We start from the raw sequence: 101,523 nt of genomic DNA, 5'->3' as shown, positions 1-101,523 counted from the left end.
TATAGTGTTGGAAAATATTGACAATATCTATGATTCACACATTCTGACCCTCTGAGACAAATACAAAGGTTGAAATGCTATAAAGCTGCCTTATAGTACAGTGGCCTAATAACATTGGTCATAATATAACATTAATTTGATGCATAGCTCAAAATTGGGCAGAGAGGTGTATAATTTATATGCACTTACACTCCATTGTGCAAATCCAAAGGTTATTGTGCCAGAGGTTCCTATTTTCCATGGCAGGTAGAAGATACAAATAACAGTTGGAAAACGTTTTAATTTTATCTCAACAGAGTCTATAAAATCTTCACATATCAGGCATGATAAGAAAGAGAAGAGACCATATGTTACTAGTCGACCACATTTTCTGAATGCAGAAATTCTCAGCAATGGTTTAAATGATTAGATAATATTCAGGTGCTAATGAAATTCTACAGAATCATGAAAGCAAATTCCCTTGTTCCATCCTATGCACAGAAAAGAGATTATATATTTGAAGAAAACTAAGCCTTTGCATTTAGATTATGAAAGCTTCTTAAGAATATGAGGAATTGACTTGTATTAGATTTTTCTGTGTTGAGGAGATTAATTCCAACGGCATGAGCTAGAGAGCCAGACATATGCCGTTGCTTCATTCATTGGTATACATATACATTGAGAGCTCTTAAAACACCAATCAGGTTGAGAGTTTTCTGATAATAATAATCTCAGTTTACTGCAAGTTGCCTATTGGCATGTTTATTTAAACTCCTATGCCAGTAATGTATGCAGGAACTCTTGTTAAAAATGAAATGTACATGCACACAATCAATATATATCCACAGGCAATATATATCACAACAAAATTGGATTAGCCATTTTTAATCCTGAAAATAATAAGTTAAAATATATTGTTCCTTATCGTTTGATATAACACATAGACATAGAGATTGTACAGGTCAGTTGTTATATAGACCAGCTCAGCGGTGGGTTGCTGCTGGCATTACTGCCGGTTCGGCACACAAAAAATATTGTCAAAAGGAAATAACTGAAGTTGTAGGCCAACACAATAACAAGGATTTCTAATAAGACAGTAAATATAACTTAAATTTGATTGTTGCCATCAACAATCAAGTGAAGGAGTTATTGTTTTTGATTGTTTTAATATTGGGTTTTTATTGTTAAAAGCAGTCTAGAGTAACAGAGTTAGTTAGGTGACCATATTTTTTTAAAAAATAAATAAGTATGTGTGTTGCAATCTATGAAGATTCTATGGGAATATCACAGCTCACTAAAGCAGAATATTTTCCATAATGGAAAATTGGAGAGAAGAAATAAACCTATTGCCCTTACCTTTTTATCCACATTTTCTGAGTGTGGATTAATAATCCACATTACATTAATAATCCAAACTACATTTGGATTAATAATAATCCAAACTACATTTCAAAGGACAAAAGAAGAGAGAGAGAAATAACATCAGGAATGTAATGGTAGCATCACAATCAAAATACTGAAAAATTACGTTAATGTTCATGTGCTAAATTCTGCAACAATTTTACAAATACAATTTGATACAAAAATGTCTGAGACATTATGGAGAATAATCCTAATAATTATCAGGGATATGGTATATCCATCTACATCCTCAAACAATGTGAAATTATTTGAATTAAATCCAGATTTCAGATTCCTTGTAATTAAGAGATCATTACAGGTTTATTGTCTCTTTTTAATAATTGCTGGTTGGTTTTTCCTTCTCCCAAATATGTAAGTGGATAATAGTATTGGGAAATGGAGTGCTTTAAGCAGACAGTAGAGGCTGAATTTGATTTCCAGAAAACATCCTGAAGTGTTGTAGATACTTGAAATAACAAGGTGCCTCCTCCTTCTCCTGCCCACTTGGGCTACATGAGTTCACTGCCTAGCTTGCTAAGACTCTAATATCTCACAGTGAAATTAAATTTGATGTTGGACTTTCTGATGAGTTGCTGTTTCGCTAAAAGCAATCAAGAGTGAGAGGAGAATCTCCCCTCCTACAATTCCCCATGATAAATAACAGCAATGTTAATTCAGTTAGCTGTAGAGAAGTAAGCTATTTGTTTCCTTTGAAAGTTTGTGTGTGAGAGAGACACACACATACAGGATTAAATAATATTTCTCCATATGATTGCAGACCAACTTGTCCTTGGGAATTGTTTAAAGGGAAGAAACATTAAAGTAATGTATGTCAATATAACATCCATTTTTGCAGTAAGTGAAAACTCTAGTTTGTTTCTATCCAGACTACACAATTTTTTTCTTCTAAACTACTCCCAAATCAGCAAAAGCTTGCATTGAGATCTCTGTACTAGTTCACTATACTGAATTACAAATTTGGGAATCATGTATTAACTTTTGGGGGGATCAAATTTTGAACTCTAATCAAGTATCATTTTAAGCAAAACAAGTAATAGCCCCATTTATAAAAATCTCAAGCAAACTTGCACTGTTGTTAAAAGGGATTTTCTATTTCCTATTCTCTAAAAATTCTATTATTGGATATTTAAAATGTCTGTATTTCTACCTATATCTATATTTACCATCTTCTCATTATCACACTGTTTTGCTAGCTCTTTGCCAAGTTTACCAATGTAATTATATCTTGCCATAAACTATATCAAGCTGCATAATCATTATCTGTGTGTGAGCATCTGGAAGCATAAGGAGGTAGTTGAACAACAAACATTTTAAGTTATATTCATGGTAGGTCAGTGCTATAAAATGTATGAAACATAAATATATTGGCATGTTAATACTTGTAGGACAATGGTTATAGAAAAAAACTGAATATAGGAAAATAGCCCTCAATACCAACTATGTTTAGCCAATTAGGCATTTTGCTTGGAAACAACAAATCATCTTTATTTAATCTGATAAGGACATCAGTGAAAGCAACATGGAAAAAAACTTAAAAGAAGAACAATTTTTCATAGCTACCAACTCACCCATCAAGAAGCTCTCGTTTACTCTCTAAATTACCTAGAAATGCAAAAGTATAGGAGATTGCACAATACACTCTTGCAGAAGATTTTAGGGCAGTACATTTCAGAAGTATAATTTACAGGCTCATCAGTCTATTCCTATTCTGTACTAATATAGGACAATTCCTTGTGACAAGAAGACAGTTTATAAATCAGGTAGAAACTTTTTAGCTGTTTTTTTCAACCAAACAAAGGAGGGAATTTAAACTTCATTTTCCATGGATGTCTGCCTTTTCTAGACCTTTTCTAGGCTGACTGATAGTTCTTCTATCCCACCCCCACCTTTTTAAACAAGAAAGTTACTTTTACCTAGTAAGGATGAATCTATTCCTGTCTATGATGATCTCTCTTAATTCCTGGAACATCAGGAAAGCCCAAGGCTCTTGAAGGGGTTTTCCTTCCTTCTTTAGTGTTTCTTTGTTTGTTTGTTTACTACCCAGGCAATGTTAAGCAGGAAATTATTGCTAGATCATGATGACCAGGCAGAAATGAAAATTAATTCAAAATAGAAGAAAACGTGTTTAATTTTGCTGGTTCTTGCTCTTGAAATCTCTGTTTCCTTTTCTCATACAATTCCAGAGAGTATTTCAAAGTTTCAGTATGTGGAAGTGATTTTTGAATAATTGGGGAAGGAGGGGACAGAGCAAAGAGAAAGTGGCAAAAATGACCTGCTAATTGCTGGATTATTTAGTTCTTGTTAGATTGTATCATTTCAAGGATACTAAAGTCAAAAAAACAGTCTCAACTGCAACTTGGCAGAAAGTCTAAGGAAGCTGAGATTGTAGGATTTTCAGGTCACTAATTTGCCTAGCAATAAAAATCCCACATGGAAAACTATTGATGCATACACAATCAGAAGCGGGTTGCCAATTTTTTTACTACCAGTTCAGGTAGTATGCACAGAAGCATCCGGGCGGGTGGGTGGAGCCTATTGCTGCCACTACTACCAGTTCAGCCGATCCGGGCCGCACCAGCAGCAATCCACTTCTGTGCACAATGTCACGATTGCAATCAATTATTTGAAATAAAATATGTGATGACATTTTAAAATTAATTTTCAATATAACTCCATAGCAAATTCTTAGAAAAACACATTATTATAACTAAATATGATCTTGCTTGATAGAATGTCAAGGAAGTACATTTGAGCTCTACACCAGGATATAATCCACTTCCTTCCTCAATTCCTGAGGACAAGTACTCACAGTGAAGAGTTTGCATCAATGAAAAATGTTTGAGGTGATGTGTTATTTAATTGTGATGGCTCACTCATAGATGCAAATTACCATTTGATGCATTATTAAGAAAATTATTTAAAAAAAAATAACAAAAAGCTGAGTGAGATGTATATGCATGTGAACAGCCGATTTCTGAAAATCAGAAATTACATTTTTTTGTTGTGCAAAATATAAATATTATAATACCTGTTTTTCTTGTTTAATGCTATTTGCACACTTTCTCTCATGCGTATTCATGCATATGTATTACATATAAAATGTGTTTCAAAATAGTAGTCCTTGTAGGAAAACTCAAACGTTCTGTGTAATAATTTTTGAATGAGCTGTAAAACAGTATGAGAGAATAATATTAGTTGAATTGTTGAAGCTAGATAATATAACTTGCTTTATGTATTTATTTTATAATACTTAATCTATTTCCTGCTTTTGATGTTGGGAGGATATTAATTGCCCAATTTTCATCAATGTCTACCATTGACATGAGACAAGGCTGGGTTACAAAGAATGTTTCTTGCTAAAACCATGCTCAGATAAATTGGTATCCCTGGAAGTGGGAAGTCCTGATTCATCAAGAAATCTAGACTCAAGAAATTGGCCTAAACCAGTTGGCTTATTTGAGTTAGTCTGTGGGTCACATGTCTATTTCACTCTGGGAAGCCAAGGTACAGGTAATTCAGCAATAACCCATTCCCAGAAAAAAAGGTAGGTACAATTCCTGCTAACCAGTGGTGGGATTCAGCCATTCAGGAGAACTGATAGTTAACTTTCTGAACATTGGTAAACTGGTTGTTGGAAGAAATCATTAGGGCAGAGAACTGGTTGTTAAATTATTTGAATCCCACCATTGTTGCTATCTATTTGGAATACCTTCCTATATTGTAGATGGAGAATTCTGATGGGAGGCAATAAATGAAACCAGGAAGATTGCTTTAGGTTATGAACTATAGTCTTACCCATTCTGGAAGGATGTGAAAATCTTGCTATAATGGGACTATTAAACCACTATATGAGAAATCACAAAGAACATTGGCTCATAAAGTTTATAGCTCTTGTTTTCTATATACATATTCCCAGAATATGGGATATGTGATGACGACTCTTAATACAGAAAGCAATTATGGTATAATAAGCATAACAGAGCTGGTGGGGGTGACTGCCTTGATAGGAATATAACAATTGAGTGATATTGAGTGTTTTAAAAAAGCAACTTCCAGAAGCAATATAACTGGAGAAGGAAATACACTGCATGCTAAAAATATTTATTCTTGCTCAGAAATCCAATAATTTGGCAATATCATAGAGACAGCAGGATTAATCTTGTCTGTACCTTCTTATCTCACTCTCTCTCCCTCCCTCCCTCCCCTAGTCCCGCCTTAGCCATGAAAGCTGGCTGGATGATCTTGGGTCAATCATTCTCCTCAGCCCAATTCATCTTATATGGTTATTTTTGTGGGAAAAGAGGAGGACGATATTCTGGATATATTTACTGCTTTGAGTTATTTGTAAAATAGGTAAGTACCAGTAAGTGGAAACATCAGGTTTTGCCAGACTAACCATTAGAAAAATGAGCTGAAACTGAAAAAATGCAAAATTCTTCATTTAGGAAACAGAAGTCAGGTGTACATGCATAGGATAGTGGATAATGGTTTAGTAACTATGAAATAGCTCCGAAAAAGGATAATACAATTTTACACCATGTCAATAAAGTTCAAAATCATGAACTACTAGTTCATTCTGTGCTGGTAAAACTCACCAATGTGTCATTTTTTAAGGCTTCTGACTTTTGAGACTGACAGAAATTGGCAAGATAAGAACAGGGGGGATACTCATGATTAGAAACTAAGTCCTACTAAGAGAGATTGGAGGACTTAAAAATGTTTATCTTTGAGAAGGCTGGGGTGTATATATGACTGTACACTTAACAACTCTTAAGAGGATATTAGAGAGAAGCAGCCTAAGACCAAACTCCATTATTTAGAATTGCAGGATTCAAATTAATGCAAAATATTAGGCAGATTCTGAATGAATATTAGAAAAAAAACCTCCTAAATTAAGATACCTGATATTTAATTATCCAAAGGTGAGCTCCCTTTTGCTATATGGGTTTAAATAGAAGTAAGACAGCCAACAGTCATACGTGCTTTAATTTGTATTCCTACAAACTCAGAAGGTCTTTGTAATGTATATCTTACTTTGAACGCTTACAGTGATGGGTGCTCTGAGCACTATAAGGACCTTTTATTATAATTATTGATGCTAGCATTGTTTTACAAATATAAGTAGAAATATATTTTGTGCCATAGTGATATAGTATAGCTATCCTGTAATTCATCATTCTGCTTTGAACTCCATACTTTAGATTTCTAGGCTTCTCCTATGTTAATAGAAGCCTAAGACTGAATATACATCTCCATCCATGGAGTCAAGTATGCAGGGAGCAATAGCTAGAAGTCTGAGTAGTACAGTATATGGAATATGGATTGCACAAGAAGGGAATCTCAGCATCAGCCATTTTGAACTGACACAAGTAGAATTAGCTGATACATATGATTCATAGATTCAAAGTTTATGATTTCATAAAGTTGAAGGTCCTGGATTTTCCGATTGTCCTTTATTTCAGGCTTTCATAAGAGTGATAGTTGAATTCAAGATAGCAGGATGGGAAAGTTTCTTATCTCCAAATCGGTCATCTTACTTTCTTGTTAATGGATTGTCATTTATTATGGATGAAGTTTAGGAGAATGTCTTCTATCTTCAATGAAAAAAGTTCTGGTAAGAATCTTTTAAGTGGCATTGATTAAATTTTTTGGAACAATAATTCAGATCGTAAGAATAAATAACTTATCCTTATAAACATTCTATAGTAATGATATACTGAGATCTCTCACAAACTCGAAAGTCCATATACTCAAATTCTAAAGTTCATTGCAGAACATCTAGGTTAAACTATTGTGTATCTATAGTTATCACAGTAAGAAAACACATCTTCAGACATCATGAGGACATTGGCACCCATAACAATCAAAGTTGGGCTAGATCAGTGGTTCCCAACCTTCCCAATGCCACGACTAATACAGTTCCTCATGTTGTGGTGACCCCCAACCGTAAAATTGGTGTCTCGGTTCCTAAGACCATCAAAATATGTCTTTTCCAATGGTCTTAGGCGACCCGTGTGAAAGGGTTGTTCGACCCCCAAAGGGGTCCCGACCCACAGGTTGAGAACCACTGGGCTAGATGGATGAAGTATAAGTAATTAGTGAATCTTCTTATGGGTCTGTTGTGTTATTGCTGCAATTCATATTTCTTATGATATGGGCAATCGACTATTCAGAGACTATCTGCAATCCCCATTGATCCAAACCAATTCTATGATTCATTTTCCTTTGATATTATATTGGAACAGGGGTGGGCTTCAAAAATTTCAGCAACGGGTTCTCTGCCCAGTTGCTGTGTGGGCATGGTTATGATGAGCATAGTTATGGTGGGTATGGCCTAGTCAGCTTCCTGCACCATAGCAGGAGACCCCTTTTCCACCCCTCCCTGAGCCTCCACATGGGCCCTGCACTTACCTCACATTCAAAACGGGCCGTGGAGACTTCTGGGAGGGCCGGGGAGGGAGGGGCAGGGTGGGGTGGGCAGGGCCAGCCAGGGATGGGATTTGGAGATTCTCTGAACCGGCCATAATGTTAGCTATGGGTTCTCCCAAATCCAGGTGAACCTGTAGCAGTCCACCCCTGTATTGAAAGATATAATGTGTTTACAGATGTTTCTGAACATAGAGAGAGAAGGAGCAAACCCTCTCTTGAGCCAGGAAAATATGACTGATAGCAAGGCCTATGCTGTCAATTTCAACAGTCTAAAATGGAACAGATTTGCTATCAGTCAAGCTCTAAGAGAATTAGGGATTTAAAGGTTAATACCAATCTAGAATACAGTCTGGAAATCAATGCTGATCTTTCTCTACAGGAGGCATATGATACTTGTCTTATACTGATCAGAAGGCTCGATGCTGTATTTTGCTGTATATGTAACATCTTAATGCTTTTCAAAGATAATTCCACATACAGTACTTTGTAAGCTATATGGAACATAATTATAATATTGATAACCATCACCATCCTTCACTGACCTAGGAATTTAAGATCAAGAAGCACTTCTGAGGTTTTACATACTACTCTTTGTCCTAAAGGAGTTTTAACTGCAGCTAACTCTTTTGTACCCAAAGTGCACGTCCACTACAGATCCATTGCCTCTTCCATAATTCCCATGAGAGACTCCTTCCCCAGCAAAAAAGCAGCTTTCAGAAAAGATGCCACCAATGATTCCAAGGCACTTTGCAGCAACTGATGACTTCACTCACTCAAACAGCACACAGTGTAGCTGGTTAGTCCATGAGTTCTTCAGTATCTACCCCAAATCCATGGAATAAGAATAACACAACAGCAATGTAAATAACTTGCTGCCACTTTTTGTTAATAAAGATGATTGATTAGGGACCAGGTTATCTGAGGGACCATCTCTTGCCAGCCACATCCTCCTATCCACTAGAGTGGGGAGGCAAGGAATCTTGCAGTTCCCTCACTTAAAGAGGTACATCCAGGGATGAAATGCTACCGGTTTGGGCCAGTTCAACCAAAACAGTAGTAAAAATGCTACTGAAACGGTAGTAAAAAATGTTTTAAAAAGTTTTTTAAAAGTTACGATCTCGCGGCAGAGCTGATTGTCACACAGCTGATCGTAGGAACTTAAAACTTTTAAAAACTATTTTTTTTTACTACCGGTTGAGGCAAAATGCTAAAAAAATGTAAAAAAATGTTCCAATCAACTGTGCCACGCAATCGTGGGAACCTTTTTTGTGTTTGAAGCCAGCTGCTTTTGCATTGTGTGTGTCAGTTGTGCAGCTTTTGTGTTATTTTTGTGTAAAGTGTTGGTTTTGGAGCTGTGACTCTGTGAGGTTCCTGCTTGTTGCCCGCCTAGTCACATGACCACCAAGCCACGCCCATCCACTCACAGGATCATCAAGTCATGCCAACAAAGCCATGCCGACAGAACAGGTAGGGAAAATTTTTGAATTTCACCACTGGGTACATCTGGCAGGACCTAGAAGAAAGTCCTTCTCCATGGTGGCTCCCTCCCTTTGGAATATCAATCTTCAGAAAATAGACTGCCTTTGATACTCTTTTGTAAGACTTGGTTTTGCCAGTGAACATGGGCAACCTGCAGTGAGATGAAGCTGATAAAATGTCTTTTTTGACAGTATTGTTGCCAGGGGATGGGGAGATGATTATTGTTTATTTTTTTCTATACTGTGTTTTTATTGCTTGTAAGTCACCTAGAGTCACTGTGAGCAAATAGGTGGTTATATAAGTTCTCTAAATAAATAAATGAATAAATCTCAGCCTTCTCAGTTGCAGCTCCGACGCTATGGAACAATCTCCCCGTGGAGATCCGCACCCTCACCACCGTCCAGGTCTTCCGCACAGCTCTCAAGATCTGGCTATCCCGTCAGGCCTGGGGATAAGACTTTACTCTCGCCCCTCCCGAATGTTGAATGAATGTTGTGTTTTTACCGCTAATTATTTTTACTCACATTTTCTTTTTGTGTTTTGTCCTGCACTCCCCTCCCCTATTATTGTAAGCCGCCCTGAGTCCCCTCAGGGAAAAGGGCAGCCTATAAATGTTTAATAAAACTAAACTAAAAAAAAACAACTAAATCTAGTTTCAGTAGCTATCTCTCTGCCTAATGATAGGGCAACTCCTAAACTAGTCCAGGGTTGTGTTGCTACTGCTGTATTCTATCTTCCCACCTGCTCCCATCATTTTGTCATCAAAACTGCTTTTCAAAAGTACTGCCAGTTTTAGGGCCAATGATTCAGTAACCCTGTCATGCTGAAATGTTCATTTGGCTGTGCTAAGTAGTCTTTACCAGCAGCTGTCGGCTAGCATTTGTTTTCTTTACTATAAGTATAATGTGTAATCATTTTTTTTCCTAGCAGTTAGCTGGCAATACAGTATGATTTTTGGTTTAACTGACAAAACTTTATGATGATGATCAAAACAGCCACTTTGGGGGGGGGGGGAGATGGAAGAGAAGAACACAGACAAATCAGACCAATGGATTCTATTTTGCAGCTGCAAAGGAAGTGATAATGAAGTCTAGAAAGGTGTGCATAATGGAGAAATGCACAATAATGCTACAGCAAAATCAAGATAAATTGATTGTAAGGGAGAATAAATCAAAGCTCAAGTTACACCGTATTATGGCACAGGCATTTTATTTTATTTTACTGTTTCACTGTTTCCACTGCTTTATGGGTGTTTTTTGTTATTTATAGGTTTTATTGTTGTTTTATGAGATACCCAGAGTTGCTTGAGATGGGAGGCCATATAAATCTTTAAATAAATAAATAAATAAATAAATAAATAAATAAATAAATAAATAAATAAATAAATAAATAAATAAATAAATCCTGATAGTGCAACAATGATGTTAATAAAGGAGGTTGGATTCCACTAGGACCAAAATAATTATAGTGAAAAATTTAGAAAATTAAAACAGTATCCATTTCAACTACATGAGCAAGAGAATAAAACAAGCCAGGGTGTAATTCAGTGAACTCACTGCTCATAAATATTAGATGATTGCATAGTCCAGCAAATTTAAATTAAGTATATGCAATGTTTCTGAATCTTATGAAAAATATTATCCAGTAGTCATTTTCTTTAATCAATAAATGAAATATCTGTTTATTTACTCCATATGTTGATTAGACTTTGTTCAAGTTCAAGATAACTTTCCATTAAGTATTTTTACTGTAATGATGCTTTCAAACTCTCTTTTTCCACATTGGGCTGGATCCAGAAGTGCTGGGTTAGAAAAAAATTCTCACAATGACATCAGTTGGTGTGACCCCATGCAAGATGTCATCTTGAGATCATGTGCAACACTGTGAAAGCTTAGTTTCTACAAGAGACTCTATAACATGTAAGACAAGTGAAAGCCAAATTCCCATTTCACTTTTTTGAGGGGGGGGGGGTCACACAAAAATCTTGCACTGATAACAAAATGGCCTTCCACCAATAGCTAAGGGTCTTCTGTTAACATAGTTTCATAGTTTGAACCTAGTCAATAAGCATCATCTGTACTTACTTAAAGTTATAGCAAAGATAAAAAGAACAAAATGATTATCTGATAAATTGTTCGATATGAAGTCTGAATCCTAAATCATATGAACCCACCAAAGTAATATTGGAGGTAGATACTGGATATGGCCTTCCTCTTATAAAACTGTCATTAAAATGCATGGTTTATGATTAGATAGAAGAAGAAAGGCTGATAAATAGACTATAAATTTGTGAAAGCAGCTAGTTTATCATTGGACGTATTAGGTATTCTAAAATTCTGGATCCTAATGATCCAAATAATTCATGGTATAGACAAAATGAAAACAGCAAAAGGACTTCTATAATGGGCAGAAAATTGGAAGAGGTGACACAGTTAAACAAATGAGAAAAAGAGGGCAATTTGTCAAGCTCAAAATAGCATACAACAATGCACTTGTCAGTTGTTTTCCTACAGGTCACCGTGAGCAATCAGGTAAGGTTAATGAGAGAATGTGAAACACAATATTAAATAAAAACTGAGGTGCTTAAACAGTTAGAAAATATGCAAGACCATAGTGTAGTTTTGACTTTTCTTAGGAACATCAACTTACAATCTGATCTCCTGGGTCATTCATCAGGAAACAGTTAAATGGTATGACAGTCTTAACAATTCTTTGCCATTTGCATTCTACACAGTAATTAGGTTTTCTTTGAACAAAATCTTCAGGCAGCTGGGTTGAAAAATATGCTTGCTCAGAATGCATTCAATAGTGAATCAGTAAAACAATCTTACGTGTGGTGAGGAGAAAGTGTTGGTGAATCATCCACATTTCTAAAACCATAGATACATTCAGTATCGAGTATCTTTGTGTTCAGAGAAAAAAATAGTTCTATCCTCTTAGTGCAGGGGTGTCAAACTTGTGTCATCATGGCGTCATCATGTGATGTATGATGACTTTCCCCCTCTTCACTAAACCGGGTGTGGGCGTGGCCAGCATGTGACGGATCTGGCCTGTGACTTTGACAGCCCTGTCTTAGTCTCTGTAGCCTACAGGTTCAGAGGTAAGGGCTGCATTGCCATTTCTTAAATCAATTTTTTAAATTTTATACATACAAATCATAACTGAAATACTTTTTTCCACCATTCTGTTTACAGAACTGGCTATTCAGATATTTAGATGCAGAAAGCAAGAGCATCAATCTTATTTTCTACCTTTTAAGAAAGTACTTTTTTCCAAAAATGGGAAAAACTTGGATAATATAGTCTTTGCTTAAAGACCTGTTTAGCAACTTGTTAGGGTTTTTCTTAATATTTATTACTCAAATATATATAGTCACCATTTGATACAGCAACATATAAACTATATTGCCAAAAGTATTCGCTCACAACTGAGTCCGAGTATGTGGATGGGTGAACAAATACTTTTGGCAATATAGTGTATAAAAGACTGTGTGGTTCCCTCCTCCCCCACAGCTACTTTATTTATAAAATTAATCTATTTACCACATATCTGTATCTATTTGATTATTTCTCTTATTTAATCTTATTTAATTTTTAACTATATAACAATAATTTTAAGGAAAGGGAATTTTCTAGCATTGTTCTTAAGAGGTATTAATTGTACTACTTGTATAATTGTATCCCAGAATTCACATGTTGGAGTCTTCCAGTCTCAGAATCTATCCACCAGAAGATTTTAAGATTGGATGTGCTAGCTTAAACTGTTTTGATGTTGTGATAAGATTCCAAGAAGGCAATAGAGGCCAAAAGCAGAAAGCTTCTGGGATCTTAGGGAAGAATAATTTATTAGAAGGAGAGCTTCCTTAGGAGGAACCACATGCAATAAAGAAGGTAATTATATCGGACTTGTTCCTGATTCAAAACTGCAGGCCCAGCTCGTTATGAAGTCATAAGGTACCAGATTGCCTCAGGAACTATATAATTTAAGCAATTTAAATTATTCCCATTGACTACAATTTCTGAAACAATAGATTTAAGGTATCATTCTTATTTGGAAAAATAGCCATGAATATTCTTAAATACAATCCCATCAGGCTATTTCCCTCCAAAGTATGCAGCATTGTGCATAATGTAAAAAAATAAAAAAAATAATAAGCAAAAGTAAGTTGGTACATGAAATAAAATATTAGTAAAAATAGATGAATGGAATCTGTAGCTGAGGAAGATTGCTGACATGCAAAGGAGGGCAAACAACAAGGAACTAATCAGACTCAAATCTGTAGTCCAGCTACCAGAGGTGAGAGGTCAAAAGAAAACAATCCATCAATATTTTACATGTAAACCACCTAGAGATCTTCTATGAGGAAGGTGGTTTTTAAAAGAAAAGTTCAGTGGTGGAATTCAAATTTTTTTACTGTCGGTTCTGTGAGGGTAGCAAGGGAAGGATACTGTAAAAATCTCCATTCCCTCCCCATTCCAGGGGAAGATTACTGCAAAATCCCCATTTCTTCCCAATCAGCTGGGACTCGGGAGGCAGAGAATAGATGCGGGCGGGGCCAGTCAGAGGTGGTATTTACCGGTTCTCCAAACAATTCAAAATTTCCGCTACCAGTTCTCCAGAACTGGTCAGATCTTGCTGAATGTCACCTCTGGAAAAGTTGTGTTGGTTTTTGTGGGAAATCAACCTATTTCTGCATGGACCTATCTTCTAAGGAGCGCCCATGTCTTCCACAATCTCACAATGATGTCCGTAATTGTAATTAATAAAGCATTTGTAGATTAATGGAGTCTCTGTGTATGCTGTGCTCAATGCGCCCTTTAATAATTTCATTACTGCATTATATCTTGTATTTAATAACTCCTGCACTTCAAAAACTGTGAGAGAATAATACCCTAATAAAATTACTTTTATGTTTCTCTTTGGGTGCCTTACTTTCATTTCAATATTATAGATTAAGCAGAAGTAATACACATTTTATTTATTTTCTTGATATTTCCATGCCTTGCAACACAGGTACTAACCACTGACTGCATTTTGATCAACAAATGTTTACAAATGATAATTTTTTTCCTTATCTTCAATGTCTGAGATGATAAAAAGACATCACAGCAATTTCCAAACTGCCCAGTTAAAAGCTTATATAAAACCTGTTCTGAAACAGCAAATGTCCTGCTACAGTTTAAAAATTACAAACCTTTTTTAAAAAGTAAGCTCTTAAAAAGAATTCATCGCAATCTATCAATTTGATGTTTAGTTTAGCAGACTAGTTGGTCTTTTCTGGGATACAGGTAATCCTTGATTTACAATAGTTCATATAGTGATCGTTCAAAGTTACAACGGCACTAGAAAAAGGGACATGACCATTTTTCACAGTTATGACCTTTGCAGCATCCCCATTATCGTGATCAAAATTCAGATGCTTGGCAACTGGTTCATATTTATGATGGTTGCCGTATACCAAGGTCATGGGATCCCCTTTTGTGACCTTCTGATAAGCAAAGTCAATGGGGAAGCCAGATTCACTTAACAACCAAGTTACTAACTTATCAACTGCAGTGATTCACTTAACAACTGGCAGGAAGGTCATAAAATGTATAAGACACACTTAACAAATGCCTCACTTAACAACATAAATGTTGGGCTCAGTTGTGACCATAAGTCGTGGACTACTTGTAATTCATTATATACTAACAGTGCAACAATTGTTTTAAAAAAATCTGGAAAGTATTGCACGCATTACAGTGTTTTTTTTTAAAAAAGCCCATACCTATGCAATAGTGTAATAGCAAATACACAACTCCATTGTAAAAGTGAATTAATATGAATCTTCTTTCTTTCTCTCCTCTCCCCAATGAACATGCCTAAACAAATTCTGGCTGAAGTGTAAAATGAGAATAAAATAATAATGAACAACAGTTTGCCAAACATTCCAGTGAGCTAGATTTTCACCTATTATGTTTTCAGGTAGGTACCTATCAACATCATAATGCCCCTTACTTCAGTTTTTTCATATATGGCAGAAAAGTTGTCTGAGATCCAAAAGGCCATAAAATGATAAATGTTCAAACACTTTCAATAGATTCAGGGCTAAATGGACCTGCTTAATTTGATTAAATATCTGTTAAATCAAGTCATTCACTCATGGCTTCACATAATTTTAGTTCTGGCCCCAAACAATTTTGTTAGCAGTGCAGAATCAACTTCTGTATTGTCTCCCTTATTATTATGACTTTCCATATTATGTTTGTATCAATTTACTGCATAGCTCTTTGTCACTGAATTGTAAGGTCTAAGAATCAGCAAGTAATTAGATATTCTGGAGACACTAAAACGCCTAATCACAGCATTTTCTGATTTTGTCCTATCTAGTGACCAAAATGATAAAGGTTTGTGTATGTGGAAGAAACAATATTCAGAACCATCAAAGTTTCTTAAGTGAAAAATACAATATTTGGACAAGTTGATTAATCAAAGAGTGATATTTAGGCTATATTGGATATCCCAAAGAATGCATTTAAAAGAATTGAATTTTATATGCTGGAAGTATAAAGAATTTGAGGATTCATTGACCCATATGATATGATTATGTCATCATTGGTAACTTTTTGGGATAGTATACAAATCTATATAGATAGATTTATGGTACAATCTTTAATTGTTGAATAAGTTAATTGCAATAGCACTTAGACTTTCCAGCCCTCTCTAAGCAGTTTACATATTCAGCGTAGTCACAACAATCTGGGTCCTCATTTTACCTACCTTGGAAGGATGGAAGAATGAGTCAACCTTCAGCCTGGTGAGATTTGAACTGCCAAACGTCTGGCAGCCGGCAGTCAGCAGAAGTAGCCTGCATTCTATCCACTGCACCAACTTGGTTCTAATGTAATGTTAAACTATATACAGATTTGAATTTGACTTTCTACCAGGAATTATGGTTGTATAAAGAATGGGGGTGACTAAAATAATGAAATTTAGAAATTTAAAATTGGTATTAGTCCAGATGTCAAAGTGTAGGTGTCAGAAATATGTGATCTCTTTGTTTTTGAAAAGACAACATTTTCTTCCTCTATTTCCTTTGGGACAAAGGATATAGTAGAAGAAAATGTTGTTTTTTCCAAAGGAGATAGCAATATTTATTACTACGGCAAAATGTGTGATATTTTACAATAATATTTCTATATCACCATTATTATATTAGTGTATTCATATGTAAACCAGTAACTATTGGTAAATAGAAAATAATTGGTAGATTTTTTTCCCTTTCTTTTTCAGTTTGTATTATTGGTTTAATCTCTCTTTTTTTAAAAAAAAAACTATTGTGAATTATATATGCATAACACAAACAAACATTGTGTATTAAGAGTCAAGGGATGTATGTGCATATATGCATGAGATAATATCTACAAAGTATTTCTTTACTGTGTACTAATCAAAAGAGAACCACACAAAACCTAAAAGTATTCAGTCTTTGTAGTACAACTGTTTTAATGGAGGAACACTGGCAGTAATCTCAATGTTTGGGATTACCTGGTTTGCAAAGAAAATACAACTTGACAGTGTATACTGGAACAATACTTACATTTAATTACAAGTGAGCCAGATATCTTGACAAGGGGAAAAATACATTAAAACCATTGTGTATGAATATTCATCACCAACATTTTGACTCTTTAAGAACCCACGTAACAGCATTATCTGCAATCTGTCTATTTATCCGAACATGCTATTTAAAATGTACGACTGAAACTAAAATGAGGAGGCAAAGTAAACACCAAACAGAAGTAAAATGGATATCAAGTTCACGGGAAGCCGAGAGTGGCAGTCCTTAAATGTAAGTACTACACTGAGTGCAGTGTTTGTTTTAAAATGTTGTTAAAGCCCTTGAGTTCTAACTGAAACAGTAATAATCTATTCTATCCACTCAAGATTTAGGCATCTTGCTATAAAGGCATACATGTCAGATGCTTCCTCTATAACCTTGGCTGTTGGCTTGCCTGCACCATGACCAGCTTTGGTGTCAACATGAATTAGTAATGGATTGATTTGTTTGGGGCTTCGACCTACAATATGTTGCAGAGAAGCAATGAACTTCAAGGAATGAAGAGGCACCACTCGGTCATCGTGATCAGCTGTAAGAAGTAAGATTGCAGGATATTGAACTCCATCACCTTCTGGTATCTTGATATTGTGAAGGGGAGAATATCTGCAGAAGAGATACATGCATTTGTACTTTGTGAACACTTATTGGCCTTCAATAGGCAGATAAATAGCAATAGCACTTAGAATATATACTGCTTTTACCCACCTCGGAAGAATGGAAGGCTGAGTCAACCTTGAACAAACAATACTGCCTTCTACTTCAAAAGATTATTGTTTTATTAATGTATTACTTAATGATTTTCCTTTATTAGTTTTATTTTTTATATATAATGTTTTTATATCCCTGTAAGCCACCTTAAGTCACCATGTGCAAATAGACGGCAATGTACATTTTCTAAATAAAATAAATAAGTAAATAAAAGTTCTAGGGAATGGGTGAGGAGCAGGATAGTTGCAGCTGGAGAAACAATTGAACATGGCCATTCATAATATGTAATATAGCACAATCCATGTCATGGAAACAGGCATCTGCTCCTGAAAAATTATTCCCACTGAATCCCATACTTTCCACATCTGCATTATTTCAATCTTCCAGCATGAATATGAAGCATGAACAAAGCTGGAGAACTTACTTCATTTGCAGATAGCTTGGTAGAACAATAGCAATAGCACTTAGACTTATGTACCGCTTCACAGTGCTTTATAGCCTTTTAAATCCCTCCCTAAGCAGTTTACAGAGTCGGCATATTGCTCTCAACAATCTGGGTCCTCATTTTACTGATCTCGGAAGGATGGAAGGCTGAGTCAGCCTTGAGCCGGTGAGAATTGAACTGCTGGCAGTTGGCAGAATTAGCCTGCAATACTGCATTCTAACCAGTACGCTACCATGGTATGATCAACAAAGGTTAAAAATAGCAAATTCAGTGCTAGAGGTAATTAGGGTATAGATAAAAAAATAAGCCAACTGCTGGCATCTTAACTGCTTGATACAACTCTCTGTAAGATTTTCTTTCTGTTGTGGAATTCTACATAGTTCTGGTCACCAAAACTTAACAAAATAGTTATGCAGCTGAAGAACATGCAATCAAACTATCAAGATACTATTGGAACATCCAGGAAAATATAGGGCTTATGAGTTCATAAGAAAAGTTTCTAAAATGGGGATACAGAAGACATATTTATGCAGTAAATGAGCATCTGCCAACCTAGCAACTTCCAGATATGTTAGAGATGTTATTCCCAAATATGGCTTGTAGTTTGGGGAGATTAGAACATATGGTGGGGGAAGACTGGTCTAGTACTTTTATTAATTTGTGGAATACATCCACATTTAATTTATACTAAATCACATTAAAAAAACCTTTATATTACTCAGCTTTTGTGCAACAAAATAGAAAAATAAATAGCATCTTTATTATTGTTATTCAGCAGTATAGTAGAGTATACTGTATGTAAATGGGGAGATATGCTTTACTTACTTGAGCAGCCAATCAAATTGTTCTTTATAATCCGAGCAGCCAAAATCTGTAGTCCATGCATGACCAATGGTGAATTTGTGGAACTTTAGCATGTCCATCACTCCAACCTGAGCAATCACACAGGCAAATAGATCTGGCCGCTGGTTGGCACAGGCAGCTGAAAAAATTGGAAAGATACTCACCTATTAGTATTGATGAATACCTACTATAGAATGGTTTCAAATACAATGAATAAGAGCTAGTATTTGAAAACTTAAGGAGGTACCAAATATTACTATAATATCAAAGCATAGGGTGGGCTATTGAGGGTTCGCATGGGTTCGGGCGATGCTCTAGCTAGGATTCTGCCCAGTTCAGCAAACCCCCAAATGCCACTCCTGACAGGCTCTGTCCACCCCATCCCTCCCAGGAGTCTCCACGTGGCCCACTCATGATGCCAGATAAGTGCAAGGCTCACACAGAGGCTCGGGGAGGACAAAAAACAGGCCTACCGGAGCTTCAGGCAGTCCAGAAACGGGCCTGTTTCCGGCCTCCAGAGCCTGGGGGAAGCAGTTTTTGCCTTCTTGGAGGCTTGAGAAAAGCCTCTGGATCCAGGGGAGGGTGAAACAACCCTCCCTCCCGAGGTAGTGCAGGAGGCCAACTAGGCCATATCCAGCCAGCAACGAGGCAGCAAACCCGTTCTGGAACCTTTGAACTCCACCCTGGAAATAACCAACCTAGAACTGCAAAGAAATTTCCTGAGAGAATAATTAATTAGTAGAATGATTTAGTAGTTGGTGCTCCAACACTGGAGGTTCTTAAGAAGAGATTGGACAACCATTTGTCTGAAATGCTATAGGGTTTCCTGTTTGAGCAAGGGATTGCACTAGATAGAAGACCTCCAAGGTCCCTTCCAATTCTGGTTATTCTATTAAGCAAAAAAAATCTTTAAAAATTAACAGCAGATGATACTGAAATACTTCCACTATGAGATTAAAACATGTTGTGTTTAATGTTTAATATAACTACAAAAACAAAGCTCTATATTTTGAACACAGGTAGGCAGATTGTACTCCCTAAGCCCTTTCTGATAAAATGTCTGTATCATTTTGTCCCTCTTTCGAAGCCTAGGCAAGACCAACTAGCTTCTCAAATTTTGAAGAAAGCACTCCACACACTCAAAAAATAGAAATAAAAATTGGGGACACTTCCCCAAATCCCACTTTATGCATTATGCATCTATAACCCAATTTATACCATTATCCCACCTATTACAGATGTTTATTTTTTTAGAGCACTATACGTGCCATTCCCAGCCTCAAAAAAAAAAAAGTTCACCTCTGGATATCAATTAGCAGGTACACAAGAAGGGTAACATGGAGCAAAAATAGTAACTGGCAATTAAAAATAGTCAGAAGTGAATATTTACTAATTACTTAAGTTGGATACAAATATGAATTGTGTTTTCCCAGTAGAATATTTTTCAGCTTGGTGTCCTCTAGATGTCCTGGGCTATAGAGCTCGTTATCCTTAGGCAGTCTCTGCCTGGAAAGATTAAGATTTTATAGTTTAACATAGTTGGAGAAAACCATATTTTTATGTACTGAATTATTTGGTAGATAGTCCTAGCCCACACATATATCAGCATATAGTTGATATACAGACAGATGTGCTAATGGGCACTTTGCATATCTCTATGATGTCTAGATGTGGAAAAAAATTTGTGAGTCTGTTAACAAGTGCGTTGGTGAATTTTAAAAAATTGACTTTTAAGACCTCTCCTTTGCATATCCTCAACATGCTTTTGCATCCCATCCAAGATAATCAAATAACAGAGAAAAATACACAGCCTCTGATCTTACCAACTAAGAGGCCTCCATTTGAACCTCCATTAATAGTCAGCTTTTTTGGAGATGTATATCCCTCTTGGGCAAGATACTCAGCTGCAGACTGGAAGTCATCAAAGCAGTTTTGTTTATTGGCCAAGATTCCACCTAAGAACAGAGAAAAATCAATTAACTCCTTCAGAACTCATGCAGACTTTGGATCTCAGCATAATGCAGGGAGGTACAAAAAGCACGTTTTGGGATGACTTTTCAGCTCCATGAGTATTTTAAATAATTTATGCAGTTGGGAATACAAAAGACAATAGAGATCTCTTTCAACAAAAGAATCAGAAGGTGGTTCTGCCAATAACTTTAATGCTTTCAAAAGCTTTGAATAATGCATAAATAGGCTGAAGACTGGAAAGTACAAAATAAAAATCCACTACTATTTTAGGTAATGTTCCTAATAACGCATCCCTTCTAAAAGCCTTACATGGAGCAATCTGACTATGAGTAGCCCTGAAAAAAAGTTACCTAGATTTTTAATGGAAACTATAATCTTCCTTTTTTCCCCATAGCATTTAAAATGCATAACTCTCTGAAAAACAGATGAATGAGAATTCTTTTAAAACAAGTATGAAACTTGGTATCAAACACATGGACCATTATGAGACCAGGTATTTTTTAAAATTTGTATCCTGCCTTTATTATTTTTACAAATAACCCAAGGGGACGAACATATCTAACACATCTTCCTCTTTCTATTTTCCCCACAACATGTGAGATTGGTTGGGCTGAGTGACTGGCCCCTAAGTCACCCCGCTGGCTTTCATGGCTAAGATGGGACTTGAATTCAAAGTCTCCTGCTTTCTAGCCTGGTATCTTAACCACTAGACTTCTATCTAAGCAATTAACTCAAAAGAACTAAAATGAACAAAATATAATGCAATCAAGTACTAATTAATTCAGCTGTCCAGAAAGGACACCGATGTGACTTGTCCCTTAAGCCTAACCTTACAAACCGTGGCTCACATTCATTTACATCTGTGATACTGTGATGAGCCATGGTGGCACAGTGGTTAGAATGCAGCATTGCAGGCTGATTCTGCCAATTGCCAGGAGTTCGATTCTCAAGGTTGACTTAGCCTTCCATCCTTCCAAAGTCAGTAAAATGAGGACCCAGATTGTTGGGAATAATATGCTGACTCCATAAACCATTTAGAGAAGACTGTAAAGTATTGTTAATTGGTATATAAGTCTATGTGCTATTGCTACTGTGCTTCTCGTCACTTGCAGAGATTCCTGAATGACAATTATCACTCTACTTCCCATTTTGGGGTTGTGACTGCTGTGATATTTCAAACCCAGATGGGTACATTTCCTAATTCCCATTTGGATCAAAATGACATGCACTAGGTTTGCTCTCTCAACCAAGATTAAATCAGGGGTGAGTAATAGATTTATTACTGGTGCACTGATTGAATATATTGTGGACGGGAGGGTCAGATCCTTTTTGTGAATGAAATCCATTCTATTTGCACAAGACTATTTGGGTTCAAGTCCTTGGGAATAACATTTCGTGTTAAGTTTTTTAAAGTTTCTTTTTAAGGTGCCATTTTTGGTTTGCACAAAACCTACTTATCATATAAAATCTGAACGACCATAGAAAAAGGTGACCCTTTTCAAATTCTTTAACCATTTCAGTGTATTCTTTATAGAATTTCAAAACCTTGGTGAATGAAAAAAAAAACCTCTAGAAGTACCTGTTGACTCTTCTGCCATCATATAATAATATATAAAATATTCAAAATTAAATGTAACCAAGATTGAAAGGAACATATAATACATATGGCTTTGAAAAAGCTATAGCAGAAAGAGGAGCCTAGATTATCTTGAGTGAACTCAAAAAAAGTGAATAAACAGGATTGGATCTGGCTAATATCTGAACAGAAGTTAACCTAGAAACCCCAAAGTTGTACCTAGATTGGAAGGTATAAGAAAATATCTTAGGAAAGGACAATTACCAACCACACCTAGAAGGTAAAGGTTCCCCTCGCACATATGTGCTAGTTGTTCCCTACTCTAGGGGGTGTTCTTCATATCCGTCTCAAAGCCGATGAGCCAGCGCTGTCTGAAGACATCTCCATGGTCATGTGGCATGACTAAACACCAAAGGTACACAGAACGCTGTTACCTTCCCACCGAAGATGGTTCCTATTTTTCTACTTGCACTTTTATATGCTTTTGAACTGCTAGGTTGGCAGAAGCTGGGACAAGTTACAGGAACTCACTCTGTTACACAGCGCTAGGGATTCAAACCGTCGAACTGCCGGCTTTCTGATCAAAAAGCTCAGCATCTTAGCCACTGAGCCACTATGTCCCCTTAGATCAATGGTTTTTAACCTGTGGGTCTCGACCCCTTTGGGGGTCGAATGACCCTTTCACAGGGGTCGCCTAAGACCATCCACCTCCACCGGCAATGCCCATGCTCAGGAGCTTGTCCTGAAGTGGCAGGTGCATGAAGAACGTTGGGTGGCAAAGCAGCCTCTTCCCGGCTCCAGGCGCAGCCCAGAGGCCCCGCCCAGTCTCCATGCCAGGGAAAAGCAGAGGTGCTGAAGGGGGAGAGGGGTTCTTCTGGGTGGCAGATCAGCCTCGGCTCCGTCGGATGTCTGAAGCGAGCAGTCGGCAGTGCCGCTTCAGCCCAGCCACCTGAACAGGCGCCCGGAGGCGCCAGCAGGAGACTGGCGGGGCATTCGGGCCACCTGCTTCAGCCAGTGGGACGGGCTCTCGCCCAGGCAGGCACATGTCAGGATTCAAGCTGCCTTGGGCCTGGATGCTGCCTTTGCCGCCAGTCCTGTGCTGCGGGCTAAACTGAGCTCAGAGGCTTTTTGGCCCCCGGGAAGGGCTGGCAAGAGAAGCTTGAGGGACGGACAGGAATTCCACTCGGGATGAAAGCACAGTTCGATGTAGCTTAAACTTCAGTTTAAAATCCCATTTAAAGGGCAACTTCTTAATCTGTGTTAAATCGATTGCTCGTATGAATTAACCGCTACGCACTTCCATGCCTGGTTGTAACGATTCTTAAGAAAGAAAGAAAGAAAGAAAGAAAAGGGAAGGAGGGAGGAGTGGAAAGAAAGTAAGAAAAGGAAAGGATGGAGAAATGGAAAGAAAAAAAGAAAGAAGAAAAAGGAGGGAGGAATGGAAAGAAAGAAAGAGAAAGAAAGAAAGAGAAAGAAAGAAAGAAAACTGGGTTGGTGGATGGGTGGAATGGAATGTAAAAAAAGTTAACTTAATAAAGTGAAACTCGTGTAAACTACGAACTGCTGCTGGAGGCAGGCAGGGAGGTCGTTTTATCCTGGAAAATCCCAACCTGGCTGATCTTCTCCCAAACCAAGATTGGCAGCTTAATCACTATGCTTTAATTATGTTCAATTTGTAATAATGAAAATACATACTGCATATCAGATATTTACATTACGACTCATAACAATAGCAAAATTACAGTTACGAAGTAGCAACGAAAATAATTTTATGGTTGGGGGTCACCACAACATGAGGAACTGTATTAAAGGGTCAAGGCATTGGGAAGGTTGAGAACCACTGCCTTAGATTGTAACGTCTAAGAAAATATCTTGGGAAAGGACAATTGCCAACCACACCTATACAGATGCCAAAAAACCCTCAATATGGTCACATCCATAGCTTTTGGCTCTGCATATACTATGGAAAACTAAAGCGAGTAGAAGAGAAATCCTATCCTTCTTACTGCATTTGTATTGCTACCCATCTTATTTTATTATGCCAGGAAATGTGGAAATAAAGACCATTCAGGACAATTGATCATTATTAAAATACACATTAAAGCTCTTCAACTGGTTTCCAGTTATTGCCAAATACTTCGCCTGGGGTATTAAAATGCTGCCATGAGTGCTTTATATTTCCTGAAACCGTTGTGTTCCTTTCCCAAATTATTGGTAAACTCTTTAAATTAGGGAAACAGTGAATACTAAAAGTCATAAAATGCTAAGGTGAAAAGTAAGAGAGAAACATGCATATTTTTCAAGCATTCTTTGAAAGAGCTTTTGAAAAAAATGCAATTGAGAATAACATTTTTTGAAAGAATTAAGAAATGTGACAGATTTTAATAAATTTGTGACTGTGATGTTACATAATGTTCAGGGTTTGGAACTTTATCCAGAGCATAAAAATGAGTAATGAATAGTAAGGCAAACAAGCTGGAATCAAAATCAGCTTTCCACTGACCAACATTGTTTTTGCAATATGAAATCTTACCTTTGTGCCAGGTCTCGCCATATTCGCCACCTCCCCTGATATTAGCCACAGCTAGAATACCGCCTAGGTGCCTTATAAAAATAAGCCTTGATACACTGCAAAATAATAAAAGCAGCCTCAATTAATAGTTAAATACGTGTAAGTTATGGCCTTTGGAATCAGCTGGAGCTAAAATATAGCAGTAGCAAGAGCATGGATTTTCCTGATGCGTTACCACAAAAGAGAAAATATTTTACTGATACCATACATATTGTAATGAATAATCTTTCCATTGTTCATTCAGCGAACCTTATTCACTGGCTAAAATTTTACTTTAATTCTGCCTTTCATAGCACTGACCTAACGTCAATGAAAGAAATAAAGTCAATGAAAAGTCCACAGTAGCTTATTCAGGTTTTTCTAACTTTATATTTCATGTATGGAAATACAGAGAGTCCTTGACTTCTAATCACAATTGTGACCAGAACTATCATCACTAAGTAAGGCGATTGTTAGGTTGTCCCTGACATTTTTGCCATGGTTTTTAAAAAACCATGTGGTCGCTAAGCAGATGTGGCTTCCTTCACTGACTTTCCCTATTGGAAGCTTATTAGGAAGGTCACAGGTGACGATCATGTGACCATGGGATGCTGCAACCATTGTAAACATATGTCAGCAGCCGAATTCAGGCCATGTGACAGCGAGGATGTTTTAACAGTCATGAGAGGAACTAAATCGCTTTTTTTCAGCACTGTTATAATGGTTGTTAAATGAGTGTAAGTCAAGGACTACCTGTAATTCATTTATGGAACTTTACTCTTGAAGCTTAGATGTTAGAAAGGAGAAGAATCTTGATAAGTTCAATATGGGAGAAAGCATCTATATATCTACCTACCTACTTATATACCTGCTTATATTGAGTTAATTTAATTGTATTAAAGGTCACTTCAGTATTGCATAATTCATCTTTGCAAAAATACTAGACAGGGAGAATACTACTCCTGCGATATTTACTATAATTTAGTAGTCCTAAGGAATATTTAGACATTCTGACATGGAATATATTTAGATACCCCAGCCTAGCAATCTGAATTCCATTTTTCCATCTGTATAACCATTTTGAAGGCACATTTTCTGAGCACATGTGGACAAAAGCTGCCTAGGACAGCTTATTTTACAGCTTGGAATGCCATAAATGGAAGTTTAATTTTTTTAAAAAAGAATCCCTGTCAAATAATAAAAATAAATTAGACATATCAAGCATAAAAGGAATGCAGCTTTTAGAAAACGTGCAAAAAAGCATCTTTGAAGTAAAAGGTAATGCCATCTTTCTGTGAGAATTAATTAATAAGATTTTTAAAAAATCCTTCTGTTCTTCTTACCTCTTTGTCAACCTGGGCGTTTATATTAGCTGGCTTTGACAGTAGTATGTTTCATTGGTTTTATCTGTGGATGAAATCTATTAATGATTTTGGGAGCAGTTTTAAGTGGATTGAATTGTGGGATGGGTAGGACATGAACTGTGGATGATCTGCCACTTCCAAAGCTTTGCTAACTTGGCATAAGTGATTATTTATTTTTAGATTATTCTCCATTTCAAAGAAAGGACTACGTTTGCCTGTTTATAATTTGAAGCATTCTAATGAGGTCTTGGGATATCTGCATAAATACCTCTGCAGCAAATCTGTTACCTCTGAATGTGGAGGGAACGCTCACACTCTCTTAATGTTAGCGCATAAAGCAAGAGAACTGCAACTAATTACAAAGATGTCAGAGTCATTAATCAAGCCTAAATAATATTAACCATGTTGCAATTAGTGATCACAAAAGGAAAAAGGATAGGAAAAAAGCCTACTGTCAAATGCTATTGAAAATTAATGGAGTCTAATGTTGAGAGAGTAAAAATAATATACTAGAAAAATACAAATCATCCTGGAAAATATTCCATATTTTCCCAAATAATATACAGAAAGCCAGCTGCCATTCAGAGATGGTTAATATGTCAAACTATGGTACAGTACATACTGTGTCTATTTCTACCATTCCTCCCTTAGAGGTTTTATATATGTGATCTATTTTGGTTGACTATTCTTTTATTCTAATTAGTTCTCTGTTCAAGGGCAATGGTTCTCTACAGAGCCAATATTCTTCTTATGCATGCCTGAAGCAGAACAGAGTGCTTAGAGAAAGAACCTTCAGACATCAGGATATGTATACTGATGCGACATATTCTATATGCTTTATATAATACATAATAAACTGACACAAAAAACATAACCTCCTGCTGAGCTCAGAGTTTGAAGGTTTGAAAGATTTGGAGCTTGAAGATTATAAAAGTGTTTTGAAGTCCACCTAGAACAAAAAAACTTGTTCCTTGCTTCTGGGTGTATGACTCATTTATTTAGTGTTTACTGTCAGGCTGTATCTATATATTTCTGGTTGAGTGATTGGTACTGTATAAGAGACATAGAACAACAAGAAAAAAATGAGGACAGACATCATGTAGAAAGAAAACATGTGGAATGCTGGTGGAGTATAAGTATTTTCCAGGTCATCTGTTCTGGAATTGTGTATATGGGAATATCCTTCCTTCCTTCCTTCCTTCCTTCCTTCCTTCCTTCCTTCCTTCCTTCCTTCCTTCCTTCCTTCCTTCCTTCCTTCCTTCCTTCTTTCCTTCCTCCTTTCCCCCCTCCCTCCTCCCTACAATCTATATGGTTTATATCAAATATGTTATGCTTTATAAAAGGAACTAAAATATAAGCAGACCACATAGTCTGCAGTGGAATTAAGAATCTGTAAGAGACTCTACAATTAGAGAGGAGAAATGCTATGTGGAAATGAAATGAGGGCATATTGTGGAAAAACGTTTGAATAATACCTATGGCAGAAAATAGCAGAATGGGCGTGATGCAGCTCTCCCTCATCCCCCCAAATATATTTTTATTGGGTAACAGGGAGACGTAAAAAGAAGTGACAATAAACAGAACCTCCTAGTCCAGGAATGGATGTACAACAGAAAAGTGTGCAAAAACCTTGACATTAGAAGGCAGCCTGCTGAGGGGGAATATCACTGTGGAGGGAGGCAGGAGATATAGAGCGGGATATAAACCCTAATCCTGACCCCTAACTGTCGGACTAGCTCACAGAGAGGCTTCATGTAGATGTTAAATAAGAGAGGAGAAAGGAGCTCTTGGCCCATCAACACTGACTGGAACTGACCCTGGAAGAAAGAGGAAAACCAGCCTAACACAATGCTACCCACCCTCAACTTCCAAAGCTAGATGGATACCATGAACTATGGCAGAGGTGTCAAACTCAATTTCATTGAGGGAAGCATCAGGGTTGTGTTTGACTTCAGGGGGCCAAGGTGGGCATGGCCAGCTCAATGTCAGTCATGTCGGGGGTGCCTGTGGTGGCCTGAGCACTCTGCCAGCGAAAATGGGCTCCAGAGCTCAGTCTTCAGTTGTGACGGCCTCCTGCAACCCTCTGCCAGTGGAAATGAAGCTCAGAAGGTCGACCTGTGCCCCCCAAGCTCCAGTTTTTCTGGCAGAGGCACTGGGGGCCAGTGCACCATGCCCTTGCTGTTTCCAGATCAGCCCTGCCGGCCAGATGTAAACACCCCGCAGGCTGGATCCACATCCCCTCTTGGGCCTTGAGTTTGACATCCCTGATCTATGGTATCAAAAGCTGCTAAGAGATCAAGAATGAATGCATTATCTCCATTCACCTTTGTGTCATCCAAGAGTGTGATCAATGCCACCTAAATTAAATTGTAGCAAGATACAATGATCGTTTATGTATCTGTGATGCTCTATATCCCGATGTTTTGTCTCCGGAGAAGACTGCAATGCCTCTGAAGGGGTAGGTCCATAATTTGGGGTCATCCTAAAGTCATGGCTCCTACTTGATTAGCAGGTGAAAGCCATAGCTGAGGAACCTTTGCTCAGCTTCGGCTGGTACAAAATTTGCATTGCTATTTTCAGGTTTCAATAATTTTTGCACAAACTCCCAACTTTCCACTTACCAATAGGTTGGTGTGATAGATATGTTGAAGCCACCATAACCATAAAGGAAGGCAGGATGGGACCCATCCAATTTGATTCCTTTTTTGTAGATAATAAACATTGGTATCTTGGTGCCATCTTTGCTTGGGTAAAAGACCTGACACAAAAAAGGAAAGGGAAAATAAAACTCTGAATGATGAGAATAATTGGGAGTATTATTGTAGTCATATTAGTCACAGATACTCTTTTACTGAACAAAACAGAAAGGGGAATGAAGAAAATTTTGCTGGGATACATAATAATAAGAATTTCCTTCCTAGACAACAAGGAAATTTAATAGAACAGAAAACTAAATGTCTATAGAAATTCTAGATCAGGACTGAAGAGAAGTTGCCAATTATCCTTATTTGTGATAAGCATTCCAAAAAGGTGCTTTACATGCTGCTAATACATTTTGGCAATACCACAATCCTAGAAGATATGTGAGAAGCTTTGGCTCTCTGGATGTTACAGATTAAAAATATCAGCATATTTTAGTATTGGTCATGTAACCTAAAACTGCTGGGAATTGTAGTTCAACAACATCTGAAAATCCACAGCTATTCAGACCTGGTCTATAATGAATTATTATGTACACTTATATAACTAGGCAATAATTTATTTTTTATAATTGCATATAGTGATTATAAATATGAAATATTTTGCCATAAAATGTGGCAATGGACAATGAATTGATAGCATCTTAAAATGGAAATGAATGAATTCATGAAAAATCAGTTTATAAAGAGCTTGCTGACTTTATATTGCCTCCTGAATCATTTAAGTACTATTTGCTGGAAAATGCAATGGAAAAGGTGATTTGGGGCCTTCTTGAAAGTATCTGATTGGCATTTTACTAGTATTGAGTACTGAACTCAACATCTCTTAGCTGATGCAGCAAGGCTTTTGTAATATTTATAGATAATTTGGAAACAAAACAATGTTTACATCAAATGCATTCATGGAGGTGAAAAAGAAGAAGTCCCAAGAAGACAGAAATCAATCACTATAGAGAGATTGTTACCGTTAAGATGCCTAGAACCTCTATGATGGAATTGCTGACTCATATAATATATGTTTTAAAAAAGAACATAAGGCTTTTATACAGTTATTCATAAAGCTAAGGCTTAATTAACAATGGATGTATACAAAACGAATAAGACAGAACCCAAAAGAAATTTATAACAACAAGCACAAAGACAGTCAAAATGTTAAATGGAGTTTATTGCCCTTGTGACAGAGCCAAGGTTGAAACTGTGGAGCACATCCTTCTATTTTGCCCATGTATAACGCAGACAGATCTAAGTTACTCTTCTTGAAATCGTCCCTTCTAGACCTAATGGCTGTAATTTGTTTTTATATTGCCTTGGAGATGGCTCCTCAAATTTTTCTTAAAAGCTGTAACCATTAGAGGAGAACGCTGTAACTTCCCTTAGTTAAGCTTTTGGTGACTGATTGCTTTGATGCGAGGATCAATTCTCTTATGTCTCTTTTGTAGTACTCGTGTTTTGGTCTGTGACCGTAAATAAAGTATATATAAATGGAGTTTATGTTTGATAATTGCATAATCACATTCTGGCTCTTCCTAAATATTTTTGTTACCTTGCCAGACATTAAAACTGCAGAGAACAGATTTATTTGCCCTTTCTGATTTTGCTGCCATTTTGAATACTGGAACAGTCTAGTTTCAGATGGATTTTGTCTTTTCTTCCCAACCAACTCATAGCCCCCTTTAAAAATAATTTTACATTGTAAGGCTTTTAGCAGAATTCCTGAATTTAATCAAAATAGTCAAAAAGATGTCTATAAAGTTCAATAGAAGGAATTAATGAATATGAGTAGCATTTATTTCCAGTACTATGATAAGATTTCTTCTCTAAATGAATTGTCATATCAATTCCGGTAACCGAAATTCATATATCATGAGTTTCAGATTGAGGAAAGTTGTCCTATATAATTCTTGGGCAAGAATCCTTGGCTGCATTCTGAAATTAATCACTGGTTTACACAAATAGCTTTCTCGAGGTATAATGTTCTATTTTACCCAGTGAAGAACATCTCCACATTTTTGAGGCATTACTATATGTAGACTTAGTATCTAAGACATAATCAGGACATATCTAGTGACATAGAGATAGAGATCCCACATATGGAGAGTTTCCTCCAACAAGACAATCCCAAGAAGTGTTGGGATTACCTCTTCTCGAATTCCCAGCCAGCATAGTAAAATGGATAACCTGAATAGGAATTCAAGGAATTGTAGCCCTATTATATGAGGGTAACCAGTTCAGTGAATGATGATTTAAAGCTTTAAAAATCATAGAATGTTTATCCTGATTTTTTTCAATAAGTAAGAAAAAAAATATTCTCTAAGAAACTGAAGGTACCTTCCCCTGGAATAAAGCAATGAAATGAGGCAAGAGCTATTTTTGCAACTAGATATTAATTCCACTCATCCTGGCTGGGGAATTCTGTGAGTAGAAGTCTACAATGTCTTAAAGTTACCATGGATGAGGAACATTGCCTTAGGACCTCATGTGTCTTGACTGTAACTCTCAGAAATCAACAATTTTAAAATTATAATGTTTAATGTTACAAAATGGGATAAATACCAGTTTAAAGCTTAACTAATGTTTTATATTACTATATACCCTTACTTCATAATTACTTTTAAACACATATGACCCTTTTAGCTTTGGTCTTGGCTGTAAAACTACTTTCTGGAGTGTGGCCCCAGTATAGTAGCCAAAGATTCTCAGCTGGGAAAAAGTTATCCCTGGATAAAGGGATCCTACTTTTTTAAGCAACATGTTAATTATTCTTCAATATTATAACAGTGAACGTTTTAGAAAGTCACAGGAGCAGATAACGTATCTGAAATTGTAAGAAGAGAAAGCTAGCAAATCAAAATAATGAATTTTTTCCAAGAACGTATACTGATTAATTTGACTTGATGAAAGGATTTTTTTTGAGTGAAAAATGGAGGTTCAGCATAAACCAATGGGTTTACATCTACTGTGTTAGACTCAGGTGTAAATTGGGACCAACTAATTTTTCTCTGAATCTCTATGGTGGTCCTGAGGCCAATTTATTTGAGTAAAAGACAGGCTGGATATGCTAATGATCTCAGGCTTGTTAAACTTTCATAGTAAAATAATGAAGGTTCTTATCATAGATATGCCAACAAGGCTGTTATAAAAAATAGAAGACTCAGGATAAATAATCAAGGAAGTCCTTCAGAAAAGTTCATTTTTCTATTTCCCATTCATGGGACAAGAAGCAGTGTCATGCTGATCAAGGCCAAGAGCCAGAAGCCAGTCATTTAGAAAAATCCCTCATTAGTGAATTTGGCAGCCTGGCAGCAAATAAACTCACCAGGTGGCAGGAGGGGGGAAAAAAGAGAGAAATGGAAGAGCAAGGACAATTTTCAAAAAAGTTCAAACAGAAATTCAGCAGCGAAGGTAAATGATTAGTGAGCTTGTATTACTATTCTCCTTACTTGAACAAGCTGAAGAAATAGTTTTATTCACCTTGAAAAAATATAAAATATAAAATAAAGTGTGACATAAAATAGATGAAACGATTTTGAAGTCATTTAATTCTACTTATATATGATAGGAAGTTGAAAGACTATTTCATATAAAGTAAAGCAGTATTCTCTATCATTTAAGGTATTACTAAAGCAAAATTCTTTCATTAAGGTAGTTATTAGTAACTACCTAACAATTATTGAAATGACTGTCAATAGAAAAACTAAAGTGAGAGAGAAATAAAACCAATATAAGTGTCTTCCCCCTGTTTTCTGGCCTTTAGGAAAAGCTTTAAAACTTGGCTATGCCAGATGATAGGGTAGAAAAATAGAAGGTACCACCGATGCTTGGCTCTAAGCTCACAATTTTTAGTTTGCTTTAATCTTTTGTAATTTCAATCTGTTTTTATATTTATAACTGTTTTTTTTAAATAACTGTATGTGTTATTACACTGTAAGCCGCTCAGAGTCACCAAGCTGCAAGATGGTGGGCATATAAATTTAATAAATAAATAAAAATCTATCTATTGCAACTTTGGTAGGTGCACAGAAGATGGGTGTAAGAGAAAGAACGTACTGCATTCACAGATGCTGTTTCACCCATAAAATGATCTCACTGATTCATACCTTCTATTTAGAAGTCTCGACATACCAGAATAGAGTAAAATTCAATTGAAATGCATGTTCAAGTTCCTAAAATGAACCTGTTAATATATTTGTAATCCTTGGGTCACAATTGGTCCATCTTTAATTTCAAAACTATATGTGAAATCAGGTCAGACCTTGGGGTCAGAGTTAAATATCCCTTCCCTGAAGGTTGAGAAAGAGTAAAGAATCTCAGGAAAAAAGAGAGCCATTAATACCCATTTTAGGCCCTAGGCACACCTATATATTTTTTTGTACTTAGCACAAGGCTTCCATAGCAATGCTGAACTGAATTTCAGATCAGTGGTTAGATTTGTCATGCAATTTTAGAAACTCTGATATGCGCATGGAATATCAGATGGAAGCAATTAAGCTTTCCATAAATTTCTTTAAACCTGTCTTTCCTACTTTCAAAAACTAATACATGTTTGGTTGTTCTTCTCTGAGAAATAGTTTCTTGTCAGTCTATTTAGCAGATTTTAAAGTGTCTGCTGCCAATGAGAACAATGGAACACTGTTTAAGACAATGGAGACCATTCATGACTGGTGATCATTCATTCTAGCAATGGAAAAATGTTAATGTTGAGAATATTAAAGATGTATTACTTCTTTGTGAACTTAAAGAACAACGAGTTTGAGAAATGTGAGTTGTTCTGAATATTTATGCCTTCTCCCTCTCAAAGATCCCACCAGTTTCATCTAGATGGGTTCACCTTTGCAGCAGTAGCAACCTAGTTCCTTAGGAATGGAAATAGCTTGTTTTTCTGGCCCCAAAATCACTCTCTTACTGTACCAAGTTCAGTGGTGTGGTGGCTGAAAATGTGCCTTAAGCATTATAACTTCCTACTTAAGAACCTTCCTCTCAACCCCAATCCATGTGGAAATAGTATCTCCCAACAGAGGCCATGGCATAGGTACCTTTTGTGCCACTTCAGTAGTGACTGTATCGTTTGTAGATTGCTTTTTTCAGCTGTGGCAGGTACATCCTCATCTCTCTGATCAATGCTCTTTTTCCTGTAAGGCCATTTTAGTTTGTCTTGAGGGAATGACATGATATTAGCTACATCAACATCACTGGAGAAAGCAATAGAAGATGACTTCACTACATACAGTAATCCTCATCTATCATTCTCTGTAGCTAAGCCAAACTACAGAGGGTACTCGGTACAGAAGACATTTTGAGTCACTTTAGTGACACCAAGCAAGCAAGCAGAAGACTTTGAATTCAAGTCTGCTTAGGCAAGAAAGGCAGCTGAGTCAGTCACTCTCTCTCAGCTCAATCTACCTCACAGGCTTATTGCTGGGAAAATAGGAGGGAGAAGGTGTGTAGGATAGGTTTTTTTAAACAATATATATATATATATATATATATATATATATATATATATATATATATATATATATATATATATATATATATATATATATATATATATATATATATATATATATATATATATATATATATATATATTTACAAAAAGATTTGTAAAAATAATAAAGATGGTATCCAAATAAATAATTTTTAGAGAGGGCCTCCTGTCTACTGTGCTGTTTAATACTACCAAGACAGTTGGAAAAAAAGTAGACCAAACCGTACTACTATATAATTATGGTTCTATAAACTCTTTTCCAATGTTCTATTTCAGAGAACTGAAAATGGACTTCACTGTAGCCTTGAGTCAAAATGACCTCAGTGACTTACAGTAAATTTTAAAGTAATTATTATTCAATGTAATGCAGTTCTTTAAAGATTAGCAGCTTTCTTATAAATTGCCACTGAATATCTTTTCAGTGCCTTATACCTTTTCCACTTTCTATATTATAAACAATTTGGGTGCAAATCAATGGTTTATGGATTAGAACATCTACTATCATTCTCTATTAATAAAAGCATCTGAATTCACATTTGGAAAGAAGCCTTGAACATTAGTGTTAGTATCTATCAGCAGCATTGAAACTTTCCACTGGAAATATTTTTTTTTCTAGGTGAATAATTGTTAGAAAATATTTTATGGCTGACATTTTGCACATATGAACAGTATCTAAAATTAACATAATATTAATCTCATTTTGTCAGGTACAATTCTAAACAAATAAAGCTTGTATGGTTGCAATGAGGAAAACTGTGCAAGAATACCTTGTATTTCATACAAATGTTCCAGTAGGATTTGTTTTAAGATATCAGTAGCAGCCATCTTTGAATTATATAATAAACTAAGGAATCTTTTTCAGTTCTGAAGACCACATTCCCTAACTGGCAAACTTCCAGGAAGAGGGAGCTTCAGACTGGAGGTTTAACTAATTACACCTATCAAAGCTTTTAACTTCTTGCCTGCATAACGGGAGGGGAAAGGGATATGAGATTTGATGTATCTCATTTATACTGTGCTGGGACATGGTGATATTTAATTTCACAGCCAATTGAAGAAGTTTATTTCTGTATAATCTAAAAATATAGTACATAAATGGAATAAAAGTGATTTTGAAGATATATGAATCCTTAATATGAGAAATTAAAATTACAGCAGAACCCACCAGTTGAGCAAAAGTTGCAAGCATTAAAACAAAAGGAAGGAAGGAATGAGAAAGTAATTTAAGAAACATTGGGTTGCCTCAACTGTTATCGCCCACACAGTGCTTATTTGCTGTCCTCAGACCCACAATACAGGGAACTAAGATAGTTTTATTATTAAATTTATTTAATATTGTTTAAATTTTGCTACCAAAGATAAGGTATAAAACTTCTTTAAAAGGCCAATTGTATTTACCAAGGCTAAATAGCAGATGAAAATGAGATTGAATTGGAGCCATTAAGAAATAAGTAAGCGAAGAACTGAGCTGAACTAATTCAATTCTTTATATAAAAAAAGTTTCTTCTAAATATCTGTAGGGACATCTTTCAGAAAATATTGACTGTTTCAGAGAGATAGCCTAGACTCTCAGAAAATACCTGAATCAGAAGTGCTACATGAAACAGGTAACATTCTCTTCACTGAATAATCATGGATAAATGGGATAATTTATAAGAATCACCAAGGGAGAAAGCAGCAATAATGGGATTAAAGAGTATGTTCTGAAGAAGCAGCTGGCAGGATAAACAGTGGCATTCTGAAAAGAAAGCCATGTCAGTGCAATTAAATTATTCTTCAGGATAAAGACACAAAAGGTCTCGGTCTCACTCAAACCAGAATTGGAAAAGATATTGAGCATATCAGAGACATGACAAATCGGTGTTTGTCTATGCTTGTAAATGTTACAAAGTTTACAGTCTCAGCTACTAAAGACTGATGCTCTAAGATAAACCAAAATACTTGACTTGTGTTTTAAAGAAGTAAGCTAAATAATGTTTGCTAATTTTTAAGCATTTCTTTTTATTTTATCAAAAAAGGACCAAGAAGAAGGAACCCTTTGAATGACATTAAGGGAGATAATCTTTAGTGAATGACAAAGCTAGTAATATTAAGTGTCATCACCAGAAGCTCACTGAACTACACTTGAGAAAATATGAGAAACAATCATCTTGATTAGTTTCTCTTTTAACAATATCAGCTGAATCATCTGCTTGTTTCAGATGGATTAATACACCTGATTACTCAGGAAGTAATATACTTTAGTAGAATACTTTTTAAAAAACGTTTGGTGTATTTGTTGCTCACAATGAGTACCAATAGCAAGATCAATAATAGCAGGGAAGAGGTTTTAAAATGATTTATCCTGTAAGCCTGCCAATTATATTCATTTCTGAGTCATTCTAACTTCAGTTTACCAATAGTTAATAATGGCTTTGAGTTTCCTTTCACTTCTGAAATGTACAAACATTTTGCTCTATTACAAATATGATAAGAAAGAAGTAAGATTGTAAAATGACAATCTTAAACCAAACATGTGAAAATCAACAAGAGGATGTTGAAAGCAAATATTGGAATACTATAAATATGGTTTTTCTGCTTGTGCATTTTGGACATCATGACTTGCTTCCATTCACATAATTTTTATAGATTTTTCATAACATGGCATAACATATGCACATGTGTGTGTAATATATGTGCACACACGCAAGCGCACGTGCGCACGCACACACACACACACACACACACAAACATCGAAAATAATTCTCTACTCCAACTTTGAACTTTATTAAAGCACAAGAACAAATCTATTGCTTTTGATACCAAAAATAAATGAAGTGACAAAACTTGTAATTGCTTGGCCTGTAATGATATGATCACTTCTCCTTGTCAGTGCAACTGGTCAGAGACACCTGAAAGTAGGATCTGACAATTATAAGACATAACCAATAGCAAATGCCAGCTACTAACTTTATCTGCAGATTTTCATCTTGACAAAAGAAGACCCTAAAATGTATAGGAATTGTTACTAAATGTTAGAGCTAACCTTTTTTTTTTTTTTTTAACAAATTCCATTTTAAAATCCGGTCAACACTTTGTTTCGATAATATGTGTAAAGTTGTATTAAAAGATAAAAAACTTTGAAAAAAAATGCAGTTTTTATGTTGTTGAATTGAACAAGATGCCAATGTGGAATGATTTGAATGAGTATAATTTTTGTTAACCTTTATACAAAAACATAAACACATACTAAGGACAATTTCTTTTTCCTTTACTTACCTGCACAGTTTGATAAGCTGAAGGATCAAATCCTTTTACGCTAATTTCTCGGAAAACTCTTGGCTCTAATTCTTCTTTGGTCAGATCACAATGGTAAATAATACCTAAATATACAATTCAAAGATTTTAATTGGTTAATTTAATATGTTTTTATTGACAAAAGCACACAAGTAAATATCTTTTATCCCAAAGAAACAGACTAAAAAAAACCCCCTCTTAACAAAAACTGTATATCCCCGAACCCTATTCAATAGTGTTTAGTAAGTTAAATATGTAGAAAGCTTAGAAAATACAAAATAGTAATTGATCAAGAATTTTAGTCAATCTAAAACCTCTTCACCATGATACCCTTGATGAATTTTCAAGCCTGCTGTAAATAATATTTTTAAAATAGTACATCATCTTATTTTTTTCCATTAAAATAGGACATAGACAATATTTGTAGCTACTTTTTCCTTTAATAACAACTAAAATCACAGCGGGACTTCACATTTATAGTCTTATTTATATACAATATTTCATATAGAATGCCCTGCACAAAAATGGATCCAAACATTTTAAATGAAATTACATGCCTTGACATGTTCACCATTAATGTATACTGCTTCCACTTACAGATGACCTCTTTTTGCACTGTAGCAATATCTTTTACTAAAGGGATGCAGTGGCTCAGTGGCTAAGACTTGTCGATCAAAAAGGTCGGCAGTTTGAATCCCTAGTACTGCGTAACAGAGTGAGTTCCTGTTACTTGTCCCAGCTTCTGCCAACCTAGCAGTTTGAAAGCACATAAAAAAATGCAAGTAGAAAAATAGGAACCACCTTTGGTGGGAAAATAACAGCGTTTCGTGCACCTTGGGCATTTAGTCATGCTGGCCACATGACCACAGAGACATCACTGGCTCTTCAGCTTTGAAATGGAGATGAGCACCGCCCCTGGGAACAACTAGTACATATGTGCGAGGGGAACCTTTACCTTTACTATCGTTTATTACTTTCCTTAAAGACAATTTTCTTTTAGACCAGGCTAGAGCTTCCCTCTCATTATTTATATCTGAATGTCCCCTTAGTCCCTCCAAATGATAGAACTAATCTCCAATTTTTTTTGGACAGGACAAATAAAAATCTAAATTTAATTATTATCATTGCATTGCTATTACTGCATTTAAATCGAACAATTCAAGCTGATAATCCAAGAAATCATTTCTATCTGAAGGGGTGGTGGTGGCATAGAAGGGATACAATGAATTTTAGAATGGACCTGCCCTCATCATAAACTTACATTTTCTTAAAGAAATCCTATTGATTCAATGAAGTTAAGATGGCACAATATTTTTGTCTTTATACTGTAAGGAAAGATTGTTAATGATATTCCACATTATAAGCATAACAGCTCCAACAGTATGTTTCCAAACAAAAATATTACATAAATAATTTATGTACAAATTAGCAGTATAAAACATGCCAGTAATGGATTTCTTTTTAAAAACTCACTAGTTATCAGCAAGAAGAAGCAAAGCAAGATGACCATTGAGCAGATAAGAAAAGCAAGATGTGGTGTTGTTTATCCAAGGTCTTATTGATCAATTGGAAAGTCAGTGAAAGAGAAAATGATTTAATTTAATTATTTAAAATAATTAAAAAATATTTTAATTTTTGTTATTCACATTTCATTTTATTCCTCCTTTTTAAAAATGATACTATTCCATATTTCTTCAACAAGAATAACTTGTAGAACAACAAATGTAACTCTTGTCCCACATCGAGTTGTCCCATGGTGAGTTGGCTGTGGCAAATTGTCCTAAATCTGTAGACTAAACCTCTCTAGAATAGGAAAAATGTTGATTATCTTGCCCTCTTAACTTAGTTTCTTCACCTTTACTGCTATGAGCTTTTTAAAAAAAAAATATATGGAAACTTAATAAATATGTTTTATGGATTGTCCTGTTTTGAAATTTTATTTCAGGCTTGCAGTTGGACACCTACCTAGCTTAGGACAGAAGGGAGGGTATAAAATTTAAGAAGACAGTCACATGCTATGTCCCTATAATACAATTAAAAAAAATCTACCTTCTAAGTCAAAAAGAAGAAACAGAATTAGTCTAACAGCACTTCCTTTCAGTTATTGAACTGCTGTTATATTATAGTTTATATAGTCCAAACAAAAGCCATTTTAATTCTGATTCAGCATTGTAGATATATGTTAATTTCCTCTCTGATAATTACTGCGACTTAATAAAGCTTTAGATTGGTTAGCTTAATTGCCACAATTAGCAAAAATTGGTATGTTGTTTTTCAGAATATAATAAAGTCAGACTAAAGAACAGCATGGAGCTTTCCAGGACTCAGTGAAACTTCCTTATTTTCTTTCAGTACAAAGCTAATTCAGTATAATTGGACCAAGATAAAGCATATTCATAATATATTCATATTCATTATGCATATATACATTACTTTTTTCTCATAATTTATAAAATAGTAGCTTCTGTAAAGTTTGCCCTTTTAGACATTATTACAGAAAACAAAAAAATCCCCTCCAATCAATAATGATACATGATGGAGGCCACAAAATGCAGATTTAAAAAAAAAGAATCTATGACATTTTAAAAGAATCTATGACATTTTAAAAGAATCTAAGTCTACACTTAAGGAAAGTAGATTTTGTTAATTGTAGCTACACATTGATCTTTAACCACGAGAGCAAATAGCAATGTAAAAGAATGGGCAAGAAGGAATGAGCAAGGCAGAAGGGTGACTGTGAATTATAAAAACAAGAACAATAACTATACCAAGTATTCTAAGAGGGGAAACATCTTAGTTTATGGTAGCTAAAAATCCAGAGGAGGTTAGTAATACCTTTTCCAACAGCTGCATAAAGTTCCTAGTCCTAGACTAAGGTAAAATTTAAATTGGGAGGGGAAGACAGATTAGTTTTGTGGCTTTTGATGAATATGAAGATTTCTATGAATATGAGGAAATGTTTTGCAGCTAACAAAAGCTTAGGTCTTAATAAAATTGTTAATCAGAATAGGTGCTACCAGCTTCTTTCTGATTTTTAACCTTACTTATAGGAGAATCCATTCTTATTGAGTATGTGTTCCTCATTATTGGATTATACACAATGGCGGTCACAACTTCAAGTTCTCTCTTTGTTCCTTTGTTTGAGAGGCAGTCTGATCTAATGGTTAAGGCACCAGGCTAGAAGGCAGGAGACTGTGAGTTTAGGTCCCACTTAGCCATGAAAGCTGGATGATTTTCAGCCAGTCATTCTTTCTCAGATCAGCCCGTCTCATTCCAGGCTTAAATTAACATGCTTTGGACACATTGTGCAAAGACTCAGTTCTCTGGAAAAGACTAATGGGAAAAATAGAGGGAAAGAGAGAATAAGGATGTCCAGAAGTAAGGTGAGTGCACCATTGGAAGAAATGGAAAAACAGGTTATGCACGGAGAATATCTGTGGTATTGCTACGAGTTGAAAATGACTTGATGGCACACAATCAATCAATCAATGAAGTTAATAATTGAAAAGGAGGAGCCAATGTCTTGACGGTACGGACGTGCGGTCTCAATGCTCTGAGACCGCTGCCGATACTTTTGCCACTGGGTGGTACAATCTGCCTAAACTGTCCCAAAGAGATGGTGAACTGGAAGACTACGTCTTGCTGATCTCAGGGACCCCACAAAGTCCCTGATTGATCTAAGAGAAGGTTTTCAAGCTGGCGACAAAAGGCAGCCTAGGCTGATGAAGTTGAAGTTGCTCCAGAACAGAAGGAAGCGGAAAGAGAAAGTGTGTCCATCTGGTGAGGAATCCTTTCTGTTTTGAAAAAGACTGCTCAAAAAAACTTTTTTTATGCTAAATTAAATCCTTAAGCAGAAGTAAGCGGCGAAATTGACCTGCATTGGATTGTTTTGGATAGTATGCTTCCCCCCCCCCTTTTGTAATTACACTTTGTGGATTGAAGTGCTTGCAATTTTTTTTCCTCTCCTCTTCTTAAAGTGAACGGACCGGTTTTTCTTCTTTGACTTTTTCTTGCTTTACTTTTTAATTTAAGGATTAAAATCTCCTTCTCTACTCTAACAAAAGTTTCTATTATTTGCTATTAAACTTGATTTAAGAACTTCTTTTCCCTTAAGCCTGAGACAACATCAGAGAGTGAAAGGAAGCAATACTGCCCTCGGAGGCCAGAGTTTATGAAACTACGCATTCGTTCCTGTTTCTCCTTTGATTTCACTGTCTTTGTACTTCAAAGTTCCATAATTAAAAGTGATAAGAGCCAAGGGCATGGAGTGTTTACACAGGTGTCCTTTGAGAGCCTTATCGGCACTGGGAGAGGGGAAAAAAACAGAACCTCTTTCTTGTGATTACAAATGATCTTGTATTTAAGCTATATATATATATGTATGTATGTATGTATGTATGTATGTATGTATGTATGTATATATATATATATATATATATATATATATATATATATATATATATATATATATATATATATACATACATACATACATACATACATACATATATATATATAGCTTAAATACAAGATCATTTGTAATCACAAGAAAGAGGTTCTGTTTTTTTCCCCTCTCCCAGTGCCGATAAGGCTCTCAAAGGACACCTGTGTAAACACTCCATGCCCTTGGCTCTTATCACTTTTAATATATATTAGATTTTTACAACCCCTGGTAAGCCCCAATTATGGGAGGAAGCCAACTGCTTCCATCATCTGTCCTTCGGCTCATCACAAGAGTCCATCACGACAGAAACCCAATATTTTTACTGTTGCCTTTGTTATATTTGTGTTTTATTTGTGCTGATAAATTTATCAGCACAAATAAAACACACACACACACACACACACACACACACACACACACACACACACACACACACACACACACACACATATATATATATATATATATATATATATATATATATATATATATATATATATATATGTCTGGAAAGCTAGAGTGGCAGTAATTTACAATTTGGAAATATGGATGAATTTTCAGAAGAAGAAACTTTAATTTTGCAAAATATTTGGGATGGAATTCAAAATTTATTGGCGGTAACTGGGAGAATTGAGAAGAAGATAGAGTTTATATTAGAAAAAAATTATGGAGATGGAGCCCCAAAAATTGAAGAGAAAAATGAATACAAAAATAAGAAAACTAATGATTTGATTTGTGGAGTGAAAGTGGTTGAAAGCGAAAAAGTGGGAGTATGGAAAAGGGAATTTGATGGGCTGGAGCTCTACCCCAAATTTCAAGACATAAAAGAAGAAAAAAAGGGAAAAATGATGGTTTTAAGGAGAGAAATCTTACCAGAAGCACGATCGACAACCAAAGATAAATTAATTAAAGTAGCAAATGGAGGACGCCGAGATTACCTGAGAGATGCAACAAGCAACAAGGTGGGGAGAGATGTCCATAAAAACTTTACTAAGGAAATAAACAGAAGATTAACTCCACAAATGGCAAAAGAAATAAGACTGTATGCCTTCTGGAAGGATATATGTTGATATATGAAAGTTGATAATAAAAAAGTAGCTAAGTTTGGTGATTAGTAAATAGGAATTTAGTAATTTTTAGATTGCTTTGTTAAATAAATAGTTGATAATGGTAACAAGGTACATATTTATGTTGGCTGGAGGTGAGGAAGTTGGATATAAGTAGTAAATGATATTGTTAAATATTAATGATAACAATAATAATGAAATGATAAGAGATAAAGTTAATGATATATATAAGTACTGGTTTAACATAAGGAATTTGGATATAAATTGCAAACAGTGACTTGGAAAAAAAGGCTTAGAAATTTTGTTAATTAATCCTTATTTTGAATATGTTATAAAGGTGTAATGTTATTGGATATATAAAAGTTGATAACAAAAAATAACTAAATCTTATAATTAGAAAGTAATAATTTAGTAACTTTTAGATTGTTATGTTAAATAAATAATCGATAATGACAATAAGGTACACATATGTGTTGGCTTGATGAGGAGAAAGTGGATAAAAGAGTAAAGGATTTTCATAAATGATTTTGTTAACAAATATTAATGACAACAAAATAATTATATCCTATAATTAGTAAGTAATAATTTCGTAACTTTTAGATTGTTATGTTAAATAAATAATCGATAATGACAATAAGGTACACATATATGTTGGCTTGATGAGAAGAAAATGGATATAAAGAGTAAAGGATCTTCTGTTAACCAATATGAATTATAACAACTAATAATGGAATGATAATGATAAGGGATACAGTTAATGATATATATATGTACTACCATAACAAAAGGAACCTGGACACAAATTGTAAACAGTGACTTGGGGGAAAAAAAGGCTTAGAAACTTTGTCAACTAATCTTTATTTAGAATATGTTATAATGGCTTAAGGTTATTGGATGATTTTTGTAATAACTAATGAAATGTCATCAGGTGGTTGTGCTTTTAACTATAGATTATTTTAGGCAAAGGGGCACTAAAACAACTTAAGTCAAATGAGAACTATTCTATGTTGATAATAAGATTCATTAAGAATCTTTGACACCTGATATGAATATAAGTAATGATTGTGGAAGAGAGGCACGAAAGCTAATTGTAACCAATTGACACACTTTCTACAAGATGTAATGTAAGATGATGATTTTTTTGTTATTGTTTGTTTAATAAAAATAAAAATTTCTCGCAAAAAAATGAAGTTAATAATCCTCTCTTTCTATCAAGAAAGCCAGACTGTAAAAAGAAGGATCTCTCAAACAAAACCCTTCATAAATATAACTCAGGTTTTTTTAAAATGCAGGAATAGAAACATAAACGTTAATTCCCCAACAGAAAACATTCTGTAATAACTTTCTTTTTCAAGTGCTTAAATAGAACAGTACAATACTTAGCCATAGGAAAGGAAGGAAATTTTACATTTAAAATATTGCCAACCCCCCCCCCCCATATTCAGCTAAATACAGTTTTCTGCCATCCCGTTCTGTCATTTATGCAGACAAGAAGGAAGGTAGAGCTGAAGGCTATCAACAAGAAACAAATTTATTTTCCAACTGCTACACAAAAAACAGCCAGGAATGTAATTTTCATGCTGTGAGTTCATCATAACTCCAACATAATAATTAATTTGCAAATTATAATGTAAGGGAATAAAGTAAACTCACTAATTCTGCTGTAGTTGTGGTTATTGGTAACTACCACTGGGCTTTGAAAAGCCAATACATCGTTTTCATAATGACAAAAAAACTATGTCATAAAAGCTAGATCCATATTATCTTTCTGCTTATTATGTAGCTAAGAACATGGTAATTGCCAGCCTATGTAAATTTACAATTGCTTCTCATGTAGAAGACAGTGGGAAAATACTAACTCACTTATTTCTACAGCACATTTTATGTAGCAAATCTTCTCCATGACATGCTACAGGATGGATGGATGGATGGATGGATGGATGGATGGATAGATAGATATAGAGATACAGAGATACATGTGCGTACACACACACCATATAGAAAGATCTATACAACAATGTAATGTTGCACAATATAAAAACACTAATCACAGTAGTTTATAGGTGTGCTATTACTTTATAGTCATTCATACTTGTGCAAAGAAAACAAGCAATATGCAAAAGAAGGCACACTTACCTGGTGATAAGAAGGAAGTAAACTGATAAAATATTTCAGTATCCTTTTTTTGTCCACTATATCCAACAATGCTGCCAACATCTAATGGAAGGGTCTTGAGATGGGCACCAGTTGCCAGGTCATGAAGCTGCAGGACATTCTTCACATCATGCAGGTAACACAAGACTAGGAAGTTGGATCTAACACATGCCACCCATTCTGTAAATATGAAGGAAAAATAGCTACCGTATTTTCAGTATGTGGTTATAAGAAAATGCATTATATTTTTAGAAAAATCTATGACTTTAATATCTTTCATAGAAAGAACTTAAGTTTCCTCTAGGATCCTATTCGTAAAAGATTATCAGATTTCTAAATATATTTCAGCTTTATGCCAGCAAGCACATTTAACAACTTGCTTAGTGTTTGCTTTCAAGCCAATATATGGAAAATTGGCCCTCTATGTTGTTCTTAACAAAACTGTCCAATCAAGGCCTCATCATGGGCCTCCAACCTGCTTCCCAATGCTAACCACAGGTAAATTCTTCCTAGCTGTTTTACTGGACAGAATTAAACAAAATAGCTGGGAAGGGGAATTAGGGAAGGAAATGCTGCTTCTCCTGCATTCTTACACTTCTTGCAACAAGTGAGCAGGTTAGTAAATATATACCCTTCTTTCCTTCTGTAACAAGATCATCTCAAAAATGACAACTGCCAGGAGAGAAGCCCCCTCCTTGATTAAATCAGAGGAGGCATGGGAGGGATGATAGTCTTGTGACCATTGGAATTGGTAGTTGGGAACTCAAGGAACAGAAGAAAAGTATTATGTCAAAATCTCAATCTCTCTCTCTCTCTCTCTCTCTCTCTCTCTCTCTCTCTCTCTCTCTATCTATCTATCTATCTATCTATCTATCTCTCATCATCTATTTATCTATCATTTATCTTATCTACCTATCATCTATCTATCTGATGGACAATTCTTTGCAACTTAATTGTTTCCTATGTTATTTCTTATTCCATTCTATTTGCTATCCTTCTGCCTTACTCCCACTCCCCAATACTTTCCATTTGAAGTATTACAATTTTTTGCGTATTTTGCTCAATCCTCCTGAGTAGTAGAAACCATTATAACTATCAAAGGGACAAATATGATTGCTCTACCTTGACTTTTTTTTAAAAAAAATAAAAAATCAACAACTTACAAACCATCTTTAAAAACAATGACATTTTGACCCTTGCTAACTGTTATTGTCTTGGGATTTTTGTCCTATAGATCAGGTGTGTCAAACTTGCGGGGCATGGGCCCGATGCGTCATGCACTGGCCATGCCCACCCCTGATTTAGCAAATGGGGAAAAAGTTGTGATATGGCACGTGACGACAATGTGATGCCACAAGTTTGACACCCCTGCTAAAGATATTTGGTTTAGTGTTACTGAAAGTCACAGAACTGAGTCACAAACATATATCAGCACTAAGTCTTTATAACTCAACTCAAGGATCACCCTTGATATGATACCTGTTGAGCAGCCAAGTAATAGTATACAAAGAAGGAAGATGGACTTAACAGCAAATCAACTTTTATACTGGATTGATTCACAGAAGTCATTTGGAAGGCACTTCCAAAACATCCTTATGTACAAAGAGATAGAGAATGAGATAGGAACTGTATCGCATAAAATCCAGGAAACTACATATGTTAATAATAGAGAATGCATGTAATTCAGGGTTGAATTGTTGGGTATTTTTCTAAGCCCATTTTTGTTACCAGAGCAATGAGTCACTTATGCTAAGTGATCATTTAACCTTTCTGTCACATACCTTGATTTTGTATAAAGCATTTCATTACTATGTCATTGTAATGAGGCAGAATCAAAAATTCACTTGACTGTGAAGATTTTACAGCAATACATTATTAACTGCTTTCAGCTATAATTATATCTTCTCAAATCAAATTTTGTAAATGACTAAATGGGTTAAAGTATTGTGACACAATAGCAGGTTGGCCTTTTAGTATCAAGACATTTTCCTTATTACGTAAGAAGATTTCTCAAACATGATCAAATGTTTATTATTACAATTAATTTTGAAGTTATATCATATTTTTAATGGTGCTAGCACATGGCTACAGTACATGTTTAACATATGTTTAAAAATAACTCAATGGACATTGTCCCATTGTATTTAGAAAAGTTACTTCTAAGTTTAAAATTATCAATATGTATCATGATAAACATCTATCATCATGTTTAGAATATACTTATTCAAATAGATCTTCCTGAACTATTACATTGCAAGGATACATTTTAAATCCATCATATCCCTCAAACAGCATCAGCTATTCTTTAAAAAAAAAAAGGGGGGGGGAGAATACTATCATTGTATATTACTCATTTGTGAATCATACAGCAATCACAGCTTCATAAAAATGTAACTGTACAATTATGATATTTGCCTCTCAAAAGTTTCTTAAGTTTGGAGCTTTGCTTTAATTAATATGAATAATGTATAGCTCTCAACAGTTATAATAGTGCTATGTTCTCTTATCATGGATTATATTCTGTTGTTGTTGCTGAAATATATAACTTAAATAATCTTACCTAGAACATCTTTTCCATGCTCAGGAATCAGCACTTTCCATTTTGATTCCTCAGGTTCAGTAAAATCAATGTTGATTAATTGATAGTTTGGAGCATGTCGATTTGTCTTGAAGGAGAAAATTGTTCCCTCATTGGTGACATACTCATATTCTGCATCAAAGTTGTCTATCAGTTTCACCCATTGCAAAAGACCTACATTAAGATAATAAAGAGATTTACTCTAAGAGATATATGCAAAGTTAGTAAATTACCATATATAATGTCTTTTACACCCAATATGAAGTTATTTACAAGTGCCATAATGCAAGTTACTTCTGAGGAAAGGTGCAATTGAATTACGAAGATTGTATTGATTGTGAAATCAGGATTCCCTATACTTAGCATAATAGTTGAACGCACAGTATTAATAATATCAGAGAATGATGGTCAAGAGAAAAAGATCTCATTGTTTCAAATGACATGTCACTTTAGATAGGCAGGTTTTCTTTTCAATTCAATTTTTTAAGATGATTCTAGCAAGTCTTAAGTCTTACACCTATATACAAGTTTAAATAGGTAAGCCACATTATGATCAATGCTTGTTACTCCCAAAATGAATATCAAATCAGTTTGAAGAACTGTTTTGGGGTCCACCTGAGACTTCAAATATTCTTGACAAATTTTATTTCTTCAATCCCACGTAAAATTTCTCTGATTCCTTGAATTGTAATGTTGAGCAAATTATTGAAATCTCTGAACATTCTAATTAAAGTACGTTCTCATACTGTAAAAGTTATTAAACATTTGCTCAAATATCTATAAAATTATACTGCTTCGTTCACTTGTGTGGCAAATGTTACAATCAGCCAGATGTACGCAACCCTAAACAAGTATGAAAGATAGAATAAGCCCAGCAAAACTCAACCATCCATCATCTAATATTCCACTGCAAATTAATAAATATGGAACATGTAAATTAGTACAAATACATGCAAATATGTCAAAGCAATCATCAGTTTAAAACTGTCAATCAGCCTTTTACAAAACTCATCAAGACATGCATGACAGCAAATTCCTTAATTATTTCAAACTGCTTGGGCAAGAAAGCCAATGTTTAAACTGGAGAATTATGATTGCACTCAGATGATCATCCAAAAAATGATGTTGTGAAGCAGAAATGAGTATATGCTTGTTTATTACCTCTTTCATTCTTCTACACTGAAGAACCATTATTTTCACATTTATGTACATTATCAAACTCTTCCAGTGCAGCGCATAATACAATTTCAATTTACACCAAGACACTATGCAGTTATTCGGCTGTAGATAGATTTCTAACATGTCTAATATCAGTACATTTTATTTCCTTCTTTAGAATCTTACTAAACTTTGCTAATTGAAATAATTCATTGTCTCAAGCAATGGCTTCAGATGTCACTATTTCTATTGTCTCTTCCAGTGTTAAATCCAACATAATTTAATGTAATTGAACAATGTAAGATTCAGAACATTTAAAAGTATTTCTTCATATAGTATACTCTAAATTAGGGAAGTCACTCACACAAGATGCCATGACTTGGACAGTCTTTAAAAGGACAAGTTCATGAAGAATACAGCAATATCCCAATTGTTAAGGAACATATTTTATAGGGTATCATCGCTCTCCTGTCCATATTTTCCATCTTTTATAATGGTAGAGCTATTTCAAAAGCATTCATACAGAGAAATTTGTTTGATAAACTCCTAATTCAATCCCAGCTTTGTTAAAATCTCATTTCAACTTTGAAGTTTATCATAATAGGTTCTACTACAGAGTTAAATATCTTTAAAATTGTTTGCATTTGGGAAGATTAAAGAAATATTCATATTTTTCTGCCTTTTTATCATATTGTATATCTGAACTCAGAAAGAAGTTTCAACTTTGAACTGATTATGCTAAAAGATGCCAAGGGTGTTAGGTGCTACCAATCAAAGAAAAAAGAAATATACTGAAGCTCTGTATAGTAGAAATGTCAACATCCAATATCTTAGATCCTTACTTTCAAGAAGTTTGTACTTAGTTCTTAGAAGATTAAATTAGATTGGTACTTTGGTCATTACAGGAAGCCTACAGGAACTGATGGAAAACCTACAGAAGCATTGGAAGCTACAGAAAAAGAATCAGTAAAAAGTCTAACTAAGCTATGCCAGCAAATCTGGAAAACAACACAGTAGCATACAGATTGGAAGAGGTCAATCTACATTCCAATTTTTTTTTTTTTTAAAAAGGAGATTTAAGAGAGAGTGCAAATTATTATCTAATAACCTTAATTTCACATGCCAGCAAAATAATGCTTAAGATCATCCAACACAGATTGGAGCCCTACATGGAAAAAAGATGTGAGATGTTCAAGTTGGCTTTAGACAAATTGAGGAACATGAGACATTATTTCTGACGCGCACTGCTAATTCAGAAAAATCACAGAACATGAAAAAAGCTTCTCTGATTACAGAAATTGTGGCATGTGCTTTAAAAAATGGAACATCTAACTGTGCTCATGAGAATCCTATGTGCAAGTGAGGAAGCCACAGTATAGGCAGAAAATGGAGAAACAGCCTGGCTCCAGGCTGGCAAAGCAGTAACACAAAGCTGTATAGTCTTTCCTTATTTATTCAACCTATATATTTAAGGTATATTGAGCAAATGGTGGTCTAATGATGAAGCTTCACCAAATTGACAGGCCAATGAGAGCCATAGGATTTCCATCTTTTCAATGTTCCTTAATTAAATTGTACCTCTTTCAAGGCTATCCTGCTAGCCTGCTTGCTAGAACATAAAATAATAAGTTAGAAGGTACCTCAGAGGTCTTCTATTCAACCCCCTGGCCATGGCAGGAGATCCTATACCATTTGGGTACCATACCATTTCATTGGGCTTGATGGGATGGATATATGTGATCACAGAAAGAATAAAAGAAAAAGGGAACAGAACAATAGAGTTGGAAGAACTCCGGAGGTCCCCCAATCCAACCTGCCATCCAAGCAGGAGACCCTATACCAATTCAGACAATTGCCTGAACAATCTATTCTTAAAATCTTCCAGTGATGGAGCACCCACAGCTTTTAAAGGCAAATTGTCCAACTGGTTAATTGTTCTCACTGTCAGGAAATTTCTCTTTAGTTCTAAGTTGCTTCTCTGTTTGAGTTAAGTAGGTAGCCATAAGTGCTGCAACCTGGATTGTATGCTAGAAATGTATAGGCATTACACATTTCTCTTCTGCTAAGCAAAAAGGAACACAACAGGGAATCTTGAAGAAAGAGGACAATCTTTCGCAGAATTAAGCAGAGAGAGTGCATTATTAAACAGCAGGAATGGTTTCCCAGGTAACATTGAAATTTGCCAAAATACTGTTTCAATGTAGTGATAAAGAAATCAAGACACTATCAGTGTGTCAATAGAGACTAAATAGAAATCCAAGAGGCTGTCAGCAATCAAACAGAATGAGCATTCACTGGAAGGATAACAAGAGGGAAAACAGCTTGTATTGTATTACCCAACATACAACATGAACACAAAGGTGTTGAAATTGCACATCTAGGAATAGCAACTATTGTTAAAAATATATCATAAAAACAGTAAAGATACAGCAATCAGATTTGTTCACAGGAAGTAGAAAAAGAGCATTTATAGAATGCCTAAAATTAGTTCAACTGTTTGTGGAGCTATATTATCCCAAGCTGCCGCTAATACAATCCTTTCTCCTTGATATCCACATTTTAAAAACTTGAGCAGATGCTGTTTGATATACTGTACAGGCAGAAATATGGGCACCAATATGCCCCCAACACTCTTTGTATCACCTGTCAGGCTTTTTACTTCAACTGATATAATTTTTTGAAATAATGCTCTAAGAAAATCCTCTTTTCTTAAAATTATAGGTTTTCAAAGATATTCATTGCCATGGAAGACAAAGACTAGTAATATGCAATTATTTTGTAAAATATAAGTTATTTAGCTATATAAATATAAAACATAACTTATATACTGTAAGTTATTAATTTTGCTTTAAGAGCTTTCCTGATAATTAATAGGTATCCAACAATTTATCTGCTTAAAAGATGAACGGATCGTAGTCATAGCATAGGTAATTAGATTCTGCACAGCAGCACTAAGAATTAGTTGGAACCTGATGAATAAACCATTTAGCTATTTTACATAATTAATGCACCAAATGTTTTCATATTATCATTTTGTTGCATTTTAGTATCTAATGACTATATGCATTCACAATTTCAGGACTAATATATTATATAGCTTAAACCACAAGTGTCAAACTCGCGGCGTCATGTTGCCGTCAAGTGACATTTTGCAACATTTTCCCCTTCACAACAGTTGCGAAGCTAGGGTGGGTGTGGCCTGCACAAGACGCATCCGGTCCAGGGGCCACCAGTTTGACAGTCCTGGTTTAGGTCATAGTCTTGTGTTCATGCAACTGACAGATAGGATACCAAATTATGATTTTAACATAGCTTTTTTGTTATTTGTTATTACTCTATTCTAGAATTTTTAACTAGACACTCTTTGATTATTGCACTGGTCCTAGACTGTAATAAACATTTTGAGTGATTGCTGTAAGAGCTAATGGAAGTACATCTAAATTGTAACCTTAAGGGAACCTATTTCTAACTTTTTAAATCAGACATAATAAGTTAATTTGATTCTTTATTCAACTATTTAAAAAGATGACTATGCTGTTCTGCTGCTTCGTCATAGTCCACCAAGCCACGTGACTTCCTATTAAGATTATACTTTTAATTTGAAAAACCGACAAGAAAAAAAGAGATACCCTACAACAGCTTGCATGTACAACAGGCAGGGCTAAGATATTCAGAATCTTGAGACTAAAAGCTTATCACACCAGAGAGGGGAACTGTAAAGAGGACAAATAAATTAAAACTTGAGAGCCAGTTTTCCTAGAAAGCAATCAAGTGCATGACATATAGAAATGAACCTAATTTTTAGTCTGAGTTTTAAAGCCCTATTTCAAAAACAGACAGCTTGAGAAATGACAAGAATATTAGGCTACATCCTCTTCCCACGTTTCCCTTATGAAGTCCATTTGTTAAGGTTAGAACTGTACTCAGAATGAAAGCAAATTAATCTTCCAGAACCGCTAGTATGTAATTAAGTCTTGGTGGTTATATATCACACATCATGCACCAACATCACACACCAACAGACTGTGAATGTCTTTTCAATATTAGTCTGCAAGTGCACATTTCACCATGTGGTTTTATCAGTTCAATAAGGAATGTAACTAAGTTCACAAGATGAAATAGAGTACAATGTAATAATAATTATGATGCCATTTTTCCATTATCTCCAGCCAGCATACTGCCTGAAAAAGGACGTTGTATTCCAACAGATATTTGAAGGTCATCAGGGGAAAGGCTATTCTATATGTTATCACCATGAACAGAGGACAGGTAATTTCCATGAAGAGAAAGTAAATGTATTTATATTTTAAAATTCAATCAACTTATTATTATTATTATTATTATTATTATTATTATTATTATTATTATTATTATTAATTTGTCTTGTGTGCCGCCCACTCCCGAAGGACTCCGGGCGGCTCACAATAGACAAGGGAAGGGGAAATAAATAGACAAAGACAACACTTTAAAAAAAACCGCAACATTCACAGTTTCCGTGGGGCTGGATTTTCACAAGCCCCCCGGCCTGCTGGAGCAGCCAGGACTTGGTGGCATTGCGGAAGGCCGGGAGGGTAGTAAGGGTCCGGATCTCCACGGGGAGGTCATTCCAGAGGGCTGGAGCTGCAACAGAGAAGGCTCTCCCCCGGGGAGTCGCCAGCTGACATTGGCTGGTGGATGGAATCCGGAGGAGACCTAACCTGTGAGGTCTAATCGGTCTATGGGAGGTAATCGGCAGGAGGCGGTCTCTCAGGTACCCAGGTCCGATGCCATGTAGGGCTTTATAGGTAGCAACCAGCACCTGATCATTTATATAACAATCACCGTGCTGTAGTTCAATGAAAGCAATATGACTATAGATGTGTGAATTTTATTACAGTTGTAGTTCATTAAGAACATTTTTTCCCTTTCATATTCCCAGGCATCACATCAGTCTTGATTTTATGGGACGTGTATAACAAAGGAAAGTCTCGACTGGTAGCCCATTTTCAAGAACATAGCTTAATACTGATTTTTTAAAAAAAGAGATATATACTGTTTCTTAATTTTTGAGGATAAAGGCTATACAGGCAGTATTCGAATTACAACAGTTCATTCAGTGACTGTTCAAAGTTACGATGGCACAGAAAAAAGTGACTTATGACCATTTTTCACACTTATGACCGTTGCAGCAGCCCCACGGTCACGTGATTTACATTAGGAATGCTTGACAACTGGCTCACATTTATGACCATTGCAGTGTCCCCGAGTCCCCTTTTGTGACCTTCTGACAAAGTCAATGGGGAAACAAGATTCACTTAGCAACCAGGTTACAAATTTAAGAACGGCAGTGGTTCACTTAAGAAAAGTGGCAAGAAAAGTTGTAAAATGGGAGAACACTCACTTAACAAATTTCTCACTTAGCAACCATAAATTTGGGGCTCAGTTAGGTGTGTAAGTTGTGGGTTTACCTGCACAGGAAATCCAATTTAATAGACTGATGGAAGGAAGAGGTTAGATCTGAATGTCCATTCAACGTGAATGGGATCTTTTGCATAGAGGACATAACATTGGCATTATGTGTGAGTTACAGCAAATTATCTTTCTCTATTACTTCCAATTTCTACTACATCAAGGATGAAGATATAATTATGTTATTGATTTTTTCCCAGTTATTGATATGTCTTGAATGCTGATTGCAATATAGTAAATGGTTGCTACATATCAGTTACATTTGTACTGATTCAAGCATTGAAATCAAGCAAGCAACTAAGCAAAGGTTTGGCAAATCTGAAAAGGAGTGATCTTTACCTGTTATATTACTTGATTCCTTCTGTAGTTTACAGTACCACAATCTGTTCACTGGATCACATCCCTCCCGTATAGAAAGCAAAGCATACTGCCCATCATCAGATACCTAAGCATCACCAAAATTAAAGCAATGTCAATAAGAGGAAAATAATACCACCAGCAAATAATAGTAATAAACAAAAAGGTTTGGGAGCACTAGCTTGTTTCAGACATTAGAAAAAGTCAACACACTTTGATAATATTCTGTGTCAGATGATTGCAACATTTACTGAAGCCCTGGGACAAGCAAATGTCACTTGTGATGGGAATGGATATTAGAACTGGCAACATGCAATTTAATTTGCAGAAGTCAGTGCCACATAAGACTCTATTTCTCTGAATAAAACATGACTTGAAGTAGCAAATAAATTCTACTGAGAGCTAGAAGAAACATATTAAGACCATTATTTCAGCTAATCTAGCATAATCAACTGGCAGGGTCCACATGTGACATTAAGCCATAATGTGGTTTATCTGAATTTGTGTTGCTGTGCTCAATTGTAATTTCTTCAGCAAATTAATCATGTGTAATACAGTATGTCATCCTGGTCCCTATGTGGCCTTGGGCTCTCCAGAATTTCTTATCTGAACGTGAAACCTTCTGCAAGTAGTTTTAAAAGTGCTGAAAGCATCTAATATCCCCAATGTACAATTCATACGGAATATTAATTCTAAGCTCACAATGCCTTCAGTATCAAAGGAAAATTGGTCTTTGAAAATATTTGACTTTTGTTCAAGAATCCCCGTAGCGTATTCTTCATTGTTCCCTGCCAGACTGGGGAAGAGTTGATAATACTTTTGCTTAGTGGGATTCCCAAAACACCCTCTTAATGTAATTCTACAATGTATAATACAGGCGGAATGACAATTAAGTCTCTCTTTATCGCTACAACATCTTTTCAATTCATTTGAAAGCAAGAAAGAATTTAAGAGTATCAAGAGAAAACATTGTTTACTCTATGTGGAAAAACCCCTCTGCAGATATTTTTATGTGAGATTAACAAAGAATAGGCATTATTGGACAATATGCATATATGCTTTAGCACAGTGGTCGCCAACCAGTTGAAAATTTTGGTGGTCCGTAGAAAAATTATTTGCATTTTTTATATTGCACTAAATCAGAGGTCCTCAAACTATGGCCCCTGGGCTGGATACATGCAATTAATGCTTATGTTGCTGCAGAGAGCTCTCCCTTTGGGATCTTTTTGTCTGGGTTGAAGGGGGGCAGAAATTCCGACTTGGGGGTCTACTTCAGCCTTCTGGTGCGGGCTTTGGGCGAAGACTGGAGGGAAGTGCCGCTGATGGCAAAGAGATGGAAGGCCTTGTTCCAGTTGGACTGTATCCTAGCCTGGAACTGGCTGACCATTTCAGCCCTCCGAGCCTCCAGATTCAGGTACTTGGCCTTGTACTCACACAGGTCTTCCTTCTGCTTGAAAAGCCTACGCTCATAGTCCTCAGTGAGGTGCTTCTGCTGACCCTCCTTCTCAATCAGACCGAATTTGAACTGAGCCAGCTATTTTGCCAACTCTTTCTCGTGGTGGCTGCTTAGCTCCAACAACTGCTTCCTATTGGGACTCTAAAAAGCCCTAACGGGCAGGCGAGGAGTGGCTGGGAGGGGAGGGGTGAGTAAATGCTGGTGAGTGACATCAAGTTGGGTACACCCATCCAGTCACATGACCACCTAGCCACACCCACCCAGCCAGTCATTAGGGAGATCATATTAGTGGTCCATGGGATTTTAAATTATAAATTTAGTGGTCCCTGAGGTCCAAAAGGTTGGGGACTTCTGCTTTAGCAGACACCCTCCTCCACCTCACTTGTTTGAATAGTGAGAAGCAATGGCATTTGTTCCACATTCTTGCATTCCCTGACTATAGGGTTCGGAAAACTTTCACTTATGGGATTAATTTTTGAGGTCATCCCAAGGATGCATTGCCTGCACATTACAGGTAATCCTTGTCTTATAACCTTTCATTTAGACACAATTCAAAGTTACAAAGCCACTGAAAAAAATGAGTTATAACCATTTTTCACACATATGACTATTGCAACTTTCCCTTGGTCACATGGGCCATTCAGATGCTTGGCAACTGGGGTCATATCTATGACAATTGTCGCATCCTGGGATCATGTGATCACCTTTTGCAACCTTCTGACAAGCAAGGCCAATGAGAAAGCCAGATTCACATTACAACTCTATTTCTAACTTAACAGTTGCAGAGATTTGCTTAAGAATTGTGGCAAGACAGATTGTAAAATGGGGCAAAACTCAACTGTCTCGCTTAGCAATAGAAATTTAGTGAATTGTGGTCATAAGTCAAGAACTACCTGTATCAATTTCCAGCTGCATGGTTTTTTTCTTTTTCTTTATTAAAGAAAAAAGAGTTAAAATAAAAATGGGAAGAAATCATCAGTAACATCAGGACATTATTTAGTCAGGACATAATCAGGACCTTCAGCCAAATTTTAAATGGAAAATAAAAGGCTCCCTATTTCTAACTTGGTACATATATTCTGCCAAAGTTATAAAATTCATAACTAGATACATTTTTAATGAAGTTCCTTTTTATTGTCATCAATGTACCTCTAGTGTTGCTTCAAAGTTTGTGAACCCCTTTGAATTTAAGTCATTTCCCCCAGCAAATAAATAAATATATGTAATATTTATGACTCATTTGTTTAATGGATTTTATTTATTTATTATGTAATATTTGTAACTCATCTAGTCCTATTTATTTATTTATTTAACATATATTTAAAAGTGGTCCATCTGCCTCATAGAATGACTCTGGCCGGTGTATCTTTTAGGACTTGAGAGAGAAGAGATTATGCTTTCTATCATATTTATACAGAATTAAAGAAGGGTTTTCAAACTTTTAAGCATCACTCAGTGCTAATAGGAAGCAAAGATAATTAGCAAATAGTTTTACAAAATCTGTGATGATAAGGTACAGGCTCAAAAATGAACCTCGAGATATTCCATCATCCAAGAAGAGCTCCACATATATTCTGAACTGCAGGAAGATAGGATAGCAACTGAATGTTCTGTACATAAAAAGCTCTGGGTTTAAATTTATGAACGGGAACAATCAAAGGGCAAAATTATTCTGTTGATATGCAGGTTCTTGTCATTAAAATGCCCCCCCCCTCCCCTTTCCAGGACACATTCAAGTTTACAAACTGGTCTTCTGTTCAAAACTCGCCCTATTCTAGAAAATTAAATTAAATTACATTTAAATTAAAAACACTGAGGGAAAAAGTAGGACACTGGGATTTTTTTTAATTGATTTTACATCAAAATCCTAACTACGGCTAATCCTGCTTAGCATTGTTTTGAGATCAACCAAAGTCAGCTTAGTACTGTCCCATTTTCTTTCTTTCAGCCTATTCTACAATAAGATCCAAAACAAATTTTTTGTAAGTCTCTAGCCTTGTGTGTGGAGTCCTACTAAATATGATTCTATTTACCCAATCATCTAAAGAGGGCTTGCTAAAGATTCCAGCCCAAAGTGTAGATCAGAAGTCAGGGTTTGTTTGTTTTTTGTCATAGCCATTGTTCCATGAAACATCTTCCCCTCAGAAATATACATGGCACCTGATCTTCTGGCACTTTGAAAGGGGCTTAAAATCATTCTTCTTTAGTGGACCTTAAGCCCAGAATGAGGATTTTGAGCTGCTGTTTAGTTTTTCTAATGTAACATTATGTTGGTTTCAGACTCTCTACCCAGAGATTGAAGTAGGGTTAGCCTATAAATATTATAAATGAATACATGTTCCATATCTTGTTTTCCTCAAGTCTTAATTTTCCCAATACTTGGTTCACTTCCAAGGATTTTAGTCTACTGAGCCGGACTACTTCCTTTATCTGCTGTTACCCTGTCTAGCTTCCATGCCTTCTTCTCATCCATCCTGTTCTCTTGACAGTGCTACAATTCAACTGGTCCAAGAAGGCATGTGTGAGGTTTTATGTTCCAGCACAACTGTTCTATTTCCTCTTCTGGAAGATTGCCTGAGGAGATAACCAGTCTGCCTGTTTTTACTCTCCAGAATTCAAAACATTAATGAAAATCTAATGCATCACATCTCCTGTTACTGTACAATCCATCCTTGAGATTTCAACCACTACTGTTCTTAAGTGCTTTATAATCTCATTACATTAGCTCTATCTGGATTACTTTATTGAAAAGAAAGATCCACCCAAACTATTCCTTTGTCCTTTATGATAAATGCTTCTAGATAAAGAAATAAGGCTTTTACAATAAAAAAAAAACATTTAAGAAAAACACATTCATTGAAAATTGGATGCTTTTCTTGAGTTACTTGAAGAGGGACCCGGTTAGAGGAAGAAATATTTATAGAATAATCTAATCATTCCAATTTTATATATTATATTTGTCCAATAAGTTGATCTTCACAACAATAGCAAGTATAAGACAAGTCCATTTAAAATCACCATGGCTTTTTGCTTCACTTGATTCATACCATTTACTAGCGCCACCTTCTGGGAAGTATCTCAAAGTCATTTCTATTTCCAAGCAAATATACTTGTTTCTAGCTAGAACTGATATACAGGTGAAACTCGAAAAAGTAGAATATTGTGCAAAAGTTCATTTATTTCAGTAATGCAACTTAAAAGGTGAAACTAACATATGAGATAGACTCATTACATGCAAAGCATGTAATGAGTCTATCTAGATAGTTCAAGCCGTGATTTGTCATAATTGTGACGATTAGGGCTTACAGCTCATGAAAACCCCAAATCCACAATTTCAGAAAATTAGAATATTACATGCAATCAATAAAACAAGGATTGTACATAGAACAATATCGGACCCCTGAAAAGTATAAGCATGCATATGGTTTTGGCCCCTTTTGCAGCAATTACTGCGTCAATGCGGCGTGGCATGGAAGCTATCAGCCTCTGGCACTGCTGAGGTGTTATGGAAGACCAGGATGCTTCAATAACTGCCTTCAGCTCTTCTGCATTGTTCGGTCTCATGTCTCTCATCTTTCTCTCTTGGCAATGTCCCATAGATTCTCTATGGGGTTCAGGTCAGGTGAGTTTGCTGGCCAATCAACACAGTAATCCTACGGTCATTGAACCAGGTTTTGGTGCTTTTGGCAGTGTGGGCAGGTGCCAAGTCCTGCTGGAAAATGAAGTCAGCCTCCCCATAAAGCTCATCTGTGGAAGGAAGCATGAAGTGCTCCAAAAACTCCTGGTAGACGGCTGCGTTGATCCTGGACTTAATGAAGCACAGTGGACCAACACCAGCAGATGACATGGCTCCCCAAATCAACAGAGACTGTGGAAACTTCACACTGGACTTCACGCATCTTGCAGTGTGTGCCTCTCCATTCTTCCTCCATACTCTGGGTCCTTGGTTTCCAAATGAGACACAAAAGTTGCTCTCACCAGAAAAGAGGACTTTGGACCACTGAGCAACAGACCAGGTCTGTTTTTCTTTAGCCCAGGTAAGACCCTTCTGACATTGTTTGTTGTTCAGGAGCGGCTTGGAAAGAGGAATACGACATTTGAAGCCCATGTCCAGGATCCGTCTGTGTGTGGTGGCTCTTGATGCACTGACTCCAGCCTCAGTCCACTCCTTGTTTATGTCCCCAACACTTTTGAATGGCCTTTTCCTGACAATCCTCTCCAGGCTGCGGTCATCCCTGCTGGTTGTGCACCTTTTTCTTCTCCACTTTTCCCTTCCACATAACTTTCTATTAATGTGCTTTGATACAGCACTTTGGGAACATCCAACTTCTTTTGCAATTACCTTTTGAGGCTTTCCCTCCTTATGGAAGGTGTCAATGATGGTTTTCTACACAACTGTCCAGTCAGCAGTCTTTCCCATGATTGTGATTCCTACTGAACCAGACTGAGAGACCATTTAAAGGCTCAGGAACCCTTTGCAGGTGTTATGGCTTGATTAGCTGATTAGAGTGGGACACTTTGAACCTAGAATATTGCACCTTTTCACAATATTCTAATTTTTGAGATTGTGGATTTGGAGTTTTCATGACCTGTAAGCCATAATCATCACAATTATGACAAATCACGGCTTGAAGTATCTTGTTTTGCATGTAATGAGTCTATCTCATATATTAGTTTCACCTTTTAAGTTGCATTGCTGAAATAAATGAACTTTTGCACGATATTCTATTTTTTTGAGTTTCACCTGTACATGAGGAAAAGTTATTGAGGAACAGAGATCAAGTTCTGACTGGCTCCACTCTGCTTAACTTCTGAACCTAAACAAGACTGGTGTTGGCAGCTGCTGAGCCAATAGCTGTTTAGGAACCTTTGCCCTTATTTGTAAACTTTTAAAAAGAGAAAGGCATTACAAAAGGTAAATTGTTGGGCTTTTTTATTCTTTCCGACAAGGAAATCAAGACAGTGAATGTGGCTATTTCCTAACCGTAATTTCCTTTTATCCTATAACAATCCTGCGAGTTAGACTAAACTAAGAGATGATGGTTAGCATTGTGGCGCATGCTAAGCCAAAACCCTGGCTGATATGTAAGCCAGTGACAGTCACAGGGTCATTCAGTGATGTTCATAACTGACTATGTCTTTAAAACTTTGATTTTACATATGAAAACATTACATTTCATGGGAACCTAAAAAGGCACAGATTGGAAGGAAGGAGAGATTAATTGAAATGCAATGTATTTTTTTCTCCTCTTTTCACATGAGCCTGATTCCAAGATTGCCTTGGCAGGGTTATTCAGAAGTGGTTTGCCACTGCCCTCTCACTAAGGCTAAGACAAAATGACTAGATAAAGATGGGACTAAAATTTACAGTTTCCAGGTTTCTGGCCGGATGCATTAAAAGTTATATCAAGCTGGCTTTGAAAGAGATTTTAGGTGATTCATTTTCTTAATTATTTCCAAAGTTTATTAAATTCATAATATTTATCCATAGTTTTGTTTATTTCCCCTTTTACATTTAGTAAGTTATTCAACTTAACCAAAATAAAATAGGAGCTCTTGGGGCAATTTTTTTTAACTTCAATTAATATGGGCATCCATTTCAATGTTTATCCTCATCTGGTACACAGTAAGCAAAGGTTTTCAAAAATCCTAAGAGTGTACTTAACATCACACATCTTATGTGGCGTTAGCAACTCTTCTTCCAATATTAGTAGTCAAATTGTGTCAGGAAGAGAACAAATAATCAGGTCTGACAGAACGCCAAAGCAAGTGCCTTTAATTAACAGCTAAGGCTGCAAGCGTAGGAACCACCTGCAACTATATAATCAAAAGTTATTAATTCCTTCACATAAATATATACCTTTGCTGTGCAAACTCCTATTATTACATCAAATTTAATATATTTAGCAAAATGAGACATCAGTCTTCAATATTTTTTTTTATAATTGATAATATTTTGGGGAGCTGAAGACCTAACCAGAAGACACTAAAGATATTCCCATTCTCTCAGACAACAAATCCCACTGAATTTAATAACTTACATTTGACTTTAAAATGTTTAAAACTATATTAAAACTATACTTGGAAGTATACATCACGCAGCAAACAAAATTGCTCTGAAAGCAATAAACCTATGCATGGACCCACAAACATAATTTTGGTTATAATTTAGAGATTTTCAAGGATCATAGGCTAACAGTTACACGTAATTGGGATAGTCCATTTGTCAATCACAGAATAACTGAACTAGAGATCTGATAGCAAAATTTCAACATGGCAGAATTACTCAGAAGAATTTTTTAATCTGTCAAGAACTTCTAAGAGCATGTAGAACTATGTGTCTATTGATGAACATGCAACCTGGAATATTACAGCAAGATACTTAAAACTCCTACTATCCTGTGCCTCTCATTCTATTCACCTTAGGGGTTTTTTTGGCCACGCCATCACTTTAATCTTTTGAAACTAACAGCTCATTTATTCTATAATATTGCACTAAACACCTGAGGAGTCAGTTAAGGCCACCAAGAATTCTTGTATAGCAATTCGTGTATAGCAAAAATAAAAGGTTAACATGTACAATTTTGCTAGGGTGATAATTACTCTGTAAATTAGTTTACATATAGATTAAATATGGAGGAAGCCAAAAGGTAATTCTATTCGGGTCTTTTCCCGTGTAAGATTGAGATTGTCTTGGCAATGTTTCGGCAAGGTCTCACTCACTATCTTCAGGCTGGTGTTTTGGGCTTCGTTGCCAAGACAATCTCAATCTTACATGTGAAAGGACCCGAATACAAGAAGACCAGTATATCTATATCTATATCTATATCTATATCTATATCTATATCTATATCTATATCTATCTATTTTGACAAACAACAGCTGGGTGTCTAAACACAGTTTATTTTATTTTATTGTCTACCAATATTCTAAGAGAATCGTTCAAATACTGCATCATACCTCTACTCCACCCATCCATTTTGGCTCATGAGGAAATTCGGCACATAAAACATCTTTTGACTGGTCGGTTCCCAGGACATGATAGTATAGTTTCTGGTGCAAATTGGTTGATGTTTCAGTGCCTGGGGGAAACAGCATATTTGATTACATGTATGCAAGTTTTTCTTTAAAAACATCAATGGTAAGAATTTGCAACTCCTACAGAGTAAAAGTTGTTCAACTTGAAAGGTAGCAAATTATGTAATTCATATTATTTACCATATTGCTGGAAATACCAGCCCTACTTGCTAAAAGGTTTTCTCTTGTCTACAGGGATAATTACATCACTACTTAAGTATAATATCTCTAAATTATTTCTTTTATTTAAAAGTAAGCTGCCGTATTTCTTTTACTTACTTATTTATTTGTTAGGGAAGTGAAAGATCATTTTGGCTGTAACTTACAACCTCAGTGGTTTCAGGAAATCAAGATGTGTTAGCAAAGATGGTCAGGCAGAATGAAAAACCATAGGAGTCAAGGAAGCTAAAGTACTGGAAGGGTAGGCAGCCCAGGGAGGGAGGGAGAGGCATCAAGCAAGCAGGCTCTCTGAGTTACCCTTGAAGTTCAGAAACCTGTCTTGAACTAGTTACAGCAGAGGCCCACAAACCGGTTTCATGGAAGACAATTTTTCCAGAGATCCCTGTGTGTGAGAGGGAGGACGAGTGTGCAACCTAGATCCATACATGTGCAGTTTACAGAGTATTTGTGCTCCTCTGAGAATCTAATGCCTGGTGATCTGAGGTGGAGCTGAGGAAGTGATGCTAGCACTGGGAAGCGGCTGCAGGTATATATGAAGCTTCATTCGTTCGCCCACTGCTCACCTCCAACTGTGAGGCCTGGTTCCTAACAGGCCACAGACTGCTACCAGTCCAGGCCCAAGGTTTGGACACCCCTGAGATAAAGGACCCAGATGCTATAAGTTAAGCTTTATTGCGTGCCACTCACCATCACTTTTGCCGTCGCTTTTGGGGTAAGAATTGTAGAACATGCCTCTGCCATCATGTGTCCAAGCCATACAACTGAATTTTACCATTTCCAATGTATCTGGAAGTTCTTCAGCACTGTCCACCTTCATAAATTTAATCGTTACCCAGTCTGATCCACTGGAACTCAAGCCATATGCAAAATATTCCCCATCTTCACTGAATGCAAAACCTGCAGGTTATTTACAAATCGTATCAGTGATATTTTCTTTTAGATCATTGTTCTGTTTCAATTTTTTGAAATTGGTGTCTCTGCAGATGTGTTGGTAATACAAGTCTCAGAATTCTTAACAATCATAGTTAAAAGCCACACTATTTCTTTACTACATCAGCAGCAGATAAAACATCTCAAACCTGGATGTTTTTTAGATGCACAGAAGTTAAATTTTTTAGAATGTCCACATACGCATGTGTTGTGATTTGTGAAATCTTTATTTGTAACTCAGAGGAAACCTGTTATACTGACCTCGTAAAGCCACAGTGCCATCATCTGAAAGCTTATTAGGATCAAGAAATACTCTGCCATCAGTATCCAAAGAATCTTGCACATATAACACTCGTTGGTTTTGCAGTCCAGAATTATAAAAGTGAAAATACCTAGAAGATATGTGTGATGCTGTTCTTAATTTTAAGTAAAGCCAAATCTAGATACCAACATTATCCCAGCAAATAATCATAAAGGCAAACACATAGACATAACTATTACTATATTGAGACTCAGTGAACATATGACACATCAACCCCAATCCTCAGCATAACCAGCAACAATTCCTTCTATGAATCAAATTGCCTGCTGACATGAGCAAAGTCTTGACATACCTTTTCCCTTTCTTGAAATGGCAACTATACTTGGGATAGTCATATAGTTCAGTCATTCGCTCTTTAAATAGCCCCCGGACACTGCATTGTTCAAGGAAGGGCACAGTTATTTTATTTTGGGCTTCTACAAATGCCTAAGGAAAAAGTAACACAATATATCCAAATTAGACAAACATATATGTTGATTTGAATAGCAAAAGAAAAGTTATGTGCTGATTGTGTATTTTCACCTCAAAACTAGAATAAAATGCAACTCATCCATTATTTTAGGAAGATTATATTTCACATTATCAAAAAGCAAAAAAAATCCACCAGGCATAAAGCCTAATAGTATCCAAACTAAATTGTATTTTTTTAAAAAATATCCAAAGTAAATTGGTCAACTAGTTTTCTGGACACCGGAACAACCTATCTAGTTTTCTCATTATCTATCATGCTTTTCTTCAATGTAAAATAAGGTGGCACTTTTTTTGCTGTAAGATGAATAGGCTTTGGCAAAAAAAATAACCCATCATTTTTCATTGACAACTCTACATTTTGGTTTTTTTCAAGTGCAACATTCTCAAGGGAATCAATGAAAGGACTCCAAGCATATTTTTTTGAAACAGACTATATTTTTACATTTATATATTTACTTTATATTTTGTGGGTGTGCTGATGAACACGCCCAGAATGAGCAAACTAGTGTAAAGTGGTATTATTAACTTAAGAATTAAGCCAGCCCTGACTTAGAAAATTCTGACAGCAAAGAGCCTGCTTTGGGAGTGACAGACAGGTTTAGCTAAGGAAGTTATGAGCATTCAAGCACCTGAGTATGATATGACTAGCAGCCATCAGTAGCAGCCGCACCTGCAATCAGAGGATGAAGAACAGGAGCTGAGTATCCACCCAGGTGTGAATGTGCCATGGGCTCCGATGAGGAGAACAATGATGAAAGAGGATTCTTAGCCTTCACTGAGTTGTTTCTAGATGTGGTCCTCACTTAACAATCACTCATTTGGCAACCTGTTGAACGTCCAATGGTGCTGAACAAGCAATAGCTACTTATACTGCTATTTATTAAGAGCTGTGGTTGCTCAGTGGTTAGAAAGCAGTATTGCAGACTCCTTCTGCTAACTGCTGGCTGCCTGCAATTTGGCAGTTCGAATCGCACCAGCTCAAGGTTAACTCATCTTTCCACCCTTCTGAGGTTGGTGAAATGAGGATCCAGATTGTTGGGGGCAATAGGCTGACTCTGTAAACCGCTTAGGGAGGGTTGTAAAACACTGTGAAGTGGTATGTAAGTCTAAGTGCTATTGCTATATCCCTCACACTTACATCAGCCTCAATGTTCACCAGTACCCCATTTGCAATTACAGCACTGCAGCATCCCACAGTTGTGATCTTTGATGGTTCCTACAAATTAACTTTATGGGAAGCCAATATGGGATCACAAATGGTGTCTATGTGACATCCTCACTTAAGAACTTGTGACTATTTCACCTAAACAAAAGCAACTGAAAGTCTGGAATTTCTGTTGCAGAGTAGGGTGGTTATGTGATGTCACATTTTATTTGTATGTATTAATTAAACCTGTCTTGTTGTTGGAGAGATAGTGAATGCATCACTTAGCAGTGGAAAATCCAGCCCTGATTACATAACTAAGGATTATGTGTACATTAAGAGCCACCACAAGCCTCACGTATATCATGATTCTATGCACTTGAAAGTATAATCCTTTGGTATCCCGAAACTCTACAGTTCTGATTGAGGGCCAGCTGCCAATCTATGGCATTTAGACCTTAGCAGTATAACCTGATTATACTTTCATCCACTGCATTTGATTCTGGCCACTTGAAAGGGACTGCATGCAAGCTCTCCAGGTATTGGGGGCTTTCTCTGTATCATATGTGCACTTGTACACACCCACTGCCTACTGCTGCTTGTATTTGTTTAATTTTATGTAAAGATTCTTGAAAACTCCTTTTCTCTCTGCATACATTATGTCTAACCTGGAACAGGAAATAATACAAATATGAATTCAAGTAGCTTTATTGTAACTTAAAAAAAAACTGAACTGTAACAGCTACAACGTACTTGACCTATGTTAAGCATATTTGTGTAAGAAGATAAATTTAATCCACTTTAATTGCAAAGCAGAATGCAAAAATTAATTACCGCTTTTGTGAAAAGATGTATAGCTTATACAGCTTCATGCATCATTTCACCCAGGTGTTCTTTATAGAGAAAAAAAACAGATGATGATGACAATAAAGCCATGTATTAATTTTTGGACAGCTTAATTGATTTCTAAGTAAATTTTGTTGCATTCAATTGAGTTTTCAGCAGATTCCTATGAATATTTACCGAGGAGACTCACTGACTTTAAAAGGGCCTAGTAACAAATGAATTTGTGCTGGATGCTAGTTTAAAGGTGAAAATAGACATGTATATGGGAAAAGAAGCACTGCTTGGTGTTTCTTTAATGAAAAGCAGCCAACTGAACTGGGGAAGAAAAGGCAAGTGTAAAATTGAAATTTTCCTTCTTTTGTTATTTCACCAAATACTAGACAGAGATAAAAAAAAGAACCAAAACCATCAATTAGGCAATTTAGTGACTTCTATATACTTTGGATTCTATTTCTACCATTCCTTCCACTGATCATATTGGTTGGGTTTTGTAGGAAGCTCTCCAAACAATATATTATTTAGCTTGTTCTTCCCATTTCCTTATCAGTCTGCAGTACTGTACACTTCCAATTTCTGACAGGGGAAGTCCTTCATATAATAAATTGGAGATTTAATCAAGGAGAGAAGCAATCTGGTATTCAGGAGAAACTTCCTAACAGTTAGAATAATTAACCAGCCTTCAGAAGGTGTGGGTGCTTCATCACTGGAGATTTTTAAGAGACTGGATAGCCACTTGTCTGAAATGGTATAGGGTCTCCTGCTTGAGCAGGTAGTTGGACTAGAATATCTCCGTGGTCCCTTCTAGCTCTATTAAGAATTGAATTGAATTGAATTTGGGACCCAGTGCCTTTTACTATGCTACTGCTTTTCTTATTCCATAAACCCAAGGCAATACAGCAATTGCTGTACAACTATATGAAAGTATAGAATTCCTTAGTCCAATAATTATGGGAACCAAGTATGGGCTTATCATTTAACTAGCAATCCTTCAATTTTTTTAAAAAAAAATTATATCTGAAATCAAAAGGAGTAAACTTCTGATCCATTTATATTCATAATTGTGTATGGTGATTTGCAATGACTTTCCATAATTTTTCTCTTAGTCCTGCCTAAAAATACCAGGATTGAACTTCAAATCCTTCTCATGTACCTTTTTAAATGGCTTTTGATATAGAAAATTCACATAGCTTTATATAGAGATTTCAGATCCAAAGTTATTGTTCATGCTTACTTTTGTTTGTTCACTGTCAGGATCTTCAAGCCAATTATAAGGGTCACATATCTTGCAGCCGTGATAGTCATCTACCTTTAGGGGGGAAAAAACAAACAGAGATGGGTAAAAAAATAATCTACGGTTCTCTAATATTAGAATTTGTTATATGGAATTTAAAAAGTTATTTTTCTGGAAAGAAGATAATGCAGATAGAGAAGGTAAATAATTTTATCCACCTGTCTGATTGCAGAGCAATAGCTTCTTCCAAATAATCGTTTAATCAATTATTTATAACTTGAGGTCCAATATTAAGGATTGAATGTAGCTATTTGTGATCCTATTACAGAAGTCTATGGTATAATGCCATTTGTCTCAACTCCACACTGATAGGAAGAAAAGACATACAGGATGGAGAATGTACTAAAATTCTCCAAAACTATAGATCACTATATTTTGCTAGCAAAAATATGATGTTTGCAATTTTGTGCGTGCTCACATTTGAGAACCGGTAGCGAAGGTAAGTTGATTTCACCCTTGAATTACATTGATTTGAAACTGTTCACAATGTAAGTGACCCAGAAAAAAATGAAAAGGAAGTCATAAAAGCTATGACAATGTTGAAATATGGCAACATATATTTACTCAGCTATGGATATATTAAAAATATAGATGTGGTTCATCTAGCAAGTAATGGTATTACTTGTTTAAGATATGCCTGAAGACATCAACTATGCCTTATCGTATAGAGAAATGACAAGGTGTTATATACATCTGGAAAATTATTGATAGAATTTGAATGAGAAGGAAATGAAATACGACAACGAACAAAATTTGTCAAGTGCTGCAGCAGCTTTTTGCCAGTTAGAGTGTGTCTGGACCTGATTTTTGATCTTCAGCAAGTCACTAAGGACCACACAAATGTAAGAAAATATGGTAGTTTATTATACATTTGCTGATTTAGAAAAATGTATAATAAATTCAGTCATTTTGAAATACATACATACATACCTACATACATACATAACAAATCCCTGTTGGTTACTGAAAATGGCAAGAATATTATATGATTGAAGCAAAGCATGCATAAGAAAAAATAGAATCCTTAATTAATGATTCAATATTGAGCAGGAAGAAAATCAAGGGTGTGTGATTTCCCCTTTATTGCTTGATCTATTTATGGATAAATGAATAAGGAATGCTTGCAATGACATTAGAATTATGTTGCTTGGAGATATGAATTTACTTTTATTTTATGGTGCTGTATTGGAGGCAACCCCAAATCATTTGCACCAAGAACTAGATAGGTTGTATGATGCAACAAAGATTATGAACTGGAACCTACCGGTAATACACTAATGCACATAGCTGTATTTCTTAGAGAAAATGGCTAAAGTGGTAACATTAAAGCTGATGATGTAGTTTTAGCTTTGCTTCTTTGTTTTATTTTTTCTCCCTTTAATTTTTTTTGAAGAGCTTACAATTTTAACTCCTCACATTATTTTCTTCAAAAGAAAATAGCACGATGAATACATATGCACTCAATAAATAAGGTAAAGTTAAAGGTTCCCCTTGCACATATATGCTAGTCGTTCCCAACTCTAGGAGACAGTGCTCATCTCCGTTTCTAAGCCGAAGAGCCAGCGCCATCCGAAGACATCTCCGTGATCGTGTGGCCAGCATGACTAAACGCAGAAGGTGCATGGAACCGTTACCTTCCCACCAAAGGTGGTCCCTATTTTTCACTTGCATTTTTACGTGCTTTCAAACTGCTAGGTTGGCAAAAGCTGGGACAAGTAATGGGAGCTCACTCCGTTATGTGGTGCTAGGGATTTGAACCGCTGAACTGTCGACCTTTTGATCGACAAGCTCAGTATCTTAGCCATTGGTCCACCGCATCCCTAGATACTCAATAAATGGATACTCTAAAATCTAGTTTAATATGGTAGATAGCCGGCTGGAAGATTAGCTGGCTTACATTTACAGTTAAGACTATGTCAGTCACTTATATCCTTCTGAAGCATTGAATCTGCCATCCTTCATAGTAATCCCAAAAGAAGAAAAACAGGGTTAGCAAAGGAATTCAGATCCCTTTATCAAGATGATCTCTCAGCAAAAGCAATTGTTTGACCAGAGAATAAACCTAATTACAAAGACTTGGAATCCTTTTCCATGACATCAGTGGAACCACTGATGTCATGCTTCAGATTGCTATCCTTTCTCTGCTTATTGTTTCTTTATCGAAGATAACCTGCTTGTCTCCTGGCAATAGGTACACAAGATTGCAGTCTTTCTACTCAATTCAGAGCAATTTTATTCAGAAATTAAGCATATGTAGTTCGATGGAAAATACATTTATATTAGTCAGCACTGAATTGCAGATACAGAGTATATCTATACACAGACACAAACTCACATACACACAGGAAGAAAAGCATTACCAGAGATCCAACATTGTTTACTAATTGATTTGTGAGGTTAATACTAATGTATTAACAAAAAAAGGCAATCAAGATTTCTGCTCTCATCTTGAGAACCTATGATCACTACAGGTAGTCCTTGACTTACTAATGTAATTAAGTCCAGATTTATGGTTGTAAGTCATTCTGATCATTAAGCAGGTCATCATGTGACTGACCTCTTTTTACAACATTTTTTGCAACAACCATTAAGCAAATCACCATGGTCACTAAGCACATCTGCAGTCATGAAGTGAACTCATTGTCCAAAATGGGCAAGGTGTTTATTTTGCCAGAAACCAGAAGTAAATGCTAAGCTAAGTTCTGGTTCTAACAGACTTCTTCAAACTTACCTTACATGGGGCTTAATATGCCATCCCATTCCACATTTATCACAATCATCCCTCTCTTCAAAAATACAATTGGCACCAGAGAAGGTATTAAACATGTAAAAGAATCAGAACTTTCTCCCAGAAAATAAGCAAATTAAATTAGATAAATTGGAAAAGGGAGGTGCTGACAAGGATACATTCAAGAAACTAGTGATTTTCTTTATGATGCCAAACTTGCATATCTCTAAAATCATTGGGGTATCAACAGCTATTTCAAATCATTTGTAAATGCTAAAGGAAGGCCTGATTATAGGGCAGATATTACATAGGTCTGAATACAAAACAAAGGAACCTCTGGAGGTTGTTTTTGCTGATATAATAGGACCTAAGAAGCCCAGTTTGGGAGGTGCCTGTTATATTTTGAGTATCATGGATCATTATTTCCGATATGGTTTCTGTTATTTAATGAAAAACAAAACAGAAACATTTCAGCATTTCTTTAATTGGCTGAGGTTTGCGGAGAGAAAGATGAAAGCCAAGTAGTTGCTGATAATGGGACGGAGTTTACCAACTATAAATTCCAAATGATGTTAGGATCAGCTGGTTTTGAACATAAACGTTCTGCTCCTTAGAGGCCACAACATAACTCGTTTGTACAACGAAGGGGGCAAACATTACAGGCCATGGCTCGAACTATGATAGCTCTCATCCAGTGAAGAGAGTATGATATAAACTTCCGGAGGCCAAACCCCCACCGTAGGGAGGAGGAACCGACCAGGTGGTTCCGCCCCAGGCGACTTATGGACCCATTGAGGTTCCAGACGGAGCTTGGGATCATTCCTGATACTCTCGCCCACAGTTCGGCGGAGACTCTGGTTGCCGCCTGGCACTCGGCGGCGTCGGAGTCTCTTGATCGGATTGCGCCACTACGGCCCCTCCGGGTCAGTGGATCCCGGAGGCCCCCTTGGTTTACCGAGGAGCTCCGGGAGAAGAAACGCCGGAGGAGATGCCTAGAGCACCAGTGGAGGTCCGATAAGTCCGAGGCGAACCGAGCACTTCTAACCACCTGCACCAAGGACTACGTCCGAGCATTAAGAACTGCCAAAAGATCATACATTTCTGCCTTGGTTGCGTCCGCCGAGTCACGCCCAGCCGCCCTGTTTAGGATAACCCGCTCCCTCCTTAACAGGAGGGATGCGGGAGACCCCTTGCAGGGTAGGGCTGAGGACTATGCTCAATTCTTGGCGGACAAAATAGCTCGGTTTCGGTCGGACTTGGACTCCACCGCAGTAGATCCAGCCGAGACACAGGAGGACCGCTTGGCAAATCATCTCTGGGTTGAGTTCCAGGATGTTGCCTCTGGGGATGTGGACAAGGCCATTCGAGCTGTAAGTGCCTCCACCTGTATTCTGGACCCGTGTCCCTCCTGGCTGGTTGCCAACAGCAGGGAGGTGACACATGGCTGGATCCAGGCGGTCGTGACCGCCTCTCTTCGGGAGGGGCACTTCCCCGCCGTACTTAAAACGGCGGTGGTGAGACCCCTCCTGAAGAAACCATCCTTGGATCCAGCCATTTTAAACAACTTTCATCCTGTCTCCAACCTCCCCTTTATCGGGAAGGTTGTTGAGAAGGTGGTGGCCTTCCAGCTTCAACGGGCCTTGGAGGAAGCTAGTTATCTTGACCCCTTCCAGTCCGGCTTCAGACCTGGTTACAGCACAGAAACCGCTTTGGTCGCATTGACCGATGATCTCTGGAGGGCCAGAGATGGAGGCTATGCATCCATCCTGGTTCTCCTTGACCTCTCAGCGGCTTTCGATACCATCGACCATGGTATCCTTCTGCGACGACTGCGGGAGGTGGGAGTGGGAGGCACTGTTTTACAGTGGTTCTCCTCCTACCTCTCGGACAGGTCGCAGTCGGTGTTGGTCGGGGGGCAGAGATCGTCCCTGAGGCCCCTAACATGTGGGGTGCCACAGGGTTCGGTCTTATCCCCCCTACTATTTAACATTTACATGAAACCGCTGGGCGAGATCATTCGGAGGCACGGGATAAAATACCACCAATATGCGGACGATACGCAACTGTATCTGTCCGCCCCGTGCCAACTCAATGAAGCGGTGGACGTGATGAACCAGGGTCTAGAGGCCGTTAGGAACTGGATGAGCGCTAACAAACTGGTACTCAACCCGGACAAGACCGAGTGGCTGTTGTGCTTCCCTCCCAATAATTTGGCTAATGTACCAACACTTAGGCTGGGGGGTCAAATTTTACACCCCTCAGATAGGGTCCGCAACTTAGGAGTCCTCCTGGACCCACAGCTGACTTTTGACCACCAGCTGTCAGCTGTGACCAGGGGGGCATTTGCCCAGGTTCGCCTGGTCCGCCAGTTGCGGCCCTACCTAGACCGGGAGGCTCTCACAACAGTCACTCGAGCCCTTGTGATCTCTAGGCTGGAATACTGCAATGGGCTCTACATGGGGTTGCCCTTGAAGTGCATCCGGCGACTACAGTTAGTCCAGAATGCAGCCGCGCGAGTGATAGTGGGCGCACCGCGGTTCGCCCACGTTACACCTGTCCTCCGCGAGCTGCACTGGCTACCTGTTGGTCTCCGGGTGCGCTTCAGGGTACTGATGACCACCTTTAAAGCACTCCATGGTAGTGGATCTGGGTACTTGAGAGACCGCCTCCTGCCGATTACCTCCCTTCGACCAATTCGATCGCACAGACTGGGCCTCCTCCGAATTCCATCTGCCAGTCAATGCCGACTGGCGACCACACGGAGGAGAGCCTTTTCTGTTGCAGCTCCGACCCTGTGGAACGATCTCCCCGCTGAGATCCGTACCCTCACCACCGTCCAGACCTTCCGCGCAGCCCTCAAGATCTGGCTCTCCCAGCAGGCCTGGGGATAGGTTCCTAATTCACCCGCCCGAGTGTTTGATTGTTGAACGAAAGTTGTGTTTTACTATTTTTTTCTTTGTTCACATTTTGTTTTGTTTTTGATGTTGCACTTCCCTCCCTTGTGATTGTAAGCCGCCCTGAGTCCCCTCAGGGAAAAGGGCGGCCTATAAATTTTAATAAATTCAAATTCAAATTCAAATGTAGCTCAGAAAAGATTAATTCTTTTTTATGTAGCTCCTGAAAAACCCCTTTCATGAAGGTTAAATGAGCTAACATATCTCCACCTCTCAGAAGACGTGCCCTAAACAGTTTGCATATAAGATGTATGTGTGCACCTACAGTGTCACGTACATAAATTCTCTTCAAATTCTCCCAACATCTTGCAGCAGAATTTTCTCCACGAATGTGTACTAATTGTTGGTCATTCAGTGTTAAACCTATTATATACAACATCCGTTCGTTGCATCACTGAAAATCTGCTATATTCTTGGCATCATCATCGTTATCTGGATTCCAAGCAGTTACATCCGGTGGATTCTGTACAGCATCCCATAAACTTTCCCTACGCAGGAGTAGACTGCATTTCATAGACCAGGGAACATAATTTGTTCCATCCAACTGGGTTATCATCGACAGGCTTGTTGATGGGTCGCTCGCCATCTTCTCTAGGATAGTGCAATCACTAAATAAACAGCTGTCTGTATGCGGTATTGAGTATCAACACCAACTCTCCTTTAGCTACGTCTGGTATACTCTGGGCCCATAACCAGTGTTAGGTAAGCTCCCCTTTGGGAGAGCGGTTACGTTCAGCGAAGCGTTGTGAGAGTTGTGTTGGAGAACACACAAACCAGCATACAGAGACACTGCAGTTTAAATAGGCTTTTACTTTCGTGGAAATAGAGGTATCCATCAAACTGTCCAAGTTATACACGGATAGCAATAGCAATAGCAGTTAGACTTATATACTGCTTATATACCGCTTCATAGGGCTTTCAGCCCTCTCTAAGCGGTTTACAGAGTCAGCATATTGCCCCCAACAATCCGGGTCCTCATTTTACCCACCTCGGAAGGATGGAAGGCTGAGTCAACCTTGAGCCGGTGAGAACTGCAGAATTGCAGTCAGCTGAAGTAGCCTGCAGTGCTTCATTTAACCACTGCGCCACCTCGGCTCTTTTTAATTCAGTCAGTCATCAATGTCTTTCAGTTAAGGGATAATCCAAATAACATAGTCCAGTAATCATATAATCAGTCCAGTACACACAGTTTGCTAACAGTTGCAAAACTTACAATAGCTCACGGCACTTCCAGAACAGCCCAGCATCTAACAAACAGAGAGCTAACAGTCATTCTGGTTCCCTCTTATGGCCGATTGAGGAAAACAGCAACCAATCACATTTTACAGTATGTTTAAAGCAACAGGTGCAACATTGTTACATGATTTATATATTGCCAACCCAACCATTAGAATTATATTCCTAACAATATGGATTTGAATTCAAGTGCTGACATATAGGATGGATAGATAGATGGATGGATGGATGAATGAGTGGGCTAAGACTAATAGTTGAAGTTTTCCAGTCTTTAGTTAATAAAATGAAGATGTAAGATTGATTTTTAAATATGAATAGATTTACTTCAGTGTCAGAGGGTATAAAAAGCAGAAGAAAAAAATTACAGTTTCACAACAGAGCAGAAGGAGGAACCTCCAAAGATATTTCAATTACTTTATCAGAATGGAGTTTAATGTCTGTGTAAATGGACTCATGCAGAATTTCTTTTGACACATTACAGATGTTAGGAATCTACTCAGGAATAGAGACAGCAGAGCAGCAGAGCTGCTAAGGTGCGATACGCTGCCCATTTTCTCCCATTCTCAAATTTAATTTTTTCACCTTCCAATTAAGAATTCACCCATGAAATCTACACAGAAGTGCCCATAGGGATCAAACTTGAATACACTTGTTGTGAGGAGGAAACAAAAGATAGTGTAGATTTGTCTGGAAAACAATGTTATCCATCTTCACTTTCTCTTGGTACGTCATGATGTAGAGAATTAAATAAGTTGCAGACAAAGTGCCTGAGGAACAGCCTCAAGTAAATCAACCCACTTGCTATGAACAAGCCAATGGTTATAGTTGCTATCTGATTTGGCAGACAAATGTTTCTCTTCTTGAACAACAGGTTTCGTGTTAATGTAAGGCTTGGGTTTGGTGAAGATGTGCCAACACTAAACTTCCAAGGTCAGGCACCATATTACCCTTACCCTATAATAAAGAGCATCCAAGGTAGCATGAATGAGCAGCCAGATCAAAGTAAGCACTGGTGGGAATGTCTCTGCTTTCAGTAATTGGTGTAGCCAGAGAATATAGGGACCCCACTAGTTGGATATCCCGCTCCCTCAAAACTAGGGTGTTAGAAACCCTCAGAAGATTGCACAACTGATCTAGGCCCTTGTTGAAGTGCACAACTAGTCCAGGTGTTTGTCAAATGTTCTTTTAAGATCCTAATTATCCAAATGCAGAGGGGGGGGGGATAGTTTTGAACTACAGGTAATCCACGACTTAGAACAGTTCACTTAGTGACTATTCGAAGTTACAAAAAATTGACTTACGATCCAATCTTCATACTTATGACCATTGCAGCATTCCCATGGTCACATGATTTGCATTCGGATGTCTGACAACTGACTCACATTTATGACGCTGGAGGTGTCCCAGGGTCATGTGATCTCCTTTTGTAACCTTCTGACAAAGCAGGGGGAAATTAGATTGGCTTGACAACTGCCTTAATAATTCAATGCCTGCAACGACTCGCTTTACAAATGTTAAGTGATTCGCTTAACAAAAGTCGTAAAATGGGGCAATATTCCCTTAGCAAATGTCTCACTTAGCAACATATATTTTGGGCTCAATTGTGGTCGTAAACTGAGGACTACCTGTAAAATATTCCCTCCGGTAATGTACCTTGAGAGAGAGAGAGAGAGAGAGAGACAGACAGACAGAGAGAGGGAGAGCCACGCGAAGCGGGGCAAGAAAGGCAGCAGCGGGCAGAGACGCCGGTACTTACGGAGGTCTCGTCGCGGAACACCTCGGGGTATTGGAAAACCTGCATGCTGGTGAGGGAAAAGCCGGAGAAGCCGACAAGCGCCTCGGCGGTGAGGATAGCAAAGGGGCGGGAAGAAGGAAGAGGTGGACCCAGGCAGATCAGGGCAGAGGAAAGCGCCGTGCTTCTTCAGCCGGAGACGGGCGTGCAAGCACTGCACAAGCCGCTAGACCCTCCCATCCCCAACGAGGAGTTTCCACCTCCGGCAAAAGGCAAGAGAAGCGAGGCGAGGAGACTCAAGCTGCCGCATGGCTCCCCCTACAGCAAGCCACCGGGACCAGGCTGGCCTCTGTCTCCGCCTCGGCTGGGGAAGGATTTGCCCAGCCAAGGGCGAATTGAGAGCCTCGCAAGCGGCCCAAAAGCGAAGGAAGCTGTTTGGAGCGGTTGCGCCTGGTGACGCTTCGCCCGTATGCGTGGTTTGCACCGAGGCTAGGTTCGCATCATACTTGATCCACCTACCTAGTACTTTGCCACAGGTTAGCCGAGCGTGTTACACAAACCAGCCCTTGTGGTTTAAGCTTTGGTGTGACTAGCGAAGCCAGAAAATTGGGTTAGCAAAATAAACTCTCATTAACCTTGAAACCAGGCTTGGTTTCCACACTTGCAGGGGAATGCTGCTTCAACCCAAGGTTGTTGTTGTTGGGGTGGGTGATGGGTGGTGGGGTTTGCCACTTCAGTCACAAGAACAGATATGGTCGCTCATTGTTCGGATCAAGCGAGTGTTGATTTAGTGTTTGGATCAAGAATTGACCAACTGGGCATAGCTTCATGGACTGACAAAACCAAAGTTACTCAATCGCCTTTCATGCCTGTAGGAAGTTAGCACCCACCCCTCTCCTAGAAAAATGAAATATCCTAGGAAATATTAAAAAGGCAGAATATTACATTTCCTTGGATCAGAAATGGAGAAACATGTTTTTAGGCAGGAAACAGACTCACTCTTAATAGCTCCCACTTTTCTTAATGGCCCATTAAGATGCCCAAGCCAGTCTATTCTACATAACAAAGAGTTCTCTCCTTCAGCTCCAGAGTGATGGGATTAAGGCATGATAGTATTAGCCCTTTACCCAACTCACCACATCTGGAAACTCAAACTTGGCCCCGTGGGAGTCTGACAAGCAATCAGAATACATTTCTTACACAGGAACAGGAAAAAGAGAGGTGAGGCCAAACAGATTGTAAAAAACCTAGCAAGCCCCTTCTTGTGCTCTTCTCTTCTTCACCAACATTGAAGCATGTGATCACCTTTTCTGTTCAGGACTCAAGCCATGTAGTCCTGTCCACCATTAAACCATCTTTTCAAGCAGCCTCCATGTTGCCAGTGTCTTTATCCCCACTTGGAGCCGAACCCAGAAGGACATTTCTTCCAACATGCCCAAGGCAGAACTGGAATTCACAGTCTCCTGGTTTCTAATCTGGTGCTAGAATATATCAAATGGTGTTATTCTACGTCAACCTCAATATTCCTTCTTAAACAGGAGGTCGGCCTGATTCAGGATGTTATAATTGTATAAAGTGTCAATTTTTTTTTACTATGCAGTATGATATAGTGTATATTGATTTTATAGCAATTTGGGGGCAATTTTAACTCTCTTTTGTTTTTTTATTAAACATTTTATTGTGGTCAGGAGTCACCCTTTTAGAGGGTGCATTGTAAATCAGTTGGGAGGTTGTTTGACTGCACTTCTCATAGGGGAAAATAATAGATGTTCCGGTGCAATTCAACATTCAGCTATGGTGTGTAAACTCTACTGTGTTGCAATGTCCTATGGCCAGCAGTGATCAGTTATTGGTAGATTCCCACTTCAGTGATCTTTCTGCTTCCTGAATAGTTGATTCCCATCAGAGAAAGGAGAAGAGATTAGGAATATTCCACATTAGGGAATAAGTTTCACTTCTTTTTTCCTTCCCATTTAACATCAGCATAAAAATACAATATTCTAGCTTTAGTTCTGGACCGAACTGCTTCCTCGGGAAGAATCATTTCATACGCTAGGGATCCTACTAGAGCAGTGTTTCTAACTTTAGCAAATTTAAGATTTCAGTTCCCAAAATTGCCCAGCCAGCATGAAATTGAAGTGCACAAATCTTAAAGTTGAGAAATTTTATGTCCTCCTTGTTGAGCCTTTGCAGGTATGCCTAAGGAAATCCTCTGCCCAGGTGCATCTTGCATCAGAGGCTACCTTTTCTGGATTTGGGAAGCACTGCCTAATGTCACTCACGCCTTGGATTAGTGTGAGCCTATCTCTCATTTTAATTAATACTATGCTTTCTGTTGATGAAGAGCACTCATAAACGTCACCTAGCCTAGAATGCTGGGATTTGGGCAGGTATCGGTATCAGTCAGTTTACTACTGTTAAAATCGTTGTACTTGTTGGCCACTGGTTTCCTAGTTTAATTCAAGAATCTGATTGGCTTTCAAAGCTGGTCAGGGCTGTCTTAACAGCATTATGGGCCACAGGCAAAGCTGTATACTGGGGGCCCTATGACAACTACTCATAGGAATAAAAATGTAAATGGTTGATAAAATTAAACATATATTTGCATGTTAGTATTAATAAAAAATGCAGTAAAATGTAATAAATATGTTGCTGTGTTTATATGATACAAGGTGCATTGAAGGGTTAAAATACACAGATTAGTATGGGGCCCAGGGGTGGGTTTCAGGCGGTTCGCGGCGGTCCCCGCAAACCGGTTGGTCGGCGAACCCGGAAGTAAGTAACTTCCAGGAACGCCGAAGGATCCACCCACCCACCCGCGTTTCTTACCCGGTTTTGACGAGTTCTGCGCTTCCACGCATGCGCAGAACGCATACAGCACCTGCGCGATCCTCCAGGAGCAGCTGGAGCATCGCACAGGCGCTAGTACGCATGCGTGCACTGCGCGCATGCACGAGGACACTGCCGGCCCCGTTCCAATCGGTTGGAACGGGGCGAGAAACCCACCCCTGATGGGGCCCCTATGCTCAAGGTTACGGGCAAGTGCCCATCAGGCCCATGTGTTAAAACAGCCCTGCTTAGGAGGTGGGGATCTTCAGAACTTCCTTCTCCAAGTGATTTTGGTCTATCAGTTAAGATCAGGAAGAGAAGACTTGCATGTCCTGTCTTTTATGAACCTGTAGGATCCCCTCCCAACCTCCCTGAGAATAGATTGCCGCTCACACGTATGATTTTATAACTTTAGAGAAGACCTGACTGACGCCTGGGGTATTTTGCAATTGGTAGTATTTAATATTTTACTGTTATCAATAAATATCTGATGTGCTGTATCCACAATGATTGCAGCAGCCTATAAACCCTACTAATAAATTAATTAAACCTCCAAAGGTTTATCACTGAGAATGTTGACATGATGCCATGAATATTTTGTTTAACATCAGCTTGCATGAGTCACAGCATGGCAGTGGAAAATATGGAAGTAAAATCCAGAACATTATCAGATTACCTACCTCTGCTCTATATGGGCAAAGCGATGTGAAATTTTTCTTTGTAGAATTCTGAGTTTAACTGAGTCAACCAACAACTGCTTATGTAATTTATTTTTCTTTAACCAAGCTATTCATTTGATGATGCCTAAGAAAGCTCATGCCATAAATAAACTTACATTCATTATGCTACAGAAATCTTTTTAGTTTTCCATTGTGGGAAGTTATCATCCAGCCCTCTCCCAGAAAAATGAAATATCCTAGGAAATATTGAAAAGGCAGAATATTTCTCTGGATGTGAAAAGAAAGAAACATGCTTTAAAAGACAGAATAGTTGCCTGGAGCTTCCTGCCCATCCACACTTTGTCAATAGGCCATTGAGAAGGCCAGGCTAGCCCACTTTACATAATAAAGACTTCTCCACTGCAGCTGTAGGGGGAAGGGATAGTACTCAACTCTCCACATGGCATCTGAGAACTCATCTATGGATTCAAAACAGCCTAGAGAGTAGCCCCCTGCATGGCACCATGGGAGTCTGACAACCAATCAGAATACATTTCTTACACAGGAACAGGAAACAGAGAGGTGGAACTAAACGGTATAAAAAGCCTAGCAAGCCCTTCCTCAGCCTTCTCTTCTTCTCCACCTACATTGAACCATGTGATCACCTTTTCTGTACAGGGCTCAAGCCATGTGGCCCTGTCCAACAATAAACCATCTTTCCAAGCAGCCTCCATGTCTCCAGTGTCTTTTTCCCCACTTGGAGCTGAACCCAGAAGGACATTTCTTTCAACACCATAACTCTGTAGGGTTGTGTCTGTATGTACGAACGAATCCATTTTATTTTGGTCTGCCTGTAACTTATTTTCCTTTATAAATAAAGCTGCTAGTAAATACAACAATAGTGAAATGGCATTGTTTGGTAGGAAAGCAGGATGGATGGGTGGGTACTAAATGAAAAACTTTTTGCGTATGCACAAAGCAGAGATCTGTTTTGTTATTGCTGAAACATATGGAAGAAGAGGTTTTGTTTCTTTCAGTTATTATAGGTTTTTTAAACCTTTCCTAGGTGTACAATAGACTGAAATTAATCAGAGTTAAATACAGATATAAACAGCATGTGGAATAATACCCATACTGGATTTCTTCATAGCAGAAAAACAATAGCATTGTATTCCTGGGGTTGGTAATAAAAGTAATTATAATGACAGCAGTTTCCTGGGAGGCATTGTTGAACCTTCGGTCAAATTAAGCAAATTGTTGTTTACTTCCTTTTCAGTACCCAGCAAAAGATTATACCAATTTACATTTGGAAGGAGGGGAAAGGAAACAACCACTTTTATCTTCTAACCACAGTTTAGTTATTTCAATTGGACCAGGGCCAGCCCAAGATATTTGCTGCCTCAGATGAAGGATAAGATTGTCCCTTCCTGAAATCCCACCCAAAAAAGGCAACCGAGATTGGCAGTTGAATCTAATTTTAACATTGGTCATGGGCCACTATCTTCAACCTCATTGGAGAATTGTGGGTGAGCTTCCTATATTGATTGCTTCACCGTGCCTAATGGTAGGACCGGCTCTGGATTAGATAGCGTATGGTTGGTGTAGAGTCAACTTCCGCCTTAGGCTGATGCATTAGCATTGCTTTTCTCAACCTATCAGGCTTTTCCCTACCAAACTGAAGTGGAATTTCTAAACAGGCACCCACTGGAATACAAAAAATTCCTTTGTTGTACAAAATAATTCTAGCTAATATATGAAATACAAGTTCTATTTATATTACATTCAATGTTCTTGGTCCCGCTTTTCTTGCCTACTCTATTTAACAGTTTAGAAATAACTTTCAATTTTCTTCCTGTTACTTGTTTAATAATAGCCAGGTCTAGTATTAGGCTGCTTTGTTTTTATTCATACTAGCTCCCATAGCGTACTCTATTTTTAAAAAAATCCTGCAAAGATGTTTTGCATCCATATGGCTGTACCACAATCAAACTTTAAAGGAAAACAATGATTTGAAGCATAGAGATGTGATCACACAAGGCTTTTTATTTAAAAAGTTGTATCTTTTCTTGGGCTTACACAGTTGCTGCTACAAGATATCAGGAAGAAAAAAGTTGGGTTGCATTTGAGAAGATGCCAATCTGCCAATTGATGTGCAATTCAAATCACCTTTTCCTCTTCATATTGGGATACGATGCATAGTCATAGTAATTCTACTAACATGCTTCTTGAAACTTTTTAAATTAAAATATATATGGGCACCAGGAGGAAAAATGTTTGTATCCTGTAAAAATACAATCATAGAATTAATGTTACATGTTTCATTACAGTAGTTCTAAAAGAGATCTTTCATTGACATAATAACCCAAAGTGGCAATCCATAATATTGTTTTGATTTGTAGCTTAGCATCTTGTGTAAATTCCAGAATTTTAAATGATAGCCATTAACTTATGACTTATGCACGATCTCAGCCAACACAATTCAACCAAAGTAAAAGAAACCATAGCTTATATAAAAGAATAAAAGAAAAACATGAAGGCAATATTTCTTTCATCTGATTCTTATATATGTGTGTGTGTGTGTGTGTGTGTGTGTGTGAGAGAGAGAGAGAGAGAGAGTCAGTCACCAGGTTCTTTTAACTTTTCTCATTTCTTCATTTTATGCTGCTTTATTATTTTAAAAGATTGAAACCCGTGTTGCTCAAATGTATCAATAGATGGCAGCAAAATCACATTCATATTTCATTTCGCCAAAGGCAATCAAAGCATTTTCATTGTATGGGATTTTCCTAGTACTATAGCCTTTATTGTCATTGTACAAAATAAATACAACAAAATTTCCCATCTATTTTTTTTTTCCATTTTGTATTCTCACTTTAGGATAATATCGAATTGCCTGCATTACCTAATATAATATGATTTTTTATTTTATTAGGATTTAAAATCATCAGTGCACTTTTAATAAAACACAATATTTTTGGTACTCGCTGTGCAAAGAGCTATCCTGTTTCCCTGAAAACAAGACCTCCATGGATGATAAGCCCAATCGGGCTTTTGAGCGCATGCGCTAAAATAAGACTTCCCCCCAAAATAAGGCCTCCCCAAAAATATTGCAACACAGCAGCAGCCATGAGGTGACCACGCTCACTGCCTCCTGCATCTCAAAAATAATAAGACCTCCCCGAAAATATGGCCAAGTGCTTATTTCAGGAGTCAAAAGAAAATAAGACCCTGTCTTATTTTCGGGGAAATACGGTATCTTTTTGTTTTTCACAGCCTCAGGGTTATGAGAGCCACGCCCAAAAAGGAAAGGGAAAGGTAGACCATCTATTTCCAGGACTGAAGTCCTATTCAGGGAAGCTCAAGGATAGCCGCAGATGCTTTTAAACAGCAACATGATCCAGTGGATAATTTATAGTATATCTGTCAAATTCATGTAGTATATCTTTGACCAGCTTAACAGTGCTTCCATTGATTCTTATTATTTCTTAACTGATGAATGTGGTTATTTTTACATTGCATAAAACAACATATATGGGGTCCCAAATCTTCTTTTAATGCCCCGCAAACGGTCTTGTAAAAATAGAGTGGCCTTGTAAGGATAGGGTGGCACAATGTCACCCAGTGAATTCTGTGATTGGATAGGGACTTGATATTTATGTATATATGCATGCATGTATGCATATATGTATGTATTTTTAAATTTTATATGCCACCTATCTCACTCTGTAAAGAAACTCTGGGCTGCTTACAATTAAAATCATAAACATTAAATATTAAATATTACAGGTAGAGAAAGATTGTAACATTTGGTTAGTACATTACACTGACTCTCTGGTGTATTTGGTCTAACATTGTACTGGGGTGCAAGCAAGCCAATATATCTGACTAACATCAGACTGAAGATGGCTGGATTAAGCTTTAAACAATTTGTTTCCCATTATTCCTTTGCTAATTCTTTTTTTAAAAAATACAGAAAGCTGAAATTGCCAAAAGGATCAACAGAATGGTGCATCCTGTTTCTTTATTCCTCTTTTCATTTCCTTATTTTGGCAATAAATATTAAGTATTCATACAAAGTTTGCTTTCTGATTGGGAATCTGTCTCAGTAGTCAAGGAGACTTCAGTGCTTGTGTAAATGTTGGTTTGTAAGGTTTTGATCAAGGCCAGAACATCTTGATGATTGCTTTGTTTACTAGCGTTGTTTTTCCTGTTTTTACCTCTTTGGAAAGTTTTCAACATTTTATTTAAGCACCCTAATGGTTGTTTATTGTATCAGGTGAGCTGTCAAAAAGTCCAGTTTAGCTAAAGATAAATTGCAATCTGGATCTTGTCAGACATAAACTACACAAAGAAAATAATTTTATTTCGTTACATGGGAATTTTTGTATAAGTGTACAGCTTTGGGTTGGTATTGGGTTGGTTGGAGCAGGTGCAAATACTATACAGTAGAACAAACAAGTGTGAACATGTTTTCAACTACAGCCTAGGTTTCTGGTTATTACTCATTCTTAACATCACTGATAACAATGAATTACACTGAGAAGTGCTGTATAAATGGAAGCTACGGTATTCAAAAGGGATAATCCTTGTCCCCAACTCTGGTTGCAATATGTGTCATTAGCCAGTTTTAATTTGAATCATTTTTCATTTTTGTAGACTGTGTGACATGACCGACCGTTGTAGAGGCTGTTTTGTTCATTTTAACTGATAAAGCTTTGCAGCTTCAAAAAAAAGAGTATGATTTAATTAGATGTGGGATGCAAAAACTGGATAACCACTAGACTGCAGCAAAGACTTGCAGGTGAGTCCTATTTCTTTGTTGCCAGTCATCTATATTTCTTCAGCCTGCATCTGGTAGCCTTAGTAAGAATACGTAGTGAGAGTATGTATCTTGAACTCATTTTAATTTAAAGTGGCCCTGGCTATTGCCATGAGATTTACTTCAAAGTAAACAAGAGTATTTTTATCTTTTACATTTGATAAACATCTCTCCAGTGTTTTTCCATTTCAGAAAAAAAAAATCCCATATGGACAATCTTCCTCTCCCTTAATTTTAGCAATATCCCGTGTAATTCACAGGATTTTTTTTAACCATATACAGGCTCCTTTTCTGCTTTCGTGGAGCTATCTGGTTTATTCTGCTATGGTAAACATGGCTAAATTTACACAACATGCCAGGATGCATTTTGTTTAACCCTAGACTGTTGAATAAGTTCTAATATGTTGGTTCACACATTATATTAAGCCGCAAATCACACTTGATAAAACATGGCTAACTAAGTCAAGGGAAGTGTGTGATCAGATTGGTTGAGTTAGCACTCTAACAAAGCAGTCAGAAGAAGAATTTGACATGGTGACTGAGTTACAACTGTGTAATGAACCTAATATGGTAATTATGTCAGCCACCCTGTAGGAGGAGTGACTAAATGGAGGCCACAAAAATGTCCTCCATTTTGATTGGTGGCTTGAGGGTTGTTGTTGTTTTTTGTTCTTGCCAAAGCATTCATTGCTTCCTAATGAGGTGTCACTCATATCTATCTCTGCCACCAGAGATGATGTGTGAATGACAACTACACTGAAATGCAGCCAGGAAATTTTTAGTGGGATCAAGACCATATGTCAAATTCCTGCTCCTTAATATCAGAAACCAGGAGCAAAAACAACAACAACAGCAACAACAACAACAACAACAAAGTAATTTTTACTGTGTGCAAAGTTGAACTTCTAGAAATCTGGCAGCTCTGGAAACAGGCAAGGAAAACCAAACCTTTGGATTAGGCATCTGAAAAACCTTGAAACCCTCAGAGCAGCTGTGTGAACCTTACAAAACATGCAATGGTTTCACAGGCCTAATATTAGCAGCACTAAGATCCACACTAGTGAAGGCCTGGCAGAAATCCAGAGATAAAAGAAGAAGCAATTAGATTTTGAAATTTCTTCCTGCTGCTTCAGTCCAGAGTGCTTCATCTAAATCATTTTATACCTCCTTGGATGCCTTGAAAGATTCAGGAGAGAAAATGGGCCATTTCCCCCCCCCCCATCAAGAGTTCACAACCTGATATTACAAAAACGAAGAAAAAAGAAAAATCTGTTGAAATCAAGAGCATTTGACTCTGACCACAGACTTCTTATCCTTTAGCAAACAGTGGAAACATTCTAATTGACAGTCCTCTCTCTCTTCTACCTTTTCCCCACTAATCTACAAATTTTCTATCACATAGTAACCATGCAGACATAATAGCAAATTATTTCCTATGCGGCTCTCCCCAGTTTTTTGGACATTTGTTCTATGTTACAGGTAGTCCTCAACTTATGATCACACCTGAGCCCAGAATTTATGTTGCTCAGTGAGAGTGAAGTGGAGTTGCTAAGCAATTTGTTAAGTGAGTTTTGCTCCTTTTTTACGACTTTTCTTGAAGCATTTGTTAAGTGAATAACTGCAGTTGTTAAATTAGTAACACGTTTAAGTAACTCTGGCTTCCCCATTTACTTTGTTTGTCAGAAGGTCTCAAAAGGTGATCAAATGACTCCAGGACACTGCAACCGTCATAAATATGAACCAGTTGTCAAGCATCTGAATGTAAATCATGTGACCATGGGAATGGTGCAATGGTCATAAGTATATAAAATCAACATGTCACTTTTTTCAGCACCATTGTAACTTCGGTCACTAAATTAACTGTTGTAAATCGAGGACTACCTGTTTTTACTGCTCATTGTTGATTCTGAATCTGTTGAAGTTCACCACCACAACCAGCTTTTTCTTAAAAGACACTTGTCTTACATTAATATCCTTTTCGTCAGGAAAGTGTTATCCAAGAGAATCTTCCATGTTTTCAGCAGTGCTGGGGGAGAAATTTATTTCATTATAGATACTCCTAAACCAGAATCATGCCTTGTTTTTGAAAGAAGGGACACAGTAGGAATTTTGAGAGCCATTATAAGTACTCAGAAACAATTGCTCTTAAACAAAATGGTTGCCCAGTGATCACAAGAAAGACTAAACAATTCATGTCCTGTTCTTTCCTTTTGCATATAAGGTTGCTCTGTACTACTCTGGTTCATCAGCTTCTTATTCTGGGCAAGTAAACTAATAAAACATTGGGCTGCAACTTTTCATTTTCTAATAATGTCACCAAGATTCATGCAGTCTCAGAAGCTTTCCCATAAATAAAGAGGTCTCAGCTTCCTGTTGTATCTATTTCAGTTTTAAAATAAATTAAAAAGTCAGATGAGGCAGGCAGCCTGAAAGGCACCTGATCCCCAATCTCTTAAACCTTTGCCCTTTATGACTGCAAAGGCTAAAAAAAAGACACAAGCCTCAATTTGTATGACCCAAATATTCATCTAGATAGCATGGTATCAGCCAAACACGTGTCAAGTGCTGTTTCATAATGCTTGCAATGGATGGTAATTTGCAAATCTATCTCCCAAGAATGTCAAAGTTGGACATTTGCCAGGAGGCAGCAATATGCCCACAGTCATAACAAAGTGAAGTATCAAATATGGCAAGATGCAACCTATAACAGTTTTTAAAAGTTTAAAGTTTGAAATAATAAGAAGTTTTTCTTTTTCCAAATTTCAGGAAATTCTCACTCCATTTCCACTAGATACTTGGATTATGCTGTTGCTTATGCTTATTTTAGACAATCAAAGCAGAACACACTGCAACTGTTTTGCTTGGGGTTCAAAATGTGGCTGAATGGAAAGTTACTAGTTTATACCTCTTTCATCCCATATATTCTCCAATTGCTTGAATTTAAATCTGGACCCTCTTCACCCAGCTCATGGCACTCAGGGGACTTCCAATTATATCAAATTAAGGTAGCATTAACATTCCAAATATTAAATCAAAAGCCTTTACATGTTATTAAAATATAACAATTCTATTTAATATTTTGTATTCTGCTAAAGAAGAGCATACATAGAGATATGCAAAGCTCAAAAGAATGCTTTGTTTTGATGATGCTTTGGAATGGCCTCATGAAACCATTTTCATAAAGTAATCTATTTTTACCCTACATTTCTGATTGCTACAGTCCACATTGCATCTGAAAATTTTATTTTCTAGTATGTGCATTAATCAGAAGAGATTTCTCCATCTGTTCAGAACTAGAGTAAGGCTTGGGGAGGCAAATCATGTCATAATTGTGCCTCCTTAGAGCAAAATGCCTCATCAAAATGAAGCTGAGATGCTTTGCGTAGGCCTACATTGTAAAATAGAGATAAATCCACCAATTCTGGTTTCTCTGCTTTTTATTTTCCAATATCCTCTATTAATATTGAGTATGCATCAGTTTAATCATTTTTAAAAGTTCACTCCAAAGCCATTCACACTGGCTTGAATGTTTTCCTCCAACATTATGTACAATATTTTGTATACCACCTTGACTAAGAGTGGTGTACAATACTTTTAATTTTTTTTTAACTTTAGGCAGGTTTCTCCTAATGTAATATCTTTGTGCATGTTCAATAAACATCCAGAGTAGTACAGCTTTTGAAAGACAACTGTCATTTCAGTTTACATGTTGGTTTAAAAGTACAGTATTAGTCCGTTAACTCTCTCTCTCATTAAAAAAAAACATTTACAGTATTTAGCAACATTTCCATTGCTAAGCAAGGCAGTTATTAAGTGAGTTGTTCCCATTTTGCAACCTTTTTTGTCATGGTTGTTAAAAAGCGAATTGCTACAGCTATTAAGTGAAGCAAGCAGTCATTAAGCAAATGTGGCTTATCCCATTGACTCTGCTTGTCAGAAGTTCTCTAGGAAGTTTGCAAATGACAATCCCAGGGATGCTGCAACTGTCATAAATACATACTGGTTGCCAAGCATTAGAAGTCTGATCATATGACTGTGATGCTGCAACATTTATAAAAGTGAGAACTGGTCATAAGCCACTTTTTTCAGTGCTGTTGTAACTTTGAATGATCATTAAATGTAGGGTTGTAAGTTGAGGACCACCTGTATACACTTTCTAATTCTTCAGTAAGAAATAATATTTTTTTAAAATTGCCAAGAAGTTGAGCATTAAGGGATGGAACAGAGAGACTTATAGCAAACCCACTGCTAATTGTGGCTTCCAACCACAAATGTGTTAAGTAAGAATAGAATGCAAATTTTGTCATATTATTATGATATATGTGTGATTTTCTTACCAATAAGTGATATTCATGGAAGAAATTAACTGGTGTGATAGGGTACCGCAGAATACATTGGGTGTAATTTGCTGAGCAGAACATAGCAAATTTGCCTTTCTTGTTAAATATGAGGTTAGGATTCTCATAAATTAGTTTGCTGTAATGTAATGTATCAATTTAACTGTCTAAAACTTTTTCTAGTGAACGGGATCACTGGATGGGCTGTGCAAAAGCTTTTCTTCTAGAGCATGCAAAATATTTTCACAATCTGTGTGTGTGTTTCAAAATACCCATTGTCACATTGAAAGGCACTTAGCCTCCTTGCTTTGGAGAAGTCTGTTAAGAATAAGACCTGTCTTTTCCACCAGGCATTGGCTCAGGCAAAAGAGTGAGGCCGGCAGCTGTAGTTTTGATATTGGACTGTTATGACATTTGGTAGCATGGCAGTTTTTAATTTTTTTGGTATTTTGATTTGTTTATATGTTGATAGCTCCCCAAGGTTGCTTTATGGTAATATGAGCAGCTATACACAAATAAACAAGTAAGTAAATATTTATCACATAAAGGTACAGAACTGGGCAAACTGACATGGATCCCCAACCCCCTGGCCGTGGCCCACTATCGGGTCATGGAATGTTTGGAATGGGGACACATGAATGGCCAGTGCACATGTGTGCAGCTTGACGTATGTGAGTGGTGAGCAAGGATGCACATGCGGTTCCCCTCTCCCTCCACTGCTGGGCCACCAAGTTATAATGGTTGGGGACCGCTGCCCTAGATAGTTTTGTGCTCAATTCTGATGAGTGCTCAGTAGCACAATACACACAAAGGGATTGTGAGAGTTGTTTTTTTTAAATATCTGGAAGGTTTCAGATTACCTAATGGTGTAACAGGGAAGCCATTCAACAATTGATAATTAGCAAGGGCAGATTGCTAATGCAGCATATTTGCATTACGGATTCACATTCTGTTTGCTCTGTTAAAATGAAATTGGCAATTTTAGTTTGAAAGTGTTGATATCCCTTACTTGTCTTCTATACTTATGACAAGAATATTTCTTAGGACTTATATAAAAAAGAAATGCAACGTAATGATAGGATTATCCTAAATAGTTTTATTTGCCATTCTTTTTCTTGGGATGCTTGGGATTAACTGAAGAAAAATCTTAATATAATGGTAATATATCACATCAGTTCCAGTTTTGACTCCTTGACTAAATAAACCCTGTGAGTCAGCAGAAAGGAACTTTTATCTTTTTTTTCTCCCCCAAGGAGACCATCTTACCAGGAAATGGACTACAAAGTTCTCTACTTTTTTTAAACTTCCCATTGTGCATCAGCGGAGCAGTTGCATCCCATTGTAAAGCTAGGTGCCGATTCCCAATCTTTCATCCAAATGATCAGTTAGAAGAGGAGGAAGCTGTCTTTTCATTCCATGTAAACTATTTGTATGGCTGCTCTGTCCTCTAAGTGCAGATGGTTTCCTCATTGTGTCCTTTGTTGGCAACCTTTGGGAACACTTAAAACAAACAACTCCCTTTCTCTTCTCATAGGACTGTACAAGGAATATTAATGGTTAGCTACCTGTGATAAGCCTTACAGTCTCATTTTACCTGACTTGAAAGGGTCATCAGTATCATCAGGCCCAATTAACCTGTCTTACTCTCACAAAACAGAGTGACCGGGAATCTATAGCTTATCAGGTAGTTCAGAAGACAGTTCCGACACAGGAGGTTGATCAAAGTGCCCTCAACAAACAGAAGGCACATCTGTATTTAACATATTGGGACTCCTTTCACAGAATTTTAGTCAGTATATGAGGGTCTATTCATCAATTTAAAAAAAAAAATCAATGCATGGCAACAAGAATTCACTTCTCTTCTTCGCACTTCTGAAAGGGGTGGGGTGGAGGAAAAATGATATTAAAGATATAACTTCTTTTTTAAGAAAAGAAATGTATCTGAATTATCTATTTCAATGCAGATACATTAATATAAACCATGATTCTGACTTTGCCATGTAATGAAATAGCTAATATTTTTAATGAATCAATGTGCTCCTTTTTCAGCAACATAAGATTTACATGAAAGGGCCATATGTTTATATTCACCATAAATACGGAGTTGCATTTATAGCCGTATTCAACTCAGATTAAATTAACAACTTCCTGATCCAATCTATACACATTTTGGTTTCTTGCTTAAATCTTCATACATTACGTGAATCAGACTCTGTTTGTGGGTTTAACAATATACTGAAACACTTTCTTTAAAAAAAAATTCTTTCCACAATACTTCCTTAATTGTACTTTCCTACACTTGCAGTGTCATAAAATGATTCACGTAAGTTGTCAAAGCATAACTATTGGTGCAAAAAAGCACAACTGTCAGTGTTCATAGTTTTCCCACAAGCCACAGAAAGTCATGCTAAGCTCCAACTATTTTTGAAATAGGACCCACAAAGCAGAATTTTCACCTTTTCTGCTTAAGATCCAGACAACAAGTTTTCTGAAACTAGTAATTGCAGGTTAGGTAGCTAGCAAAGCAACTGACCCCAATAGACATTTCCAAAAGCCACCCATTGTTTTAATGCCTTGTGACTGCATGTTCATATATAGCAGCTATTTTTGCAAACAGTATTGTGCACAGGGGCAAAATACTGTTGTCAGAATGCTAACAATTAAATTGGTCAGATGCATATTAGTGAAAACTATGCAGTCAAGAAATGAAGTGGAAACTATATATATTCCTTCAGTAATGGGGCAGGGGCAACCCATAGTAAACATAATAGAGGAACTGCAGCGAATGAGATCAAATATTTTAAAAGGCTTCTGAAAAGTTTACATTACCACCTTATAACCATAGTTCGGTTCCATGCTGTGGAGAATTTTTAGCTTTACTGCCTAGAAAAGTTTCACTGCCTTTTGAAAATGTTATCTTATGCACATAATGTATGTTAATAAATCATTATCTTCGTACAACATCATCATCGTGTACTTTTTTCTCACCCAGTGACAATTATATTGCTACTATTAAAAGTGACCCACTTTCTCTCATTGGCTTTGATCCAGAAATTAGTTGAATTATAGTGCTTGGAATGAGGCCAATGTAAATGAATCCAGCTCAGATCTTTCAGTAGCAGTCCTTAGTATTTTACGCAGAGAGAGAAGGGGGGGGGGGGGGAGAGACAGAGAAGTTTGAAGCAGACTACAGCAACAATTACATAAGGTAGTTTAATCTTAATATTTCCTTGATACATCATCTTCTACAGTAGATGGCTTCAGGATTAACATAACATAACAAATTATGTTAATTGGATACTGGAAGAGATTGTCTACCAGAATATTCTAGATCTCATAGGGCTTCAACCATAAATAGAACCTTACAATTTGAGCATCCAATTCCACCAAAGAATAGGTTAGAAATCATACCCAAAAATTGTTCCTATGTCAGGAATGTCCAATGGCACACTTCTAAATCTGCATCCCCAGCTAAGGGGAGTTACAAGAAAAACAAACTACAGAAAAGTTGGTTGTTTTGTAAGCTGCAGTTTAGGTTAATTCTTTAATGTGCCTGGAGGACTGCAGTGCACCTAGTTTGACGCAACTCTCTGTTACTGTCTGGTTTGGCAGTTGATTGATGTAAAGAAAAACCTGTCTTGGCATTAAGGAAAGAATTTTCTGGAAAACTCTCTTAACTTGTTTTTCACTATAGAGGCTTATCCTGTCTTTATAGCCTCATAACAAGCAGAAATCTAGAATGTAATACTGTTTTCAGGGATTATTCCTTGCTGGATGTCTTCTTATGATAAAGGCATTAAAGGCATAGAAGCACCCTTCTCCCATCTCCACTTCTGCTAAAGCAAAGCGCTACTTTTTAAATTGATATCTTTCACCATTCTCTCCTCTTCCCAGTGGGGGGATTCAGCCAGTTCGCACCATTTCAGGAGAACCGTTGTTAACTTTCTGAGCAGTTTGGTGAACTGGTTGTTGGAAGAAATCATAAGGCAGAGAACTGGCTGTTAAATTATTTGAATCCCACCACTGCCTCTTCCCCACCCCAAAAATAATTCTGAAAGTACATCTCAAGCTTGTGCCTACCAATGAGGCACACCCATTCACACTTCTGTGTATAGACCTTAATATTAATGAATTTCCACTTAGAAATATAACCATTTATTTTCATAATTTTAACAGTTGATAAATAGATGATATATTGTCTACATATTCCCAGAATGTGATGTTGCCATTTGGGCTATGTTTTTTGTTCTTCTGAATTCCTGCATTTTATGTGACCTTACTAAGGGTCTGTGACCTCATGCTAGACACATGAGGAGGTTTTATAGGGTAGTGGTGATAGATGTGGCTGCAGGACAAATTTTCCATTTTCCTACTAAAAATGAAAAAAATAAAAGAAAAATACTTTCGTTTTGCCCAACCAAGCTGGATCAAGTGAGAAAATATAGGCAGCAATAATTCTTTGGTGGTTTCCCTACATCTCTCTATTTATACTGGGTCTCCTATAGGAATTCTTTCCTCCATTTGACATGAATGGTATTAAATATTGGCTTTGAAATGCAGGCCTCCGATGACAGAGAGCCTTAGCACACCAATAAGGACGGAATGATGTAAGCATGTGGCATGGGAAACATTTTTCAGGTCATTCTTTAGCTACAAATTTGATTGGTAACAACATATCAGAGATGCATTTTACAAATCAGTGCCTTGGTGGAAGAAGTTGTTTTGGAGTGACAGCTGATGTAACCCAAGTAGGACTAAAGGTCAACTTTGTGGCCTCTTCTATGCCTATCAGACCCATCTCTTAAAATAACAGTCATTTCCAGGTTCCTTCATCTTTTTAGGCTGGTCTCTCCATCCTGTCTTTTGCTCCATTCAATCTCTGGTGCATATCCTTCATCATCTTTCTTTCTCTTTCTCTTTGCTTTTCCTGCAATCAGCAGAAAGACTCCAGTATCTCTTTCCCCACCCAATCTGGGAATACGGACAAAATGAATCACACTAAAAGGCCAGCCCTATTTTCAGAGGAAATCTGTCAATGAAATGACCCTGGGGAAATAGGAGGAAAATCATTTTTCAGTAATTATCAGAGCAACCCCATCTATTTTTACTTGGAAGTATCTAAAGAAGTGTGTTCAGCTATGCTGGTACTGGTAATGGTCTTTAATTGTGATTTGATTTGAGTATGTTCAGGATAGAGAAGATGTTTATGTCACAGATCACTACAAACATCACTACAACATCAATACAAAGCAATACGATAAAAATTTACTTATTGAGTTTAACACCCCTCCAAATTTTGGTGAACAATTTTCCATCAGAAAAAATACATAGAAAAATGCACACATTAGGGAAAATTCAAGGAACTTGTTTGTAGAACATATCTTCATGAGTGAAACTTGAATAGAACGAGTACATTAAGAGAAATGGATATAAAGCAAAACAATATAAAAAGTGTGCAGGGCAATTCAGAAATGAGGCAGAATGTGCTTGTGCTTACAAAAAGAAAATCAGAATAGTGGAAAACAAAGCAAGGAGATTCATCCATTACAGAGACTGAATATTTCACAAAATCACAAATAACTATCATGATCTGTCTTTAGTCACTTACAAAATAATAAACATCATTATCTTATAAACTAACTGATTCCAGTTCTCATAACCCTTCCTCACTTCCTGAACTTCCTGGTTAATCTATTTATGGCCCACTTCCTTCTAATTTGGAAGCATATTGTGTAACAAAGACTATTATACTTGCCTGCGAAGGCAGATATTAAAATAGAATATTACTATGTTTAGTTTTGGTGCACTTCTGACCTTTCAAATATTTATTTCCAACTGCACAAACTGATTTTTTTCATTGTAATGTAAAAGCTTCTTCTTTGGCTGGATATAATTTTTTAAATGAAATTGGTGTGAAGACATATAATTACTTTACCATTCTGATATAGTCCATTGTGACATTAAAAATGCAATGCTCTCATTTGATCACATGGATAGGAAAGAAATTCATAACAAGGCCACAGGAAATACAGTATATTTTTAAGATTTACATATAAAATAAAATATCATGACCTTCAAAAAGTTCAAGGCAGTGAACAATATCCCTCTTTTTCTCCCCTCCTTCTCTTATCCTTACAACTGTCATGTGTAATGGATTTAGTAAGATAGAATCTCAAGGCCAAAGTCAGTCAATGAGTTCATGGACAAATGAGGCACTGAAGTCTCTTCAAAAATACTTTTTCTCCAATCATGGTTTGTAATAATTCACGTAAGCCCATATCCTAATCCTTCCAGTAAGAAAGCAATAATAGGGTAGATGAGGATCAGGGGTGGGTTTCTTGTCCCGTTCCAACCGGTTCGGTTGGAACGGGGCCGGCGGCGTCCTCGTGCACGCGCGCGGTGCACGCATGCGTACTAGCGTCTGTGCGATGCTCCAGCTGCTCCTGGAGGATCACGCAGGCGCTGTATGCATCCTGCGCATGCGTGGAAGCGCAGAACTTGTCAAAACCGGGCAAGGAGTGCGGGCGGGCGGGTGGGCCCTTCGCCGTTCCCGGAAGTTACTTACTTCCGGGTTCGCCGACCAACCGGTTTGCGGGGACCGCCGTAAACCGGTTGAAACCCACCCCTGATGAGGATACTCAGTTATGTTGATCTGCCAGATTTTACAGAATGGGGAGAGACAATAAGAGAAATGGAGCGCCATAAGTAACCAGGCCCTGAGCCATGCATGGCTTTACATATGTCAACCAGCACTTCAACTGCACTTGCAAGCAGGAACAGTGCAACTTTTGAAGCAGAAGCATCACAAAATGGGGTGTCCCCATATCTCTTTATGCTATGACATTCTGGACTAGCTGGACCACATCATTTTCAAGGAGGTAAAGGAGTCTCTGTGAATTTTACTCCATTGGACATTGATGACCATAAGAAAGATTCAAGGAGAGCCCCATATAAAACTACTCACCCCAAGTCTGGCATAATCTGACATAATCCAGACTAAAGGTGATTTAAGAATGAGTGATTGAGAAAAGAACCCCCTGATCCATGAAGGAGCATAATTGGAATGCCAGAGGAATCTCTGCATAGAGCTTTCTCCCATGACCGTCATTTCAGCAAGAGCTCCTTCAGCAAGAGCTATGCATACAGAACTTCCAAATTACTCAACAGTCCTGTCTAGGAAGTGCAGCTATTGAGAACTAAAGATGGTAAATCCAAGGAAACAGAATATCTTTGAATCTGCAACCATTTAGTCCTACTACGGTAGGATTAAACCTAACCCTACTCTTTCCCTATACATACTGTAGTATCATACAGGAACTGGGATGGAACCTCAACATCATCATCTATTGACGGGGGTGGTGGTGGTCAAGAGGTATCACTTGGGAGCATCTTCATTTTAATGACACCTCAATGTGCTCCAGCAGATATTCATCCCACAGCCTCAAAGAGACATTAGATTTGAGTGAAACATTGCGTAGAAAGAGCTTTGGACTCAGGTATTTGCCAGTTCTCTGAAGTATTCAAAATTTTCGCTACCGGTTCTCCAGAACCTGTCAGAACCTGCTGAATTTCACCCCTGCACTGAATAGTGCTGAGAGATCAAATTGGACTAGGAAAATTACACCTTTCCATCCCAGTCTTACCAGATATGCGACCTATGCTGTCTCAGTACTCAGTTTACTAAAACCAAATTCCTTCCCCACAAAATTCTTATTATTCTTGGTTTCCCCCGGTCTCTCAAGCATTCTTTTTCAGCTTTGTAATTTACAGGAGACTATTGGTTTCTGGCATAACCCTCGACAAAACATCCAGATATCTACTAGCAGATCCAGATCTACCTTTTGGTTTCTTCTACTTAGAATACCAGAGACACATAAAACACTTTCACTTACTTCAGTGTGGCTTATGATGAAGAAAGGAAGTCTGGATAACATGCAGACTTCAGCACCATGCATTTAATTAGCAGATGCTTACACGATTCCTATCAAGCAAGGAGCGTAACAGGTCCAGCTAAGATGTTACATGCCTGATGTTGAGTGAAAACAGTTCCCTTCTGCATCTAAAGGCTGCATTTGAGAAAGGCTAGCTGACTCCACCAGACTATCCTTGCCAAACAGAATTTATGATTCTGTTTAAAGACACTCAGATTAATTGCAAATATTGCAGAGAGCTTATGCCAAACAATTCCTAAATGTACATAGGATGAGCCTAGATATGTGTGTTTTTAAGAAACAAGTCCCCTAAAATGGCTCTTTGGCTATTTTTAGCAACACATATGGCCAGGTCCACGAATCCAGCATTGTTCTGGATCCAACATATAGGACTGCCTTGTAAATGATTGCAAGTCTAAATTAAAATAAAATGAAATGAAAATAGCTCAGTGTTCCTTTTTAACTATAAAAGAAACAGCTATGCAGCCTTCAAACAGCAAGGCTTGAATGAGAAAGTGCTTTCATTTCCAGTGATATGTGTAGTGATGACAGTCTTAGAGAAGGCCATAAGTGCATTTGAAGTGCATGCACTTTGTTTTCCCTAGTAATGCTGTCAGATACTTAACTTAATTCCTGGAGAGATGTTGCCAGTCTGACTTGTCCTAATTCAGCTTCCCATCTTTCTAAATAAATGTTAAACATCCCTCTGCGTTTAATATCACAGGCTATATAGAATTGGAATGCCATATACAGTTAAACATACCTTTGGAAGATATGCAACCGACTGCTCTGGATTTTGCTTGGGAGGGATTTAGCACCACTACTATAATGAAAGACTTTGCTGTAATTAGAACTTGCCATACTTGGATTATCAGGGTTGTTTATCCACCAGGACATTGTAAGCAATGGATTCAACATAAACATTTTAAGCTTTTCACAGCTCCATTAAGCCCCCAGTCTCCCTGGGAACAATGGGAGTGATAGATTACTTATAGTGCAACAGCAGAGTTTGCTCACATTTGTATCTGTATAAAAGAAAAGAGATGGTCAGGAGAGCAAGTGGTAGGCACCATTTAGTGTTAAATTGCATAGGCCTCCATGCCATTGTTTAGATTTCCTTCTGCTTTTAGGGAAGGGAGGACATAACTTATCAAACTGTCCACTGTACTAAGTGCTACTGGGCCCAAAAGCAAATACGTGACAAGCCCTGTTAGACAATTATTTGCAGAGGTGAAGGGGGGGGGGGGAACTTGTTTGTTATTTTGATGATGCCAAAGTCAAGTGGTCACATGTTTCACAAGTTTCATTGCTGCCATGTAATCTGATTAAGGTTCTTTATGCACCCAAGGCCCCAAGGAAGTGAAGCAGAAAAAATGCTGTGACATTTCTCAACAGGAAGCATTTATCTTCACTTCATCTACACTTAATTGATTGCAAACTACTCAGGACACTATCAGTGCTAGATGAACAGCTCTTTAGCAAAGCATTACATTTGATGTAAAGTGCCTCTAAGGTACATTCATTTTTGCTCGCTGCAGATGCTCTCAAAATAGCTTTTAGATCAGCACATACAGAATCCAGGAGATATAAACCCCTCAAGTCTGATACTTCCGAAATGAGTAAGAATCAATGCTTGGAACTCTCATTATTACATAGACAGGGACATAGAATTAAGCCTACGTTCATATATATCTGCTGCATATTCTATTATTTCAGACAGTCTTTTCTGAGAACAGAGTCCAATATGCCTTTTTCTTCACCATGAAATTTGTGTCACTAGCATGGCAAATGCCAGAAGCACAGTCAAAATTTGCCTTAGACCATTTCTTTGTAAAGAAGTACGACATAGTGGTTAAGCCACCAAGCTAGAAACCATGACACTGTGAGTTCTAGTCCTGCCTTAGGCATGTAGCCAGCTGGCTGACTTTGAATCAGTCACTCTCCCTCAGTCCTGGAAACTTGGTACATAGATTACTTATTCTCTGGAAACAAATGCTGTGTGGGTAAGACACACCTAACACTCCTCAAGGTGTATGTTCTGTTAAGATACAGCCTGCTATGCCTTAAAATGGCTTCTACCATGCTGCCTTTAAAATGGCTTCTACTGCACAATGCTGTGGAGTTGTCATGGTAATGGCTTCACAGTACTCCACAAGGGGGCTCCCTCTGGTAAGGAGGAAAATCCAACATTAGAAATTGGGGCAGCGTTCATGGAAGGAGTATTGGGATAAATAAATATCCGGGCAGCACTGGGTTATCAGGTAGCAAAATAATATGATATGATATGATATGATATGATATGATAAATTGATAAATTGATAAATTGATAAATTGATAAATTGATAAATTGATAAATTGATAAATTGATAAATTGATAAATTGATAAATTGATAAATTGATAAATTGATAAATTGATAAATTGATAAATTGATAAATTGATAAATTGATAAATTGATAAAATAAAATAATAAAATAAAATAATAAAATAAAATAAAATAATAAAATAAAATAAAATAATAAAATAAAATAAAATAAAATAATAAAATAAAATATAAAATAAATAATGTAATAAATAATAAAATAATAAAATAATAAAATAATAAAATAATAAAATAATAAAATAATAAAATAATAAAATAATAAAATAATAAAATAATAAAATAATAAAATAATAAAATAATAAAATAATAAAATAATAAAATAATAAAATAATAAAATAATAAAATAATAAAATAATAAAATAATAAAATAATAAAATAAATAATAAAATAAATAATAAAATAAATAATAAAATAATAAAATAATAAAATAAATAATAAAATAAATAATAAAATAATAAAATAATAAAATAATAAAATAATAAAATACTATAGTAAAATAGTAAAATAGTAAAATAATAAAATGATAATAATAAAATAATAAAATAAAATAATAAAATAATAAAATAAAATAATAAAAAATAATTAATAAAATATCTTTAGGAGGTATTTGATTAACATATCTGCATATTTTGCCCCATTCTTTTTCTTCCTCAGTTGCTCATTTTTATTTGTTTGTTTTTTGTTACTATTTACATTTTGTAACTATACTTCCTGGTATTAATTTATCCCTTAGATGTTCCAGGAATAGCAGCTGCTCAGGCATGTCACTTTAGGGTTTTTCAACAATTTTCTCAGAATAATAATAAGAATATTATGACTACTCATTCAGCAACCATTCAAACTTGTGAAGATGAGGAGTACTTATGAGGAGTCCTTGCAATTCTGGCAATCACAAAGTTTTCAGTCACAAATTTACCATCTAGTCCTCCTAGTAAACTTCATCTCGTGCTTACATGTCATAAGATGTGAGGGTGATACCATGTACAGCATAGTTATATACAGGGGAAAATGATGAAAATCACTAGCTTCCCATAAACAAGAAATTTGGTCTAGAGGTTAAAGCTGTAGACTGGAAATTGGGAGACAATGAGTTCTAGTCCCATCTTAGGCAAGAAAGCTGACACCTCACAGAATTGTTGTGGAACAAATAGGAGGCGGAAGGAG

At 37.0% G+C, this 101,523-nt stretch overlaps 1 protein-coding gene across 1 annotated transcript; it reads right to left on the bottom strand.

Moving 5' to 3' along the window:
• Positions 1–16,769: 16,769 nt before the first annotated feature.
• Positions 16,770–77,583, bottom strand: PREP (prolyl endopeptidase). Its single transcript, XM_087718704.1, has 15 exons — positions 77,428–77,583; positions 68,694–68,768; positions 65,294–65,427; positions 64,941–65,071; positions 64,437–64,646; positions 63,453–63,574; positions 55,019–55,124; positions 48,056–48,247; positions 45,478–45,675; positions 37,813–37,916; positions 28,989–29,125; positions 24,986–25,080; positions 20,729–20,860; positions 18,888–19,044; positions 16,770–17,512 (listed from the first exon to the last, which is right to left on the bottom strand). Exons 1-15 carry the CDS (start codon positions 77,470–77,472, stop codon positions 17,218–17,220), a joined length of 2,133 nt encoding a protein of 710 aa, XP_087574830.1. The 5' UTR covers positions 77,473–77,583; the 3' UTR covers positions 16,770–17,217.
• Positions 77,584–101,523: the final 23,940 nt, after the last annotated feature.

The sequence above is a fragment of the Thamnophis sirtalis genome, unplaced genomic scaffold (genome assembly GCF_051295495.1).
Source record: "Thamnophis sirtalis isolate CommonGarterSnake01/CBP01778 unplaced genomic scaffold, rThaSir2_p1.2 scaffold_6, whole genome shotgun sequence".
Classification (NCBI taxonomy): domain Eukaryota; kingdom Metazoa; phylum Chordata; class Lepidosauria; order Squamata; family Natricidae; genus Thamnophis; species Thamnophis sirtalis.
The sequence above is the reverse complement of the archived record's forward strand: the minus strand, read 5'-3'. Positions and strand labels throughout refer to the sequence as shown.

Bases quoted from the DNA above. Each gene is read 5' to 3' on its own strand.
- PREP (XM_087718704.1), bottom strand. From the start codon at position 77,472: ATGCAGGTTTTCCAATACCCCGAGGTGTTCCGCGACGAGACCTCC. The intron at 37,917-45,477 runs GTAAGTGTGCCT...TTGTATATTTAG, and splicing joins TACTTCCTTCTTATCACCAG to GTATTATTTACCATTGTGAT. The intron at 20,861-24,985 runs GTAAGATTTCAT...CTCTGTTCTTAG, and splicing joins TGGCGAGACCTGGCACAAAG to GTGGAATCTTGGCCAATAAA.